This window comes from Nyctereutes procyonoides, unplaced genomic scaffold, assembly GCF_905146905.1.
Source record: "Nyctereutes procyonoides isolate TBG_1078 unplaced genomic scaffold, NYPRO_anot_genome, whole genome shotgun sequence".
NCBI classification, from domain to species: domain Eukaryota; kingdom Metazoa; phylum Chordata; class Mammalia; order Carnivora; family Canidae; genus Nyctereutes; species Nyctereutes procyonoides.
The window spans coordinates 63,265,029-63,395,136 of NW_026575142.1; the positions used below are offsets into that span (position 1 = coordinate 63,265,029).

The following is a 130,108-nucleotide window of genomic DNA, read 5'->3' on the forward strand; positions in this document are numbered from 1 at the left end:
ATACTGAGTATTTCTTAAATTTTAAAAAATCTATTTGTTCAGCTTCTTACAACTATGAATGAATGAAAACACGTTGTAGAGTCACTTCACACATTAAGAGGTTTCCTCAAACTCTTTTCAGCAGAACTAGAGGCTACAGATTTAAAGTGCTTCTTAAATTGATGAAATAAAAGTGCATCATCAGAACAATGACTCAGCTTCTGAGTCAAGCTGAGTTTTTCCAAAACAAAGTCTATCTTATGGATTTGTGCATTATGATGTACTAAGCATGTACATAGTACTATTCCACTCAATTAAAATAGTCGTAAGAAGGACTCATTTCTCATTTCTCTTTATAGAGCACTTAGAATTAGAACAGCACTATTTAAACATTCCAGATGAGAAATCTTTGGTGAAGAAAAAGGAGTGATAGGGAAGAGACAGAAGTAGGGTTTCTGTTGCTGAAACTAGGGTAGGGGTTACCACCCTCCCACCTGATGCCCTCCACTCTCAGAGATCTTCTTGAAACCACCAATGCCCCATGTAGCAGTTTGAGCACTTTAACATAAAAATGATTCTCTAATCTGCATATGACAATGCAGGAGATAAATACCTCAACAAACAGTGCAGATAGTGCTTCCCATCTTCCACTAAATCAAAAGGAAGACAGCCCATGACCCCCATCACTCATTTTGCTAGAGATCCACGGTGATGACCATTTTCTCAGGAATTCGAGAAGACAAATAAGTGCATCGCTCTTGTACAGAATGACATACTTCTGCATTGTGTGGCTGGCTTCAGCTTGTCCCCATGTATTAGGGGGAATCCCCCTTGTTCTTTTTCCATCCTGTCATCATTACTTAATATATAACTTGAAAAATAGACTCTATCGCTTCTTGTCCCTTTAGGACAGAAATTCAAGTCTCTAGAGCTTAGAAAAATATACTGTTTCCTAACATCAAACCTTAAGATAACTTTGGCGTGTGGTAATTCAGAATCTTCCATTTCCAGGATATAAATTGTCTGAATATAGAACTGAATAATAACTAATGAACCTATTAGTGAGAAACCTCAAAAGACAATTGTTTCTCTCTATGTGTGGGCTATTTCTGCCACATAAGTTTTGCCAGGAATGCTTTTCATCCCCCACCCAACTATCCTGCCTGAGATGACAAATTCTAACTCATTCTCAAGATCCAAATTAAATATCACTTCTGTGAAGCCTTCCTTACTTAATGCAACTCTCACAGACGTGAGGTCAATCTACATTCATTAGTACAATTACTTATGTGTCTATCCTCCCTATCAGACCATAAATTCCTTCAGGCAGGATTCATACTTTATTCATTTATGCCCCAAAGCCTACTTCAGGGCCTAGCACATAATGGATAGTAAAAAATGTTTATTAGGATGATAATACTGACTATTGATATAAATGAAGTACCTCACAGAATTGTTTTGTGGGCAGGCATATTTAGAAAATCTGATGATCCAAGTGGTAACCTGACCCTATAGCCAAGAACAGGAAGGACACACACTAACTTGCCTCCCTACCACCACTTCCTATTTATTAACAAACTTTGGCAGAAAAATTAGCCCTGTGATCCTAAGGCTATAAATTTATCACATGTCTAGATTTTACCAAGACTTATTGAATGTCTACTAAGTTCAGTGTAGAAGATTTTTAAATTTTTTTTCAAAGAAACACATTTTTAAGAATTACATTATGACATACCTATAATAAAGCTATATTCGGCTTTTTTACAAAGGAAACCTTAGATCCAATTCTATCACCTAAAGGTAAAATTTGTTCCATAAATCCATAAAAGATAGTAAACTATCTTTTAAAAGTTTATTGAAGGGGAAAGAAGTAGAAAGGAAATACTGCACATGTTGGTAAATTTAGATTCTGGAATTGGAAAGCCTATATTTGTAATCCAGCATCCTCATTAATTAGTCCAAAAACCGTGGACAGATTATTTAACTATTTTGTGTCTTTGTTTCTTCATATGTAAAATGGGGACTAATAATAGTACTTACCACAAGGGTTTGCTGTGAGGTGATGAAAAATGCTTACAACACATGATAGATGCTCAATATATGTCAGGAAGTTACTATAGACATTTCGTCTATCAATTGCCTACCTCATACTTTGTGGAAACAAAACAGTTTTTCACTCAATTAATATCCACAAATGAATAATGATACTAATGAACGTTCTCTGTGCCAGACACACACGGGTAACATATTTGGGAATGGGACAGCCTTCTACTAGAGGATGCTACTTATATTCTAGCAAAGATGCTAGTAAAAATATAAATAAATGCTTTATGCAGAAATAGGAAAAAATTAATATGCAAGAGGACAGATTGAAGAGGTATATAGCTTCTTCAGATACAGAGGCCACTTAAACTTCTCTGAGAGATATTTGAGGTGAGACCTGAACCTAAGAAGGGGAACCATGTAAGGATCTAGGGCAAGAGTATTACAGAAAGGAGAATCGTAAAACTAGAAGCTTCTTGAGTTCAAATAAAGCAAGCAGGCCAGTGTGTATAGCACAGGGTGAGTTCAAGAAAAAGCAGCAGATTATGAGGCCCTAAGGGTAGGTAGGAGCCTAATCACAAAGGCCTTGATGGCCACTGGGAAGCTCTGGCTTTGGTTTTCTAACTGTAAGGCAAGGCTAGTGGGGGAGTTTGCATTGTGGAGGCATGTGATCTGATCTTTGTTTCTGAAAGATAAGTCTGGCTGTTTCGTGAAGTAGAGATGTTGAGTGAGAAGAGTGGACTGGATAAGGTGGGCGTAGTGGGGACAATTAAGAGAGGCAATGTCAGGGTATATTTTAAGACAGAACTAACAGCACTTACTGCAGAATGGATAGGAGCCTGCGAGTAAAGGGAAGAGTCGAAGGTGACTCCCAGGGTCCTTGGCCAGAGCAGTTGGGTGAACAGTGCTGTCATTTACAAAATGAGGAAGACCCAAGACAACCAGTTAGCAAAGAAAAATCCACAATTACATTTTGAGCATGTCAGTATCCTAATCTAGAGTTAAGGGGTGTTTTTTAAAGTGAAATTATGTCTTTCAGGTTGGATAGGATCACTTCGAGTGTAGATATGTAAGATATCACAAGATTGTGACTTGAGCATATCAACATTTTAGAAGCTGGGAAAAGAAGGAATTTCAGACAATGCTGTGAAGCAGCAGTAAGACCAAAAGGAAATCACAAGAGAGTGGTATCCCCAAACATGTGGACAAAGGCTTCAAGGACAATGGAGTTGTGAACCACATCAAATAGGACTGAGAGGCTATGATGAGCTCTGAGAAATATGGAGGTTACTATTAACAAGAGCATTATGATCAAATTGTGAGAACAAGAGCCTAACTTCATGGGTCAAAGGGGACACAGGAAATGAAAGTGGTGTATAGAAATCTCTTTTGAGGAATTTTACTATGGATGGAGCAAAAATTATTGTGAGAGGAATGACTGAAGAGGATATGGGTTCAGAGCAATCGGTTTTTTAATGGGAGAGATAGTAGCATGCTGTCCCTTCTCTGAGAGGATTAAGAATGGGAAGTCTATCTCCTTTATAAACAAATCTTCCACCAGATTTGAGGTGGGTACTCCAAAGATTATTCATTCCAAGAAACTACATGCTTAACCTGAATTGAACTTTGTACAGTTGGGATTCCATAAAGAAAATGAAAAATACTTTCCTTCTTCTCAGGTAGCAGGGGTTGTAGAATCAAGTAGAATAATTCCTCTAAATCTAATTTTAAAAACTGAAGCATTTCTATTTCTACATTCTAGACGGGAAATACCACAAAATGAAAAATTGGCTGTTTGGTATGATTGTAGGCTATCATTCTTGTTTATAGGAAAATAAAATTTCATCTATCAAAGAAGTATCAGTTAATCAGATACTTTAATTTATGAAAAGATAAGGAATATATTCTTAGAAATATGGAAAATTTAATTGAGACTGTTTTTGACCAGCTTTATGTCAGAATTGTCTTTTACATAACAGTGCTGTGAACTGTGTTTCACTAATACAAAGTAAATGTGCTTTTAATGATGTTATAATAAACTTAAAATCTTGAGAGGAGAGTGATGCTGTCAACGTATAATTGTTTCGAACTTGAAAAATAAACCATTTACCCCCAGGGCAAGGTTTATTCACAGATAAATGGCTTGTTTTCACCTTGGCATTTATCTGATAACAGGAGGAGACATATCCTTGGTAAAAGTTCTATTATCATTATCTCTTATTTTAATCACAAGCATCTGGTTGAGGCTTAGTTCCTCTTCTATAAAGAAGAAAATGGGGCCGTTCCAAGAATCAATAAAGGGGTATCAGTGAGACAGGCTTGAGCTCCCATCAGAACCATCTGGCCCCGAATGCCAGACAAGCCAAGGGAAGGCACTTGCCACATTTGTAATATTGCTTTTGAAAGTCTGCTGAGACCTCCAGAGAACACTCTGCCCCACGGGGAACTCGGTGTGAAATTTCACTTCATAGTTGTCAAGTAGATCAGTCCTGGAAATGAAAAAGTGTCTATGATGAGGGCATTAGAGAACGAAATTAGAATGAAGTCCAGGTAACTCATTTCCAGCATTGGCTCTTTGAGAATAGAGCAATATTGACACTCGAGTCACAAGTGACAGGATGGCCTTGAGGAGGCCTAGTAGGAGCACCCGCACTTCAGGCCGGTGCTGTTTGAAACTGAGGGTACCACATCCATGGTTTCCATACAGTTAGAGTGATCCTGAGGTAGCATCAGCCCCTGATCCCCTTGCCTTTTCTGTCCCTGTCTTTACACCTACCCCCAATGTTCACAGCTCTGTCCTACAAACCTGCTTTGACACTCAGTTCCCAGCCCCCCAAGCATTTCTTAGAGAAGTCCAAGGCTTTCCAGGCCCACTTCACTTTTGAAACTGGCCTGCTGAGTTTCAAAGACTCTTTTTTAAAACAAATTGTCCTTTCTTCTCTCCACTCCCTCTCACCATGGCCTGGAAACACTTGTTTGCCTCTGACCCAGCCCTGAGCCCTCCTTAGGCAACCATGTCACCTGGCTGGAAAGTATAAATTGGACCAATCCAATGTCTCTCTCTGGATTTAGAATTGAAAAACCAATTCAAGGGACTGAAATAGTGATGTGAGGAGAGTAGAGAGGGAGGCCTTGTTCAGAACTATGGTGGGCATCACCAGAGAGTGATGAGTCAGTGTAAGGAGCCAGTCAGTAGACAACATAGAGCTAATGTGCTCCCCCCCGCAAAAGCAGGAACACATGTTGTGATCGAGACCATCCAGAGAAAGAACTGCCTCATTCTAGGAACCCTAAAATCCTGCGAGGCCAACTCTTCTACAGCTCCCGTTCTTGGGTTTACATACAATTTCACTTTTCACTAAAACAAACCCACTTTACTTTCAGTATCCTGATTGGGTTTCTGTACATGAGGAAAAAAAATATCTAACTAGAAGTCAGTTAGCAATGTAGAGAGCGGCCTAAAACTAGATAATTTTTGACAAACTTCCCAATGAATTGAGGAGAAATTATCCTCCTTCATTATTCTCTGGAATCTAGTCTTACAATAAAGAGATGTAAATCGAATAAAACATCCTAACAATATATAACATTCTGTGTCAATATAAATCCCAGAAAACTAGCCTGAGAGGGGCCCAGAGATCTAGGACTCTAGGCCAGAGATCTCTAATTTCTATGGTAAAATTCTTTCTTCAATCTCACAAAGAATCCTTTTATATAAAAGATACCCAAGCAGAGATGCTTTTGTTGGACAACTCAGTCCTCCTTCATACTTCTCCCCAAAATCAAGAAACCCTACAGGTCCCCAGAACGTGGCTTGAAAGCATTTAATCTCTCATTTGATATGTGAACTACAAGGATTGAAGCACTCCTCTACGCGCACATAACCAGGAGACTTCTTCTCTGAGGCCATCTGCAATCTCTGGCTCTCCTATGCTGATATCCAATATTCCTATAAGAAGAAACTATTTTATATTTGTTCTCTGTGGATTCTTGTGAGAATTTCCATCATAGGCTTCAAAATATCCTAATATTGGAACATTCATTTGAGACAAATATTTCATATCACAGTATTTTTAACAGAGTGGCATTGAAAGTCCTTGCCAAAGCAGATTGGATTTGGGCATCAGCCCAAAGACTGAACTTTAAAGAGATGTGGAATATGTTTCAAGAAGTTCTAAGGTGAAAACCTGAAGCTGAATGATGATGAGGTCTCTGTTGGTGTAACTAAAGTGTGTCTTTGAGACCAAAAGAGAGGTATGCTTTATATATGAAACCGAGTGATCGAAGTACAGGAATGTCTCTTAAATTTGACTTATTTAAATCTCAAACGGTTGGTTTCTGTCACATAACTTCCCAAACCACATTAACTGCCAAATGCATATATTCTGAAAGCAAGGTGTGATAGATGAGCAATGAAGGTATTATTAGAGGCTGTGACAGACCTACCAGGGGCCTTCGGTATCCACTTCCGCATCTTCCCCAGTGATACAGCCCCAGGTTTATTCTGAGCAGCACTGTGCCCACTGAAGTGACTACATTTCCAGCTTCCCTTTCATCTAGATGTGGCTAAGTTCCAGCCAAAAATATATATGCAGAAGTGTTGTGTGAGATTTCCAGGGATACTGGTTAAAGGAAGTTACCTCAGTTCGGGGGTGTCTGCTTTACTCTCCCACTGTCCCCCTTCTTGACACCTCGAACTCAGATTCTGATGGCTGGAGATCCACCACTGTCTTGAATGACAAGGTGACCTTGGGGATAGAAACAACACAGTAAGATGCAATTGCCCCGCCAGCTGCACACCGCTTACCCCCAGACTTCACATACAGGAGGATCTTCCAAGTCGGTCCACTGTTCTTTGGTGTTTTCTGTGAGATAACATTAAACCAAATCCTGATTGCGTCACTGGCCTAACTTACAAAGTATTCTTTTAGGACTGTGGTGTGAGTCGGAGGAAAAAGTGAGTGGGAATGGATTACTTTTGAGAAATTAAATGTTCATCTGTCTCCTGCCTGCATTTACTTGCAGCTTTCATTTTTTTAAGTGAAGAAAGAAAAATTCAGTTTATGAATTCTAGCATCGCTTGAATAAACAACGGAATGTCATACTATAAAAATATGACAATCACAAAAAAAAACGTGAAATGACATTAAAATTTACCCTAACTTATGTTAGGGTAAACTATGCTACCTACCTTTCCCATACCTAACTTATGGTGACCATATGAGGTTTGATTGCAAAATAGGGATGAAGTACATCCCCCCCCCCCCCGCTTAGAAATCTTCCTATGCATTTGCATCTAGAATAATCCATATTTGTTTTCTGGATAGAAGGCAATACACATAGTGCTTCTTTCTGGCAGAAATAAGAGCAGAGAGATGCTTAGAACTGTTTCCATAACTGTTATTGCATATTACATGTAGTTGAAAAAAAAAAAAGAAATACAAGCTAACCCCATCAATCAATTAATTCTTTTCATTTTAAACATAACTGTCACCTCATGGAGAACATTAAAAATATCCTCTCCTTTTCCTTAACTATGGAAGACATTTGCATTAAAAAGGGAGGATTTTATTTCCTTAGAGTTCATCTATGCCTGCTGGTTATTCCCCAGCTAAAGTCATAATCCTGTTTGCAACATCATAATCATTTACCCAGCAAACAATCAGGGTGTCACTAACAAAGAATTATGACTTTAGGTGGGGGATAAACTACAGGCACAGATGAACTCTGAGGAAATAAAGATTGTTTTCATGAAAATGTGGCTAGTAATAAATAACCGGTGATGAAAATTATGATGAAACAAAATATCCCATAAAAACAGATTTGGGGAAATATAAATAGTATGTTTTTAAGATCTCTTCTCTCCGAAAGTATGATGCACAGAGTGTTTATAAAAGTACCAGTGCAGGGATCCCTGGGTGGCACAGCGGTTTGGCACCTGCCTTTGGCCCAGGGCGCGATCCTGGAGACCCGGGATCGAATCCCACGTCAGGCTCCCAGTGCATGGAGCCTGCTTCTCCCTCTGCCTGTATCTCTGCCTCTCTCTCTCTCTGTATGACTATCGTAAATAAAAAAAATTAAAAATTAAAAATTAAAAAAAAGTACCAGTGCAATCTTTAATATTTAAAAATTCTGAATTTACACATGATAGAAGAAAGCGAAAAATAGGAAACAATGTTTCAAAATAGTCTTAATAAATTTAGATATTTAGCTTTGAACATAACTTTATACATTGTTCAGTCTAACTGTTCAATCACTGACAGCATTCTCCACTTTAGATATGGAGTGACTTTTGTGTATCATTTATTAACTTGATCCTGAATTCACTAATTGATCCATCCATTAATTTGTCTATTCAATGACTGCAGTGTAAACTCATGAAAAGTGATGGTAATAGCATGACAGAGAGCATTTCAATTCCCAACATGTTTCCACGTTCACTACTGCTTTGGGTGCCCACAACATTCCTCTGAGCTAAGTAGACTCAGTGTTGTTGTTTTTTTTTTTTTAATGATGAAAAACACATTCAAATAAGTTATATACCAACTAGTAAATAGTGTTACCTGATAACCCATGTTTCTCTCATTTTATATATCTTACTGTCTCCCCTTGGGAAAAATTACGGACTGAGATGGCTTATCATTGGATTCTGCACATTCATTCATTCATTCATTCATTCCTGATAACCAGCAATGTGAGCTAGGCAAATGGTAGAGGCAAAGTGTGTAGTGGTGTACAAAATGGACATAATCCATGTTCCGTTGAAAATGTATAGTCTGGTTGACATACATTCAAAAATCACACTTGGGGCAGCCCTGGTGTCGCAGTGGTTTAGCGCCGCCTGTGGCCCAGGGCCTGATCCTGGAGACCGGGGATCGAGTCCCACATCGGGCTCCCTCATGGTGCCTGCTTCTCCCTCTGTCTGTGTCTCTCATGAATAAATAAAATCTTTAAAAAAAAATCACACCAATAAATTAATATGCTATGAGGTACTATGAAGGGAAAAGCAGGATGCCATAAGAATGAATAAAGAAAAAGGAACATAGGAAATTAGTTTAGACAGAAATTTGAAAAAGTCTCATTCAGAAGGTACATTTTGAGAACTTAGAGATGAGAAATACTATGTAGCTAAAACCAAGATGAGATAAGCATTGCTTAGGATCTTTCCAACCACTGAATCATAGGGACAAAGAGAACCTTTTTTCTGTTTTGATTTGTTTTTTTTTTTTTCTGAATCAAGGCATTATTTAAAATACCTGAGTGCCCTCTTACAGAGATGGATCCATTTTGTGACATTCCTTGTTCAAGAAAGGTTTTCTGTGTGCTTCACATATCAGGCACAGCATTAAGTGGTCTGTGTTGTGTCGTACTCAGAGTGCACTGGATGTGAATGACTTCAATAAATATCAAACAACATATTCAAACTATCAAATATAATTTAACGTCAATTTGTTTCCATTATGTGTATGTCCAGAGTTGTAAGACTATAGAATTTCATATGACTATTACACCATGAGGCAAGTCTGAGTATTAACTAGTAAATCCCAACATGCATATAAAACCATTGATCATTTGTCCAGGGCTTGCTAGAGGCACAATGTGATAACGTTAGCACTGGGAACATGGTTGTGATTCTTCTGGAATGTCTGTAACTCTCTCAATTCCACAGTCAGAACTAGGTGCATGCCTTTAACACTGATTTTAAGCCTGAGCTTCAAAATGAGAGAACACTGAAACTGCTTCAGGCAAGGGCTCTAATCTTATTTAGTTTTTATTTCCTCATTAGACTAATGGCAAAGGAATTAAGGAACTTTTCTAAATGTGTGGTTATGGGAAGCAAATAAAGGCAGAAGGGGGTCTGCTCTGCCACAGAGGACCCTCATGTTTAATTTCAATGTCATACTGGAAGTCAAATGACAAAGTCGATGGTATACGCCTTATCCCGGGTACTGGCCAATAATAACTAATAGCTAATTCTCAGATTTATTTTTATTTTAAAATTTTAAATTGTAAAAGGTAACTGCATGTTATAAAATCTCTTTCTGAGCTAGTTCATAGAAGACACAAGCTATGCCCGGATACCCAGAAGGAATAGTAGTGGTCCACCGTCCTTAATGAGAATAGGACAACACCTTCCTTTCACTTTGTGAAAAACACTGGACTTGTATAAATTGCAATGAGGGGGGAATTTTCTTCTGTATCAGAAGGAAAAAGGAAGAGGCTTTACAGCAAAGGATGGTAGAGAGAGTCAGGAAATTTTAAACCTGAGCAGACATGCTAAAAACAAAAATAATCCATTTTCTTCCTATTTTAACTGATGAACAGGCAATCTCCATTTTAACTATAACTACTAAAATTCAGAAAGCTATCAGCCTCAGGACAAGATGCCAGAAGGGCCTTTAACAGACATGATGAGGAGTCAAGGGTGGCTTACTGTTATCTTTCCAGGATGGTGACAGAGGAAGTGTTCAGAGGAGAGTGAAAGCTTCAGAGGAGCCACACTCTTAATTTTAAGATATTTATTTCTTTAGAGAAATTTCTTTTTGATAGTATGGTTGGATTTCCTATTGCTTATTGTTCATTTATGTTAATCACTTTTAATGAAGGACATTTTTAGACCCAATTAAAGGGCATTTTTAGACCTATTAAAAGGCATAAAAAATAGGTATCTTCATTATTTTTTATCCTGGCAGTAGGTGACCTGTGTGAATACCAGTACAATATATATTGATCCCATGGAAAAAAAAATATCAAAGATAAATTAAACCAAACAATAACCAGTCTTATACAAGAGGTTATTTACCCAAAATCATAGGGAAGAAAAAAAAGTTTGATCCTTGAGATATGTATGGCTATGCTCTGCTGATGGCATAGCCAACATGCAAGTCTGTTTTTCTGATGTCAATAAACCCCTTAAGGGGAAATTGTCCTAAAATGTCACAAAATGACAGTCATAAAACCATCCCTGTGCATGTCTTCTTCTGCTCTTTTGTTAAACCCTTGGATCAAAACACCATGTAAAGCACGGAAACCCATCAACCCCAAGATCTCCTACTACTCAAGACCAGGAGAACACCTCTATATGGGTTATTTTCTTTCATTATCACAAGAATCCAGCAACAAGTATTTGTATTAGTCAGGGTTCTCCAGGCAAACAGAACTAATTGTGTCAGCTAGCAAATTCAAAATCTGCAGGGCAGGACAGAAGGCTGGAGACCTAGGAAGGAGTTGATTGAGCCCAAAGGCAATATGAAGGCAGCAGTCCCTCCTCTTTGGAGGACTTGCATCTTTTTTCTCTTAAGATTTTCAAACTGATTTGGGACACCTGGGTGGCTCAGCGGTTGAGAGTCAGCCTTTGGCTCAGGGCGTGATCCCAGGATCCGGGATCGACCACATCAGGCTCCTTGCACGGAGCCCGCTTCTCCCTCTGCCTAGGTCTCTGCCTCTCTCTCTCTCTCTCTCTCTCTCTCTCTCTTTTTCTCTCTCTGTCTCTCATGAATAAATAAATAAAATCTTAAAAAAAAAGTTTCAAACTGATTAGATGAGACCCACATACACCATGGAGGGTGATCAGCTTTACTCAAAGTCTATTTAAATGTTAATCTCATCTAAAAAATACCTTCACAGAGACATTTAAAATATAGTTTCACCAAATATATGGGTACCATAGTCTAGCCAAGTTAACATAAAATTAACCATCACACTGACCCTCAAAGTAAGATGCTTGGAGTGGGGGTGGGTTTCTGCATTCTCAAGTATATGTTTCTATGTCATACTAGAATGACAAGTGTTACTTCTGCTTTATATTGGGTCCTCTTTTTCTCTTCTGGCAACAAAGTTTGAAGTTAGCAGAACTTTTCTAAATGTCAAAAACCCTAACAGAATAAAAAAAAAAAAAAAACGAAAACAAAATAGTAATTACCAAAGTAAAATATGGATTGTAGGCTCAATTAATGGTATTGCCAAGTATGAGTTGGCGATCAAATGTATACTCTTATGAAGACACAATTATTTAAAACAATCCAACAATTAAATATTACTTTAAATGCAATCATGTTCTAACCTATAGTAGGTTCTAGAGACATAATTATAACTGCTATTTTTACAAATTCACCTAATTTTCCTAATATGATCTGCAATATAGTGTTTGACATACAATAAATCATTTGGAAGAAAAAGCCCTTAAATTTATAATTTCATTAACTTTTATTAGTCTGAAAACCTTGAAATATCAGAAACATTAATAATCAAAATCTCCAGCACCTGGACAGGTAATCACTTGGTCACTTTTTCAGCTGTTTGCTTTACTTTAGGTACAAAATGGAAAAAGAAATGAACAAATGATCATTATCATTAGGCACTCAATGACCATGGTAGTGTGATGACATGTTGCTTGTCAAGAAAATCCTCTTCCTCCTCATCTGTGCTGCTTTCAGAAAGTGTCAGCAAAGACTGAGTTTCAGTATCTCTTTCAGGAGAGCTGGAAATACATTAAAAGATCAATACACAATATACAGAACCAGGTTTCAACTCTTCATTTATCTTCTGATCAATAGGACATGCATTGAAGTCATTGGAGGCAGGCAGATGTGAGGGGGCTGTCTCAGTCTGGGGCCATAATTTTCAACGTGCCCAATATACCAAGCCTCCTTTTAATGAGAAATTCTCGTCATTCTCCCTCTCCCAAGAAATAAAGCCACAGTGGAACCAAGGGGAGATTTTATGGTCTCTGGTTGTGTCTTTCATTGATGATTCAAACGGCACTTCAGGAACTTGCAGAGCCTCAGGGTCATCATTAAGAACATTCATCATTACATTGGCTGTTTAATAGAATCCCAATGAATAGACTGCCAGATAAATCACCTCTTTTGTGTACAGTAAATTAGGACGATGTGGATAGCCAGTCAAGATATGCCAAAGCCAAAATTAATCACAGCAATTATTTAGTTATTTTGTTACATTTTATTGGGGAAAGGAACTGCTAGAAACTCTAGCCTATAGGTGTCAGCTATAGGGAGGGAAGTGGGGCAACAGAAAGGAGTTTGTATGACTCAGATTTTTTTTGTCCAAGTTATCTAGAATTTCAGCCCATGTATGCCACCAAATAACATAAAATACTTCATCCTGTGATGGATATTTTTTGGGAACCTTTTAAATGCCCAACAGAGGCTAAATCAGCTGTTCCTAAGCTCTGATCTGTGGACTGGGGCAGATCTGACTGAGATAAAAATTTTCACTGGTCTAAGAAGAGAAAATAAGGGCAAGGTAATGACTTTTTCATGACTTTTTTTAATTTTAAAGAACTGTGCTTTATTCTGTTTGTTCCTTTATATTTTTAGTATTAAATGTCCTTTCTTTCATGAAATAATGCCAAGGGTATACCTTAAGTTTAGTTACTTTAAGAAAGCTTTTTAGGGAAAAAAAAATAGCAATTTTATATTGATCCCTCTTTTAAAAAATGTAAGTGGTGTTAGAAATGCAAAAATCCAAGGACCACAGCTAAACGATTTTGTCCTTTAGAAAGACAGACTAATGGACTCTTGATTCCCTTTCACTGCAATATCAGACTTCAAACCAATCAAAGGAATTTACAATTCAAGGAACTTTTATTTTACATTTATCTTGATCCTTCTGGAAAAATCCCTCATCCTTTTTTAAAGAGATTCCAGCATGTCAATAATAGATCAACATGATGAACTACTTTCTGAAGCATTTATTAGTATAACCTGTGCTCTCTATAGACTGATCATCCCTAAATGTTTTTCACATGAGGAAAAGAATGAAATGATACAATTTAAAATATGCTATTATTAACAATCTTGACTCGATTTTAAGAAAGAATCTTCTCAATACTCTATTCTAAAAACCTTATTCACATTAAGATTCTATTAGTGCGAAGTATTGAAATTTATTAAGTTAATTAATGCAAGTAAAGCAACTGTCTTTCAGTATAAGAAGAAAGGCTGAATGATTATAAAATTCCAAATATCTTTTCTTTTTGCTGACACACATTGTGGAGCAGAGAATTATCGCTTCACATTCAAGTAACCACTTCATATGACTTTTACTAAGTCCTGGTAGTAGGTCAACAAAAGACCTAGACATTTTATAAAGAATGGCCATGTAAAGTGCACACATAAGGACACTCTTTCTTTATACAGTAAAGATAACTATTTGGGGCTCGTCAAAAATTTCACTATGCACTATATTTACATATGGATATGGGCTGCAGGCTTAACCTACCTCCATTCCTCAACTGCGCAGGGGCCTCTTGCACTTGAGGTCTTACGGAAATGTAGTGTAGTCTGACTTATGTTCAACGAATGGTTGTTGAAGGCTGGTAATTCTTCTGAGGTTAGGCTGTAAAGCTTTTCTGAAGGATCTGAAACATTTTATTTCATGCACTGTCAACACATAAATTCAAGACACAAATGCACAGTATATGGTGCTGAAAGTTTACCCAGCATAAACTATAAGCAGTACAAGGAAGGTCAGCACAGATTTCTAATCATCTCAATTTTCTAGAATTTGTGGGGTGGGCAGAGTACGAAGTAATTTTGATCTGAGCTTCTGAATTAGGCTTGGGTATCAAGTTACTTTCATCATATTGATTTGGTTTTTAGCAAATTCTCCGAATCTTTTCAGCTTTATGAAGATATGACTGACATGTAACACTGCATGAGTTTAAGATGTACAATATATTGATTGGAACACTTATATATTGCAAAATGGTTACCACCATAGTGTTAGTTAACAAACACCTCCATCATGCTATATAATTAGCTTTTTTTGTTTGTGGTGAGAACATTTAAAATCTACTTTCTTAGCAACCTTCAAGTATATATATTGTTAACTATAATCACCATGGTGTACATTACATTCCAGAATTTATTCATCTTCTAGCGGGAAGACTATACACTTTGATCAATATTTCCCCATTTCCCCCATCCCCTAGCCGATGATAAACACTATTCTAGTCTCTGTCTCTATGAGTTTGGCTTTTTTTAGATTCCACATATAAATGTTATTACACAGAATTTGTCTTTCTCTGACTTATTTCACCTAACCATATTGGTTTTTAAATATATATTATAATTAAGGTGTTGATTGTCTTGAGAATTTACAAAATTGCAAAGAAAATCATGGGACCCTCTTCAAAGCTAGAATATTATGGAACTCTTCCATTTGCCTGAATGTTAAATAATTTATTGTTTACTTTTATATTCTAAGGAATAAAAGCTTTACCCCTGAACAGTCTAAGGCAAAGGTGAGTTTTGGCAAAACTACCATTTCTTTTTCTGCTTCCTTGCCTTGTTTGGGTAAATAATAACCATTTTTATGTGAAAGGGGAGAAGCCTTCAATCTTTTACATGAAGCTGGCCTATGATTTAGCTCAGGTAAGGACAAATAGTGCAAGTTAAATGAGCAAATGGGCAAGTAAGCATATTTTATATAAACTACCAAAAAGTCAAGTACAGAAATAAATATGATTACTATATTAGACCATAATGCCTTCTTTTCATCTTTGATAAAGTTGTAAGGGCCATCTAACTTATACCTAAGGTTATGTTAGGATGACTTTTAAAACTTATAAAACAGTTAAAATTACTGGGTGTTATTCTTCCCTTTACTCTTATGAAAATGCCAAGCAAATACCTTCTTAATCAGAAGGACCACACACCAAACTATGTGTATTATACATTTGACTGAGAGGGGAATGATAATAATAATTGTTATTATTATAATAATTATTCCTTGGTAGATAGTACGTACTTGAAGTTTTTGAGCAAGCAGAGATTCCCCTGCTGGAAGAAACTTCAGATTATTCCTGCTGCAAGACAGACCTCAATACATTTACAACTGGAAATATCCTTAAAATTTTTTAGACCAGTGACTTTCAAATTATGATACATGGTGTATCATAGATTCAGTAGGTTTGGGGATGAGGCTTCCGCTCCCACCACCCCAAAGAAATCAAGACAGCTTTCACTTGGTCTCATATAAATTTGGGGCTCTGTATAAGACTAATTTTGAGAAAAATAAAAAATTATTCAGCTAGAATTTTTGTGGCATCCCCAGTTGTTGGAGATTGGGAAATTGTGGGTCCCCAAGGGATTGGTAACTTGGAATTCACACAACCAGAATAAAAGAACTAGGAGTAGCCCTAAGCTCTTTAGCTCACCAATATCATCAATCACTATGTTCCAGTATCTGATTCTTTAGCCGAGGCTTTTATTTTCTTTTGTCTTTTTCCACAAGGTAAAAAAAAAAAAAAAAGAACAACAACAAAAAAAAAACAGGTATGCACAACACCTTGCCCAATGATAGGGAGTGTTACCCATGAGAAAGCAATCAATTCAGGATTTGGAATTGATAAAACTACAGTACTAAAACCTAACAGTGACTCTTAGATCTAAAGATACCACCAGGAGAGGTGTTTAATCTCTGCCAGGTATTTGAGTCTCAACTGAATGCACACAGAGCTAATTCAGATGGTGCATAAAGAATGGGCCTATTTGTGTATAATTGTTCATTCTCAAAATTATATTTCTCAATACCCTATGAAGTTAGTAAAGGCAAAGGGGACATCATTTGATTTTCAAGGCAGAGGAAAATAAAACTGCTAATGAAAACACTATTATGGGTTTGTGTTAAACCTAAAAGATCAATTGTACAAAAACCCAAGTTTTTCTAATAGAAGACCAGGGAAGACAGGATTGACATTTATATTGGAAATTCAGCTCTTATAAATTTACTTTATACTTGTCAAGAAAGTGGACTATTAGGAATGGATTGAAGTTAAACCTTTTCTATCCCTGGAGTAATAGTGTATGTTCTCTGATCATTGAAGAATTTCTTAAAGGCAATAATAAAGAATGGCAAAGGGGGAAAATTGACTAGATATGAAGTTTTAAGGTATATTTCTAAAACTCAAAACATTTAAAAATATATATATTATATATAATATATATATGACTTTATTCTACAGGGAAATAAATATTTAGATGAGTAAAAGAAATGAAGGAAAGAAGAAAGGTAGAGCCAAAAAGACTAGTTAAAAACTTCAAAGAATGAACACAAAACAGGTTACTTTCCTATAAGGAACCCAACCACCACCAATAACAACATCTAAAGAACTATCTAAAAAAACAAAAACAAAAACAAAAACAAAAAAACCCTAAAACTAAAAAAAAAAAAAACTAAAAAAAAGAACTATCTAGCAGAGCTACAGATGACGTCACAATGTTTAGAGGGTGTGACAAAAAGGACACTCGCCAGTAACCTGTGAGCCCCACCCTTCCAACCCTTCAGACTTTTGTTTTGTTTTCTTCTTCCACCATTCATCCCTGCTGTCATTGTGTCTTGCTTTGTCTATCCCTCCATGCCTTCTTTCCTTTACCTTCACTCTGTCCACAACCCTTTGTCTCTTAAGCGGTCACAATATTGATTAGAAGTAAGGGTTTCACATTATATAAGTGGCACTGTGGTAGGGTGGTGAGACAAAGGAGTGGGGCAGACTTGCCTGGGTTTGTTCCTGGGCTCTTCTGGGCACCCAGAGAAAACCCTGGTCAGTTAGTACATCATCTAGAGACTCAGTTACTATATCTACAAAGGGGAGATAGAAAATTGTACCTGCTTCATTTACCTCATAGAATAGTTATGAAGATCAAATGAAGCAACGTTGCATATAAAAACAAGTAGTGATTATTATTACTCATTGAATGGCTTCATATTCCTTAGAATTTTTTTAAATGCATTGACTTTCACTTATACATGGCACTCCATTTTTTTGTTTGTTTGTTTGTTTGTTTTTCCCTGAAATTGAAAGGTGATTTAAAGCAAAAAGACTGCCATTCCAGGGCAGCCCCGGTGTCCCAGCGGTTTACCACTGCCTTCAGCCCGGGGCATGATCCTGGAATCCTGGGATCCAGTCCCACATCAGGCTCCCTGCATGGAGCCTGCTTCTCCTTCTGCCTGTCTCTCTCTCTCTCTCTCTCTCTCTCTCTCTCTCTCTCTGTGTGTGTGTCTCTCATGAATAAATAAATGAAATCTTAAAAAAAAAAAGGACTCCCATTCCAGCACATCTTAACCTGTCTTACAAGGGTTATTTACTTAATTTGCTAACTATAAATCCTGAATTAACCCTCTTAGAGTTTAACATCTTACTTGATGGTCAGCCTATGAACAGAGGCCCCAATTACTCACTGCCTTACTATTTTATTTCACCAATAATAAAGCTACCTCTGCTAGTATTAGGTAATTTTTATTCATTCTTGTTTAAGAAAAAGTACCTTTCTCTCTTTAATTACTTGGCTCAGGTAACTACCAATGGACTTCTACAAACGTAGATTGCCATGGGAATTTAAGTCTTAAACCACAAGTCAGAATGAATTTGAATAAATCAATCATTTTTAACTAATGAAAGTATGAATGCTTTAACATGCATTATTATTGATACTTTCTCATAATGCATATCTTCTGGTATTTCTCAAATTTCTGCAGGCTAGAACAATATTCAAAAGTTGACAAAGTGACTTGGTAAGTAAGTTATACTGCCATGTTGAGCCCATTAAGGAAGTGACTATAGCATCATTTACAAAGATATTTGCTGAGGAAATATATGGCAAGAACTATAACTAACTATACCCTCAAAGAGGCCCAGAAGAAAACACGGTTTTATAATAGAGACAGCTTTTAGATGTTTTTGACCAAAAATTAGATTTATCCAGAGAACCTTACCTTATTGTATGTGGAAAGTACCACTCACTGGTTCTTTACATAAGAGATTTTTTTTTTCAGGGCTTACTATGTGCTAGACAATTAATTCTTGAGAGAGAGAGAAAGAGAGAAAAAGAATATGTGTGTGGAGAGAAAGAAATTTTCATAAATATATTTAATATGTAATCAAATTCAATCATTGAACAATTTTATGATAGGGCCTATTATTACTCATCCTTTATACAGAGAAACTGATGAAAAATCAGATTAAGAAAGTAATTTGCCTAATGTCATGAAGCTAGTAAGTAGTGGTTTCAAATTTCAAAATCAGGCTCCTGGCCCCAGAACCTGGCTCCCAACCACCCTGCTTTGCTGCCCCCTATCTCTTGATTCAGCAGAAAGTGGTGTCTGCAACCTGCACACCCATTCCCTGCCCTGTCCATGCACCTGGGTGCCCTGCCTGCCTGCCTCTGAAAAGGCTCTAATATCAGCCACAGCAATCTGAATGAGAGGGGAAAACACTTCACTTAATGCAGTTATTTTGTCTTTTCTGCTCCCAGTTCCTTGGTACAGTTGTTTCCCATAGAACTTAGAGGAAGTGGATGTACCCTAGAGCTAATGGAAAACAAGTCGGGTTTGCTGTTCTCAAAAATTTAGCTTTCACAGGGATGTGAACACATTTACATTTGTATAAGAGTCAAATTGTGTAGCTGTGCTTCTGTGGAACCAAACCTCATGCGGAGTTTTTCCAGGCTGCACCATGAGTAGTGAAATGTGGGTGGAATTTTTCTGCCCATTGATGCTAAACAGAATACAAAAGTCTTGTACAGAAACAGTGAGTTTTCTAGAATAGCGGCTGATTACACCACAGCATCTGTCACCTCACACTGACTGTTGGGTTGATTCAGCTGATGTGCTACCCTCTTCCTTCTTCAGCTCCAGGTGAATGTCTCTAAAGCTGTGCACTCATCCAAAGCCAATCTTCCCAAATAGAAAGAGAGCTATTCATGGGTCAAGTGTGTGTAAGTGATTTCGTTCTGCTCCTGGACCATCAGAAAAGCCCTGGCGGTTCATAGGCTACACAGTATGTGCTTGCTTTTGTATACGGAAAGTTACATATTCTAGTGAAAATACTGGTGTTGGCATATGAGAAGATGAGTGGCCTGGGGAAAGTGAAGTACGTAAGTACAAAAGTGATAAAGGAAATAGGAAAGCTAAGTGGTTAGAAACAACCACAAGAGACTACTGCTTATTAAGGGCTGTGTTTCATTTATAGATAATGGAATTTACCAGTTTATCAATATAAGAAACCTTTCATTTTCTGATTAAAAACTGTGTGGTTATCCTTTTTAGATCCAGTTCAAGTCCGTCATGCTTCATTTTGGAATTGGTCTTTAAGTGAGAATTACCTCCAAGGAGAGTTACATTTGATTTTTAATATTTTAGAGTAAGGCAAATGGACGATGGATATAGATGAATCATAGACTCTCATTCTCCAACCCATGATGAAATGAATAGAAAAAGAAGAAAAATTAAAGTAAAATCAAATCACAAAAGGGATCAAACAAAGAAAGGGATACAAGTGCACACAATAAACTTTGACAAAGGGCAACCGAAGAAATAAACAGAAGATTCATTGAGGTGTAGCTGTGTGCTACCACTGCTCACTCACGTCCCTCCTCACCTAATATCCACACCAAACTAGTAACTGGAAAATGAGAGTCATCTAAATCTCACCAATACCACACCAATTTGGAGAAAAGCAGGGGAGGGGGAAGTAAGAATAAATTATTTGAAATATTTTTAAAGCCTGTAAGTACCCACTATAAGACCTTAGCAGATGAAAGAAAATTACAAAACTGCAGGTGTCCCCATAGGGACAGACAGATTTGAAACCAGGTACAATGAAGTTTAATATAATCAGGAAGACTCGAGAGGCCAGGCCCTTCCACAAAGGAGGATGAGTTCCCCAGTCCTTCAACTATCCTCTCCTGCCTCTGTGCTGGCAAGATACAGAAAACAATGCAAAAACCAATCCACAAATAGTAGCTCCAAAGAGAAGATTGTCATATCACAGGTGCACAGGTGCATTTTAGGGAAAATGGAGTTTCACTAAGATCAGAAAAGACAAAGCATGTGAGCAAAGCTACCCACAGTGAGCATGAACGAGGAAGACACAAAGAAAAGACTATCTATGCAAACTTGAATCCAAGAATCCATAACATGCAAAGAATAATTAAATAAAAGATATATCTAGTTAGTAGAAAACAGATCAAGATCATAAGAAAATTCCCCATGAGTCCTTTGACTACTAAAAAAAAATAATGAAAACGACATTTTAAAAGAGTGTACCACTGTGAGAAGCCAGCCCAACATGGTGGTATAGAAGATTCTGAACTCACCTCCTCCCATGGACACACTTAATCTACACCTACATACAGAGCAATTCCTTCTGAAGAACAACTAAGGGCTGAATGAATGGCTTTTGCACAATAAAGGAGAAAGCACACAAGGAAGGGTAAGAGATGGAGACACAGTAATGAAGGAAATCCCATCCCCAGAGTGGCAACCTGCAGTGGAGAGGCATATATCACTGAGGGGCCCATGCACAGACTCTTTCATCCTAGGATACAAAGAAAAAATAGTGATTTAAAGGGAAATTGGACTGTAAGTAAAGGAAACCTATTAACTAACCATAGAGCATCTGAAAAGTGGTAGGAACTACTAGAAATCACTCTGGGGGCAGCCTGGGTGGCTCAGCAGTTTAGCACCTGCCTCCAGCCCAGGGCGTGATCCTGGAGACCCAGGATCAAGTCCCACATCAGCCTCCCTGCATGGAGCCTGTTTCTCCCTCTGCCTGTGTCTCTGCCTCTCTCTCTCTCTCTCATAAATAAATAAAATCTTAAAAAAAAAAAAAGAAATCACTCTGGGGTTGGAAACACTAACAAATGCCACTTTTTAATGTTCTTCCTCCACCTTGATAGCACAGACGAAAGCAGAAACCAGGTACTATAGTTGGCCCGCTAGGGCTGACCCAACAAGCCCCAGGCCCTAGCTTAGAATAGCTCTATCCATTTCTTCAAGACAACCCCACCATGGTACACCCTGGGCCAATCCCACTCATGGGTACAGAAGTAATGCACCTCAACATAAAAAGACCATATATGACAAATGTAAAGCTAATATTATACTCAATTATGAAAAGCTGAAAACCTTTCCTCTAAGATCAGGGATAAGACAGGGATGCATACTTTCACCACTTTTATTGAACTTCCATGTTTTGTTCAATACATTCAATATCAGAAGTCCTAGCCATAGCAATTAGGCAAGAAAAAGGCAAAAAAAAAATGGCACCAAAATTGGAACGAAAGAAGTAAAATCATCAGTATTTGCAGAAGGCATAACATTGTATACAGGAAAACCAAGACTCCACCAGAAAACTGTAAGAACTAATAAATTGATTCAGTAAAGTCACAGGATACAAAATTAACATACAGAAATCAGTTGCATTTCTATACACTACTAATAAGGTATCACAAAGAGAAATCAAGAAAACAGTCCAATTTACAACTGCATCAAAAAGAATAAAATATCTAGAAATAAATTTAAGGAGGTGAAAGACCTATACTCTAGAAACTATAAAATACTGATGTAAGAAATAGAAAACAACATAAATAAATGGAAATATACAATGCACTCCTGGATTGGAAGAATAACTATTGTTATCATGTCCATTCTTCCCAAAGCAATCCAAAGATTCATTGCAAATTCCAACTAATACCAATGGCATAGTTTACAAAGCCAGACCAAAGAATCCTAAAATTTGTATGGAACCAGAAAAGATCCCAGAGAGTCTCTTCAATAAATGGTGCTGGGAAAACTGACAGCTACATACAGAAGAATGAAATTATACCACTGTCTTATACCAGAAATAAAAATGAGAGACTCCTAAGTCTGAGAAACGAACTAGGGGTGGTGGAAGGGGAGGTGGGCAGGGGGTGGGGGGTGACTGGGTGATGGGCACTGAGGGGGGCACCTGATGGGATGAGCACTGGGTGTTATTCTATATGTTGGCAAATTGAACACCAATAAAAAATAAATTTATTAAAAAAAATAAAATAAACCAGATCTTAAGAAATAAAAAATATCTTTAAAAAAATAAGTTCAAAATGGGTTAAAGACCTGAGTATCCACCAATATATGAATGGATAAAGATGTGAGATATACGGACACATAGAGACACACACACACACACACACACACATCAGAATATTACTGAGCCATTAAAAAAAAAGAATGAAATCTTGCCATTTGTAATAACATGGATGGACCTAGAGAATATTATGCTGAGTGAAATAAGTGAGCGAAAAACAATACAGTATAATTTCACTTATATGTGGAATCTTAAAAAATGAACAAATAAACACATAAAACAGAAACAGTTTCATAGATATAGGAAACAAACTGTTGGTTACCAGAGTGGAAAGGAGTGGGGGGGGGTAATGAGCAAAACAGGTGAAGGGGATTAAGAGATACAAACTTCCAGTTATAAAATAAATAAGTCATGGGGATATAATGTACTGCATAAGGGATGTAGTCAATAATATTGTGATAACTGTGTGTGGTGACACATGGTAAGTAAACTTACCATGGGGATTATTTCATAACGTATAAACATACTAATCACTCTTACATAACCTAAAATTAATAGGATATCACATGTCAATTATACTTCAATGAAAAAATAAAGAGTAAAAACTAATCTCAAAGATCAAACAATCGCATGTCAGACATGAAATTTTTTTTCAATGGTCACCTGTTCTTGGATTGGATTCTGTACCAAAAAAAAAAAATCCCAATTACAATAACACTTTTGAGACAAATTTTAAAAATTAGATATGCACTGTAGATTAGAGAATCCCATTGTATCAATGTTAAATTCCCTGATTTCGATTACTGTATTATGATCCTTGAGAGAATGGCCTTGTTCCTGGGTAATACACACTGAACTATTTTTTTTATCAAGAGTCATAATGTTTATAACTTCCTCTCAAATGGTTCACAAGAAGAACAGTGCGTGCGTGTGTGCGTGTGTGTGTGTGTGTGTGTGTGTGTGTGTGTGTGTGTGTATTAATATCCCAGCAGGGAAAAGACTAACAGGTAGTGAACTGGGCAAAGAGTATACAGGAGTTCCTTGTACTTTCTTACATTCTTGTAAATTTTCTATAAATTTGAAATATAGCAAAGTAAAAATTTACCCCCCCAAAATCAAAGCAATATGTTTAGAGAGCTAATTTATTAATTCAATCAATTATTTATGAAATCAATCAATAAAGAATGGACTATAACTATAGCTGGAAATTAAACTTACAACACAGAACACAAGCTTAAGAAAGAGTAGCAAATGCAAAGGAAAATAAAATCTGGTCAAAATAGTTGAAGAAAATATAAGTAAATACATTGTACAAAGAAGATCCAACATAGACAAAATAGGTTTGTCAGCAGGAGAAAGCCAAATGGAACAGAAAAGCAATTCAAACATACAACAGCAGAAAATTTCTCTGAAAATAAGGAGCAATTTGTTCTAGACAGAAAGAAAGCCGTGCACTTTAAGAAATGCTGAATTATTGATATTGAAACGCATTCCTGGTCCCGTTATTGAATTTCAAAGATTATGAAAAAAAATTCTTCAAATATCTAGTCAGGAAAGAAGCCTGTCACATGCAAGAGAGAGTGAAGTAAAAAAAAAATTAAAAAAATAAATCATGGTGACCTCAGACTACTTTATTTATATCCGACCCAAAAAAGCAAAGAATCAGTATGTACAAGGCTTACAGGTAGAATGACCCCAGGAAATTACCCTCATCTGATTTGCCTTTGAAATATAAAGGAAGTATGCATTCTCAAACATGAAAGAACTCAAGCAATAGAGGCACCCATGAGCGCTACCTGGGGAGAAAACTATTTGACAATTAAATTTAACCAAGCAAAAGTTAAAAGGAAAAACTGTGCTAAAGTATTAACTAGCATCAAAACTCAGAGACAGAAGACAGTGGAGAAATCTCTACTAAGTGAAGAGGAAAAAAAAATTGTGATCCACTAAATTAATCTAGCTAACTTGCCAATCAACTATAAAGATGAAACAGGCATTCTCAAGAATTCCACAATCAGCTGGCCCCTATCAAATGCATGAACAACTTTCTGATGAAAATTAAGAGGACTGGTTCCTCTGAGGTCTGTTACTGAACCAGACCCTTGTATGTTCAAGGATACGGTTATGATTTGCTAGATTGCAACCACTGAGGTTTAGGAAAGTGAATGCATAAGTATAATTGTCCTTAAACTAGTCTGCCAACCAGCAGCATTGACATCAACTGGGTACTTGTCAGATGCACAGAATCCTGGGCCCCACCCCAGAATCTGCATTTTAACAAGATTCCCAGGGCATTTGTATACACACGTTGGAACTTGACAAATACTGCTTTGAAAGTCTAACAGCTCAATTCCCCAAAAAAGATGTTGGGCACTGGCTTACGTAAAGCTACAGAGATTAGCCACTCAGCAGGTTTGTAAAAAGGAGAAAACAATTATTTTCTTGTCCATGTGACATTCCTTATGATACATTAACTGTGTATTATGTAGGCTATGGGGGTCATCTCTGGTGTGGACATCCATATATTTTATTATTATTATTATTAATTTTCATACATTTTATAACATCCTCAGAGTGAGGTCAGAGGACATCCAAGGAAACAATTACAAAGGTTGGTGGTTAAATAAGGGAAAGGAAAGTCTTGTTTTCTTGGAGTGTGACATGAAAAATCAAGCAGAAGGCAGAGTTAACACTGTCTATAGTAAAAAAAAAAAAAAAAAATAGCATTACCTGCAAGATTTCTCAGCATATTTAATTCTTTTTCCAAACTTTCTAAAGCTTGCTGATCAGCAGTGCCATCTAAGAAAGGCTCGTTGTGGTCAGTAATATCAATATATTCAATTTCTGAAATTTCAGAAGCAGCTCTAGATAATGATCGAGCAGCTGCACTTCTTGATCGATGATGGGAGGAGACAAGGCAGCTGGAACTTTTTTTAACAGAGCTGGAAAGGGGTAAATTTGCTGTTAAAGGTCTCTGCGGCATCTGGCCTAAAATGAAAAATAAACAATTTTTAAATCAACTTATTTTAAAAAAACTGTGAATGAATGCTTAAAGATACAAAATACTAGCCCCCGAAACCTAGAGCAGTTAACGTCGTGCAACAGAGTTTAAGAGAAAGTAGATTTCAGATTATCATGCATTCTGGTTTACCACAACATTTTAATCTCAAATTACATTCCCTATACCATAAAGGACGCTTCCAGGTTATTTTTTTTCCTACATTCTACATTTCTACATTCAGAAAAAGACAAGCTAATTTTAATATTAACTAAAGTAAAACATCTGTAAACCAAGTTAATTCCAGAACAATTCAATGTCTAAACTTTTTTCCCCCAATGTCCAATCTTATAATCTATTCCCTAACCATCCCAAACTGTGTTGTGTTTCTTAAATTCTAGGATAACTGTATGGTACCACTTCCTAGTGAATTTTATTTGATGCTGTATAGCATTCTTCTATTAAAACAAATATAAAGACAAAATACTAGTATGCACAATCTTTTAGAAAAACACAGGCTTTGAAAAAATTGAGATATTTATAATTTTTCCAAATATGAGTTCACGTTCTGCTGCTTTATTAGGGCACTTCAGTGGAAAAGTTCCAGAAACATAGACCTAACTCAGGTTATTACTTTGTTATATAAAGACAGCCACAACTTTGTCTTGGCCTATTTCAAGGTTGATTTAGTTGGTTTCTTCAACATGTATGTTGTTTTCATAGTAGGAAAAAAAAATCCCTTCAAATCTTACACTAACACAAAATAACTATATCTATCTATCTATGGATACATATATCTATCTTTTGGTACTGCTCACAAGATTCTCTAATGAAGGCCAAGGAAATATTCAAAGCACAAAATTAGAAATTCATAGTGCAGGTATATTTTATTTTTTAATTTTTTAGTGCAGGTATATTTTAATATGTACTAAATTATTCTTCTGTTTTAGATAAATATATTATATTAAATATAAATAATTTATAAGATAATCTCGTATACCCTTAACACAAATTGGCTTTGTGCAAAATATTGGATACATTAAAGAAGTGCTATTTTTGATATCATGAAAATCATAATTTGAACATATGCCATTATAATATTATGCCCACCCAACTCGAAGGAAACTGTGAGATTCAGTAAAGTAACTACAGGTAGTTGTCTTGTATTAAACATTTAATGACTACTGGGTTTGTCCTTTTTTTCAACTTAAAAATCTACTTTGATTGTAACTAGTACCCTAAGAAACATCCTAATGCAGTATGTAATTATTTAAGCAATTAAAACTGACTAAGGTAAGTCCCAAAGGGCACCAGTTTTAATGAACATTTCAGAAATCAATTTTGAAAACATTTTTTGTTGGAATGAAATTATGAATAAATTAAAATAAGATTCTGACCTTTTTGTCTATGTGCACGGAGACAATTAGAAAAATTATTGACAAAAATGTGTCTATGTTTTAGGACATATAAATGTAAATATCCCTATGGATTTCTTTAATGACTTGAATTTGGAAATAATTCCCCCCTTTACCTGTAATACACAAAAGTACATCAGATATAAAATACTCAAATACATAAAAATACATAATACACGAAAAAGCAACCTTGCCATTCCTACATAGTAAGGCTGTGGTCGGAGCAGCCATCGTGGAAGCACAGGTCAAGGAGTGTAATAGAAATTCAACTGTATGAATGGAAACTTCTGTATCTATGTAGAAAATGATACCCTCCCATTTCTATTGTGCTATGTCCCAGTGAAGTAAAACTCCGAGTAATGCAGAACTCGGATTAAAATAAAACAAGTGGAAGGTGTTATGAGGAAGAACTGGACATCTGCCAACACAGGCAAATATGAGTTGAGAAAAATTTAACATAATATAGATGCCCTTCAGAAGATTCAGAAAAACAAAAACACTTGCCAAACTCTTGTGACAACATTTGGTTGCCACAGTATTAGAGGTTAATTGATCCCAACTGAGAAAAAAAAAAAAGTATACTTGGGAGTGGGGCAGATGTATGCTCAGCACACAGCAAACAGACAGACCATCTTTTTTAATTGAAAATATATGTAAAGTGTAATTTAAAGTACCTAAAACATAGAAAGAGACAGAAGATGCTTCAGTCTGGTCCTTCGTCTTATTTATTTATTTTGTTTATTTAGGTGAATATATCATTCTCTCTATAAGCTTATTAATGTAGAAGCTCATTAATGTTATTGGTGGGGTTAAGATGTGAAACACCGCTAAGACTGACACTAATGAAGAATTCCATGATCAAAGGGAGCATTTCATAATTTTTTAAAAGTCCAGTTTGTAAGATGATAAGCATAAGAAATTCCTTTTGGAGTAACTTGTGCCACTACTGACAGTGTAATCTTAGGAAATTACAGATTAGCTTTGACCATAGTTATACTCTAAAAATAACTAAAGAAATTATCCTTGGTATTAGCTAAAAAATATATGCCTTATAACTACTGAGACCATACCAGATATTGGTAAGATAAAAGAGAAGGGCGCTTTCTGCTTTATTAGTGGGCGTAGGAATGCTGACAAGGATTTGAAAGTATGAATCACTGAATAGTACTTAATACAATAGTACAATAATTTTTATTGCTGGTCTAAATAAAAACATTAGAACTGAATGAGACATCAGTAGAGCAACATGCTTTTTGCACAATGTTTCAATAACAAGTAACATCTGATCAAAGGAGCCACTATTTTATTCCTGAATAAAGGTTGCAAAACATCATTGTCTTTTGAGATTCTTGTTCTACTTTGTAAATTACTAAGCTTTTATACATAAAAAAATAAAAATGTATTTTCTAAGTGTTCTGAAGATACCTATGAACATTTTATTTAGCAGCATAGGGTTAGTAGAAAGAAGGCTAAAGTGGGAGGTACTCCACCAGATTAGAAATCACCCTGTGACCTGAGACATTCATATTCATATTTCACCTACAAAATTTAGGAGTAATTTAGGAGTTGAACAGATTAGTATCTTAAATGCCTTCCAACTCTGAGAGCTTATGAATTGAAATACTCAATCCAATTAGATTATAAAATCATTTGTCAAATTCTAAAACTCTCAGGCACTGTGTCAGGATCAGGGTACTCAAAAGTGAATGGGACATGGCCCCTTCCCTCAATGTACTCCAAACTAACCCACAGTCCTGCTCTCCTGCTTCACTCCTTTAGACATGCTTGCTAGGTGCTGACAAGATGCCAGACTATGTTCCGTCACTGAGGACACAACAAAGAAGAGGACAGGCTAGGTCCTTGCTTTCTTTCCAACCAAGTGTAGGATGAGCAGAAAATAAACAAGTAAAATAATATCATCTAGTAATAGGTTATAGGAGAGGGACAAAAATAAAGGTAAATGTGATTGGGGGGTCTCAAGAGGCTAGCACTAGGTAGAGTGGTTTCAGAAGGCCTCTACAGAGGTAGCAGCTGGGCTGAGATGGATAAATTGGAAAGAATCAATCATATGAAAAGGGTATGAAGAGGGAGAAAGAGGCTACAGACCATCCCAGGATAGATGGAAGAGCAAATTCTAAAGGTAACAAGCAAAAGAGAGTGCGTGGCCTGTGCAGTAACAAAAAAAAGAAGCCAGCATAGCTGCACTCTGGGAGAGGATGCAGTTGGGCCAGGCCAGGCCAACTCAGTACTGCTGTGTGTGATGTCTGGTAAGAAACATTTTTTTTTCTGCCTTCTATAAGAAGCTATAAAATGCTTTTAAGCAGGAGATTGATAAGATGCAATTTATGTTTTAAGTTTACAGAAAATATGATTAGTTCCCTGTGAACTATACATGATTTTATGACTCTAGAAACAATTCACTCACTATGAACAGTAGGATTTGATGGAAATCGGTTATAGAAACTTGTTTTCAGAAAAGGCAAAAAGTGAAACTGAGAGACAAATGAGAGATGATGGACAAGTGGCTTGGGCTCATCTTGGGCAATAAAGGTAGAGGTGGTCAGATTTTGGGATCAATATTCGAGCTGAGATCAGCAGGCTCCAGGGATGACTTGGCTGCGGTGGCTAAGAAAGAGGCAAGATGGATCCTGGTTTAAAGACTTACCGATGTTTGCATGGTTGTACACAGATAGGAAGACAGGGAGTGAGCAGGAGGTTGGGCAGGGGTTGGGGATGATCAATGGGCTTCCTGCTACACACACAGCTGCATTTCATAGCTATTGTGTTTTTACAGTCAGAAACTTAAAAATCCTCCTGAAGAATTCCTTTAGATATTAGCATTAGCTCAGAATATTATATTTTGGTGACTTGAGGCACAGTCAGAAAATTATTTTTATTTCAGGCTATGGCTTCTGTTCAGAAAGTCATTTCCCTCTGCCCCTAACTGGTAAATCGTATTAATTCTTTAAGACCCAGCTGAAATGTCACTTGGCTCTAACACCTTGGTGATCTACACTTTTCAATGGCAAAGCAATCACTTTACCATCTCCGTTTCTATTTTTATTTATTTATTTTTTTGAATTTTTATTTATTTATGATAGTCACACACGGGGGGGGGGCAGAGACATAGGCAGAGGGAGAAGCAGGCTCCATGCACCAGGAGCCCAACGTGGGACTCGATCCCGGGTCTCCAGGATCGCGCCTTGGGCCAAAGGCAGGTGCCAAACCACTGGGCCACCCAGGGATCCCCACCATCTCCGTTTCTAAAAAAGACTGCACATGTACCTACCTCTATTATAACTGATCACATGTGCTACTATTTTCAGTCACCAAAAGTATGTTACTCACAGTCCTTTTATAGAATGTTTACTTTATTTGGGGTAATTTATGTGTTTACGTATCTATACAGCAGTTTTCCCTAGGTATGATTTTTGGACGGTCTACAGCAGCATAACATGAAATTATTGATAAAATAAATGCAAATTCCTAGACCCTATCTCAGCTTTAATAAATAGGAATCTTAAGAGTGAAGTAGAGAAATTCCCATTACAACAGGTTTCCCACGTGAATACAGTCATACAAAGGTTTGAAAACCTTTATACCAGACTAAGCTCTTGTAATACATGGACGAGGGTTTATTTTGTATCACCAGTGTCTGGCGGTGCCTGGCCTACAGTAGATTTACTGTAGCAAGTGTTACTGGATAATAATAATGACCTAAAATAAAACTACTGGTTTTAACGATGTCAAAATTCTCTGCATAATCTCTCTAGGAAAATACTACAGTGAGATTCAACATGTCAAAAGACTTATCCTATAGACAACCTTATAATTATTTTGGTTAGAGAATGGAGTTAATGAATTTAAGTGGAGATTTTAGGGTTAACACAATTGGCACTGGATGTAGAACAGAGGTGTCTCAACCATGGCTACAAGCAGCAATCCTAACCTAAACCATTCCTCCCACAAATGGCTATGTCTGATCACAATTTGAACCAAGCGAATGACGTGAAAAATCTAGTACAAATGCACGGTTTCCTGAGAGTGTAATAAAACGATCTCTTATAAGATCGTTTAAAATATATACCATACCCTGAGCTACATTAAAAAAAAAAAAAACTTTCACTAATACAATGTTGTAAAAATAACTAAGACTTAACTCATGTTTTTGAGAAAAATATGACTAAACTTGGTTTTGGAGAAAAATGTCAGGTAACCTGTTAAAATCTGAAAAAGTTCATATTATGAAACTGCAAAAACTAATTTTCAGGTACCTAGTAAACTGCTCAGAGACAAACTAAAAAACACAGTGAGTCATCAGTACGGCACTGTGGCCTTTCAGCTGATCTTACCCATCTTCTGCTCTGTTCTACTCATTGATGGGTTCTGGACACTCTGCAGAACACCCAAGGCAACTGCATTATCAGCAAACGCACTTACGCTATGGTCTGGCATCCACTCTCCATCTCCTGAAATGGAAAAATGGTAAACTAATTTAAACCTTAAAAAGGAGAGAAATCCATGTTATTGCTTTATTTATTGTCTTACTGGATAATGTTTAGCTAGATAAGGACCACTTATAATGGTGAGGTATATATTACAAAAGACAAAAATCTCATGATTACACGTAAGAAAAGTATTAGAGTTGCATAGCATGATAAAAAGAAATAAGTAAACTCTGAATTGCAAAGATATTATGGCACACATCTGAATAAAAACAAATATTTTTTTTCAAATATATAACACAAAGTATAGTAGTTTGTACGTGAATAAACACATCTGAATACATAGGAGTCCTGAGAATATAGGTGACAGCATGACCTAACTTTCAGAAGGAAATTACAGCTATATCTCAAAAATCTCACAGATCCTGAGAATCTGAAATTTGCTTTTAAGATGGTATTTAAGAATCATCATGCGCTACTTACCAGTTAATTAAGTGATTCAAAGAATTTCTGCCACAATTTAGTAAAGGCTAAATTTCTAAATTCTAAAAATAATCTTGCCTCAGTCTCATTACAGTTATGTTCTCTCACATTCTGAGAGTGGCCTCAAATATAAATATATGGCAACTCACACAGGGTTAATAATTTCAGCTGGAGAAGAAGAAAATGACTTTATTCATTGAACAGAATTCCCCAGTATTTCCTAAAATGAGAGGATGAACTGTTTAAAAAATAAAAATGCCAGAAAATTGTTAGGTTGGTTCACAGGCCATCTGACTTTGTGTTTGAATTTACCTGCAATTGTCATCCTAGTACTGGAATAGCTGCATTCTAAGCTATGAGAAGGAAGTAAGTTGAGTCTTTCATTGTTATCAAAAACAAAGAATCTTTCAAGTCCTTGATATTGTTCAGTTATAGGCTTACTTCTGAGGGCTATTTCTTGTAACAACTAGGAAACAAAATATTCAACAAAATTAAGTTTATCTCATCAAAACAAAGCAGCACATTCATTCATTGAGCACCTATTATGTTCTTGGCACTAATTCTGCCCTCATCAAATTTAGGTTCTAATGGCGAAGACATAGACGATAACGCAACACTTATATATAGTAAGATTAGAAAAATATATAAACTGCAATTATAGTAATTAGCCAAAAGTTGCCATTGATTCGAGGAGGACGGAAGTTCACCAAACAAGAAGTTCTCCCTTCTCCCTTCTTTTATTTTCTTCCCTTCAGTGTCTTTGCATATGAGTTACTCTGGAAAACAGAGTCTCCCTTATGTGCTGTGCTTTTGAATTAGTACCTTTGCTGATACATAAACTAATTTCAAAGATGAAAACAGAATACCAAGGAGAATAAATGTGGTCATAGACAAAACCCAAGTTAACAAAATACTCATCATGAAGCAAATATACATGTAATAAATTGAGGCAAGAGCAAACTATGCGATTTGAGAAGTTCATAATGATTAGAAACTAGCAGGCCTAGGTTCGGGCTGATTTGAAGGCTAGGTTTATATCCCCACCCTCTGAATTCATTTTGCCATATGCTTTCATCCTAGGAAAGAATATTAATGGGATTAAAACATACATGAGTCTAGTAAGAAAGAACCAGATTAGAGATTCAGAAGTGAGAGCTCTAGATGGGTTTAAGACATAATCAGAGTGCTCTCAGCATTTACCAGTTCCCTAATGGATTGAATTATACCGAAATGCAGTCTGTTTCAAGGCACTAATAACACAAAAATTATTATAACTCAATTCAAATTTATGTCATATAAATGATAAAATGTTATAAAATAAAGCTAGGGACCGATAAAGCACCTCCTTCAAAGACAAGTCCAAGTTGGCTCTACTCAGGACATCTTCACTGGCTGTCCCAGACACGGATTATCAATTTACAGCACCTCCTCAGTTCTAGTGAAGCTCTTATGTGAATTAGACAACTGCAGATCTGGAACTTGGTTTTTTTTTTTTTTTTTTTTTTTGGTGTCAGTTGAGAGATAAGAACAAAGAATGTGGGTTGGTTTGTTTCCCAAAGTTAACTGCTGGTGGTTTCAGATCCAAAATCAAGAGTCCCTAACTAGTCCATGGTCCTCCTGGCACCTGACCCTACCCCACTGTGGCTGCTCTACAGCTTGGTACTTAATTTCATAGTCTCCACCTTGATAAAGGACTCAGTTTCTGAAAACTGAAGTGTAAAATGAACTATTGTGCACTCAAGTGAAAGTCAAGTAATTCTACTGCTAAAAATTGCCCCTACTGCTCACTTTTAAATTTTCTACTGCAGCAAAATAGATTTTTAAGTAGTCTCTGCTCAAGGAATGACTTCCACTAGAACAGGAGGAGAATAAAGACAGTTCAGGTCTAGTCATCACGGATGAAAACAGAGTAGATTCTATAAAGCACCATTCTCTATGACATAACCATTTACCTTTTTTTTTTACAGTAGTAGTATAAGAAATCAAAATATGGTTAGTAGATTTGTAACATTTCAATTTTAACTATGAAATACTTTAGATATGTAGATATGTATTACATATAACATGACTTGATCACACAATTGAGTATCAATAATTTAAAATATTTGCTTCAGGGGGGGCCTGGTTGAACATCTGACTCTCGGTTTTGGCTCAGGTCATGATGTCATGATGTAGCAGGATCAAGCCCTGTGTCGAGCTCCACGCTCAGTGTGGAGTGTGCTTCAGATTCTCTCTCCCTCTGCCCCTCCCCCCCATATAAATAAAAATCTTTAAAAAAATATTTGCTTCAGATATCCATACCAAAAAAAATTAGTCCTTAGAGCTAATTTTATTATTGTACTGAAGTGGACATAGTCTACTCCAATGCATATTTTGATTATTAATATATCTAAATGTGTCCATAAAAAGTTATAATTGGCTTAAATATTTCCAAAAATACTGACCTATCCCTATGTGTCCTTTTATGTTTAAATTTTCACTTCATATTTTTGAGATGTATCCATATAAGTAAAAATAGTTCTATTTCAATCATTTTAGCTGCTAGATTGCCTTCCATTATGCAAATTACAGATTACATATCCGTGAGTTCTGGCCAAATGTTTTGTATTAGGTTACAGAAGAGAATATCTCCTCCTAGGGCACAGGTCAAGCAGGTTTGTATAAAAGAATTATAAAAGTATAAAAGAATTGGGGCCCATATGCTCAGAATTCTCCTCCCATAATACGACACTTAATTCTCCTCCCATAGGTTGTCACACAGCCTTCTTCATAATGCCATATGGAAATTGGAAAATTAGAGTTCTGTTTGCAGAAATTCATTCTGTGATTGTTTTCTTCACTGAGAGGAAGAAGAGTTCATCTGCAATGAGGCTTTGTTTTTGATATCTATTATCAGCTAAATTGTAAGAATGCCTTCTAGAAGGGATTGGATTTCTTCTGGCAGACACATTAAGGTATCAATAAATATGGATTAAAATCAATGTGAATTTGGGGCACCTGAGTGGCTCATTCGGTTAAGCATGTGCCTTTGGCTCATCATGATCCTAGGGTCCCAGAATGGATCCCCATTTCAGGCTCCCTCCTCAGTGGGGAGCCTGCTTCTCCCTCTGCCTCTGCCTGCAGCTTCCCCTGCTTGTTCTCTCTCATTTTCTCTCTCTGTCAAATAAATGAATAAAATCTTAATATATATATGTGTGTGTATATATATATATATACACACACATATATATATGTGTGTGTGTGTGAATTTGTTTGCTTGGAGTTTCTAGGCAAGAAACATGTATTTAAACTATAAACCGGGATCCCTGGGTGGCGCAGCGGTTTGGCGCCTGCCTTTGGCCCAGGGCGCGATCCTGGAGACCCCGGATCGAATCCCACGTCGGGCTCCCGGTGCATGGGACCTGCTTCTCCCTCTGCCTGTGTCTCTGCCTCTCTCTCTCTCTCTCTGTGACTATCGTAAATAAATAAAAAACCTTTTTAAAAAAAATAAATAAACTATAAACCTATGTTACATGAAAGCCCAAGTTTTCCATTTTTCAGGTAATATATTTTATTGAGCTGGCCCAGATCCTCTGCAGAAACCAGTTTCTCTTATCTTGCTGTATCTGTGAATGTGTCTCCCAGGGTATTCCTTTAGTGACTGAGAAGACGTCTAGGGAACAAGTTTCTACGAAGGTCTCAGTTCCAATTTTACACTTCAAAAAGGAAGAAGACCCATCACAAAGTGGGCACAAATCCAGTCCCCCAAGCAGAAGTAGTAGCGGCTCAAAATCCATTCTTCTATGTTTTTGGTCCCACCTTCACCTTATGCACCAAGGAGATTCATTTTGAATGACTTTGAAGGGCTGCTAAAATATTTGACTTGCCTAATTTCCAAAAAAAATGTATTAGGTAATCATGATTACCTAAGATTTTTAATATATAGAACAGAGATTCAAATATACTTTCAAAACTTGGCATTAACACAACAATGAGCTACTTTACTTTTTCTCTAAGATGAAATGAAAACTATACCCTATCTCTTTATTAGCCATGTTTCTGAAGGAATTGCCTTTAAAACCTTATACTTACATTAAGCCACAAAGACTGGTTCTATCTACATATCTGCACTTATTTCATTTTAACCAGTGGCTATACAGTAAAAAGCTAGAAAGGATTTATTATATTAAATTATTCATAATAATAAATTTCATTTAGAAAAGTAACAGCTCTCTTACCATGGTACATGAGGTGGGCCTTAAAGTGTTATTTGTCACAGAAAACCGTTTGTTATAATGGCATTTACCATATTAGAATTTGTCCTGTAGGTCATTAACATTCTTTCCTATATGAGTCATTCTGCTACCATCTCATGATAATATAAAGTAGTACATTTTAACTTCAATAGGTAGTAATATTTAAGAATATATTATGTCAATATAAAATTTTTCTGTGACATTTCTTATAAAAATTTTAATATAATCAACATAATAAGAGATTTACCAGTGGTGACTCTGTAGTTTTAGAATCTTCAAAGTTTGGCCTCTCATGCAGATTGCTAAATTCCAAGGATTCTTTGATGTCCTCAGATAATTGCTCCTTAATGGAAGGTTTTTCTAAATCTATACTTGGCAAAGAATCCTTGCTCTCAAGTGATACACAGGAATCATCAGACTTTTGATTGCTTTTCATATCTATCGTTTTCTCCTTGAAATTTCTTTCAAAAAAGCTGCTTTCCCCTAACTTCTCAGTGGCAGGAGAATAAACATCAGGATCCACGATGGTGTCAAATTTTGCATTTGAAGCTCCTGGTGTTGAAAACAATCATTTACAAAAGTTAAATAAGTTGATAAAACTGTCAAATAAGCCAATACTTCTGTGGTGTAAACCTTTTTGTCAATAAGCACTATTTTATCAACATTTCTTTACTGAGATCTCAGTGTTAAAATACTTTTACTCTGCTTATGTCTTAAATGATAATCATGATTTACTGATGTATTCAGACCTTAATGAGTTAGACTAATGGAAGGAGGTAAGATTTTATTTTGTAATGAAATCTCAAAATTGATGCACATTTTTATTTCAGCCTGTGGGTCAATTCTCACTTTCCTACATTCTCTCCTGCTCAAGTTTTGCAATAGCAATTTATGAAAAATAATGCAGAGAAAACCTTATTTCCACATTTTGCCTCTTTTTCTTGGCATGTCTAGTGATGAGGTGAGGGCAAGGGGAAATCTGCAGATGAAAGAACAGTACCAGTTAGGGGCACAGAAAATGTTTAGGCTGGGACACCTGCCTCTGGAAAGCTACAAAATGAGCAAGATTATATTAGTCACCACCTCATTATGTCTGCTTTAAATAAAGAGTTGCTTTAGATCATTGGTTTTCAACCTGGGTGCACAATGGAATCATCCGAAGGTACTCTTTAAAACTGTCAGTGGATGAGCCTGACCCAAACCAATTAAATCAGATGCTGGGAATGGGTTTCAAGCACTGTTTTTTTCCACCTCCCTCCACCAAGTTCTCCAGGTGATTATAATGTGCAGCCGGATTGTGAAATATTGGTCTAAATTTTGTGAAGAATAAAAATTCTTTAACAATTTTTTGCACCATATTGCAATCATTTTAAATAAAAATATGTATATCATTATCCAGATTGAATACAGCTTCATCTGATTATCCCTATGCTCTTTCCAATATAAATATCTTATCTCTATAAATAGATGATATAAAATGGTAAAGGCTATGACTAAAATACTCTCCAGTGATGTAAATTCTGCGTTGCTGCCCAAAGGACTTACTCGTTGCAATCAGATGTTTGTATAGCTCGGCAATTACACATAGCATTTAGAACCTCCATTTCCAACAACTATCACCTCTTAAATCACAGAAGTACTATGAGAAATATGGTAACTTGTACATCAGAGAAAACTTCATAAAAGCTGTTCAGTTTAAGGAAATTTCCATTATAAGCTGTATTTTCCTCCTAAACTTGAATAGAAATTAGTTCATTTTTTTTTTTGGTGCAAAGAGATGCCATTTCCTATATTTAAATGTCTACAACTAACCTCTGCAATATTTTTGGAAGTTTGCAAAATTCCACTCTGAGGATCAATTGCTACTGAAGAGGTGACAAAGCAGCCTTTTAATAATCTTTAAAATGTAATGCAGAAAGTATAGGCATGATCTAATTTAGTCTATTCAGGGGCACCTGGGTGGTTCAGTGGTTGAGTGTCTCCCCTCGGCTCAGGTATGATCCCAGGGTCCTTGAATCGAGTCCTACATCAGGCTCCCCCAGGGAGACTGCTTCTCCCTCTGCCTGTGTCTCTGCCTCTCCCTGTGTGTCTCTCATGAATACATAGATAAAATCTTAAAAAAAAATAATTTAGTCTATGGGACTTCATTGAAAGTCCCATTAAGTTATAAAAACCAGATGTCTTGGTTTAAGATTTAAAAATCAATTAATCTAATCTGTCACATCAACAGGCTAAAGAAGAAAAATCATAAGATCATATCAGTAGATGCAAACCAGAAATAAAAGGGAACTTCCTCAACTTGATAAAGACAATCTATAAAAGCCTTATAGTTAATATCATACTTAATGATGATAAACCAGATGCTTTAACCCTAAAATCAGGAAAAAGTTAAGGATGTCCCCCCTTCAACTCCTTTCCAACAACATACTAGAAGTCCTAGCTAATGCAATAAAACAAGAAAAGGAAATAAGTATACAGATCAGGAAGGAAGAAATAAATCTAATTTTGTCCACAGCTGACATAATTGTTTATGTACAAAATATGAAAGAAACAACCAAAAAACCCCTGGAATTAATAAGTTATTATAGTAAGGCTGCACAATAGGAGGTCAAGATACACAGATTAATCACTTTCTTACATGCCAACATGAATAAGTAAAACTTGAAATTAATAAAACAATGCCATCATCATGCAAAAAACGAAATACATAAGAATGAACCTAGCAAAACATGTATAAGGGCTATATAAGGAAAACTAGAAGTCTCTGATGAAAGAAATCAAAGAACTAAATAAGAGGAAAAATAGTCCATATTCACAGATAGTTAGACTCAATATTGCCAAAATGTCACTTTTTTCCAACTTGATCATAGATTCGATGCAATCCCAATTAAAATTCCAGCAAGTTATTTAGTGGATATTGATAAACTGGTTCTAAAGTTTTACAGAGAAGCAAAAGAGCCAGAAAAGCTAACACAATAAGGAAGGAGAATAATGACACTACACAATTTCAAGAATTACTATACAATTACAGCAATCAAGACAATGTGGTATTGGTAAAAGTATAGTAAAACTGATCAATGCAACAGAACAGAGAATCCATAGTTAGTCCTACATAAATATAGTCAACTGATCTTTGCCAAACGGCAAAGGCAAAATGATGGAGAAAAGATAGCTATTTCAACAAGTGGTGCTAGAACTGCAAATCCACATGCCCCCAAGTTAATCTGGACACAGACCTTCCACCATTCACAAAAATTAACCCAAAGAATGATAGATCTAAATGTAAAATGCAAAACTATAAAACTCTTAGAACATAAAAATCTAGATGATCTTGGGTATGGTGATGACTTTTTAAGACACACACCAAAGGCAGAACCCATGATAGAAATAATTGGTAAGCTGAACTTCATTAAAATTAAAAATCTGTTCTGTAAAAGAATTGCTAAAAGAATGAGAAGATAAACCGAAGACTTAGGGAAAATAGTTCCAAAATGCATATCTGTTGAAGTACATTATCCAAAATATTAAAAAATCTAAAATCTCAACAGTAAGAAAATGGAAAACTCAATTAAGAAATGGGTCAATGACCTTCATATCTTCATCAAAGAATAGATGTATATGGCAATAAGCATATAAAATTATGTTCCATATCATATGCCATTAGGGAATTGCAAGTTAAAACAACAATGGAATCCACTCCACAATTTTTGGAATGACGAAAATCCAAAACACTGACAATATCATATGCTGGCAAGTATGTGGAGAACAGGAAGTCTCATGCATCGCTGGTGGGAATGCAAAATGGTACAGCCACTTTAGAAGACAGTTTGGTGATTTCCTACAAAATTAAACATATTTTTACCAAGTGATCTAACAATTACAATCCTTGGTATTTACCCAAATGAGTTGAAAAGTTATGTTCAAATATATGTGGATGTTTATAGCACATTTATTCAGAATTGCCAAAACTCAGAATCAACCAAATTGTTCTTCAATAAGTAAATGTCTAAATAAATTGTGATACGTCCAAACACTGAAATATGATTCAGTACAAAAAAAAAAAAAGGAGCCATCAAGCCATGAAAAGACATGGAGTCACCTTTAAGTGCACATTACTAAGTGGAAAAAAAAGCCAGTATGAAAAGATTACATACTCTATCATTCCAGCTATGTGACATTCTGCAAAAGGCTAACCTATAAAGTAAAAAGATCAGTGGTTGCCAGGAGTTAGGAGAGAGGGAGGTAATTTAAAAGGCAGAGCACAGAGTATTTTTAGGGCACTATAACAATTTTTTATGATTCTATAATGGTGGATACATGTCATTATAAATTTGTTCAAACCCACAGAATGTACAATACCAAGATTGAACCATAAAGTGAACTATGGACCTTGGGTGATAACAGTGTGTAAATCTGTTTGTTGATTGTAACAAACATACTACTCTGGTTTGGGATCTTGATAATGAGAGAAGCTATGAGTTTGTGAAAGCAGAGTGTGTATGGGAACGATCTGTATTTCCTACTCAGTTTTGCCGTGAACCCAGAACTGCTCTAAAAAGTAAAGTCTATTTACATAAATCAAGTATCTTTAATGTAACACTCAATGGGTATTTATATTCAGCATGTTCCCAAAGGCAACTGGAATATCATGCTCCAGGTAGGTTAAAAAAAAAAAACTTTTTGGAGCCATGCAAAGTCCTAAATACCCATATGGATATAGTTCACAGTTGGTCATAATGATTTAGAGGCTTATTAGTTAAAGATGTCAAGACCAGCAGGATTACCACAAATCATGTTTCTCTGCCATCTACTACCCAATCAGAATGTAATCATCAGTTTTATAACTAGTTTTTTAAAAAAATGCTCTCAGGTATCTCTCAATCCTTAATATAAGATATATTTATTCATTTTTCTGAAAATCCTACATAGGTTAAAAATAATATTTGAAAGGCAGATTAGAAACAATCAAGTTCCTATGTTTTAGCTTAGGAAAATGCCATCTAAGAAAGCAAGTGACGTGTTCAAGATCACACAATGATTTAAGGCAGAAAGGGAAATGAAATTGGACTCCCAGACCAAGATAATTTATTGTGAGTGTCTTTAAATGATGCTCTCCCCATCTGGAAATTGAAATCAGACATTTGCACACAGCATTCTAAACTATAAATTCTAAGGAATCTACTAGTAATAACAATGTGGATATATAAACACAACGATTTGTTTTGGTTTGGTTTTATCACTTACGTGAAACTTTACATCAAATCTGAATATTTTGAGAGAAAATTTAATGCAAGGGAGGGCAACAGGGTGCCAATTAGATTTTCATCATCCATGTAAGTGATGTAAAAAGTCCACCCATGTTATCTTTTAAATGCTAGCTAGCTCGGTCCATAATAACTTTTAGAGACAACCAACAGTGGCTGCTTTTCTTCTGAATATAAACACTGCTGTCCATTGACTGAAAAGAGTATTTGCTAGAAAATTATATATTTTCAACCAAGTTTTTCTAAGTACTAAATTTTCTGGTTTTAGAATGAATGGCATAGTGATAAAGCTTCTACATATTGCAATACCTCCTGGTTTTATTAACTTGCCAACATTCATTGTTAATAATATTAATCCACAAGAAAAAAATTACCTTTTGAGTTATTTTTACCATAAGAAGAGCTGTTGTTCAGATGAAGATGTAAGAGGTCTGTTTTTCCCTTGGTGAAAACATGATGTTGATAGATGTCATTTTCATACAGAAAAGTATTCTGATAATCATGAAATGTGCAACTTTCGTGTTTAGGGACAAGCAAAAGAGAAGAGTTGAAAGAAATGATATATAAAAGAAAGTTAAAAGTCCCATTTGTTTTATTAAAACAAATAGAGTAAAACCTTGAGGGAATAGAATTATTCACATTAATTAATTTATTTTTTAACCTTATTGTGGACACATTCTAAAACCACATGTAGTAGTATTACAGCTTTTAAAGAAACAGGCAACTGGTCCAAATCTGCTTCAACTGAATGATGTCAATTGAAAGCTTCTTTTAAATAATATTCTGAAATGAGTTTGGTTCCTTATATTCCTTCCTCTAAAAATGGAGAGTAATCTTTCAAGCTCATTGAAATCTGATGGAATCAGTGTTTTATGTATTTGATTTATTCTGTCCTATTGTAAATGGCATTATTCTTTAAATTTGATGTTATATGTGTTGCTGGCATATAGAAATAAAATTGATTTTTGTATGTTGAAAAAAAAGAAATCAGTGTTTTATTACTTAAATAAACGTTTTCTTCATCAATGAACTATCAGAATAAAAAAGCCATATGTGATATTTATTTTCAATTTTAATAATGATCACTTTATACTAGCATATGTAAATTTTAAATAACATTTTCTGTGAATTGAATAACATATTTAATAATTCTCAATATTTATGTAAGCTTTACATAGTACCACCAAAAAACTGTATTATGCTCCATGTCACTTATGATCCCTTTATGATTCTTCTCAGAAAAGAAGAAACTCTACAGGCCCTTCCAAACTCAAGATGCAAAATCATTGCCAAACCATGATTAGTAACTTTCTCTGCCTTCTGTAACACCCTAAATGGAGGTCAAAGCAGGATTTGTGATAAGATATACAAAAGAGGGGATCCCTGGGTGGTGCAGTGGTTTAGTGCCTGCCTTTGGCCCAGGGCGCGATCCTGGGGACCCGGGATCGAATCCCACATCGGGCTCCGGGTGCATGGAGCCTGCTTCTCTCTCTGCCTGTGTCTCTGCCTCTCTCTCTCTCTCACTGTGTGCCTATCATAAATAAATAAAAATTTAAAAAAAATTTTTTTAATTTTTTTAATTTTTTAAAAATTATTTTTAGTTTTTTTTAAATTTTTTTAAATTTTTAAAAATTTTTTAAATTTTTTTTTAATTTTTGAATTTTTTTTTTAATTTTTTTAATTTTTTTAATTTTTTTTTAATTTTTATTTATTTATGATAGGCACACAGTGAGAGAGAGAGAGGCAGAGACACAGGCAGAGAGAGAAGCAGGCTCCATGCACCGGGAGCCCGACATGGGATTCGATCCCGGGTCCCCAGGATCGCGCACTGGGCCAAAGGCAGGCGCCAAACCGCTGCGCCACCCAGGGATCCCTTTTTAATTTTTTTTTTAATTTTTTTTAAATTTTTTAAATTTTTTTTAATTTTTTTAATTTTTTGAATTTTTTTGAATTTTTTTGAATTTTTTTTATGTTTTTTAATTTTTATTTATTTATTTATGATAGGCACACAGTGAGAGAGAGAGAGGCGGAGACACAGGCAGAGAGAGAAGCAGGCTCCATGCACCGGGAGTCCGACGTGGGATTCGATCCCGGGTCCCCAGGATCGCGCACTGGGCCAAAGGCAGGCACTAAACCGCTGTGCCACCCAGGGATCCCAAAATTCTAAAAAAATTTAAAAAAAGATATACAAAAGAATCAAATTAGAGAGCAGAGATGTCATTCATTTCCTTAGTAATATGGTAGCCCATATAAATCTCTTATCTACTGTCTGAAAGATTATCTCCTACCAAAAGCACATTTTCTGCTAAATATCTGGGTCCAAACATGGGGCTTTTCAGATCTAAGTGCTTCACTTAGGCCCACTGTTGTTCCAAAATGCTGACAAAGCCTAAGTTGATCTGAACATATAAACAAAAACTGGTGTAGGGGCTACTAAATGGGAACTTCATTCAGCTGTTTACCTAATTTAATACTCTGTAGTCCAAACACATGAAACCCTAGCCAAAGTTTCAACAGCAAAGGAGACCTGGAGTCATTTTATCATTACTAACAGATATAGCTAGATATTATTTTTCACTTGCAAATGACACAATTCTAAAAAAAAAAAAAAAGTTACAACGTGAACCATTATACTTAATTTATTTATCACATAGGAAAATCTGCCTCGTAAAAATCTATAGTTTGGGAATTTTTTATGTCTAACTAATCATTAATATGTGTTTTTATTTAAGGATCATAGCAAACTGAAATAAGACAAATTCAAAGAGTATCTTTGGCGAAAAGAAGAAACCTCATATGATATATGTCATCCTTGGTAAAGTAATTTCAAATAATAATGTTAAATTCAGAAGTATCCATTAAGTAATCCAGATATTAGGTAAGAATATAAACATATCATTATAGCCACTTTTCTAATTATTGAATGTTGGCAAATATTATCAATATTACACACAAGTTTAAACACGACTTTGAAAAAAATAAAATAGACACGACTTTGTAAAATATATTCTAACATTGAAATCACATATTTTTTACATCGTGAATTTCTCATTTAAAGCAATAGTTGATTTGAGGGGGTAGGTTTTTTAATAAGCATCAAAAAATGAATTAGATGGGGCAACCCAGGCGGCTCAGCGGTTTAGCGCCACCTTCGGCCCAGGGCATGATCCTGGAGACCCAGGACTGAGTCCCATGTCAGGCTCCCTGCATGGAGCCTGCTTCTCCCTCTGCCAGTGTCTCTGCCTCTCTCTCTCTCTGTCTCTCTCAGGAATAAATAAAATCTTAAAAAAAAAAAAAAGTGAAACTTAACTTAAAAAAAATGAATTAGAAAGATCTTACCTTTTTTGACTGTCTGCATCTGCCAACTCAACTTTGTAGGGCACTATGTCTCCTGGTTCTTCATATTCCTCTTCATAAGTCTTATTAAATGCATATAGTATAATATTAGTATGTTCAATAAGTGGACTCTACATTAACAAGCTAACTTGTATGTAATATTTAGAGAATTTTTTTTTCCTATAAATAACGTCATGGGCTTTCTGACTACGTGCCATAGAACATTAATTCTAGAAGAACTAAACAAATTCAGCAACTCTTTGTTGAGGCCATTTGCTGTGTCAGCCATTTTATCAGTATTATAACACACCTGGAGATAATAATAATAGCTGTTTTATTATGTAACTACTGCGTGCCAAATAGGCTAGTGACTGAAATGTTTTTAGGGACAACATGTTATGGGCTTACTCTATGCATCAACAAAATGATGACAAGCACACACACACATGTGAGCACATGTGCTTATTTGTTCAATATCTTAAACTTATCCAGAGGGGAATTAAAATGTTGCTAGGCACACATGCAGACAGAACAGGAGCTATTAACCTTGAGAAGAAAGTAGTATTTAAAGAGGTACTTCCATTCTAGTCTTTTTCTGTGACAACCACAGGGAGAAAACTATCCAGGACAAGTAGTACATTCAGCTACTAGATGATTAGAAAGTCAGAAATGTGCTGAGTTTGTCAAAATTTAACCCTTCAGCCACAATACAAGCTTCCAAAAATGCCACAATAACAGTACAGCCCCCAGACTTACTGCCTACATTGAAAATAATATTGTTTTATTCTTTCAGCATATTTAAATTCAAATTCTTGTAAATTTTCTTCCCAACAGTATTGAATTATGAAAAAAACTCTTGTTGAAAATAATATGTAGTTGTGGCTGTAGGTTATGAATTTCTTGTTTGTTAAGTAAGAGAGTAGTCATTATGCACTTACATCATCCAGTTCGACTATTTTTAGAGATGGTTCGGGTCTCTCTACCTTTAATTCTTCTACTGGCAGAAAAAGTGCTGGGTGTTGTACTTTGGTCTCCTCAACTAGGAAATAAGATTAGGAAATAATATCATCAAGGAATATACTTCACCTGATAATTCCCTATCTTCAAATATCATAGTCAACAATAAAGGAATAACTTTCTCTTGTGCATCCATCCATGCTAATATGTAAATGCTATCAATTTTCCCAGCTCAGGTAAAATACACATTTTCTTAACACTCAATATTTAAATAAATAAAATTATTTAATTTAAGGCAAAGTACATGTCTTGAATAGGAAGAGGAGCATGCCTGATTCTGACCTAGAGTCAAAAGGTGCATAGTCCAGTTGAGGATAATATAGTAAGAAAATAAAACAAAACACAAAAGCAGATGCTGACTAAAGCTTAGCATGTAAAATTTGAAATAATAAATTAGAAGATATCTAATAAAGGGTGAACTAACCATCACTGTCTTCATCACTTTCATTCTGGGAACACTTTGCCTCACTAGCAGTTTTACACTGAGGTATGAATGTATCTGGTAGCATGTTTCGAAGCTGCTCCTGTGGAGTTCTACGAAACAAGAAAGAAGTAATTAAAAGACTGAAATACATTATCTGAAATTTTTCTAGACAAGATCTTGATTTATTACACAAACGAGTGAGTATACAAAATTAATGATGAAACCAAAGTTAATACTTCTAATTCACAGAAGTATGATTGTATAACAGAACCTTAATCTACTAAAATAATTTTGTAAACCAAATTAACATCACACAAGATTTTTCAACTGCATGTCCTACTGTTTTTCATTTAGGATGAAAATCAAAGTTATGACAGAGGTCAGTGTTCTTGCAGAAGCCACATGTAGTCCATGAAACACACTACCTGCTTTCAAAAGCTAATTTATGGGGGCACCTGGGTGGCTCAGTCATTAAGCGCTCGACTCTTGGTTTCAGCTCATGGTATGATATCAAGGTCCTACGACTAAGTAAGCCCTGCATCAGCCTCTGTGCTTAGGAGGGAATCTGCTTGAGGATTCTCTCTCTCCCACTCCCTTTGCCCCTACCATTGTTTATAGTCTCTCTCTGAAATAAAGAAATCTTAAAAAAAAAAAAAAACACTGATTTATGAAAGTGCGTTGTATATCACAGCCTAGGTATTATGTTGATAGGTTCTAGGGGAACCTAAAGACATTCTTCTAAACCTTCACCAAGGCAGCAGGGTGATAAAATCTGTTGCCATCATATGAATGTAGTGTGTTCTGGTTGTTGCATTTATTAACCAATTAATGAGGTCTCATATGGCCCATCTCTTATTGACAACAAAACACAGGAATTCTCAGAGGTCAAGATTATATATCTGGCTCTAGAGGATATTCCCAAATTACTGGGAAGGTGACACTTTTCAATCAAGTAAGTAGCTACAGGCCTTCCAGGCCATGCCAGCTCACAGAGTCCTCATGTAAAAGTCAGGGCCTTCTTAATGATAATAGTATATAGCATTGATACAAAGCTTAGAATGTACCAGGCCCTATTCTAAGTAATTTGAGATGTTAAATATTACTAGGTATATTAAATAGGCACCAGTATTATCTTAATTTTAAAGATGAGAAAACAGAGACATAAATAGGTAACCCAATATGTTCAGAGTCATTCAGGTAGTAAATACAGAAGAGGAATTTGAACCCAAGGAGTCGACCTCCCCAGGTCAATGTTCTTAACCATTATTTACTCTATATGGCCTCTCCCAACTCACAAAGGCAATAAAAGTTGATAATCTGGCAATCAATAGCTATGTTCATTTTCTCAATATATATCATGTATATATCAGAACATTCCAAAATATTTATATATTATTCAGCTTTGTGTCTTAACAAATTTGATGAGTAAGACATCTTACATCTATAATTTAATTAAGTGATGGAAAATATTAAAGAATAAAGGTCAAAACAAACTGGCACCTGGCCACCAGAAACCTCTTTCCAGTTTGACACAGATATACTATACAAAAAAAAAAAATCTATCATAGATGCACATGAATATACTATTATCCAGAACTCCTTCTTTCTGAAGTAAAAATTGATCTAATTTTATGAGCAAAGTCCTGAACTAAAGGTTTAGAGAGTCTAGACAATAGAGTATTGGAACTATTGATTGTATATTCTTTTTTCTAAGATTTTATTTATTTATGCATGAGAGACATAGAGAGAGACAGAGGTGCAGAGACACAGGCAGAAGGAGAAGCAGACTCCATTCAGGGAGCCCAACATGGGACTCCATTCCGGGTTTCCAGAATCCCACCCTGGGCCCAAGGCGGCACTAAACCACTGAGCCACCGGGGCTGCCCTTGATTGTATATTCTAAACTCCATATTTTGTAGATGAAAAAAAAAATGTAGACCAACATATTTTATGGGATTTGCCCATGAACAAACAACTGGTCAATGAATGAGGTCTATATTCTGGATATGGGGACCCTGGCACCAATGCTTGCTTGAAAGACCACGCCACATAAATAAAAGGTGAAATACCTTTTAGAATAAGATGACCTCATCATATTTTCCTCAAAATTTAAACAAATATTTATTGAACATTGACTAACTGACCAGTATCCACTACTGAGTTTCATATCTAAAAGACTGTCATGGGCATTGCACTTTACATGAGATATGGACACCCTAGTAGAGTTGCATGGGAATAAACATAAGAGTATATGAATGAACTTAAAGCCCTGCCACGTAAACCACAATGGGCCAGAGCTATACACCTATTAAAATAACCACCATCAAACAAACAAACAAACAACCCTGAAAACACCAGGAACTGGCAAAGATGGAAAGGAATCAGAACTCATACATTGTGGGAAAGGATGCAAACTGTGCATTTGCTTTGCAGAAATCGTCTGATCGTTTCTCATAAAGATAAACATTCACTTACCACATGATCTAGCCATCCCAGCCCAGGCATTTACCCAGGGAATTAAAAACTTATATTCAAAGAAAAACCTATTTGCAAATGTTTCTTACAGATTTATTCATATTTGCCACAGAAACCCAGAAATCAGCAGGAAGTTCTTCAACAGACTAATGGATAAACTGTACATGAGGATGATGAAATTCTCCTCCACGATTAAAAAAAAAAGGATTTCAATTCACTGAAGAGCACAGATGATTCTTAAATGCATTTAGCTGAAGAAAGGACACAAAGGCTACATATCGTGTGGTCTCATTTACCTGACATCCGGAAAAAGGCAAATGTGTATGGATGGAAACAGATTGATGGTTACCATGTGTTGGGGGAAAAGGATCGACTACAAAAGGGGAAGCAAAAGGGAATTTGGGGGCAATAAAACCGTGCTGTTTAGTACTATGGTGAACTATGCTTGACTCCAGGCATTTGTAAAAACCCACAGAGCCGTACACATATTTGTGCTATTCAAATTTTTAAAAGTACTGGGGATATGGATATAACCGAGTGAATGGCAAAATGATTCTAAAGGAGGTAGGAAAGAAATGAGGGTCGTGGCCTCAGCAACTCTAGAGAAAAATATCTTCACTGGATACGGTGAGCTAAAGATAAAAAGCACTACACAAAAGCAAGGTACTGTAGTTGGTAAATTTTTTTCTCATAGTAATATTAGTTTGCGATTCTGAAACTACTATATATATGCGCATATATATGTATACACACAAACACTCTAGAGATGATAAATGAACAAATATATCATAGATAATGAAAGTCAAGATTCTCACTGAGGGTGAAAGAAACTACAAATAAGCAAAGGGAGAACGTGATGCTGGTTTGTACTCAGAGGTATGAGTGTACACTCACGTTTACTTAACAGATGCTCAAGTAGACAGATACAGAAATAAATTTGGTTGCATGTGTGTAGTGGGTAAGTATACATGCATATATTTCCTAGATGTTCTCTGAGAAGACCTAGGCTCTGTGGTACCTGTGTAACCATGATCATACCTGTAATCCAGAGCTTTCTGAACTCCATTTTCCCAAAAAAAAAGGAATTAAGATTAGTTGGAAAATTATATCTGGGCTAGGGCACGGAAATGCATCTTGGGTGTCAGAAAAATGAAGAGATGTTTCGAGCAAATGAACCAACAAACAAAAAAGGAGGAGACTACATTGAAAGCAGAGTGGAGTCAACCTGAATCAGCTCTCAGTGGTCAAGCCAGGAACCATTTGAGTCATAAAATAAATAACAATAGTATGGAATATTAATCCAAAAAATAAAATACATATCCATGAGTCCCCACAAATAAACAATAAATAAATGAAAGGGGGGAGGGATAGTCTCTCCCTGAAGGATTCTCATTAATAAGTATAGAAGAAATAAAGGAAACAGAAAATCCCAGTTTTTCTGCTGCTGACAAAATCCACTGATATAGTAAAATTAGTAGGGGAAAGTTTAAGGAAAAACAGGATTTTATATCACCTCAAGATATCTCCCCTAAAACCTTTATTAATTACTATGATAGGAATGTGCCTGCCCCCTCACAAAAGTCATATGTTGAGATCCTAACACCCAATGTGATGGCATTAAGAGATGGGGTCTTGGGGATCCCTGGGTGGCTCAGTGGTTTAACGCCTGCCTGTGGCCCAGGGCATGATCCTGGAGTCCCTGGATCGAGTTCCACATCAGGCTCCCTGCATGGAGCCTGCTTCTCCTTCTGCCTGTCTCTCTCTCTCTCTCTCTCTCTCTCTCTCTCTCTTTCTCTCATGAATATATTTTTTTAATCCTTAAAAAAAGAGAGAGAGATGGGGTCTTTGGGAGATGATGAAGTCATGAAGGTATAGCCCCATGTGGTACTGATGCCCTTACAGAAGAGGTCCAGAAGACCCACGTAAGGACACAACAAAAAGATGGCCTCCTATGAACCGGAAAGCAGGCTATTGCTAGACTCTGAGTCTGCCAGTATCTTGATCTTGGCCTTCCAACCTCCAGAACTCTGAGAAATAACCATTTGTTGTTTGCAAGTTACTCAGTTTATGTTACTCTGTTACAACATCCCAAATGGACAAAGACAGAAATTGGTACCAGCAGTGGGGTGCTGGTAAAAATGTGGATGCAGCCTCAGAACTCACTGATGAGTACAGGTTGAAAGAGGTTTAAAGTTAGTACTAGTAAATATATATATATTGCTATGAAAGAACCTTTAAAGATAATTCTGGTGAGAGGAGAACCGAGGAAAAGCCTCAGTCTTCTTACAGAACACCTAAGCAATCCTGAGCAGAGTATCCATAGAAATATGATTGGTAAACACCATTCTGCTGAAGCATCAAATGAAATAAGGAACACATTATTGGATACTGGAGGAAAAGCAATTTTCATTAACAAAGTGGCAATGAACTTGGCTGAATTGTGCCCGTGTCCTGGTGTTTTACGTAAGTTAGACCTTATGAGCAATGTAAGGTAGAACTTACGAGCAATGAAATTAGTTCTGTGGCTAAGACAATTTCTAAGCAAAGCATGGAAAGAGAGGCTTGGTTTCTCTTGACTGCTCATAATAAAATGCAAGAAGGGAGAAATGACTTAAAGATGGAATTATTAATCAAAAGATAAGCAAAACCTTGTGTGAAATTCTCAGAACGTTCATATTGAAAGGAATGAGAAGGACTATTCAGGAGAGAACAGGAAGTATATGGCCAAAGGGTCATCTGATCCAGAGATTAGTCAGAGCCATCTAAATAGAAGTCATGACTTTTATCAGAGACAATGGAAAAATGATCTCCAAAGGCAGTTCCAAAGTCATCAGGGCTATGTCTCCCATCATGGGCACAGAAAGCTCCAGGCAGAGAAAATTATTGGGGCAATGCCTGGTGAAACTATGAGAGCAAGGGTGCCCCTGTAACCCCAAGCTAAAAAAGCCCCATAATTCCATTGACAGTGTGTGACCCCACACAGAGCTATCATAGAAATGGGACCCCCTCCAAAGCCATGGGAGCAGAGCTACCCAGAATCCTGGGGGCCCAGCCGCTGCCCAGTATAGCTGTGGGGACACTTGCCTTAGTGTGTCTGGAAGGCAGGACCCCCACTCTGGTGTGTCTGGAAGGTGAGACTTCCATCTCAGTGGGTCTTGGAGTGCAGAGCATCAACGAAGAGGATAATTCTCAAGACTTTACGGTTTAGTAGAATTTGGCCCTGCTGCGTTTCAGACTTGCTTAGAACCTGCTACTCCTTTCTTCTTTTCTATTTCCCTCTTTGGAAGGGAAATATCTATCCCAAGCCTGTCCCACCATTATATTTTAGAAGCACATAACATATTTAAATCATCACAGAGAGTAATTTGCCTCAGAATGAATCACACACTGAATCTTACCCATACCTGACTTAGATGATAGTTAGATGAGACTTTGGACTTCAGCCTTGAGTTGACGCTAGAACAAGTGAAACTTTTAGGGGCTATTAGGACAGAATAAACATATTTTACATGTGAGAGATTCATGAACCTTGCAGGGGCCAGGGCAGAAATCTCTCTTTGGAATAGTTCATAATTTACCATCCTAACCCCAAAGTGATAGTGTTAGCAGGTGGGCCTTTGTGAGATAAGCTCATGAGGATAGAGCCCTCATGAATGGGATTAGTCCCTTATGAAAGGGTTGTGAGAGAGATGCTCTGCCCTTTCTGCCATGTGAGGATACAGTGAGAAGATGGCCATCTGTGAACCAAGAAGCTGGTTCTCTCCAAACACTGAATCTGCTGGCACCTTTATCGTGGACTTCCCATCCTTAGAAACTGAGAAATGAATGTCTGTGTTCATAAGCTACCTGGTCTACGGTACTCTGTGTAACAGCCCAAGACATTATTTACAAAGGGAAAAGATGAGTGTACAGTGGGGAAGCTTGGCGAACACCACATTACCACCAGGTTAACATCTTGATGATAAGATACACTGACAATATGACCCTGTGAGAAGGGTATATCCTCTCTGTGTTGTCCTTCTTCAAAATGCACCCGAATAAAAAAAAACAAACAAACAAACAAACATCAGATAGATCCACATTGAATATATCCTATAAAACACCTGGCAAGTACTCTTTAAAAATGTCAAGGTCTTGAAAGACAAGGAAAGACTGAGGAATTATAATGGGGAAGGAGATTTGATTTAAATAAATAAATAAATAAATAAATAAATAAATAAATAAATAAATAACTATTTGGAATCCTGGATTGGATCCTGAAGTGGAATAAGGATGACAGTAGAGAAACTGTGAAATCTCAATAAAGGTCTGTAGTTCAATTAATAATATTGTACCAATTTTAATCTCTTGGTTTTGATACATGCACTATGGTTATGTAAGATATTGCCATTGTGGAAAGCTGAATGAATATGTGGGAAATCTTAATATTCTTTTACACCTCCTCGGTATTCAAAAAAAAAAAAATATATATATATATATATTGAAATCTGCCACATGAGAAACAGTTAAAGAAGCATAGGAGTAGAAAGTAACCTGTCAAACAGAAGTTTCAAGGAAGATATGAGGGCTGACTTAAAAAATCTGAAGGAATGCCATGGAGAGGAAGAATTCAATTTGCTCTGTATTGGCTTAATTGGTAAGAGTTGAGACCACGTTTAGAAACCAGTCAGAAACAAATTACAGCTCAGTAGGAGATATTACAGCAGTCAGAATGTTCCAAAGATGGAATGGGCCATCTCAGAAGATAGTTTTATACAGCTGAAGGTGAAGCAAGGGCTTGCTGATCACTCCTCAGATGCATTCTAGACAGATCCTCCAACACATTGCTCCTCAAAATGCAGTTCAGAGACTAGAATTACCCACATCAATATCAGCTGGTAGCTGTTAGAAATTCAGAAATGCAGAGTGTCAGGCCCCACCCAGATCTACTGAAAAAGAATCTATATTTTTGCCAGTCTGCAGGTGATTCATAGGCATAATAAAGTGCAAGCAGTAATGCTATAGGGCAAAGTGAGCCTTTTAAGGCATCTCCCAATATGGATCTTATTTAATCATAAAATTGTGAATGACTCTGACATGTACTCAGTCGTAATTCTGGTCCAATATTTAATGGTTTAACTTTTAAACAATTCATAAAATAATGCATCTAGTGAGATAGCCTTTGAATAAAATAATTGAATACTATTAATAAAACTAGAATATTAAAGGTCTAATTAACTTAAGTAGATTCTGAGAAATAGAGTCTCAAAAGTTTATGCTAATGTAAAAAATGAGATTAATACCTTTCCAAAGTAATCTTTCATTTATTGCATTATTTTTGCTATCATTCTTAAATTCTATACCATATTTGTGCCTTTTTCCTCACTACACATTTGCATTTCTCCTAGCAAACTCTAAATTAATGGTGCATCACACATATAAATAAAATTTAAATTCTTATTAGAACAGTAGAAGCTTCACAGGGATTTAATATTGCTTTAAAATTATTTATGCAAATATGAAGCACACATATAAAATTGCTACAAAAAAGCATGTCACACAAGCCAGGAACATAAATAGCTTTTATATTTCTTATTAATAATGCAAAGCTTCAGAAAATACCTTCTGTGTTTTTTAAGCCATAACTTTTCCATATAGGATAGACTGTCTTCCTTAAATTCAATATTGAGTGGTTCTCTCCAAATTTTCAGATTAGTTTGTACTTCACATTCTTCCAATGAGTCTATAAAAATAAATATCATGTGCAAAATTAATGTAAACTAATCTATAAATTACAGCTTTCAAGATACAGAACTCACCATTTTTGAAGCAAATATGCTTGATATTTATCCATGCAATCAATAGTTCTAGGCTTAATTAATGCAAAAGTGTTAAATGTTAGTGATTTATAAAGTGACTTTATAGACAGTTTTCTTCAATAACCTCTCAAAATGAAAGAATCTTATGATTCATAAGGTTTTTAAAAGCAACCAATTCTTTCCATGATAAAGATAAATACAAACAGATTCATTATATATTCTATAAATGCACATACACATAAAGGTATGTATCATAGCCACTGACAATAATATTTACACATTATGGGAAACAGAGAATAAATAACTCAGAATGGCACCTGGAGGAGACAACTGTCCTCATGAATTTATATCTACATGGCAATTTGCTTCCAGATGCTTAAGATGCTTCTGAAGCACTACTAAATTAAAACCACTATTCAGAGATATTTAAAACTGATGGAGCTTTCTGGGAAAGAAAGCAGTGTAAATCCACGATCACCAGTCTCTCCACTCTCCTGGATGCTATCCCTCTCTCCGAACTGACCACCACAGGAGTAGGAAAAGTGCTAAAGGAGAAGAAAGGAAAACACTAAGGAAGAGAAAAATAATTTTCGAAACCTGAAATTAGAGAATAGTTCCAACTTCATACCACATAGCCTTTGGTGAATAGCTTCCAGAACAGTCAAATGCCAGCAACAGAAAGAAACCAAAAGAATAGATGTCATACTACCCCTATTCTTAACAAAAAGTAGAGCCATGTTGAAGAAAGCAATGGGAGGAAGTTCTGAGAAACCACCAGAACGTACTACACTGAAAGAAAAGGAGCTAAGGATGAGAGCAAAAGGAGATCCCTCCACTCTGGGTCCTTCTTTCCAGTGCAAAACAAAATATTTCTTGATAGGAAAGCTGAAACTATGAGGAATCACTTTTATTCTGTCTAGTCCTAGAGAGAGACCACTCTGCTTGAAAGATGACCCTCAGGTTTGTCAGAGGAAGAAGGTAAAGCAGCTGGTCTGTGATGCACCCTTCTCCCATCCCAATTACCAATAATACATCTCCAGGAAATAAAGAGGGCGGGTAACCTGGGTTAATTTGCTTATGTCAATAACCAGACCTTCTGGCAAATAGATTATTGATATTTATGGAAGGAGAATCTTACCTAATGCATGTGACAGGACAGCTCTTGCTTAGAATTGCTTATAGAAAACAAATCTAGGACACATGGATCTATGAAACATGTCTCCCTGAAAAGTGCCACTTAGAGTCCATAACTTAGGTTTTAGTTTGCTCCCTTGTTCCATGGTTCTCTGGCTACCTTTTGTGAAAATTTGTGTGAGATGCCCCATTCTTCATATTGGTAGAATGTAGGTGTTTTTTTCAATAGTCAGTGCCAAAGTCTTAAGGTGAACATATGCTTTGATGTTTTTGAGGAGGTGTTGGAGGAACAGCCAGGCAGCCCATGTAGCTGCAACAGGGCAAGCCAGGAGAAAGATAACAGGGGCTGAGATTACAGAGATGACAGACTTCAGATTATATTGAACTTTCTAGGCCATCGTAGTACCTGCCTTTCACACTGAAGGACTGAGCCTTTGGAGTTCACTCAAAATGAAATCAAGTGAGAAATCAATAACAGAAGGGCACCTGCGTGGCTCAGTTGGTTAAGCATCTGCCTTCAGCTCAAGTCCTAATACTGGAGTCCTGGGATGGAGCCCCTAGAGTGAGGCTCCCTGCTCAGTGCAGAGTCTGCTTCTCCCTCCCCCTGCTCATGCCCCCCCCCTCAGTCTCTCTCTCTCTCTTGCTTTCTATCAAATAAAAAATAAGTAAAATCTTTAAAAAGAAAAAAAAAGAAATCAATAACAGAAATAACTAGAAAACTTGGAAATTCAAAGCATATTACTAAGCTAAATGGCCAAGGAGCCTATAAAAAGATAATATAATTTGTAATGAGTTACATAAAGTAAATATACCATTTCATCTCTATCGGAGCAGCAAAAATTTTAAAATCTGACAAAGTGTTGATGATAATGGGAGGCAACCAAACCTCCTATATACTGCAAGTGGGAATATAAACTGATACAAATACTTCGGTAAGTAATTCAGTTTTATCGAGTATAGTCAAAGACATAGACAGCCTATGACCCAGCTTTCCACATCCAGGAAAAGACATCTTAGAAATGTGAGCAAATGTGTACCAGGAGGCCTATACAAAGATATTCATACCAGTATTGTTTGTAATGGCAAAATAGGAATCGACCTCAAAACCCAGCAACATTTAAACAGGTAAGTGGTGGTATTTTCATATAACAGAAGACCATTAAAGCAGTAAAAATGAATAAAATACAACTATGTATATCTTCATGGGTAAATCTCAGTAAATTATAGTGAGTGAAATAAGTTGCAAAAGAATAGACACTAGCTTTCCACTCACATAATGTTCAAGTACATCTATATTTAGCAATGTACTCTTTAGAGAGACACACATGCAGTAAACTACAAGGAATTTTTTATGAAATGAAAAAATACAGAAATGAAAATGAAATGAAATGAAAAATGAAATGAATGAAAAATACAGAATCTAAGTTAGTGACAATCTCTTAGGAGGAAAGACAGAGAACAGGTGCTTACTGCTTTGTTTTTCTCCGGGGAGGTATACAAACTTAGTAAATATTCTTTTGTATCTACTTAATATGTTAGGGGAAGAAAAATATTTACAAACATATACATACGATACACACATAGTCCTATATATAATACTCTGGGGCAAAAAAAATCACACATTATATCAACAGAAATCCTCATCTTAATGATTTCTCTTCAGCAACCACTGACACATCATTTCTACATTTTAAATCTATTTTAAGGTAATTGTACAAGCACCCAAATAGTTAAGATGGTCATCATAACTTTTTTTTTTACCATAGGGAGACTTAGAGCAAAATATCCATCAATAAAATTCTGATTGAGTAAATCATGGCATATAGAATATTATGCAACAGTTACAAATGATGATGTATAATTCTATTCATATGGAAAATTGAGCATGATAGAATCTAAGCAAAAAAGTTACAAATAGTATGTATAGTGTCACCTCATTCACCCTTGTGTTTGTGCAATGTGTCTATCGAAAATCATGTGCCAACATATTAACATTGATTATCTCCACATGATTGAATTCAACTTGAACCTTCAAATTCTTCTTGGTTACCTTTTTGTTATAACAAAATCGTGTAAAACAATCATTATATTATTCTTATAGCTATTTCCACTATGAAAATTTTTTTCTCCTCTATCTGATTTATCAAATCAGTACTTTTATTATTTTAAACACTGTATCTTTCAAAGTAGACAACCAAAAAGGTGTTTTTATAGAAGGCTTACTCCCTTTCAGAGTAGAAAAGTAAAAAAATACATTGAAATATGAAAGTTCAAATAAAAGGCACATACAACAACATATATTAAGATACATGTTATAAAAAGAGTACAGAAATAAAATCTTGGAAATATTAATGAAATTGATGTAGCATGAACAAGGGTAGGGAAAGATATTTCAAAGTGAACATTATTTAGTAAAAGGTCCAATTCTAATTGGAAGGTGGTATGTGATACCTTGACATTAGGAATTACACTGCTATAAAGAATGAATAATCAGGGACAGCTGAGTGGCTCAGTGGTTGAGCATCTGCCTTTGGTTTAGGGCGTGAACACAGGGTCCTGGGATCGAGTCCCACATCAGGCTCCCTGCATGGAGCCTGCTTCTCCCTCTGCCTGTGTCTCTGCCTCTCTCTCTCTCTCTGTGTCTGTCATGAATAAATAAATAAATCTTAAAAAAAAGGATCAATAATCAGGAGAGTTCCTGTGCTGGGAAAAAAATGAAATAAAAATAATAAAATTGGATGCTGTCAAGGAAGATACATGATTGAAATTTATTACCTAATATTTTATTTTCAGTAAAAATCAACTGGGAGTCTCTCTAAGATTCTGAGTAATAAAATTAATAAATCACATACACTTCAAAGCATGACATTCCTCAAGAGATTCTGGGAAATAGAGAGTATGCACCTCAGTCATCCAATCTTCAGTGTCTAGAATATGGGTGCAAAAGTCATCAAGGAAAAATAAAAACAAGAAATATCCCTTTGGGAAGAAAAAACAAAAACAACAAAGAACAAATCAATTATCCCTCTTAAGTTGAATAGCGGTCTTTGAAATATATTTTTTCAAGAGACATATAAAAAAGTTCTTTACTCTCTGTCCCAGCGATCCTCTTGTTTTATGTCTACTTAAATCTATAAAAGAACAGTTGTCCTGACAAAAACTTTCTGCAAGGAGTGCGTGGAGCTGAGAGCATCCAATTATTCATTCATTTAACAGTTCAAATTTACATAGGAAACAAACACACAACTCCCCAGTGCTCACGCTAGGGCTCTATAATTATTAAACCACTTACCCTTGGTTGTGCAGTGAATGCTCTTTGAGGAGTTATATCAAAATATTACCCTAATGCACACAGGTTTTGAACACTGCATTTATGTTCACAGAGAATGGAGATAAATACAATAATTCAGCTTGTTTTATAACATACACTTTATAAAAATAGCTGTACCTGCTTTCGTTGTGTGTAACTTCTGCTTCTCGTTGTCATCATGATGTCCAGTTCTCTGCTGATTTAAAGCTTCCTGAACGGGCTGGGCAGAAACTCCTTCATCACATGACCCTTCTTCACGTAGAAGCCTATCTTTTGGATTTGAACATTCTGTTCTTTTTGTGGTTGGGACTTCTACCTAATTCAATTAAAAAGTGCATCTAAGTGTGCTTTCCTAAATTTTCCATATATTAAAACACAGGTAACATTCATTATTAGGCATTTTGAATCATACACTACTTTTTAACTTAAAAAGAGAATGTTTTTAAGTGGTACCTACTTATATGCTTTACTGATTTCTTTAAAATCATATCAACAATTATAAATGGTCTCTTGAAAAATTATTACAACTAGAGCCTGCATGACAGAGGATTTATCATGATGTTATTCACCAGCGTTCTCCCTGGAAAGTGGCAATGGCCGTGAATCTATTCCTCCTACTTCTCCAATCTGCTCTCTGCAAACCTCCCACAGCAGAGAAAAGCAGGTTTTTAAATATGTGTATCTGATCATGTCCCCACTATGTTCAAAACCCTCCAAAGACTCTATGAAACCTCCAGTTCCTACTAGGACCTACAAGGTCCTGCATACAGACTTTCTACTCCCTTGCCATTTTACTTCACTTCCTTAATTCCCCTCTTCATTCACTGGGCTCCAGCCAAATTTATATTCTTGCAATTCTGAGAGCCCATGAAGCACGTTCTCGCTTGAGGGCCCTGTACTAGCCATATCCAACACCTGGAGTGACCCTTCTCCATATTTTCACATAGCCATATTCCACTCATTTCAGTTGGTGTGTATTCAACTGTCACCTACTCAAAGAGTAGGTGATGACCCTATAAATATAGTCTCTTTACCCCTCCACTTTCCATTCCCTTAACTGCTATATTTTTCTCTGAATAGCATCTCTGGGTGAATTTACTCCACATGTTTGTTTCTTGCCTGTATCTCCCCATTAGAATGTAATGAGATCAGGTATTTTTTTTTTTCCTCAGTACCAAGAACAGTGCACCTAGCACAAAGTAGGTGCTCATTAAAAGTTAGTTGAATGAATGAACAAATTAATTAATGCATACGAAGCATCTCATGTTTCTCAGCATAATGAAAGAGGAAAGGATGAATTCGGTACAAAATATAGATCCACCGAGAACACACAGAAGAAAATAAAGGTAGGTTTGGCAGTTATCCACTGGATCAGAGAAAACAGCCAAATTAGGACAATAAAGCAAACTAAAGTCCATACCGATGCTGAATTAGCAATGTGAATTTATCTACACTGATCAAATTGCTAAATCTCCATTGTGTATCTTCTAGATACAAAAGCAGAATCCTCTATGTTCACCCCTTAATTGCAAAATAAACAGGCAGATTATTTAAGAATATAATTGAGAAAAGAGCATTAAATATGTGTCCAACATTCTGAATATAAACAAAAAGCATCTGGGAACCTGAAGATACTGTGCCAGCTGCCGGCCACAGAAACACAGGTTAAAAAGTCCACAATAGAAACAGGTGCAAGAAACAAGTTATTGGACTCAGATAAACAAGAACACTATGGGCAAAATGTGGCAAAGACATACTCCAGAGACAGGGACCAGAATATATGCTAAAACATGGAGGCAAAGAGCACAATCACATAAAACTATTAGTAGTTTGTACTGCAATAGTAAAAGGTAGGATGTGAGAAAATACAGAGTGTAAAAAATGATCTGGGCCCATCATGGAGGATCCTGCCATCATACAGAGGAAATCAAATATTAATACATAATGGAAATTCAAAGTCATTTAAAAGTCCTACATAGTAGTGTGGGAGAAAGGGAATTAAGGTATAGTGAGTTTGGATGCAAGGAAACCAGTTAAAACATTACAGTTCATTAATAATATCTATCAACATCACATATGCATGACCCTCTTCAACTAAGAATTTCAGAATTTTATCATATTGATATATCATATATATATATGCAAAAATATTTTTCACAATTACTCTTTATACTATAGTTTGTGCTGGCAAAAGATTGAAATAATGTAAATGTTGATCAGTGGGAATTTAAATTTTTTTCAATTTAAATTTTTATATTTTAAAGTCATTCTGTATCCATTAACTGGGGGTGTTTTATAACCACTATATAGAATGAAAAGGCTTAAAGAAATACATATACACAAGGCTGGAATTATTATTGACTTCTAGAAAGGGAGAGGATGAAATCCATGTTCTGTGTTAGAAGCCTTTTGCACTTTAAGAAAAAACTAATCTCAGTATTTGGAATAGCAACAAGGATAGAAGGGACCAAATACTCAAGCAAGTTTTTAGACGGTAGACTGCATGAGACATGGTAGCCAACTGGATGTGCAGAGGAAGAAGAGAAAGGACTACAGAAAATAATGGTTCTTGGCTCATCTGGAAAGAAAGAAGATAGGCTGTTACTAACAGTGACATCCACAGGTTTTGGAGGAGAGCTGAATTTGGTTTGAAAATACTGAATTTTAGGGACACCTCGGTGGCTCAGTTGGTTAATCAGCCAACTCTCGATTTTGGCTCATAATCTCAGGGTCATGAAGTCAAACTGCATGTTGGGTTCTGCAATGAGCATGGAGCCTACTTAAGATTTTCTCTCTCCCTCTCCCTTTGCTCCTCAACCTTTCCCTTGTGCGCTCTCTCTCTCGAAGAAGAAGAAGAAGAAGGAAGAAGAAGAAGGAGGAGAGGAGGAGAGAGGAGGAGAGAGGAGGAGGAGAGAAGAAGAAGAAGAAGAAGAAGAAGAAGAAGAAGAAGAAGAAGAAGAAAGAAAGAAAGAAAGAAAGAAAAGAAAGAAAGAAAAGAGAGAGGAAGAGGAAGGGGAAGAGGAAGAAGAAGAAGAAGAAGAAAAGAAAAGAAAAGAAAAGAAAAAAAAAGAAAAGAAAAGAAAAGAAAAAAGACTTAATTTTAGAAGTATGTGGGAAGGTATTTATAGGTATCCAGTAATCAATATGAGTGTATGCATGTGTGTGTGTTGTACTAATGAAGAAGCACTGGAAACTCAATGCTTAATATAAAATGGTTTAAGTATGAAGTGATTCCAGCAGGTCTCCAGAGCAGCTCTTTTCCAATCAATGAATCGGAGATATAAGACATCTGCCTTTTATATCTATGCCTTGGAATACTTGGCTTCCTCACAGTGGTGGCAGGATAGGAAAAGTCAGAGGATTGGACATTGGTTTTTAAGTGCCTGAGCCCAGGATTGTGATATGCTCCTTCCTCTCAGAGCCCATCATTACTCTAACCGGTACTGAAGGGACTAGGAAATTTGAAAAACTACACGGAATCCAGTGCTGTATGTTCATTATCCTTCTAAGCCACATACGTAAGATATGTTTTAATATCCCCTTCTAGAAGGAAGGACCCTTTTAATTAAACTTAAACCCAGAGCTTCTGATGCTTATTACAGTTGGAGAGCCACTGCTCTTCGGCCAAAAGGAGTACTAAGTATACGAAGGGGTTATCTCTTCAGAGTGTGCACTGAGTACAGGTGCACACCTAAAGGTTGACAGCAGTGACATTCACCAGAATAATCACACCACAGTGTATGTGTGTGGTGAATACTCACACACACACCTGAGTGGTTGTTAAAACCCCACCCCTGGGGATCCCTGGGTGGCGCAGCGGTTTGGCGCCTGCCTTTGGCCCAGGGCGCGATCCTGGAGACCCGGGATCGAATCCCACGTCGGGCTCCCGGTGCATGGAGCCTGCTTCTCCCTCTGCCTGTGTCTCTGCCTCTCTCTCTCTCTCTCTGTGACTATCATAAATAAATAAAAAAAAAAATTTAAAAAAAAAAAAAAAAACCCACCCCTGGACCCACCCAAAGAGAGGCTTAATTCAGTCATGTGTGTTTCTTTAATGGTTTTCCAGTTTGTTCTAATGTATACTCCTGGATGAAACCACTGAAATAACAGTTTTTAAGTTAGGACAAAAAGTAGAGAGGGTCTATAGACATACAGTCACCAATGGGGACAAGAGGTAGCATTTATTGTAGGGATTAAAAGCACAGGCAAAGGCATAAGCCTTCTAGTAGGTCTAGTTACTAAGTTCCTCTCTGCTTTTGTCATCTGTTAAATGGAGTAATAATGCAAAACATATAGTTATCATTATTATTGGATAAGAGAAGGCAATTAAAGGATTAAGCACCATGCCTAATGAAAGTTGTTTAACAAATGTTAATTTATCAATTTTATTGTTAAGATAAATGAGATAAAATGGCAGGCAGTAAGGAGAAACCCTTAAAACCACAGCCTCTGTGTAGTAGCTAAAAGCAAATAATTTGGAGTCCTAACGTTTGGGTTCCAATCTAAGGCCCACTAGCAATGATACCTTGGGCAATTATAAAAACTGATCTTTGTCACTAATTTTCTCACCTGGAAAAAGAAGGGGAAACTTAAGAGAGGACAGAAAGAAATAATACATGTAAAAGATGTAGGACGGTGTTTGGCAGAGTCAGTTTTCAATACGTCACTGTCACAATAACGAGGCCATAGCTCATCAGGGATCCTTCACAATCACCCTTGACAGGTCTATTAGAGAGTGAACTCCACATAAAAACACTGACTTTCCTGGACATTTCAAGCACAGTTTCTTTGTTGGAAAGAGGTCCTATGAGCAAAAAGCATGTTTTCTTCTTTATTCTGTGAGCATGGGTTAGGAACCCAACAAAAAAACTGAAGTCCAAGTCACCCTGTCGCCAGGTAACAAGCTGTTTGACTTTGGCCAGGTTTGTTATGATTTCTGAACCACAGTGGAAAGATGAGTGGCATCTAAAAGAATGAGGATTATTACATATGTCAAAATTTGAGGAAGATTGCTCCTTGCTAAAGAACCAATTCAACAAGTCTGTTACAAAATATAGGTATGAACTGATGAAAACTTATCTAGTACATCATGGGATCAGTGGTCAATCTGAATAACAACCAGAATTTGGATTAAATTGGATTAAAATCCAATTTTGAATGACTGTAAAATTGCCTGTCACCTAAAATAAGCCAAAATAAAAAACAAAGCAAAAAAAACAAAAACAAAACAAAACAAACTTGGAAAGGTTTTGTATTTTTAGCCTCTCTGAAATCTTGACTGAAATAAAATTGCTATAGTGGGTTGTGCTATTTTTTTTCATGTTTCTCCCAAATACTCATTCATTTCCTGACATGGTAGAAATGTCCAGAAAGCAACATGGTTAAACAACCATTCATAAAAATAAAAATAAAAAAATAAAAATAAAAATAAAAAATCAGCATTCAATGGAATCAAAGAAGTTTCCTTACAAGGATTTTTAGTCTAGATGTTTTTATATCACAAGACAAAACAAAAAACAAATCCAAATATTAAATACCAATGTGATAAAATAAACTGCAAAACTCTATAGCTCTAGTTAAGCCTGCAAATGACGGTCTCCATGATCATGTATGACAGAAAATATCTATTCTATTTTCCATAGCTTACCTCAGGGTTGCTCCCCTGTAGAAGAAGAGGTTTAGGCTGATGCTGACTTTTCCTAATCTCTTTTGTAGAACAATTCACCCCTTTGGATTCATCTGGATTAACTTCCTTGATAAACTGGTGGGCAACATCCAGTACATTGGACAATATTTGAGATTTTGTCTATTAAAACAGAAACAAAATATGACTGAAAGGCCAGTATGTCAACCCAAGTAACTTAGATAGATTAAATCATAGTTTTATTATTCTATGATTACTAAAATCCAGTACATTTTATTTACCATTTCAAAATACAAATTGACTTTATATCGACCAATATAATAGTGACAGCCGCCATCTACTCAGGAGCTAGTATGGCCTCATACTATCCTATGTTAAAAACATATCATTGAATTTTCAAAAGTCAACTCTCAAGCATAACTATTTTTGTCTCTGTTTTAAGGATAAAGAAATGAAAGCTCAGATGGTTTAAATAACTTAGGCCTGGTCACATGGTGAGTGGGTGGCAGAGCCAGGAAATGACCCCAGGTGTGTATAATTCTAATGACTCATAGCCTTCCCACTATGTCAACCCCAAATAGAGAGATGTGTTATTTTTGAACAACACTGCTAAAAAACTAAATGTAGCTAATCTAGTAGGAGCCTGAATAAGCAGTAATGAGCATCCCTTGGTGATAAAACATCTTTAGAAAATATCAACTATTCAAAAGTGCACACCAAGAAGTGCCTCTACCTGTAGGTTCCTAGTAAACTAGTTGTTCCTCATTTTGTATCTTTGCTCAGGAGTTTCACCTGCCAGGGAGACCTTCCCTTCTCTACCATCTTCTTTGCCTGGCACACTCCTACTTCTTCTTCTAGATTCATCCTAAGTTACTCCCACAGGTCTAGGAACCTCTTTGCCCTCCTTCCTCTTGCTGTGGGAGGTGCCCATCCTCCATACTCTCTCCATACCCAAAGTAGATCTCTACTAGCCCATACAATATTGGTTTTTACAACACCTTTTGGTGTCTACCTATTCCACCATACCACAGAAATTCAGGGAAGGAAAAAAACAAAAACAAACAAACAAAAAAACCCTTGTCTTCTTAAATCCTTCAAAGGCTACCACAGAGCATGGCACATATAACATATGGTAAAAATAAGGTGGTGGGGGAGGGAGAGGGAAAGTTGCAGAATTAAAATAAATGACTGAGAAACAAAATTTAAAAAACCTCTCCATGTGCCTTCACAGTAGCTGAAAAGAACAGTCAACTCTTGGAAATTTTCTTTCCTAGAGCATCTTATATTTAAATATTACTTTTCTCAAAAAAAATTTTTTTTTAATTTAAAAAGTAAATATTACTTTTCTCAGTATTAAGACTGTATATGCCATATGTCATTTTTCTTATTTTTAAAATAAGCATTCAAGGGAAGGGAAAGAGTTTATGATCCCCATTATGTAGACGAGGAAATCCAAGTTCATAAAGCTTAGGTCAAAGCCAAATGGATACAAAATATTGGAGCTTGAGTTAGAACCAAGATCTTCCTTCTTACAGCCTAAGTCCTTTCCTTTACTGAATTATGCTAATACAGATAATGTGTTTTACTTTCAATTTCCCGAGTCTTAAAATATATCAAATTTTTATGTCCACAGATATGAACATTTTTCCTTCCTTTACAAAAAAACTGTAATTATAATTGCTGATGCAGGGATCACATTTTTTAGTTTTTGTTTCTAACTTATTCTGCTTATTTTCATTTTTGACTAGGCATTACTAAATTGAAGGGAGAAACAGAGATTCTTCTTGCTTCATCCATTACCTACAATGTGGGGGTGGGAGGCACGTGAACTTTACAGAAACCAAACTTTTGAACAACAAAATTAGAAGTATTCTATAAGAGTAGAATTATAGAACACACTTAAAACATCTATCTCTTAAGAGATATAAAATTTAACAAAATCATTAAGATTAAAAATTTACCACAGTACTATAACATACTATGTTACAATACTTTTAAGTTCCTAGGTATGTGAAAATGTACCATTTATATGTTAATGATTGGCAACTTCTTGTTCTCTAGATCCAATCTCCATACTTATTCTGGAGAAGAATCTACAATCTGGGTGGAGCTTATGATAATTTAACAGAATGTGAGAAGTAATGAATTTTACTGCTACTGGCAAGGTGGTAAGAAACTACCCCCTTTACTGCTCTGCAAGCTTGCTAGATGGATGTAGGGTGACCTCGGAAGTAACATATCCAAGAGGTGGTGCTACACATTAAAGTCCCCAAATCAAGAGAGAGGGAGATGTTTAAAAGAGATGTCTTAGAGATCCATGATGAACTCTGGGTGAGTAAAAATTAAACTTTTACTGTTTAAGCCACTGAGGTTTGGGAGTTCTTTTTATACTTCAGCAAACATTATCCTAATATATATAGCCTCATATTTGGAACTACTCCTAACTGGGTATTCTGTTTCAGGGAGAGGAAAAAAGAAAAAAAATAAAGATGCTTTAAAGGTATTTCCTATTAAAAACACACATAAACATAGTATTTCTATGTCTTGCCAAAGTTTTCCTCTCCACTTGGAAAGGCTAGCTTTCCTATTATAATTCTATTTATCATATTAGACCAAGATCAAATGTTATCCAGTTCCAATATATCTCAATGGCATTATAAAAAATAGCTCAGAAGGGCAAATTATTTAATCTCTCTGAAACGAGTTTTCTTCCTCAACCAACTGCAGCAAAATTTACATATTTTCTATGCGCCCTTATAACTCCTTGCTTACATCAGTACTAGAGCTTTGCTCCTCCATGTGTAATCTATAAATCAGCAGCACCACCATAAACTGGAAACTTGCTAAAAATACAGAATCTCAGGTCCCACTCAGAACCACTGAATCAGAGTCTGCAGCTTACCATGTAACTTGAATGCTCATTAAGGTTTAAGAATCATGTGTCATACCATTCAGTTGCATTACAGTTAGTTGAATACATCTGTCTTCCCTTTCATGATTAGGAATTCCTTGAGAGGGAGGACCATGTCTTATTCTGGCCTATCCATGCTTTATATCACCTTCTTTCGATTCTCCTCCCCACAGCCCTATCTTTCACACTTTGCAACTAGAACATTGCTTGACACTGGTTAAGTACTTGAGAAATGTTGGTTGCATCAAATTTCACCGACTTACTGAGATAAAAATGACTAAAAATTCTATTTGAACATTCCTTCCTTATACCTAAGCTAAGTCAGTGTCAACAGAGGCAAAATCAATGACACTGTTAATAACAGCTTAAAAGGGAAAATTGTTTACCCTTCTGATCCTATAAAACGAAGACAATATGTACCTTGCAGAGTTGTTGTGAAAAATATACATCCTGTATGAAAATCACCTACCAGAGAGATGACACAAAGTAGTGCATCCAAATGATTGCTACCATTTTATCGAAATCACAATATACTACCTTTTCTGTAAGATAAATAGTTCAAATATCCCGAAAATAGAATTCAAAGGTGGGACATCTGACTGATAATAGTGAAGACGTCAGTAAATAATTCTATCCCCATAAAACAAATGTTAACTGGATAATGAATTTTTTAAAACTATTTCAGGGCTCTGAAGTCAACCAAAAGCAAACAAGATGTTGAGAAGTATTTACTCAAGGAAAAACTACTACAGCATTACTGAAGAGCAGCAAAAATCTATGGGTTCTTTAGATGGGGTTGCTCCTTTCTTCTATCTCCCTTCCCAAGTTGGTCAATGTTACTAGGGTAAGACTGAAGAGAGAGTGTGCTTGACTCCTGGCAGAGGGAAAAATCTTACAGTGGCATTATCAATGAACTAACAAATCTGGTTAAAAGTGAATGAGGAAAAACTACAGCCCTGACAACTTGAGACTTTGATCTCAATTAGGGTGAGCAATGGACTAGCCAAACATTTAATGGGATGATTCTGAAAAAAAGAGAAGGTTATAGAAGGGCTGCTTAAAAAATGGAAATCATAAAAAAGAATCAAATGAGAATTCTTTTTTTTTAAGTTTTTATTTATTTATTGAATAGAGACACAGAGAGAGGCAGAGACATAGGCAGAGGAAGAAGCAGGCTCCTCGCAGGGAGCCTGATGTGGGACTCAATCCCAGGACCTCAGGATCATGACCTGAGCCAAAGGCAGATGCTCAACCACTGAACTACCCTGGCGTTCTCCAAATGAAAATTCTTGATTATGACCTAAAAAGAATTTGAACGATTTGAAATGGAAAAAAAAAATCAGTGTACTTGAAGAAAGAGATAAATTATCTAACTTAAAAGTAAAATGTAAAAGTTTAAAGAAAATGAAAACAGCCTTACAGACCTATGGGACATCATCAAGCAACCAATATACATTTAGTGAAGAGTATTAGAGAGAAATGAGAAGAAAAATATATATGAAAAAACTATGGCCCCTAACTTAAAAATTATTACTTTAAAAATCCAAAAAGCTCAACAAGCCTCAAGGAAGATAAATATACAGAGATCCCTACTTACCAAGACACATCATAACCAAACTACTGAAAGTCAAAGATAAACAGAAAAACTTGAAAGGGATGAGAAAAATTACTCATCACATACAAGAGCACATAAATATGAATAACAAATTGATTTTGCATCTAAATAAAACGGGAACCAAAAAGCATTAGAATAATACAAAGTGATGACAGGAAAAAAACTGCCAAAAATAATTCTATATTCAGGAAAACTATCCTTCAAAAATGAAAGCAAAGACATTCCCAAATAGACAAAGTAAGAGATAATTCATTACTAGCAGATGTGCCTTACAAGAAATACTAAAAAGAGGTTTTAAGGTTAAAGGTATTAAATCCATCAGAAGAGAGATAGATCCCCAGAAACACAATTATGTGGATAAAAATAAAAAATATATTTAAATATTTCCTTTTTTCTGTTTTCAATTTATTTCAATAGCATAAAGTTATATATAGCAATAACACTGACACTATATTGTGAATTTATAACATTGATATATAACATATAATCCACACAGAAAATGGGAAGAAAATAGAGCTAAAATAAAGCCAAGTTATAATATTTTACCATAGTCAGTATTAATGTGAAGTGCTATAAGATGTATATTGTAATACCTAGAACCACCACTAAATAAATACATGCATATACATGTTCATACACACACACAGATACACATATACCCAAAAAAGTAATTTTAATGGCACAATAAAAAAAAATCTTTAACAGAAAAGAAAGCAGTAAGGAAGGAAAAAAAGACAAAGGCATAGAAAAAAATAGCAACATGGAAGATGTAAATCCAATTACATCATTAATTACATTAAACATACCAACTGAGACAGAAATTGTCAGACTTGGCAAAAAAGAAAAAAAAAAGAAAAATTCCAACAATATGCCATTGATAAGAGCCTGACTTTAGATTCAAAGACAAATAGATTAAAAGTAAAAAGGTAGAAAATATATACCTTGAAATTAATAATCTAAGAGAGCTGCAGTGGCTATATTAACAAGGCAAAAAATAGAATAGGACAAAGAGGGATATTTCATAATAATGAGTCAATAAACAGAAAGTTATGTTTATGATCATTTATATCCATAACAATTATATATGTAACCAAAGAACCACAAAATACATGAAGCAATAGTACATACAATTAAAAGGGTAAAAGCAGCTGCTTGGGTGGTTCAGTTGATTAAGTGTCCGCCTTAAGCTCAGGTCATGATCTTGGAGTCCTGGGAGGAGTCTCAGAATCGAGTTCTCATTGGGCTCCCTGCTCAACAGCATCTGCTTCTCCCCTTCCCTCTGCTCTTCTCCCCACTTATGTGCTCTCTTTCCCTCTCTCTCTCTCTCTCTCTAGCACTTGTGCTTGTTCACTCTCTCAAAATAAATAAATAAAATCTCGAAAAGGAGTAAAAGCCAGTTAAAAAATACAATTAGAAATTTTAATCCCCATCCTCAGAGATTAATGAAATCAGTAAGGATATAAGAAACTTAAACACCACCATGAAGTAATTTAATCTAAGAGACATTTAAAGAAACCTTAACCTCACAGCAACAAAATATGAATTCTTTCAAGCTCATATGGGACATTCTTAAGATAGATCATACATGCTCCACATAAAACAAGTATTAATAAATTGTAAGTATTGAAAGCATATAAAATATGTTCTCTGGGCAGCCTGGATGGCTCAGCGGTTTAGCACCACCTTCAGCCTGGGGTGTGATCCTGGAGACCCTGGATCAAGTCCCACATCGGGCTCCCTGCATGGAGCCTGCTTCTCCCTCTGCTTGTGTCTCTGCCTCTCTCTCTCTCTCACTCTGTGTCTCTCATGAATAAACAAATAAAATATTTTTTAAAATATATGTTCTCTGATCTCAGCAACAACAACAACAAAAAAATTAGAAATCGGCAACAAACAATTTTGGGAAATCACAAAATATTTAGAAATTGAGAAATTTCCTTCCAAGTAACTGTTAATAAAAAATAAATCACAAGGGACATTAGTAAATAATCTTGAGTTGATTATAAAGGAAGCATAACAAATCAATAAGATACAGTGAAAGCTGTGGATAGACTGAAATTTATAGCTTCAAATGGTTGTTTTAGAAAGGAAGAAGATCTGAAATCAATTATTCAAATCTAATCCTCACTCAAGAAAGTAGGGAAAAATAATAAAAGTAAAAAAGTTCAAAAGTAGGTAGGAATCAGAAAATAAGGATCAGAATCAATAAAATAATTTTTTTTGAAAAAAATCAAAACTAAAATCAGGTTTGTTAAAGACTTAAAAACTTATAAACCTTTAGCTAAACTGATCCCAAAAAAGAAGAGTAAAATACAAATTAGCAAAATCAATAATGAAAGGAAGAACATTAGTATAGACCTATAGATATCAGAGGATTATAAAGGAATCTAAAACCTTATGCTAATAAATAAGACAACTTAGATTGAATGGGTAAATTCAATGAAAAACACAAATCACCAAAACTTACTTATGAACTAACAGAAAATCAGAATAGAACAGTAGGGTAAAGAAACTGAACTAATAATTCAAAATCTTTCCCTGAAAAAAAAAAAAATCCCAGACTCAGATTGTTTTACTGGTAAAGTCTATCCAACAATTACAAAAAGAGGAGGAAGTACTTCTAAACTCATTTATGAGGACAATACAACCTCAATACCAAAGTAGACAACCATATTCCAGGAAAAAAAAAAAAACTACAGACTAATATCCCACAGGAACTTAGATACAAAAATCTTTCACAAAATATTAGCGAATCTGTTCCACCAGTATATAAATTATGAATCACGACCAAGTAAAACTATATCCAGTAATGAATTCTTAGCAGGACATCTAAAAATCAAGCATTGTAAAAAGGCATATTAATAAAAGACAAAACAACATGATCATATCAATAAAAAGAGGGAAGAAGCAGCAGCAAGGAATACAAAGAGACTTCCTCATGGTAAGAGCATCTATGAAAAACCTATAGCAAACATCACAATTATTGGTAAAAAGACTAAATGTTTGCCCTAAATCAGAAACACAGCCGGGATGTAAACACTTGTCACTCCTATTTAACATTTGCTGGTAGCTATAATTAACACAATAAGACAAGAAAAAAATTAAAAGTACCTACATTAAAAAGGAAGACATAAAACTATTTTACTCATACAGGATATGATCCTGCATGTAGAAAATCCTAAGGTATCTAAAACAAGCAAACAGACAAAACAAAAAAATGAAAAACAAAAAAACAGCTACTATAATAAGTGAGTTTATCAAGATCACAACACTCAAGATCAATATTCAAAAATCAATTTTATTTATATATCCTAGCAATGAACCCCCCAAAAAATTAAGAAAATAATTACACATAGTAACATCAAAAAGAATACTTATGAAATTATTTAACAAAAAAATTGTATGAGTTTAACACTAAGAAGTAAAAACACTGATGGGAAAAATTAAATAAAATCTAAATGTTATAGACGGAAAGACTCAATATTATTAAGATGGCAATTTTCCCCAAATCAATTTGTATGCCACATAAAATCTTTATGAAAAGATTATCCTGTTATGTATATGAACACAATGAGATGTCATCTCACATCCATTTGGATGGCTACTATCAAGAAAACAAAGGGTAACAAGTGTTGGTGAGCAGGGGGAGAAATTAGAACCCTTGTGCACTATTAATGGGCTTGTAAAAAAAAGTTCAGCTGCTATAAAAAATGAAATATCTTCAAAAAATTAAAAATAGACTTAACATATGATCCACCGGGCAGCCCAGGTGGCTCAGCGGTTTAGTGCCACCTTCAGCCCAGGGTGTGGTCCTGGAGACCCAGGATCGAGTCCCATGTCAAGCTCCCTACATAGAGCCTGCTTCTCCCTCTGCCTGTGTCTCTGCCTCTCTCTCTCTCTCTCATGAATAAATAAATAAAATCTTAAAAAAAAAACATATGATCCACCAATTCCATTTCTAAATGCATATTCAAAATAATTGAAAGTAGGGTCTCAGAGAAGTATCTACATATCCATACTCATAGAACTATTCATAATAGCCAAGAGGTAGAAATAACCTAAGCATCCATCAATGCATGAATACATAAACAAAATATGGCATATATACATGCAATGAAATACCACTCAGCCATAAAAAAAACCTGACATATGCTACAATGCAAATGAACTTTGAGGAAATTATGCTAATTGAAATAAGCCAGACACCAAAGATAAATATTGTATGATTGCCATTATATTAAGTACTAGAGTAGTCAAAGTAGCCTAATTAATACAAACTAGAATGCTGTTTCATGGGTATATTTTAGAAAACAGCTTGGTATTTCCTTAAAAAGTTAACAAATACTTACCTTAGAAGTTAACAATTCCAGTCCCAGGTATTTACGTAAGAGGAATGAAAACAGTCTACACAAAGATCTGTACACAAACACTCATAACAGCATTATTTTATAGTGATGCCGGAAGCTAGTTATCAATTAATTTATCTTTTAGTCCAAATTCCTTTTATGTTGTAGCCCAAACTCCAAAACACCAAAAACCTAAACAATGCCTGGATAAACAATATGATACATCCGCACAATGGAATATTATTTAGCATTAATAAGGAATGAACTCCTGAAAAGGACTTGCAATAATATGGAAAAACCTTATGGTAAGTGAAAGAAGTCAGACACAAAAGATTGCCTAAGAATGATTCCATTTGTATGAAATTTCTAGAAGAGATAAATCTATACCATCAGAAACCAGACCAGTAGTTGCCTGGAGCTAGAAGTGAGAGCAAGGGATGATTGCAAAAAAAAGTGCCAGAAAGTTTTTTGTTGTGATGGAAATGTTCTAAAAACTCAATTGTGGTGATTCTTGCACAGGTTTGTAAATTTACCTTAAAAATCATTGAGTTGTACACTTACAATGTGAATTGCATACTGTGTAAATTAAGCTTCAAATAAAAAGAGTTTGGACTCAAAAACAAATCAATCAACAAGGAGCTTCCTGCATCACTAGGTCTAACTGCAGCAGAGACTTGTATTGAGGTGAATATTCAGTTTCCGGAATGCCACCTTCTACTTACTTTCTCCCTGACCCATGCGTGCTCCTGCCCACCACCCCACCATGGGAGACACAATCACTCAACACATTTCTGTCCTCTGGGCTATGGGTCAGTGGACAAGAAAGTAAGCACCTCGTCTTCACTGAATTCATGAGAACTTAAATTTGGAATCAAGAAAGCAATGCTCGCTCTCTCCATCACTGATGCTCTATTATCCAATTCATAATTTGTTAATTATAAGTAAAGAATAAAGTAGATACACTAGAAAGAAATAAAGTTTGAAAGTGGAAGAAGTCTGTCTTGACTCTCAACAGCTTTCCAATTTCCCGTCCTGGTTCTGAATATGACTCAGCAGCATCACCCCTACTCCCATGCAATGAGAGACATCTATGAGGCCTTCAGCAGCAAGAAACTATTCTTTTTATTTCCAAACTAATGCAAAAAGACTTAACTAATGTAAGGATCAGTGCTTCTTAACTGGGGCAAGGAAATTGGAAAGTGTGGGGAAGTGTTTTTTTGGTTTTCACTCTCATTGGAGAGCATTACTGGTATTTAGTGGGTGAGGTTTAAGGAGTCTTCTGAAATCTGAAGAATGGTGTAGCTCAAGAAGAAAAGGTCCTGCCCCAAATACTCAAGAGAATCCTCACTGAGAAATAGCTAACATAGACCTAGCCCTCATTAGCAACATTGTTAAAAATTATAGAAACCCGGTAAAAATAAGTCAGAATGCCACCATATTAAAAAAAAAATTAAGAAACAGACATTCCTTCCAGTTAACGAGTAGTAATTCACAGGGGTAACCACTGTTAATAGTTTGGTATATACCCCTGCCGTGTTCTGTCTCTGCTTCGATGGACATATCTAGATTTGTAAGACAAAACACATTTTCACTTAATAGTTTGACAACTATCATCTTAATAAGTAACCCATGAATAAGAATGTTATTGTTACAAAACATTTAACATAGAAAACTATGCATGCTAAGTATCAAACCCTGTGCCCTATCAGTAAGATGTTATCAAATTATATTGATAATATAATATCAAAGACATTATATTTCCATCTTCCAAATATGAAAACATATATGTAACAGTACTATTAGGTATCAACAGAAAAGGGAGGGGACTGAAAATGAATAAAATTACCTGTACAACTTTTCTACATGCTGAAAATGTTTAAAAATCAAACCAAAACAGCCTTCAGGGCAGATAGTAAATCATATATCTCACTGTAGGATAGAAGCTTAAACTAAAGCCAAAGAATGTGATTTACTGCCAGCATTTCCAGATTCCCCCCATCCTTCACTATACTGCGTGATGGTAGGATTTCATCTGGTAACTGTTCTAAATTCTCACCTGAACTTTTTTCTCCCTAGAATGATATTATCTTTCAAATTACACTCTAGAAGAATTCATCACTCTGACAATGTATCATTAATCAAAAGTAAAGAGGGTTGATATTTTATAGCATTTTGAAGTAGATGGCACCTTGTAGAAGTTTAGGTCCAAGAGTAAAAGTTTTAGTTTAGTTAGAAAAACGATATACTTTATGGTGCTGTCAATGCTTCAAAACTCTTAAGTACCATCATTATCCCAAACTCTAGCTATCCAGCAATAAATATTAATAATCATGTTGACATAGCCATGCCCCTTTATGTGATCCAGAAGTTTCAGCTCAAAGAAATTCACACTTAATTTAGATCTATGTTACTTCCTAAATTTGGGCGGGCAGGGTGGGGGGGGGCTGTTGGGGAATGCTGGGATGTCTCTTTCATGGTGTTAAAGTCCATTGATATTCTGGGTGCAAAATTTTAGAACAGATTTATGGCAACCACAGGCTTTTATTAAAACCTGTTATTTCATCTGTATTTGGTAGGCAAATACACACAAATACAGAGATACACACATATAAACACTGAGAAAAACTTGTATGCTGCAGAACTCAAGATCCATTATGAAATTCATTGGTTGCAGTGACTGCTGAATATGGGTGGAACTTGGATAGCTTTTAACTATAAAATTATTTCAGAAAGACCAAATTACGCACTAAGGGGAATTTAAAAAGCATATATGTTATATGTTACATAATTTTTTTTGGCTTGGATTTTGAGAAAACACTTTCCTCCCATACTGGGAATATTTTCCCACGTACAGCTTGTTCTGCTTTCTTTGATGTGAATTACCTCATATGCAAATGGTAAGTAAGGGAATGATGTCAGTAGAACTGTGGAGTTTTATCGATTCTTAAGTTTTTCTTTTCCAGCACATTACTGTTTTGAGACAATCATGGGCAAGCTGTCTCACAAGCAAAGCCAAAACCTTAGCAATATAGGAAGATCTTAGGTAAAAAGATGAAAATCTCTAATAAAGCCTCCTCTTTGGACAGAACTATTTTAATGGCTTTAACTACCACCTATTCCATTATGTGAAGTTATCTGGAAACCAATGTGAGTGCAGATAAAAAAGCTGATTTAAAACAATGGGTTGATAAAGGGGGCAATAGTTTAATTCAGATTTTTCATTTTGTTGAAAATGATGTCTGTTAGAAATGAATTGTTACCAGGATCTACATCACAGAGAAGGAAGTGCAAGTCTTCAAGATGTGTGTGTGTGAAAGGTACTATAGAATTATTAACTATTTTTGTTGGAGCTCGTTAAAAAGTGCAATAGGATTTGAGAGGCCTTCCCCTAACTATTGTTCCCTGAGTTAGGTGGATGATTTTCCAGAACGGAAAGTTTCTCAGAAATCATATATCATGTTATGGTAGAAACACATGGACAATGGATAACTACAATTTATAGTAAAATAAACTTTTTCATTAAACATCAGAAAACCATTTAAGATTTATTTATCCAAAGAAACTACTCCAGATTATTTTGTCTATATATTTCTCTTTATAGATTGCATTAAATACATTCATGATGATAGTATAAGGACCTCGCTAACTAAAGTCAACAATAACAAATCAGGTTAAATCTCTCTAAATTGGGGGATGCCTGGATAGCTCAGCAGTTGAGCATCTGCCTTCAGCTCAGGGCATGATCCTGGGATCCAGGATCAAGTCTCGCTTTGGGCTCCTTACAGGGAGCCTGCTTCTCCTTCTGCCTATGTTTCTGCCTCTCTGTGTCTGTGTGTGTCTCTCATGAATAAATAAATAAAACCTTGTAAAAAAAAAAATCTCTCTGAGTTGGGAGATACATAGAAAAGAAGGACTAGTAACAACAACAAGCAGATAAACTCCTCAAATTATCATGATCTGTGATAAGATGCAATAAACCCATGGGGGCACCTGGGTGGCTCAGTAAGTTAAACAGTCGACTCTTAATTTCAGCTCAGGTCATGATCCCAGGATCCCAGGATAGAGCCCAGGATCTGGCTCCCTGCTCAGCAAAGAGTCTGCTCTATGATTCTCTCTCTCACACCCCCTCATTCCTTCCCACCACTCAGCACTCTCTCTATATAAAAAAATAAGTCTTTAAAAAAAAGAAAAGAAAAAACTCAATGCAATAAGCCCATTAAATTTATACTTAGTAAAAACATTTTTTGCAAAGTAAAAATGTACTTATAAAAACACCTTAAGGGCACCCCCGGTGGCGCCACGGTTTAGCGCCGCCTGCAGCCCGGGAGATCTGATCCTGGAGACCCAGGATCGAGTCCCGCGTCAGGCTCCCTGCATGGAGCCCGCTTCTCCCTCTGCCTGTGTCTGCCTCCCAGTCTCTCTCTCTCTCTCTCTCTGAATAAATAAATTAAAAAAAAAAAACACGTTAAGTTTAAACATCCTAATCGATTAAACAAAAATGAAAAAAAAATAAGCTTTCTCTCTTAATTCTCCCACATTATCAAAATATATCTTCTATTCTTGAGGCACCTGGGTGGTACAGTCAAACATCCAACTCAAGTTTTGGCTCAGGTCGTGACCTCAGTTTCCTGAGATAAAGCCCAGCATTGGGTTCTGTGCTCAACACATCTGCTTGGTACTCTCTCTCTCCCTCTGTCTCTTCCCACCTCCACCCCCTTCACTCTCAAACTCTCTAAAATAAATAAATCTTAAAATATATGTATGTACACATATATATATGGTATATATATATATATCTTCTATTTCTATAGAGAATTGTTATTTTACTTGTCTGATGAATGCATCTTTACAGATTGTCTTAGTTCAAATCTGTTCCCTAAAAATAGGCTTTACCATAGAGTCAACTCTGCATTCTCTATGAAAGTTGAAGAAGGAAATATCCATAAATGATTTGATCAAAAGTTTCATCTAGTGTTAGGAAACAAAAGAAAGAGAAAAAAAAAGTTAACTTTAGGTCAGCTACAAAGGCAGAGAAGCAAAGATGGGAATTCCCATATAGTATAAACTGGAAAATAAAAACAATTTGAGTAAAAGTTCCCATATAAAAACATAAAGAAACAGTAGAAAACTAAATATTTACAGGGTGAAAGAATGTTGCAATGGGGGAACTCACAACAGAATCATGTTTTAAATACAGTTCTGCTCATCATAGTTCTAAAAACAGATATGGTATTTGCATGAGTGGTACAAAAATATCAATGGTATAAAAAACTGCTTATTGCAAGCTAGATAAAAATCAAATTCTGGAAGTGTGAAATTCATGTGGCTGAAATTTATTGCTTATTCTAGCATCATTTAAGTATAACTAAGTAGAACTTAAAGGACCTTTGGATTTACCTTTCCGCTAAAAGTTTAATGAAAACCACAGATTTTATTAATCAAAGATTTATGTATTGGTATTCCGCCTTGACACATAAAGAGATAATAAAAATAAATCAGGACCTGGACACATGCTCCTGATTATAAATGCAGTTTACCGAAAGAGCAGTTCAAGACAGCTGTGCAGGAAGATCCTGACCTCACCTCGCCTCCATGGACACACCAAATCTACAGCTACATATAGATCAATTCCCCCTAAAAAAAAGATGTAAAAACTAGCTGAACAAAGGCAAAAAGGGCCACACTGAGACAGGTAGGAGAAACAGAGATGTAGTGTTGCCACAATCCTCATCCTTGGCACATAGACCAACAACCAGGAGGGATCTCACAACTATGGGGTTTTTCCCTAAGGATTGAGGGGCTCATAACCACATCAGGCATCTCAGCCCTTGGGACTTACACCAGAGAGATGTACCCCCAGAATGTCTGGCTCCAGAAACCAATGGCACTTGCATCCCTGAGATCCAAAAGATTATGGGAATAGAAAGTTCATTCTTAAAGGGCTTGTATGCAGACTCACCCTAAAACTAGCATAAAAGCAGCAGTTTGAAAAGCACCTAGGCCATTTGTGAAAAACATTCATCAGCTAATCTTCAGGTATCTCTTAAAAATACAGGAGTCTGAAAGGGAGACAGAACATAAAGACTCCTAACTCTGGGAAATGAACTAGGGGTGGTGGAAGGGGAGGAGGGCGGGGGCTGGGGGTGAGTGGGTGACAGGCACTGAGGGGGACACTTGATGGGATGAGCACTGGGTGTTATTCTGTATGTTGGTAAATTGAACGCCAATAAAAAATTAATTTATTAAAAAAAAATACAGGAGTCTGGTAGGACTTTCTGTGGAGAAGGAAGTAATGGCAGGCATTATTTTTGTGCTCCTTCTACCTTATTAGCACTGGCAGGCTTGTTCTACCCCCTCACTCATGGCCCTGCTGACATCAGCAGGCTTTCCTCTCCTGCACTCCGCCTTGATGAAGCTGGCAAGCTTTCCCTACTCCCTTACACTCCTGTGGTCTTAGTATACTGAGCCCACCCATAAGCTTTCCCACCTATAGCTGGTGGGCTTGTCCTAATCCCATGCTCCCTATAGCCCTATTGGTCAGTGAGCTTACCCTGGTGTTAGATTCTCCTATGGCCCTGCTGAAGTCAGTAGGTATGCACAGTCGACACAGGGTATGCCCCTTGAACACCTGGCCCTGGTGACCTGGCTCTGTGCCACAGGGCCTCATAGGACCAAAACAATCAAAGAGGGTCTTGGCAGGCTGTCAACCCTATGGCATGGCACAGGAAACAGACTGAAACATGGTCTTTTTTTTTGGGGGGGGGGAGCCTATTTACTTGTCCTGGAGCTTTAGCCGGAAGGGTAGGCTTCAGTTTACCACACATATAGAAGCTATGGAGGAGCTCGCAGGGAATGTAGGCTGGGGGATGCTAGCTTTGTGCTCTCTCTTGACCTTGCTACAGCTCACTAATATCTCCCAGAAAGGAGTTGATATTCTCATCTGGATCCTAGATTTTTACAAATGCCATGGAGACAGGTCTGAATTGCCTGGTCTGGAGGCCAGCAGGGATTGCAAATGTGGTTCCAAAGGCCTGTATATATATTTGCATATCTAAAAGCTGCTGCCTGAGGGCATGGGTTCACATAGGCCTGAAACTAGGTGCTGGCTGAGACCCCTCCCTTTGGACTGGGAAGGCTGGAAACAACCTCAACAACTAGGATTGATCAGGAATAAATCAGATTGCTTAAATAATCATGATGGTTCAAAAAAACCAAGAATGAAAGCAAGATTGAACAGTAAGTTTTCTTGTCTTCACAAGGTCACTTAAGAGAGGTAAGTGGGAGAGGTAGCTATTTCATCAAAAACACAGAAACAAACACAGAGAAAAAAGCAAGTCGAGGAAACAGAGGAATATGTTCCAAACAAAAAGAACAAAATAAAGCCACAGTAAAACACCCAACAGAATATAAACAAGTAATTTACCTGATAAAGAGTTCAGAGTAATAGAAAGATGCTCATCAAATTCAGAAGAATGGATGAATACAGTGGAAACTTCAACAAACAAATAAACATAAAGTACCAAACAGAACTTAAGAACTGAAGAATACAATAACTGAACTGAAAAATACAATGGAGGGGTTCAAGAGCAGACTAGATAAGAAGAAGAATGGATCAGAAATCTGAAAGACAGAGCAGTGGAAATCACCCAAACAGAGAAGCAATGACAATGACGAAAACAAATTAAAGATAGCTTAAGGGACGTATACAACAACATCAAGCAGAATAATAACATTCTCCTTCTTCTGAAGGACAAGAGAAAGAAAAAAAAAAATGCAAAAAACTTTTTTTTTTTTTTTTGGCAAAAAACTTATTTGAAGAGAGAATATCTCAAAGCTTCCCTAACCTGAGAAGGAAACATCTATAGATCCAGGAAGCACAGAGAGTTCCAAAAAAGATAAATCCAAAACATTCTGTACCAGACATACTATAATTAAAATGTCAAAAGTTACAGAGAGAATCTTAAAAGCAGCAAAAGAAAAACAACTTTCTATGTACAAGAGAACCCCCAAAATACTATCAACTAATTTTTTAGCAGAAATTTTTATAGGCCAGAAGATAATGCCATGATATATTCCAAGTACTGGAAGGAAAAAAAAAAAAAAAAGTTCCATCCAAGAATACTCTAACTGGAAAGGCTCACACTCAGAATTGAAGAGGAAAAATTTTTCAAACAAGCAAAAGCCAAAGTCCATTATACTAAACTGGCCTTACAAGAATTGCTAATGAGACTTCTTTAGGCTGAAAATAAAATACACTAAAGAGTAACAAGAAAACATATGAAAGTAAAAATCTCACTGAAGAAAATATACAATAAATTTAGATTTGCCACTTATAAAGCTAGCATAAAGGTTAACAGGTAAAAGTAGTAAAATTAACTACAATAATTAGTTAAGAGATTTAGAAAATAAAAAGTTAAAAAAAAAAAAAAAAAAGGGATCCCTGGGTGGCGCAGCGGTTTGGCGCCTGCCTTTGGCTCAGGGCGCGATCCTGGAGACCCGGGATCGAATCCCATATCGGGCTCCCGGTGCACGGAGCCTGCCTCTCCCTCTGCCTGTGTCTCTGCCTCTCTCTCTCTCTGTGTGTGTGACTATCATAAATAAATAAATTAAAAAAAAAAATAAAAAATAAAAAATAAAAAAAAAAGAAAATAAAAAGTTGTAAATTATAGAATCAAAAACAAAATATACTGGGAGGAGAGTAAAAATTTAGTTTTAGAATGTATTCAAACCTAAGTTGCTATCAACTTAAAACAGACTGCCATATATATGTGTGCACATTCATATAGATATATACACACATGCATACACATAGAGATGTTACATGTGAACTTCATGGTAAGCACAAAGCAAAAACCTACAGTAGACATACAAAAGATAATGAGAAAGGAATCTAAACATAATACTAAAGAAAGTCATCAAAAGACAAAGGAAGAGAGTAAGTGAAGAAGAAAGGAACAGAGGAAAACTACAAAAACAGCCAAAGAACAGCCAAATGTCAGTAGCCACATACTTATCAATAATCACTCTAATATAAATGAACTAAATTCTCCAATCAAAAGACAAAGAATGATTGAATGGATTAAAAAAAGATATGCTGCTGGGATGCCTGGGTGGCTCAGCAGTTAAGCATCTGCCTTGAGCTCAGGGCCTGATCCTGGAGTCCCGGGATCCAGTCCCACATCCGGCTCCCTGCACGGAGCCTACCTCTCCTCTCCCTCTGCCTGTGTCTCTGTCTCTGTCTCTGTTTATTTATTTGTTTATAAATAAATAAAATCTTAAAAAAAAGACATGTTGTCTACAAGAGACTCCCTTCAGAACGAACAACATATACAGACTGAAAGTGAAGGGCTAGAAAAGATATTCCATACAAATGGAAATGAAAAAAAAAAAGCTGGTGTATGCTTATATCAGACAAAATTGACTTTAAAACAAAAACTGTAATAAAATACAGAGAAAGGTGTTACATAATAATGAAGAGGAAAATCCAACAAGAAAGATAATATTTGTAAATATTTATAAATGCAATATTGGAGCACCTAAATATATAAAGTAGATATTAGCAGACCTAAAGGAAGAAATTGACAGTGATAAAATAACAGGGAATTTTAATGCCCCACTTACACCAGTGGACAGGCCATCCAGATAGAAAATCAATAAGGAAACATTGGCCTTAAATGAAACATTAGACTAGGTATACTTAATAGGTATACACATAACACTACATCCCACAGCAACATAATAAACATTCTTCTTAAGTGCACATGGAATATTCTCCAGGACAGATCATGTTGGGGCACAAAAGAAGTCTCAATAAATTTAAGAAGACTAAAATCATAACAAGCATTTTTTCCCAACCAAGAAGTATAAAACTAGAAATCAGTTATAAGAAAAATAACTGAAAAAATCACAAATATATGGATATTAAAAAGCATGCTATTGAACTGATGGGACAATAATAAAAATCAAAGAGAAACTCAAAAAATACCTTGAGACAAGTACAAATTGAAATAAATATTCCAAAAATCTATGAGATGCAGCAAAAGAAGTTCTAAGAGGGAAGTTCATAGCGATGCAGGGATACCTCAAGAAAAAACAAAAGATATCAAATAAATAATCTAACTTTTACATCCAAAGGAACTAGAAAGTATATAAAAGAAGCCCAAAGTTAGTAGAGTGAAGAAAATAATAAAGATCAAACAGAAATAAATGAATAGAGAAAAAAAACAATTGAAAAGATCAATGAAACTAAAAGCTGGTTCTTTGAAAAGATAAACAAAATTAGTAAACCTTTAGCTAGAATCACCAAGAAAAAAAAAGGACTCTTAAATAAGTGAAATAAAAACTGAAACAGAAGATACAACTTATCCAACAGATATACAAAGGATCATAAGAGAATACTATGAACAATTTACACTAGCAAATTGAACAACCTAGAAGAAATGGATAAATTTCTAGAAACATACAGTCTTCCAAGATTAATCATGAAAAAATAAAGATCTAAATAGATTACTAGAATAAGAAGATTGAATCTGTAATTTAAAAACTCCCAACAAACAAAAGTCTATGACCAGAAGGCTTCATAGATAAACTCTACCAAACATTCAAAAAAATTAATACCTATCCTTCTCATTCTTCTAAATTATTGAAAAGGAAGGAATACCCTCAGACTCATTTTATGAGGTATTCCCCTGATACCATAATTACACAAGGACACTACAAAAAAAGAAAATTACAGTCTAATATCCTTGGTTAACATAGATCTGGAATTTCTCAACAAAATATTGCAAACCAAATTCAGCAACACATTAAAAGGATCATATAATATGATCAAGTGGGATTTATTCCAGGGATGCAAGAATGGCTCAACATCTGCAAACCAATCAACATGATTCACTGCATTAACAAAATGAAGGATTAAAATCATGATCTTCTTAACAGATGCCAAAAAAAAAAGTACTTGACAAAATTCAACATCCGTGTATAATAAAAACTATCAACAAAATGAGTATAGAAAGAAAGTATTTCAACACAATAAAAGTCGTCTATGACAAACCCACAAGTAACATCATAGTCAATGGTGAAAGCCGAAAGCTTTTCTTCTAAGATTGGGAAAAAGACAAATATGCCCATTCTTACCACTCTGAATGCACATACCACTGGAAATCCTAGCCACAGCATTACGCAAGAAAAAGAAGCTGAAGGCGACCAAATTGGAAAGGAAGAAGTGTAATGGTCACTAGATGCAGATGACTTAACACTATATATAGAAAATCCTAAAGATTCCACCAAAAAAACTAATGAATTAGTCAGAACTAATGAATTTAGTAAAGTAGTAAGATAAATAATCAATATACATAAAGTAAGATACAAAATCAATATACATAAATCCATTGTGTTTCTATACGCTAATAACAAACTGACAGAGAAATTAAGAAAGGAATCCTTTTTAGAATTGCATGAAAATGAATAGAAAACTTGGGAATAAATTTAATCAAGGAAGTGAAAGAACTGTACACTGAAACCTAGAAAACACTGATGAAAGAAATTGAAGAGGACACAAATACATGGAGATACTCTGTGCTCATGAATTAAAATAATTAATATTGTCAAAATGTCCATGACCCAAAGAAATCTATAGATTCAATGTCATCCTCATCAAAATATCAATGAAAGTTTTTATGGAATTAGAACAAATAATTCTAAAATTCATATATAACAACAAAAGACCCTGTATATCAAAAACTTGACATTTATCAAAGCAATCTTAAGAAGAACAAAGTTGGATATATCATATAACTTCAAACTATGCTACAAAGCTAAAATACCAAAATGGCATGGTATTGGCATTAAAACAGACCTGTAGATCAGATAAAACAGAAGAGAGAGTCCAGAAATAAACCCACACATATATGGTCAATAATTTACAACACAGAGTCAAGAATATACAAGGGGTAAGGACAATCTCTTTAATAAATGGTGTTGGAAAAACTGGACAGTCATATGGAAAAGTATGAAACTAGACCATTATCTTATACGATACACAAAAATTAACTCAAAATATATTAAAAACTTGACTGTAATACCTAAAGCCGTAAAACTCCTAGAAAAAAATATAGACAGTAAAATCTTTGACATAGTCTTGGTTTTAAATTTTTGATTATGATCCCAAAAGCAACAAGAAATAAGTGGGACAACATCATACTAAAATGCTACTGCACAGCAAAGGAAGCTATCAGCAAAATGGAAAGGCAACCTTCTCAATGGGAGAAAGTATTTGCAAATCATATATCCAATAAGACACATTAATATCCAACAAGGGATAAATATATAAAGAATTCAAACTCAATAGCAATATATATATACACACACACACACAAAAAAAAAAAACAAAAATAAAAACAAAAACAAAAACAAAGAATCTGGTTAAAACATGGGCAGATGATCTAAGCAGCCATTTTTCCAAAGACCTTCAGATAGCTAAAAGAGCACATGAAAAGATATTCAACATCACTAATTATCAGGAAAAATGCAAATCAAAACCACAATGACATATCCTCTCACATCTGCCACAATGGCTGTTATCAGAAAGACCAGAAACAAGTGTTGGTGAGGGTGTAAAAGAAAGGGAACCCTCACACACTGTTAGTGGAAATGTAAATTGGTACAGCCACTATGCAAAACAGTATGGAGGTTCCTTTAAAAATTACAAAGAGAACTACCGTATCTTCTGGCTATTCCACTTCTTGGTATTTATCCAAAGAAAATGAAAACAGTAATTTGTAAAGATATATGCACCCCTATATTCACTGCAGCATTAAAAACAATAGCCAAGATATGGAAACATAAGTGTCTACTGATAGATGAATGGATAAAGAGGATGCGGTGTGTACACACGTAGATGTACATGTGTATGTACGTATATATAATATTATACACACAGTGGAATACAGTCAGTCATAAAGAAGAAGTAAATCTTGCCATTTGTGAAAATATGGATGGGACTTGAGAGTTTATGCTTTACATGGACAAATACTGTATGATTTCACTTACATCTAGAACCTAAAAAACAAAACAAAGGGACAAGCAAAATAAAACTCATAAATACAAAGAACAGATTGGTGGTTAACAGAGGGAAGGGGGTTGGGTAAAATGGATGAAAGTGGTTAAATGCATGGTGACAGAACTTATTGTGGTGATCACTTTGTAGCGTATACAAAAATGGAATTATTTTGTACACCTGAAACTAGTTTGATGTTATATACCATTTTATCTCAATTTCAAAAAAATAAATAAAAATGAATGTGGTTTACTATTCGGTAGATAGTAAATATTAAGTAAAACTAATCTGGACTCAGTATTTAATAGTGTCACAAAGTGATGTGAAAATCATGAAATAAAACACATTTAATGCAGGAAAAATATTTTAAGATAAGGCAATAAAGAATATATATAAAAGAAAACATGTCAGAAATTTTTAAATCATTTGGTATTCAGAAAGATAACAAAATAGGATCTGGTCTAAACAATTGTGACTTTCAAGTTTTATTAGCAACATTAAAAAATTCTATTTAGAGAGCCAGAATAGCAACAAAAAATAACACAGGAAATTCACACCTGCAATCTTTCTATTTGCAGTTTTGATGCCATATAATTATGCACTATATTAATTATCTTGGCAAGTACTTACTATTGTTTTCAACTAATATTACATGTATAATGCATCCAGATGAATTCGCTGCTTTTCAGTAATTACTCATATTTGAGCTACATGAGAAAGAAATGATTTTATACACAGCGCTCTGAATAACAGATTTTTAGGCAGAGCAGAAAAACTCACTAACAAATAACAATCAATAATTTGTCATATTTTGTTTTTATATATAGTAATGCTATTATGTAACAACGGAACAATTTTTATCCTATAAAGAACAATGAACATAAAATACCATAGAACTTGTCAGATTCCATGAAAACACTTTTAGAACATTACTAGCACCTGCAAATTAAAAACACTTCTCAAATATCCAACAACAATGGGATTGATTAAAGGTTCAGACCATTGGGTTAGAATAATGATCTTTATGGTCCCCTCCAAAACTGGGATTCCATTATTCTCCATTTGGACAATGAGAAAGTCTGTATTTCTCTAAAATTTTACTTCACTGGTTTTTCACATGAGCCTCCTGAAATCTATATTACTATAATAATTTTGAAAATAGCCCTACAAACAAAAGTAAACTTTTAATTAATTCTTTAGATTATCATTCATGTACTTTGTTTTCTAGGTTCTAAATTTAGATGGTGTAGTAACTGTGTTGAATTTCTCGAAATACTCTATCCTAATAAAAACTAATATATGGAGGGCCTGCTATAAGCAGAATACTTTTATATTTATTGTCTTTTTATCTGATCCTCACAACAATCCTGCAAGTTTCTGAGCTTGCATATATGAGTTGTTATCTTAAAGATTTCCTTAGCATAAATGTGACAGGAACACCCTTCCCTTTGAGATTGATTTGAACCATGTCTGCTTTAAACCCTTGTACTGCGTTCACCTTCCCCACTCTGTTGCTCCAACTGTCACTTAATTTTGTAACATACTCCCTAAGCCACCCATGCTCTCCCAACTCCTCCCTGATCGTAATAGAAGCCCCACTCTCCCTTCTCCATTCCCCTTTCAAATGCCATCTTTTTCTTTTCTTTAGTTTTTCTTAACACTGGCATCAAACAAGTCATCACAGATCTGGTCTAACGGTGTTGGCTAATAACTGTCAGTAAAAAAGATCAGGTAAATGTTTAACTGTTTTCAAATTTTTTTAATGATTCAAATGTAAAATAAGCCAGAATAAATTTTGTAAATAAAAATGCATACTTATATACACATGCACACACATACATATACACTACATGAAGATTCCTAATTACTCAAAACTATGAAGACTCATATCTAGATCTTCTCAAAACTTTTTGTAGGGGTGCCTACATGGTGCAGTTGGTTAGCCTCTGACTTGGTTTTGGCTCAGGTGTGATCTCAAAGTCATGAGATAGTCATGATCACATGACAATCATGTCATGTCACAATCGTGAGATTGTCAGATCAATCAGACCCACATAGGGCTCTGTGATAAGCACTAAGTCCCCTTTAGACACTCTCTCCCTGTGCCACTCCTCCTCTGCACATGCTCATTCTCTCTAGAATAGATAAGTAAATTTTTAAAAAACAAACAAAAAAATTTCTTGTCAATATTTATCCAAAGAACAAAACTTAAAAATAGAACTATCTTGTGATCCAGCAATTGTACTGCTGGGTGTTTATCCACAGAATACAAGGACTTGATACATGTATCACAGGGATATATGCACCCCTATGTTTATAGCAGCGCTGTTTATGATAGCCAAGAAATGGAAGGAGCCCAAGTGTCCATCAACTGATAGATGGATAAAGAGGTGGTAAATATATTAGATAGATCAATCTTGATATATCTTGATATATTGATATATATTGGAATATTATATTATTGATATATCTATAAATATTATATAGATATTGATATATATTGATATTGATACATTGATATATATATATATATAATGGAATATTACTCAGCCATAAAGAGAATGGAATCTTACCATCTGCAACAACATGGATGGAGCTTGAGAGTATAATGCTAAGTGAAATAAATCAGTCAGAGGAAGACAAATACCATATGATTTCTCTCATATGTGGCATTTAAGAAATAAAACAAACAAACATAAGGGGAAAGAAAAGGGAGGAAAGCCAAGAAACAGATTCTTAACTATAGAGAACTGATCATTACCAGAAGGGAGGTGAGTGGGAGGATGGGTTGAATAGATGATGGGGATTAAGGAGGGCACTTGTGATGCACACTGGGTGTTATATTTAAGTGTTGAATCACTACATTCTACACCTAAACTAATATTATACTGTATATTAACTTTTTGGAACTTATATAAAAATTGAAAAAAAAAAGAACAAAATCCTGCCATTTACAATGACATGGATGGAGCTAGAAAGTATAATGGTAAGTGAAATAAGTCAGTCAGAGAAAGACAAATACCATATGATTTCACTCATTTGCGGAATGTAAAAAAACAAACAAGCAAACGGAAAAAATATGAAAGAGAGAAAGAGAGACAACAGACTCTTAGAACAATCTGAGAGTTATCAGAGGGAAGAGGGATGGGGGATGAGTGAAATAGGTGATGAGAACTAAGGAGTGCACTTGTCGTGATGAGCCCAGAGTGGGGTATGGAACTGCTAAATTGTACACCTGAAACTAATATAACACTGTATGTTTAAAAAAAAAAAAGTGAGGCAAAAACAAGTGTTGGCTAGGACACAGAGAAATCAGAACTTTCAAAATCTGTTGACCGGAGTGTCAAACGGAGCAGCCACTTTGGAAAACACTCTGACAGTTCCTCAAACAATTAACAACAGAGTTACCATATGGCTTAGCAATTTCACTACTAGAGATATAGCTAAGAGAAATAAAAACATATGTCCATGTAAAAACCTGTACATAAATGCTCAAAACAACATTATTCATAATAGCCAAAAGTTGCAAACAACCAAATGTCCATCAAACAATGAATACAAAATGTGGTATATCAATATATACAATGGAATGTTATTCAGCCCTAAAAATAAATGTAGTACTAATACATGCTACAACATGGATGAACCCTGAAAACTTTTTACATTTACTGAAAAAGAAGCCAGTCATAAAAGACTGCATACTATATTCAATTTATATTAAATATAAACTAATCTACAGAGACAGAAAGTAGATTAATGCTTGCCAGGAGGTTGGGGGAAGGATGGTACTAGGAGATGGGAGTAGTAGCAAAAGGGTATGGGGTTTCTTTTTGAAGTGATGGGAATGTTCTACAATTAAGTGTGCTGAGAGCTACACATTGTCTGTGAATATACAAAAATCCACTGAATCTCATCAGTGAATTCATAGTATGTAAGTTGTATCTCAAGAAAGCTGTTTTTAAAATATTCTTGTCAATGATGCCTGCACGAGTGTTCTTCATTTATCTTTCGGGTATCCCACCATTTTGGTTTTTGAAACTGCAATGCCCACCAAGGAATCTGCATGGGTTAACTAAACTTTTGGCCTGTCATCTAACCAGTTTTGGCATCGGTCTACTGAGAAGGATGAGAAGCGGGATAGCAGTTTGCTAACAGGACCATCAGTTGTTCTTGGATGGGAGTCTTGCAGCAGTTCATGCACAAGTACAGCCAGAATAGATGAGGATCACACCTGCTTAGAAGTTCAATTTTCCACCAGAGTCAATTCCCATCTACTTGGCTTCCGGAGCCTCCCAGCAGAACTGACGGTACAAAGCTCACCACACTCATGATCCTGTGGCTTACTCCAGGTATTTATAGTTTTCCCATTCGGATGCAATTTGCCAGTCAGGAGTCATGTTTACCATTAAGTGTGTTTTCTAGGAACATAGTTGACATTACTACCTTTATCTTTTTCCCCGGAAAAATTAAAGTTCAAATTCTCTGACTTAAAAGGCTTTTCCAAGCCCTTCACCAACAGAACACATTAACATACCATAAATTCCTTTAATTATCCAATCTTTGGTTTTTGATATTCAGAGGATAATGAAGCTTTGCTACTTAAAATATAGTTTCAAATTATTTCAGGAGCCTGTTCATATCATTAGGGATTCATTCATGTGCCCCATTCATTCAAAAAGTCAATTTCTGTGAGCCAGGTACAATGTTAAGCACTGAGAATACAGTGATGAACAAAATAGAAATAGTTCCTTTCCTCACAGGATTTTTGAAATTAATCAGAAGATATAAAAGAGTGAATAGTTGATAAGAATATAATTTTTAAAGACCCTTTGATAGAGGAAGTTCAAAGTGATAATCATAGAGAAGGGCTATAAATGCAAACATGCAGCATAAGGAATTTTGTTAATTACATTATTCGTGTTTAAGAAATAGAGAAAAACATGGCATGACTCGGTTGTTTATACGTATTTTTTAAGTATTTCGTTTTTTCTTAAGTATATATTAACTAATATTTATAAATAGCAAATTTATATAAGATATTTACATTACTTAGACTCTAAAATCATGAGACTTTATAATAAATCTTCTTCAACGGAACATTTACTCATCCTTACATATTTATCCTATTGCTGAGACTTTGGAGAATAAAGTGAGCGTGCTCACCTCTGTCCCCTTTCTGGGTTTTTTCTCTAAGCACTTCCTGTCCAGAGAAGGATACACTGCAATCTAGATATCCATTAAGAAGTTTTACTGGGTAGGCCCTGCCCTGGCAAAGGGGAATATCTGCCATTTGGGGTAAGGGTAAAAAAAAAAAAAAAAAAATGTTCAATTCCAGGAAGAATTGGGAAGCTGATAATGGCAATCAGTAGCTCTAATTGTAGCAATAATAAAATTGATATTTTGATTTCTATGTTTTCACTCTAATATATATTTCTCACTTGGTTCAGAATCTGAAAAATGAAGAAAGAGATGTTAAACACTAACCTTTAAAAATTGCAGCACACTCTAAAATTAGGCCAAAAATTATCTATAATTCCACCCTGAATTAGATATTGTCATGGGTCAGGTTCCCAGGAAACAAATTCTGAGATTTGCCTGCCTGACTTCTAGGGGAAAGTGCTCTGAAAAGAACAAGCGTGACTGGGAAAAAAGAGGCAAATTTGAGCAAAGAGGAAAGCTGAATTTGATGCAGTTGCCAATTCCAAGGGAAAAGCTGTGATGGCCCATCAGTTGTTCTCAACTGAGGCAAGGGTCTGATGGGAATTGGTACCCTCACATAGACCAGATATTAGACCAGAAAAAGGGCCACCTCCAAGAATGGAGTGAAAGCTTGGAAGTGGCACTTCTCTTTGGGCAAGAGTGATTTCCAAGGTCAGACCCAAATATGATCTATCTGCAGGTAACACTCCAGGCAGCTAGGGAAGCATCTCAGCCCTGAAGAGGAGGATCTCAGTGGCATACCACGGCATCTATAATACGTGTACGTACAGCATTTAAAACAGGTCCAGTAAGATCATCCAAGTAACAATGAGATTGTCCAAATGACTGGCTATGCCCTAAAACTACTGCATTACTCTGAAAATTAACAGAATAATGATAATGTGAGCCGAAGAGCTGATATTGGTCATTGTCCAATCAAAGGAAAAAACTACCATGAAGTCAGTAAGCATGAATAGTATTCTGATGATAACTGAAAATCTGCCTGGTGATTATTTTCCTATAAGTATGTTCAAGCAAACATATATCCCTATTTATATCTACATAGACATACCTTTCTTTGGAGATTAAAAAAAAGTAAGGAGGCTGCATATAAATGCTTTATACTAGAAAACATAGAAATTCTACCTCAATTATCTCTTCTCTCATTAATAACCACTCCCCTTTCCCAAGATCTCTCCTTGCCAGTTAAGAAAAATCTCCATTCCAATTAAGAAAATACACATACCAGAATCTATTAATGATTTACCTAATCCAAGCTCCCTTTGTGCATGTCATATTTCATGATGGAATACCTTTTGTTTGCTTCCCCCCCCCATCTTCTATTATCTCTGATTAAACTTGTCTCTTGTGTTTGATCGCATATTGTTAAAAGGAAATAGAAATGCCTGATAGATTAAGACGTTATCTTTCATCAATGTGAGGCTTACCCCCTGAAAAAAAATTTGTTTCAATCGTTAAAGTGTTGCAAATCATCCTAAATATAGAAATAGGATTTTCATCCTTAGTAATTCCTCTCATGCATTTACACTTTTTTTTTTTTGCAGGTAATTAACTACTTAACAGAGATTGCAGAGATAAAAAATAAAAATAAAAAAAAAACAACCTTGTGTTGGAATCACTGCCAAGTACAAATCAATCATAAATCAAAAGAAAGGCCCTTTGAAATTATAATGTCAGTCACCATGGAAATGGTAATAGTTTGCCTTCATTTTTTTCAAGGATTTATCTCTTAAGTAAAACAAGATATGCAGTACAAAATGGTCCCGGTTGACTGTGAACTTTCTAAAGACTCACTGGGCTGTAGGATGGGGGCTGAAACAGTTTACAGCAATCAAATTTGGCTGCGCTTTAAAATAACCAGAAATGTCAGCATAGGTTAAAGAATATAAAGTTGAGCAGCCATTAGCCTAGAATGCTTGCTTTTTATATAGTAATGCTTAAAAATCAGATATCAAATGTCTGCTCTACCTTCTCAAATTTAGAGAGTATTCAGCAGTCAACAACAACAACAACAACAACGACAACAAATCTCATGGCTTTGACAGTTGCCAAAATAGTGGAAAGTTAAAAATACTATATGACTGGTTAATGAGGGCTAAACAGAGGGAGATACCATTCGCTGCTGACCAGCAGTCCTCAGGCCAGACAACAACAGTATCAAGAGCATTTAGTCATAGGAAAGACCAGGAAGAATGATAGAAACAAGGGAAAAAAAATGACTGCAAAAAAAAAATTAAATAAAGCACTAAACAGAGACTAGAAATAGGATGAAAATGGCAGATAGCTAACGGGACAGTTGATTAAAGTCAAGAAGTGATGGCACAGAATGGGTAAGACCATGATAAAGAAAAATGGGGGTGCCTGGGTCTGACTTTGGTTTGGGTTTAGGTCATGACCTCACAGTAGTGGAATCAAGACCCCATTCCCCCTACCACCACCCCAGGCTCAGTGGGGGACTGGCTTCAGATTCTCTCTCCCTCTTCATCCTGCTCATGTGCTGTCTTGTGTGCACACTCTTTATTTGCTCTCTCTCAAATAAATAAAATCTTTAAAATAAAGAAGAAGAAAAATGAAACCAGAAGAGCAAATCTCTTAGGAGAAAGGTGTAGCCCCACCTACTACATCAGCTAGTCCAGGCATCTTACTGTTGTAACAGCTACTGGTCAAAATACTGAGAAGGAGTCACCAAAATACAGTGAGCCTGTATTCATTGTATTCTTTAGTAAGATGGGAGGGAGTATGTTATACATTTTGTAAGTTTCCTTTAAAAAAAAAAAACCTTTTTTAATTAAAATTTTTGTTCAATGAATAAATGGTCAAATTTACCTGAGTTATCTGGAAAAAAAAAAATCTTCAAAGTACTTCACTATGCAGCACTCTGGATAAGTGAAATGATGTTATATAAAAGGAGTAATAATCCATGTTCAGCTCCCAATAGGGGCAAGCTCCCCATACGTTTTTCTAAAGTTAGCCTCCCAATTTGATTTCCCCACTAGGCAATGAATTTCCCAGGACTGTCCTCAAAATAGCATCAAGTAGTGACTTTTGCCTTCACAGACTGGAGGGCAACGCAGTGGAATACCATGAATATGGGAAATACACAGTTCTCTATTGGTATTTAACTTTAAAATCTATACATAAAGGAACCCCTGTGCTTAAGGAGATCTCTCAAGGATTCACTGTCACTTGTCATGCTCCTTGATTCATACACCTATCATAAAATTCACTTCTGTTAACCTCTAGAGATGAATATGTCTTCCACAACTTGGGATTCACTAGGAGCTTAAATATCATTTTACTATTTCTGGCTTACCACCTTTCCTCCCCTGCAATCAAAACTAGAAAATGTGATGCTATGATACGAAGTATATATTCAGTGTATGACGCGAAGTATATATTCAGTTAGTGTTAATTCTCCCTTCCTCATCAATTCTACCCTTAGAATTGCGTAAAGATCCCATCTACAAAGATGACATTCTTCTTTTCAAGATGCAGAAGACACTGAGTTTAATGACATTAATATGGAATAGAAATTGCTCAGTTTAGAAAGCATACACTATGTTGTGTTGCTTTTAGAAAGCATGATTTGACCCATACCACATCTTTCTCTGGATTAACAATAAGCCATATCACAGCAAAGTTTGCCTTTTGAAATTGATTGTGTGTGTGTGTGTGTGTGTGTGTGTGTGTGTGATGTATATGAGAGAGAGAGAGAGAGAGAGACGAAGGAGAGCAAAAGATATAGGGAGAGAGGAGAAAAACAGACATCAATAAATCTTAAGTGGCTATTCTATACATTGAGCAGCCACTCAAAAATAACTGACTTTGGTAAATATTGATAGGAGTAAGGTCTATTTTATGTTTTGTGGTTATTATGACTTGGATCATCAGCCTCCTTGAGGCGTACCAATATTTATGTTGAGGTAACAGGTACAGATTGAATCTTTCTAAATACAGATCTGATTGGTCTCCTTTCTTTTGCCTACAAGATATTAGAATCTTTAACCCTTTACACAAGATGCTTGGTTCTCACTTTAACCCTCAGGTCCTTAAGAGCAGAATCCTAGTGTCATTCATCTGTGTAAGGTACTGGCTAGCACAGACCCTGCTCTCTAAAAGGTATTCGATAAATATTTGTTGAATAAATTATTATACAATGAATGAAATCTTTGAGAAATCAGTGCACTGTTAAATGTAACTTGGTATAATATGTCATTATCTATATTTAGCCATATTTATTAAGTATTAGAATTTTTAAACCATCTGACAGGGTTTGAGTTTAAGCATTTCACAAAAACAATGACTATATGAGGAAAAATAGAAGCTTCTACTATGTAGGAGGAAAAGTAGAAACCTGAGAGATAAGCTTATTTAAATGATAATGGGTGAGGACAAATAAAAGACTAATTAAAAAAAAAAAACATGAAGAGAAAACATTGGAGATTCCTATTTAAAAACTATACAGAAATAATACTTAAAACAAACCATGCGTTCATTTGAAATCACAATAGATAAAAATACTGTCTAATTTTTAAATGTCAAGTTCACCGATAAAGTGCACGATCTAAAAACTCTAATCAAGCTAATGTCTCAGGAACTATATTAAAACACAGTTTAAATAGCAGATTAGCACTCAGTAAAATAATTTTAAGATATATGTAAAGACTGTACATAATAGAACTTTAGAAATTAATATAAATCATCCTAAACTCTAGATAATTAAACATGTTTTAAAATGTCTTTGTGTTGAAACATTTTATAAATACACTTACAAGTAAAGCATTTTAAAAAGTCATACCTGCAAAAGAGTTGTTCTATGGAGCTTCAGTGCCCCCTTCTGGTGAATTTTAGCAAAGCAACCTGAACAATAATCTTCTCCACATTCAAGGCATACCTTAAAAGACATTAAAATATCATACATTCTTATAATATGACTTTGCAAAAACATTTGCATAAAGCAGTCATCTTTATTTCTACAATTACATGTCCAGATTCATCAGAATTGGTAGCCCAAGGAAACTGGAGCCATTTGACCCGATTACGATGTAACTGAGAAAAACTAGCTTGTAAACTCTAATTACTTTCATATCAAAATATATAGATGCAAGTGGGTTTTAGATATATGTGTTAGATGCATATATGTTGCTACAATTCCAAATAGATCATAAAAAATTGCAACCTCAAACCAAACTTCTTGACCTGATAAACTAAGCAGCATTATCTCTGAAGTCAAGACTACTTCATGTTTATGAGTTCTTTAATCTTCCTCTATTGATTTACATGGCACAATGCATATACTGTTTGTCTCCAAAAATCCCCACACACTTCTCTCAATGGCACTAATTCACTGGTGATTTTCAAGATACGGTTTGAAAAGTATTCTTAGAAGATTCCTCAAAGGAAAGAAAGTATAAGAAAAAGAACTGGATGGAACCACATCAACATGTCAGCAATTTTTATGACTCACGAAATAATTGTGGACAAGTCTGCATTTATCTTTCAAATTCTGGATGGTGTAAAAATGTAAATTTTTAAAGATTTTATTTATTTATTCATGAGAGACCCACAGAGAGAGGCAGAGTGAGAAGCAGGCTCCATGCAGGAAGCCCGATGTGGGCCTCCATCCCAGCACCCCCGGCATCATGACCTGAGCCAAAGGTAGATGCTGAACCGCTGAGTCACCCAGACATTGCATAGTTTTTTAAATTTATGGATAAATTGATGTGATATAACTGTACCTACGATGGCATTGAGCAAGACTGAAAGTAAAGAGGAAAAAAGTAGAATTTTTACTGCAAGTGAAATTACTACGTCCAGTTGTACAGCCACTTCAACACCCTTTACAACATGAGAAAAACCAGTCCAAAAGGCTAAGACCTCTAATTTTCTTGATTTTGGCCTAGGTTAATAAGCACAAATAAGAAAGCGTGAGGGTCTGGAGAGATGACGTCAGAAAGTCTATGTCACAGAACCCACATTCCCTTTGATCCTTTTTCATTTCCTCTCCCTCCACTTAGCATGCCCACCACCCTTCTTCCCCTCCTTCCTCTCTCTTCCTATCAAGGAATCGTAAGGAGAAAGCAGCTGGGCAGACTGGGGAGAGGCTGAGTGAACTGTGCAATACACAGTGATGCCTCCCAAACTGGATTGTGCTTATGAATCACCTGGGATTTTGTAACAGCGAAGACTGATTTGGGAAATCTGGAATGGAACCTGAGATCCTGCACTCTAACAAGCTCCCAGGGAACGTCCACGCAGCTGCTGGTATGCAGACCACACAGCAAGTAACAGGCACTGGGATGTACAGGATGTAGGAAGGTAGACTAAACTCTTATTAAAAACCCAATGGGAGTCCATTAATTTTTAAAAATTGTATTACAAGTCTCCGTGTGATGACAGATACCTATTATAATGTGGCCAGGTTTATTAAATATAAAATTATTAGGACAATGCTAACAACAACCACCAAAGGTAAAAAGAGTAAGACGTTTTATGTAACTAATGAAACTAAAAAGGAAGGCTAGGATCACATAACAATAACAATATCCATAATATTTACCAAACACTTACTCACTGTGCTAAGGGCTTCATATATTTTACCACTGAAGCTCACAACAACCCTATAAGATTAACACGATCATTGTATCTCCATTGTGAATAGGAGGTAACAAAGGAACATAATGATTGGGAATGTGCCCAGTCACACAGCTAATGGAGCCAGGATTTTAATCCCACAGTCTGGCTCAAAGTTCAAACTCTTGCCCATGGCCCAAATTACTAAAAATCACATTGACCATTAATTGCAGCACTGATCATTTATTGACAAACCTTGATAAAATTTGCAATAAAACAAAACCCGGTTGGTCAAATGACCGCATGGTAGGTATCTATCAAAATCCAAATGTACTTTTTTCAAATGTGATGAGCTATACAGAACTGGATTTTTATTCAAGAAAAATAAACACTATCCCTAATATGGGAACTAGTCCTAACCTTTCAACTCATGTTTCAAGAACAACAGTCTCTTACAGAAATGATGGTTAAAACACTATCTAGATTCCTTAATACATAGGTGCAAAATCAAATATAAAGCTATAATTTCACATGCATGAATGGCGGTACTATTGCACTAATGAATATTTCAAAATGTATTCTGTGTAATTTTTAGTTAACCTATCTGCTACTGTTTTAATAAGTTTCTCATAAATAGTTGGCACTGTCTTTATGATGTAATATAGAAGACTGAAAATCAGTTTGAACATAGAATTCTAAGCCAAGTATTTGTTAACAACAGATTTTTAATGAAAGTAGCCAAACGGATGTTGTAGACTGGAAGATCAAAGCTGGAATTGCAGAGTAAGCTTATATATTTTGTTATACAAGCATATTTGGATTTAAAGTGGGTTAAAATGACCGCCAACTGGAAAATCTTTTTAGGCAGTTTGAATAACTGGCAGAAAAGTACTAAAAATGTAGATAAGGACTCCATTCCACCACAAATGCTTCTTTCAATGATGGAATACCCAAGGGCAGTTTTAGCAGATATCTTTTTAATTTGATCAAGCCTAGATCAGTTGTGCTAAGCCTTCAGAATCCCTTTGAGCTTAATTAAATTATCCATATTTGCCAAATCAATATGTAATTTTTAACTATCCGTTTCAGTTTTGCCATGTACAAATAGCCTAAAGCTACTGGAGTTTCTTTTTAAAATAAGAAATTTGGAAGTTTGGGGTCTTATTTTTACCATCAATGTATGTGAATGTGTCAGGAGACATGAAAACCCGCCAACAACAAAACACACACAAGTTACTGTCTCCTATCAATGTGCCAGGTACAATGCTAACTGCTTCATATGCATTAACCTTTATTCTCAATAACTCTGAGGTATAGACTACCGTTGTCTGTATTATCCCACTGCTACAAATGAGAAAACAGAAATACAGAGGAAATTAAGCCATTTGCTAAAGGTCACATAGCTAATAAAAGGTAAAGTTAAGATTCAAGCCACCAAATTGCAAGCTCTTAACCCCTATCTCCCATATACAACTCATCCTGATGAAGACCCGATCATAAGATATAAGATGGTTTACTCTCACTACACAACCAGCCTTACTATGTAGAATGATGGACGCTAAGAATACAAGATAACCTTAAGGTTTATCAGTACCATGGTCTACTTCATTAGATGTGCCTAACTTGAATTTTTAAATAACTTATTGTGGTGTCTGACAAGTATCATTTCATTTCAAATCAAACAACACATTTTCCTAAAATCTTAGCAAAATTCTTTAAGAATGTGTAGGCTCTAAAAGCTGGTTTCTATTTATAACAGTTTTTCAAGCAAATCAGCCTTTTAATCACTGCGCCCATCATCACTCTTGTTTGCTTTCCAGCCACGCCCCATTTATCTTGTCTAGGATGTCCCTCTTCTTGCTTTTCCTTCTCTTTGGAAAAACAGACCCTTTATTTCCAACCCAAATTTTATTTATCTACGTACGTCACATTGTTCAAATTTCCTGGCCTTTAAGAAGCGTTCAACATAGGACAGCATTCACAAGAAATATTGACGGCTCTGACATAAATATTTTATTCTGATCATTAATAATGGACCCCAACAATTTGATTCAGCCAGTAAGTCCCTTTTAGCTTTCATACTTCCAACTTCAGGATTATTAACATTGTTTATATTTTTAAACATTTCTGGGTAGGTATAACTTGTGAAAATGTCTTACTTTTTGTCCATCATTGTATCAAATAAGATAGGAAAACAGCATAATGTGACGGTAAGAGCATTGTACCAAGAGCCCAGGTTTTACATTTAATATTGCAATTAATAAGCTCTTTATTAGAGTTACAGCATTCTAACTCTCTTAGACCAGCTAAAACTGCCATGAAATGAGAATAGTAGCGTAGTCTCAAATCAGAAATGATTGTGGCCAAATTCTCTGAAACTAAAACAACTATCAGTTATAATAATCTACAAATATTAGCTATACCCATTAAATTCTTTGGGAGAAAAATGGCTTCTTAAGTCTGTGTAATATTTTAAATTACATAAGATATTAGAGTACTTTAAATACTAACTGAAAGGAAGATGTATCAGAAGTATTACAGAAAAAAAGTTGATTCATTCAGCAAATAGTTATTGAGTGCCTACTGAATTGCAGGCATAATTCTAGTGGTGGGTATTCAACAGTGAACAAAACTAAATCCCTACATGCCTGAAGTTGACATCGGCAGGTGGAAAATAAACACATAAATTTATATTAAGGGGTAATAAATGCAATGAGGTTACATGGAACAGCTCCAAAATACTCAGGGCAACTCAGCAGTTGCTTTTACAAAGGGTTGCCATGGCAGGGAACATTTGAATTAATCCTTATTATGAGGAGAATGTAGGGGGAGAAATATGTTGGAAGATATACTAAAGGTTCGATTTGAACACATTAAGTTAGTGATTACTATTAGACATCCAAGTAGAGGTGTTGAATAGGCAGTCTGAGTTTGAAAGTTCGGGGGAAAGAGATGAGTTCGAGATGTAAATTTAGGAACCATCCATGTAGAGAAGATGGTCTTTAAAGCCAAGAGAGTGGTAAAATTACCTATAAAGAGTAAGTAGGGGCCCCTGGGTGGCTCAGTCAGTTAAGCATCTGCCTTTGGCTCAGGTCATAATCCCAGAGTCCTGGGATCAAGCCCTGTATCGGACTCCCTGCTCAGTGGGGAGCTTGCTTCTCTCTCACACTCTAACCCTCCTCCCTGCTTGTGCGCTCTCTCTGTCTCAAAAAAATAATATGTAAAAAAAAAGAGTAAGTAGATAGACTAGGGAAGAGAGCTGAGTAGTAAGCCCTGTGGCACTGCAATATTCAGGGACCTAGAATACAGAAAGTAACAAAGACTGAGAAGGAACAGTAAGCAAAGTAAAATGAAACCAAGAGAAAATCATGTCCTGGAGGAAGCCAAGTGAAGAATCACAAAAGAGGAGAGAGGAATCCTTACTGATAGATTAAGATAAGAACTGAAAATTAGCCACTGTCTTTAGGAATATGGATGTCACTGGTGATCTTTATAGGAGCAGTTGCTGGACATAGACCCAATCCTGCATGGAGAGGGTTCCATGAGAATTTAGCAATTCCACTTCTAAGCATATACCCAAAAGAATTGAAAGTTGACCCCTGGACAGGTATTTATACCGATCTATGTTCATTGTAGCATTACTCACAATACTCAAAAGGTGGAAACAAGTGTCCCAAGTGTCCACTGAGGGGATGAATGGATAAACAAAATGTGGGATATACATACAATGGAATATTATTCATCCGTAAAAAGGAAAGAAATTCTGACACATGCTACCATATGGATGAACCCTGAAGACATTAAGTCAAATAAGTGAGGCACGAAAGCACAAATACTATAACCTTCTGCTTATATGAGGCACCTAGAATAGTCAAATTCATAGAAACAGAAAGTGGAATAAGAAAGTAGAATGATGATTGCCAGGGGCTGACAGGAGGGGCATATGGGAGTTACTGTTCAATTAGTACAGAGTTTCAGTTCCTTAAGATGAAAAGAATTTTGTGGATGGACAGCGGTGATGGAATCACAATAATGTGAATGTATTTCACACCACTGAACGGTACTCTTAAAATGGCTAGAATGGTAATTTTTAAATTACGGTATATTTTGCCATAATTTTTTTTAAGTTCATGAAATCAGCAACAATGAGGAGTTAGAGAACTGTCAGGACCCATTTTCAGGGGTCCTTTTTTCAATTTCATTTCATAACTTTTAAGGAGAAAAAAAAATAAACATCATTGGAGGGGGAAAAAAAAAAGACTTGCAGGGAAAGAAACATCCACACAGCCTTAAACGTAGTAAAAAACTGGGAACAACCCAACTGTCATTCAATATGTCAATGAAAAAACAGATCTTGGTATATTATATAATCGAGTGCTACTCAGTAATTCAAATGAACAATCTACTAAGAAATGTAATAACACGGGTGAAATCTCCATGTGGAGCAAAAGAAGCCCTTACACAGAAAACTATGTGCCCTATTTATTCCATTTACATGAAATTCAAGAATAGGTGCCACTAAATGGGTGGTGCTTAAAATCAGAACAGTAGTTGGCTTTGTGGTGGGAATTAATTGGAAAAAGCACGAGGGAACCTTCAGGGGTATACATCATACTGATGTGGGGGGCATGTACATTTGTCAAAAGGCATCTAATTGCACATTTAAGATCTTTCTATTTCACAGTAAGTATGTTATACCTCAGTGAGAGAGAGAGAGAGAGAGAGAGAGAGAGAGAGAGAGAGATGCCTGGGTGGCTCAGCGGTTGAGCATCTGCCTTGGCTCAGGGTGTAGATTGAGTCCCACATGGGCCTCCCTGCATGGGAGCCTGCTTCTCCTTCTGCCTATGTCTCTCCCTCTCTCTCTGTCTCTCATGAAAAGATAAATATTTTTTTTTTTTTAAAAAGAGAAAGAACAGGAAGAGAGAATATGATGAGAGCAGGTATAGGCAACTCTTTAGAAGTTTTCCTAACAAGGATGCAGAGGGGGATGTGGTGGTCATAGAACTTTGGTTGTGTTTTTGGCTTGGAAAGTACTGCAGCATGTTGGTGTGCGGAGGGGCAGGATCCAAGAGAGAACAAGAGTTAGGTGATATCCTTAAACGGCAATGAGGGGGTGAGATGCCGTGCACTGAATGGGGGCAGCAGGCACACTTCACCTTTAGCAACAGCGGAGAAGGAAAAGTGCCTGGCTACTAGAGCAGGTCAAGTTGGGAGAGGTGAATGAGGCCACGGGAAAGTTATGTTCTAGTATCTGATTACAGTGCACATACCAGCAGAGCACTTTTGTTCTCACACTGTCCACACAACTTCCCTTTCATCTTGGGTTTCTCACTTTCAGAAGGATTGGCCATCTTATAATTAAGTGGTTGTTTCACTGGCTCTGGAAGAAAAAAAAAATGTCAGGCCAATCACATGAAATATGATGTCCAGTTTTCTGACTGATGAAATAATGAACTATGCACATTTCTAAATTCTCAAAGAGTATTCAAATATTAATTGCCCAGTAAGAATGGTGTGCAACCAAGTCTATTCTTCCCAGTAAACCGTGGAGGCCACAGCCTGCCTCGCAGCCCCCTTGGCCACAGGGCCGCACATACCGGCCCACACCCATTCTGCTTAAAACTCACTTGAATTGGACATTTGAAATTACAGAATGTTAAAAACCTATGCTCCTGATAGATTCCTTATGGTTCCGTCCCATCTCTAGAACAAACTAAATGAAGCCTACATGGAATAACTTCTATATTGAATGTTATATGTATTTATTTCTAGAATTTGTTCTACCAAGTAACCTTAGCCATTCAAATTAAATGTACTTATCTGCTACAAAAAAAAAATATTTCTTTTAGAATTACTGTGAATTCAAAATTGATTTGGGGGTTTTGCTATTGTGAAATTATGTATTAAAATATAAAACCATTTTCAATATTCTTTTAGATTTCTGGAATTAAATTTCAAAATATAATTTTACATGGGTAAACTATCTTCCTGGTTAAGAGATTATGTAATAAAGTTTACAGAAAGCCCTCACTTTTGAAAATGCTATTATCATATTTGACGTTTTCTGATGTTTTTTGACATAAAACGAGGTTGTCCCCCCAAAAAAAATAAATAAAATGAGTATCAAAAGTCATAAAGAGCCATCATTTGGGGGTTTAGAATCTTTATATTGCATGAACAATTCTGGCATTTTAATGTTCTTTAAAGATATAAAGTATATATATCTTTCTTTCTTTAAAGATATAATTTTAATTTTATCTTTAGCATCTAATAACACAGTGGCAAACTGGTTACCTTGAAGTTGCTCCTTCAGTAATTTTAATTTCACTTTTCCAGCAGAAAGCTGTATTAATGAAATAGATATTATTTGTCAGGTATACATTCTCTTCTCCAAAGAAAGTTTAAGTTACTAACAAAAATATTAGAGAGTCACAGCATTTCAGTGCATCTTGAGTAAAACAAACATTTTGAGAGAATAATACAAAATTAATAGAAAATCATAATTAAAGCATATATAGAACTGGTAATTAAGAGAACATACCAAAAAAAAAAAAAGAAAATAAATTGTGGAAATACATAAACCACTTTTGAAGACATGCCATAAATTATGTTTTAAACAAAAATAATTATACATCATCATGAAATTATTTTAGGAAAGCACTAGTATTCAAATACTGTAAAGGCTCAGTTAAGCCTGTTCTATCTCTGCTCTTTCTGAAATACACAAAGTCTAATATTTGGGTAGACTAAATCTAAACTGAATTCTGACTGAGCCACTCTGCTTACATAACCGTAGAAACCAATATTATCTTATTTGTCCAATTTAGAGAACCACATGCTTAAGCATCATAGATTTAACCTTCAATATATTGGCTGTGATCCCTGACTTTCTGAAGTTATAGCCCAAATATTGAGTAAATAAGCTTCACTGTTAGATGTTTCAAATAGTTACTTAAAAATCCTTGGATCTTAAGATTTTTGTTTTTGATCTTAAGATTTCAAGACAAAAAACAGACTCACCAATTGTATGTACTTGCCTTAGTCTTATTAAAATCAACATTCAAAGTACACAAATGAGCATGAAGGAATGGTGCACATTTATACAGACCCTGTCAATTCAAGCCTAGTTTTCAATTTGCAATTTGCATGCTCAATTGCCCAATTTGTACATGAGAATATGAGAACAACGGTTGCCTCTATGTCGACGGCTGTACCAACTGCAGTCATCTTTGAAAATTTAGGCATAATTATTCTCAGTGAATCTAGTGGTTTTGCTTCCAAAGGGCATATTTTGTTCACATTCTTTAAGTAGCTGCTCAGATGCTATGTACCAAACACAGCAGAAAAGAAAATAGGATTGAAATAATCAATTTTTATGTGAATCACACTTTTATTTTTAAACCAAAAATGTTATACAAGCTACAGATAATTTAATCTCATTTTTCATAATGAAACTATCCAATATTATTACCTTAATGATACATCTGAATTGCAACATGATCAATGTGGTTATAGGCTACCTGGGCAGAATGGCTACGCCAGAGCAAATTGAACCCATTGTTAGGGAAATTTTACAAGTTGTTTTTATTATTGTGAATATTTTTCTGCTTTATAAATACGGCCATATCTACTTCAAATGATTCAAACTGCATAAAAATATTTCAGTGAACAAACTGCCAGTTGCTATTTTTAGGCAAATAGAATTTCCCCCTATGTCTGATTTTCATCTGTTTGGGAAAGAGTTGAGGGCAAGGTAGGGTTGGACCAGGGATACACATACCACACACACGTCCATATGTGTATACACATACATAAACGTGTCTATCCAAAACATAAGGCATTCGATATCTTGAAGCCTATGCTGCATGAACCCACTTAATGCCTCCACCAGTAGATGCTGACAGGGTGCCATTGGGGTCCAGGGTGGTTTAGTAGCTGTACCATACAGACACATCATCTGGGCCATTGGAACCAGGCTATGCTGTCATCATCAGCCTCCTTGGCCTTGATAAATGCCTCCAAACTCCCACCAATGCCCTAATCTGCTGTGCTGGGCCCACACTCCTCCCATGAGCCACCTTTTCAAATATTCTTATTCTTAACCCAATGAGCTACATAACCTTTGCCATTTTCTATGGTCTGTCCTTCCATCCTGGTTTCCTGCTAGTCCACAGAGTCCTTAATAAATAGTCATTTATCTTGTGCCTTAAACCTTTCCTTAAAATATCTCTTGCAAAAGTTCACATTAACTGGACTCACCTTTCCTCAAATACAACCTTGTCCAGAAAGCTCTCCAGAGGAACTAGCTGTATTTCTCTCCATCTCAGTTCTGGGTGATGACCGTGGAGGCTTCAATGTTCATGGTCACCTGACATCCTGATGCCGAAAAACCCTCCAATATGTTGACTACTATGAACATCTAAGTGCCTTGTCAGTCACCTGACCATTATGACCAAACCTTAAACCTAAGCAGCAATCTGTATGACCACACCTTCAAAAGCCAAACTCAGAGCTTCTCAGTGCTAACCATGATCAGCTTACCTCCTTCCTCTTAGACTTCTACCTCTATCTACCTCCCATTGTGATGAAATAATCCTGACTGGATCCCCTACAAATCTACGCTCTTATGGATCTTCAGCAGTTTACTTATTCATTCCATGCTAAACCTCAATCATGGTCTCCGTGGCTACATCCAACTTTCTCTATCCCAAAAGACCCATATTCACCCCATTTCCCTTCCTTATTGTGAGCAGATGATCCTGCCAGCATACTATGAATGCTGATGTCTTCCCATTAAAATCTTTCCACGGCTTCCTTCCTCATCTCCTTTCAAATGCAATCTCTAAAATGTCACCTTTGCTGCCACCTATTTACTCTTCCATCTTTCTTACCAGATACAATGTGTCCTCCTTCCATTGGTTAAGGCCTTTTTAATGAGCTCTCTCTTCAAATGCTGCACTCCAGGAACTGATACCTCTCTCATTTGCATCTTCAATCTTTTCTCCACTAGTGACTCTATCCCTCCGCTACAAACTAGCTCACACGTCTTATAATAATGATTATAATAAACAACATACACTTGATTCTTAAACAACATGGGGGTTGGGGCACCAAGTTTTGACCCCCCCAAACATAACTGCTTAATAGCCTACTTTTGACTGGAAGTCTTATCGATAACATAACCAGTCGATTGACACATACATATTCTGTATATGTATTATATATTATATTCTTAAAATAAAGTAAGCTAGAGAAAAGAAAATGGTATTAAGAAAGTCATAAGGAAGAAAAATGCATTTATAATACTGTACATACATTTGAAAAAATATCTGCTTATTAAGTGGACCTGCACAGTTCAAACCTGTGTTGTTCAAGTGTCAACTGTAATAAAGTCTTTCCTTGGTCCTGTTAAATCCTTGAGAGGTCATCCACCATCCTCATACTCACTGCAACGTTAACTCTTTACTTACTGCCATCCACCCTTATTTCTGTAACCACGTAATATTTATTTTTCCATCTAACATCAAATCAAATTCAGTGTTTTTAAAAAAACTCTCATTCTCCACAAACATTTTAATGTGATTTGCAGCCAACGTTACAACTGGTTTCACACAAAGAATCTCAACATTGTTTAAACTCTGTGAGGTAGTTAAAAAGTATGGTTATGTATGTTTACGGATATGATAACAGAAGCTCAGAGAAGTTAAGGGACTTGCCTAAAATCACAGAGCTAATAAAATCAAGATTATAATCCATACAGAGTCAAGATTATAATCCATATAGACAAACAGAGGGTTTCTTGACCCTGATACCATTGACATTTAGGCCAAATAATTCTTTGGTGTGAGTGCTGTCCAGGATATCGTAGGATGTATAGCAGCACTCTTGGCGCGTAGCCACTGTCATTAACCAAACACCCGAAACCCTTGTGGTGGTGATAACTAAAAATGTCTCCTGGGAGGTAAAACTAACTGCTGTTGAGAAGCACTGGTCTCAAATCACAGTCAAAACACTCTCCTTTACTTTTGTTTTCTGTGAAATTACATTACTTTGATGCTACTGCTACCATCCTTCCTCTTCTCAGGCTCCCTTTACTGGAGAGCTGGTGAATCACCTTAGAACCAGCTTGAAAGCCTGCATTCCAAATCTTGGCCCTGATGCTTGACCTTGAGCAAGTGAATTTCTTTGATGTTAAATTACTTCATCTGTGGAACTGGAAAAATAACAACTGCCTCTAAGAGTGATATAAGCACTAAATGAGATAAAACAGGAAAAACAGCTCAACTGTTGACTGGTATAAAATAGATAGTGATTATCAATATTAAAGTTCTCTTTTACCTCCATATCCCTCAAGCTTTATCCTTCACACCTGCCCTTTGTGAGCTCTATCCTTTATACCTTTCTTCTCCTTTTTTATAAATTCTTAGGAAGTACATTTATTATCTTGGCTTCAACACATGAAAAGTCAAACAAAACTCTAAATCTTCAAAATTTGTTAGGTAGAACTTAAGTGTCCTCAAAGAAAGAAGGAAAGAGGTAAATAATGTGATGTGGGAATGTGTTAATTAAGCCTAGGGGGGATATCTTTTCCCAATGTACACATATATCAAATCATCATACTGTACATTTTACATTATCTTAAAAGTGTAATTATCAATTATGCCCCAATAAAGCTGAGAAAAGAAGGGAAGGGAAGGGAAGGGAAGGGAAGGGAAGGGAAGGGAAGGGAAGGGAAGGGAAGGGAAGGGAAGGGAAGGGAAGAAGGAATTTCTAAATCCCCAGGGGTTTTTTCTACTTCTCTCTTCTACCTCCTTTTCAATCCAAACTGATATCAGAAGTCAAATGACTTCCTCCTTTCTTTTCTCACTGTTTTTTTGGTTCCATAGTTTTCTTCATATTTCTTCCACTACATTCTAATTCAGACTCTTCTTATTTGACCTCTAGATTCTTTTAGTTGTCTTCTAAATAGTCTCTCTGCCTCTATACTAGTGGCCTCTAAGGTATGTAGACATGTGTGATGGAGCTCAGGAAAAGACCAGAAAGTAGAAACAAAGTATCTGTGTTTATGTCATCCTTAAGTAATGTCCATAATTTGTTTTACAATGCACATGATATATTAGTAAACTATCACTTATATAAATAAATTCAATTTATAAATAAAAAAGGTTCATGTATAGAAAAGTCCATGATCAAAATACATTATTCATTGATATGGGACATGATGAAAACAGTTTCCATATCATTCTATCTTCTATTTATAAACTCCTAATGCACTGGCTATTTAGACAAGATCAGCCATCATAAATCATCACCTTAATCTTGCTTTCCTCCTGCTCAAAAGCTGTCAGGGAATTCCATTCCCACAGTAAGAGTCAAAACTCTCAACTCTGATATTTAAGGCCTTCCCTCCTCCTCAGGCTCACTTTCCACACCCACCTTCTACAGCTCCCCAGACCCCAGGCTTTCACATCTTCTGACTCAATTATGAGGCTTGTGGGGCCTCGCATCATGACTTATTCATCATTTTTCCCTTATAAAGACATCTAGTAGACTCAAATATTTCTGGAACTAAAGTATTTTTTTCCCAAACATAGATGGTTCAGATACTAAATAGTTATGAAAAAAAATGACATACTGACTTTTCCTATTCTCAAATGTGCATCATCTTTCACATTAGATGAGGATCTTCTCAGGGACAAAGATAATGCACTATGTGACAATGGAGGCACTTAATAATTGTTATTGAATAAATAAGTCAATAATCACAGAGCCAGCATTTTTAATATTTTATATATCAATAACATCTGATACATGGAACACTCAGATCATGAAAAAATGGGAAGTGGATTCTAAAACTTTTAATCCCAAAATTAAAGAAACATATTGCAGTAAGAGAATGGCACTAAAGAACAAAAGGCTTCTTTGAAGGCAAAAAGGTTAGAATCATCCAGTAAAATGTTTATAGATGCCACTGGCCCAAAGAAAGTTCAATGATAGGTATATAAAAGAGAAAAAGCTATATAAGTTAAAATTTACAAAGTCACGGATCTCATACTAACTAAACAATCCAGAAATAAAACAGCTTTCCTTACATAGAGTCACTCATCTGGTTTTAATCTTAAATATGATGTAATGTTATATTTTATAATATACAGTAAAGATGAAGCAATTCTACAGCTGGAAGACCTGAAAGCATTTTTTTCTTTGGGTATCTTCACATATGGAATCAATAGTATATAAATAATAATCATTATTCAAGCAAAACAAACAGATTAAACAAATGTGATACAATAAAAAGGCAGGAAAAAAGTCTGTCCTTTGTTACATCGTAATATAAAACTACATAGTTGTACTGCACATACTTGAACCAGAACTGAACCGTATGAAAGAAATTCAGTTTAGAAAAATTCTACTCGAGGTGAATTTTTAAAAATCATCTTGCAGATGAAAAACAAAGTATATCTGAATAATGAAAGCTACAGATTAATCCATAAAATTGATCAAAATCCAATAATATGTAGTTGTTAAAATAAGAATAGTAGATTCTTAAGTATGGAAGGGAATACAAGATCTGAAAAATTAATTTATATCTCTTCACTGAGTAAATTCCCTCAGAACCAAATGGTATTTTCTTACCTTAATAACATTTCCTTTATTTTGTGACATCATGTGTGATTGATTACCCAATTTTCCCAGTTGCCCAGATTTCCAGTGATATCCACTTGACCTTCAATACATATAAACAGAAGACTAAATGTAATTACTAAATACATTTCTCCTTTTAATGAAAATAAATATATTTTCCTTGTTTCAAGAAATGAAATTCAGTCATTAACATGTAACAGACCACCACAAAATGAAAATGAAATATCAATAATGCCACAATATCCTCAGTAATTCTAAAAAATAGCTCTACCATATTTGGAACTTCTGAGAAGAAATGAACAAAAGTAAAATGTCCAAACACAGATGCAGAATTTCATTTTTTAGACATTTATGATGATTAAAGATAGTTTTATGGATTTATAGGAAATTTTACAGATTGTCATGCAGTTTTAAAAACTGGTCTACAAATGTAAAGAGGAAAAGGAAGCAAGACAATACTCAAAATAGTTGGCAGATCTACTAAGTGATGAATTCCACATTTAAGACGACAAATCAGCTCCCACATTGAAAGGTAACAGAGATGGCAAAGAAGGCAAACTGTTTAATTTCTAGTTTTCCAAGCACTTTTGAGTCTCACAAAATGTTTTGAAGTTAACAAGGCAAAAGTCCAATTTTCACTTAAAAAATAATGAGACAAAAACTTGCCCAAGGTCACACAGACAATAAATAATGAAGTCAAGTTTAGAACACTGGACTTCTATCTTCCTGACCAGTGAGTAGCAGGTTCTCATTCTGGCTATGACATTTACTATCTATGTGATCTTAGAAGAACATTTACCTCTTCTAAAAAGTCAAGCATTAGGACATTTTTAAAAACATCTAGAAAAGGTTTTTTAGCTAATGAAAACCCACTCTTGGGGCTGATTTCTGGACCTCTGATGCACAAATATTTCATGATCCACTGAGAAGTACAAACTAAATTCACTGGATCACTAAGAGAAGAGCAGCAAAATATACAATATACTTTGTCACCTGAGATGACATACGACATTGAGATCCTTGATTAGATCAATGTTCTGGTAATTAGAGAGGGTGTGTGTATGTGTCATGAATATGTTTTTAAGGAATCAGACTCAAGATAAAAACAACTGGAGTTACTGTAAACATCTGAATTTTCTTTAATGGCTCAGAAGGTATTGCATGGATATTTGATGCTATCACTTGGATATTTCATAAGGCTAAACAAAAGCTGATTTAATACACATAAAGCCTGGCAATATTTAGTACCAGCCAAAGCACATGAGATGGGCACTGTCATTCTTTGTAGGAGAAAGTTACACATTTTTGAAGCCTATCTGAAAGACAATTTCTCCAGTATCTACCAAAATGCAAACTGCATATATACTTTGACTCACAATTTAACTCTTGGATATCCTTGTGTAAGCAAACACAAATATATATAGAAACACATTCACAGCAGCATTTATAACTGCAAAATAGAAAAAATAATAATAAATATCTGTAAAATACACAAATATCATGTGCCATTAAAAGAAAGGCATCATGGGACACCCAGGTGGCTCAAGCGGTTGAGCATCGGCCTTCAGCTAAGGGCATGATCCTGGAGTCCTGGGATCGAGTCCCACGTCAGGCTCCCTGCATGGAGCCTGCTTCTCCCTCTGCCTGTGTCTCTGCCTCTCTCTTTCTCTGTGTCTCTCATTTAAAAAAAAAAAAAAGCATCAGTTGTGTGCTGATGTGGCAATAGCTATAAGACATATTAAGTAAAGAAAAAAAATAGGGTGTGAATCATTTTATAGATCACCTCACTTGTAAAACATAAGACATGTCAGATATACACAAACACATTCATAGAAAATGTATACACACACAGGTTTATACAAAGATATTAGTGGGGGAAAAAGAATTTAATTGTTAAAAACAGTGCTACAAATGGGCTGGGAGTCAGCCTAGAGCTAAGAGCTAAGAAGAAATAATTTCCATTATATAACTATCAGTTCTGTTTGGCTTTTATCATCTGTATTTATTAGTTTTATAATAAAGGAAAACTCCCAGTAAAATTAGTACAGATACAAAGCACAATATTAAAGTGTGCTCATTAATAAAATTTCAGCTAAGGCACATTTGTCTAAAAATATTTTAAATATACTTGAGGGTTTGAATGATTCCTATATATGAACATGTAAACCCCTGTCCCGGCAAAGTATTTTCATAAATAAAAATGACCTTAAACACAAACTGGCAATCTCCTACAGATGGCAGTTTTATGAGAGCAAAGGCCAACTTCTGCATTGCTGTGCTAAACATCCCAGACTTTAATGGTTCCGAAGAGTCATATAAGAGAAATAAGAAAGTGTAAGACCAAATAAGGTTCAAAGGAAACAGAAGTCATGCTAATGTTAAAAAGGAACATGCCTTAATGTAAAGGACACAAAAATGAAAAAGCAGGAGAAATTTAATATTATTTGTTCATCAGGAAAAGTTAGAAATTTCTCATTAAGGGCAGATCTTTGTTGGAATGACAATAATATACGAAATAGTTCTCTACTCATGGGGCAACCTGGGTGGCTCAGCAGTTTAGCACCACCTTCAGCCCAGGGCATGATCCTGGAGACCCAGGATCGAGTCCCACGTCGGGCTCCCTGAATGGAGCCTGCATCTTCCTCTGCCTGTGTCTCTGCCTCTCTCTGTCTCTGTGTCTCTCATGAATAAATAAATAAAATCTTTAAAAAAAAATAGTTCTCTACTCAATTCAGTTTATTTCTCTATAATCCCCTAAAAATGTCACCTACGCTCTTTCTTCCTTCTCTTTGCTCCGAGCTGATTGGAATTCCTGTAGTTTCTTTTCCATCTGTTGGTTCTCCAGTTCTAACTGTACCTTCTCCAATCTCAGTTCCCGAGCATTTCTAAGTAAAAGTCAAACACAGAACGTTCATTTGTGGTAAACAAACAAACGAACAATAACAACAACAACAAAAAAAAAAACAAGATAAAAGAATTTTTGTGTCATCTTTTGCCCTTACAGTTATGAATAGTAAATAATGATAAAGTAGTCCAAGGACTTCCTTTGGAAGTCTATTGATTTCTATGGTTTCTTAGGTTAACATTATCTTCCATTAACATTCACCTTAACGTATGTATATTTTCAAAATTCAGATTTTTGGTTTACCTACTACAGTGCTAGAGGTTTCAAATCATAATTCACTTTCCATATGAACCCTGTCCTTATAAATGCACAAATATCTATGCTATACAAATAGAAAGTAAAAGAAAGAAAGATTTTCTAATTTCCGTACTGTCTTTCCTCTAACGAATTCAAGTAGTTCGAAGCATACTGTTTAAAATAACTGTTTTTCTTCCTTATAGACAGGATACACGTTTTTGCTGACCTGATCATCTTAGAAACCTTCAACAAATTTCTACCTCTGTGTTGTATAAGTACAATAACAAAAAAAAAAAAGGCAGAGCTTGTTTCGGGCCTATTAGGGAGAAAGCATCTACTGAGGTTCTCAGTATAGGAGCCATCAAAAGGATTGAATGGGAACTGGGCCAATACCACCTATTGTTTCCTCTGAAGGAAAACAAGAAGAAAAGAGCTTTTCGAGGACAGAGAAGAGTCCCTTTACAGATTCTTGAGGAAGAGATTTTGGTAATAATATCTGAAGCTCATCAAACTTTGACACAAGCCATCTCCTTCATTTTATGCTGCTGGTCTCTTGTCAGTATTAGTCACTGACTCCATCTTCCATAAGCCTATGCCAACCTAGTTCTCTAGCTTTTCTCATCTATCATCAGTTTAAATCTCTTCCTTTATTATTATATTAGTGTTTGACTATATTCAAATAATCCTTGTGCATACCCAAGGATTCAAAGGCCAGGAATTAAAAAATAATGAATAATGGGGATCAGAAAGGGAACTAATTTATAGGAACAGTCACCAAAGAGCAAGTGGGCCAAAGATACGTGCCCAAGTGGACACTATCCAGGGAGACATACGGAAAGTGAAATAAGGCAAAGGCTGCCAGAAGGTTCAGAGAAGCTGGCAAAATACTGAGGGAGAGGCACTATTTTCATTATATCTGCTCCACAAGGAATATTTCAGCCCCTGGGATACTGTGGTGATAGGACATGTGAAAGTACGTGATAGGATATGAGACCCAGTAGAGCTTCCGGTACAGACAGGAATATACACACAGAGACATGCATGAAGGTAATCAAAATAGAGTATAATGGTGTTGTCATTGGAGAAGAACATGGAGGTACCTGAGCACAGAGAGGGCACGTACCCAGCTGATGGGCCTGCAAGAGCAGTTCCTGAAGAAAGAAAAGTCTGAGCTGATCCCTACAGGATGAAAGGACCTAGCCAGTTACAGGGAAATGGTGAGAGCTGTGTTCTAGGAAGAAAGAGAAGTGTAGGCACTAGTAGACACAGGTGATGTGTGGGACAAGGAACAAGAGGTTCCACGTGACCAGGAATTATGTACAGGATGGGAACAGTGGCAAGAAATGGGACTGCTGAGGTGGAGAGGGGCCAGATCATGAAGAGCCACACAGGCCATGATGAGAATTTGTATTCTATAAGAAATGAGAATTGCCAAAGGATTGTAAGAGAATGGATCAGACTTGCATTTTAGAAAAATCACTCTGACTGCAGAATGGGAAATTAGAGGGTGTAAGGCTGAAAGGCAAGGCAAGGCAGCCAGTTGGGAGACTATTTCAGTAATCCTAATAATAGAGCAATGATGCTGGTCTGACTAGATAGAGACAGTGCAGAGAAAAATGGGAGCATTTGAGAAATATAAGGAAATAAAATTAACTGGACTTGGAGACTGACTTGAAGTATGTGACTCACCATAGAAGGGACAAAGAAGGAATCTGAGACAATCCTAGGTTTCTTATTTGGGCAACCAGAAAGATAATGATGCCTAGGTCACTTTGGGATGGGATGGAGACACAGTTCAGGACTGTATGCTGAGGATACATGAGCTGGTCTCCCTGTCCAGAGTCTTGATGGCCAACAACAATTTTCCATGGCTTTCAGAGGAAGAGTTCAAGAGCACAATTGTGATTGTGTTACTCCCTTGCTTAGAAAACTTTTAATGTTTCTAAAGACTCCACTGGTAGAGGAAAGGGATGAGACTGGAAAAAATAAAAGAAAAAAAAAAGACTGCTTACTGACCAAGTGGTCAAGTTGATGGGATGCTATGGGTCTGAAACAAGACAAGGGTTCCTTCTAGAGACAGCCTCAGACACAGAGCTCGGGGGGGGGGGGGGGAGGGGGGCAGGCAGGGCCACTGGGGAAAACTAAGGTTAATTCTGCAGCGATCAGGTCAGCCTAACAAATCCAAGGGCCAGAAACAACCTGCTGAAATGAGTTGGGGGCTGGGAAAGAGGAATACATACACTGGAGAATACCAATGTATAAGACAAGATTAAGATCATCATTAAGACAGTATCAAATGCAAATAGGCTTCAAATAAGAAAAGGGGGACAAAGGGAACTCCAGAGCAATTGCTGTAGAGTAGGTGTTCCTGTCCTACCTTTTGTAGGATATTGATCATGACTGGATCAGGGAAACCTAATCACCTCCAAAAAAATTCAGAACTCCTTAGTGCACTGTACAAGTTAATTTACTATCTATACAGTCCTGCCCTTCTAACTTTGTTCTATAAATCTCTGTTCCATAAATCACTGCATGTGTCTGACACTTCCCAAACTATGTGGTCTCTCTGCCTTTGCACAAGTTTCCCCCAGTAACTACCCAACTAACTGCATCATTCAAGCAAAGCTTAGAGACCTCCCCATCTGTGCCCCCGCAGCTTGGGCCATGTTCTCATTGCCCCTTGGGCTTTCTCATCACACCACGCTTGCTACTATCTCATAAATGTGATCTTATCTATTCATACCCTCTACAAGCTACCTGAGAGCAAAGATTGTGTCTTCTTCCTCTCATATCCACCATTCCCTAGCATTCTACATTGTGTAGAACATGCTCACTTAATAAATGTCTGTTGGCTAAATGGTCTTTATATATCTAAACACAGACTAGAAACACAGGACCAACATCAAATTATGTATGCCCCCTTTTCTTCTTTACACACACAAAAAAACAAAATTGGTAATAGTAGCAATTGGATAGCTCCCCTCCCACCTAAAAAGGGTAAAATTAATACAGTTGATCTTAAACAAAAGAGGTTTGAACTGCGTGTGTCCACTAATACACAAAAATTTTTGATAAATACAGTATAGTATTTTCTTTTCCTTTCGATTTTCTTTGTAATATTTTCTTTTCTCTCGCTGAGTTTATTGAAAGAATACAGTATATAATACAATGCAACATACAAAGCATGTGTTAATTGACTACGTTCTCCAAGGCTTCTGGTCAAGAGTTGGCTATTAGTAGTTAAGTTTTGGGGATGTTAAAAGTTATACAGGGATTTTTGACTGTTCTAGAGCATCAGTGCCCCTAACCTTTGTGTAGTTCAAGGGTCAGTTGTGCTGGGAATGCCATATATTTGTGTAACATTTTCCAGTTTACACATGCTCTTACTCATAGTATCTCAAAAGTGAGGGAAGAATTAGGAAGGCTCTGAACACACTGAATAACCACAGGACTATTGATCTGACTCAGGGAACTCAAAACTAAAATTGAAAATCGACAGTCTGTCCCTAACCCAGACTGGCTGGCCCTTATTGATACTTGAGAGGCAGGCCTTGGGAATTTCCAGTGACTCTAGATGACCTCAAAAAGAAACAGTATATTGACTCTGCCAGTACTCCTGCTATGTCACGAAATTCCCAGAAATGGCTTGGCTAGCTGAATGTATCCACAAGACAATCCAGGACGTAAGGTACCCTTCCCAAGAAAGGTGATTTCAACATACTGTCCCTTAGTAGATGAAGTGCTGGGATGACACCTTCTATTCTCTATTGAAAGATCTTCCAGTCCAATAATCTCCCTAAATTTCAGTGCCTTTCATTTTCTTCAGGGTGATTCCTTTTTAAGCCTGAAAAAGTATCACAAACTATCTGAAACCTTCTGTTAGACTGCTTCAGTAGTCAATAAACCCAAACCTCACTTATAACTTTTCACCTCAATTTGGTGGCATAAATAATTTTAGTCCTCATTTTAAAAATTATGATAGATTATATCAAACCTACTAATCTCATAGATAAAAATACACCAATGTAAAGAAAATGGAAATAAGAGCTCACAAATTTAAGTTCAAGTCTAAATTGTCTCATATAAAAAGAATACAACGTACAGAAATGTTAGCAATTATTTCTATTTTAGTAATAAATATGTATGCACTTACTTGTACCTTAGCTTTACAGAATTTCCAGGTTTTCCCCATGGAAGAACTATAAAATCTTTGGTGTCCATGATCACGGTCTTTTTTTTTTCCAGTCTTAATATTATCAAAAATTACTGTGATTTGCAAAAAACTTCTGAAAAAGTAACAAAGAATTATGCCAGAGTAAAGTAGTTAAATTACAAATTCAAAACTATGTGTAGTTGCAAGTTTTACAAACAGAAATCACTATGAGAAAAAAGCTTAAAGGTTAATCAGTAAATATATATATGTATATATGCTAAATTCAAGTTTTATATAGATCTATATACTAATAAAGTTATAAATATAACATGTGATGAAACTAAAAATTTACTAATAATGATATAGCAAAAAACTATGGAAATAGCTGAAAGTGAAGAATGCACTCAAGACAGAGCACATTCTCTGGCTCTTTCTGTGGTAAAGAGTATAAAAATATGCATCAGGTTTTGTTCCTATCCAAAAATAATATCCATGGCTAAATATAGGGAAAAGAAAAGAAACTTAGAGATACAATCCAAACTCAAAACCTTTCTTTGTACATATATGGCAATGTAAAATGAAAATTAAGGTATGTAATAATTACCCAAAGGCACTCTAATATCCTCATTCATCAAAGAAAATTTTAATGATGCTCTTTGCCTAAGATCAGAAATTAGCATATTTAGAAAGAATTTTTTAACAAGAAATGAAACAAAAAAAAAGATTTTCTGCCTAACTCCAAGTTAACCAGAAAATTAAATTATTCAGAACACCCTATTTCCTGAATATCCCAATTATTCATGGTTCTATAATAATTTACTCTGTAATGCTGAATTACCAAATCACGTGCACAACTATTAGATTTTTATACCAATAAAAATTTCCAAATGCTGAACGCTCTTAAAGAAATATAAAAGGAAAAAAAAGAAATATAAAAGGTATTACCATGTAGTCCATAGTTTTAAATGGTCAAACTATTTGATATTGTTGGTTTATATATGTGTTGCTACCTACTCACAACCCCCATAAATATTTACTAAGTCTCTGCTATATGCAAAGCACCATGCTGAAAGGCATGAAGGAGTCAAGATCCAGGGAAATTTGTTTTCTGGCTCAAATGGCATAGAGTCAAAAAGGGCATATAAAACCTATATATAAAAGCCATAAAATAGGGTAGAAATTATAAAGGCCATAAAATTTATAGATGTAATAATATAAGAAGTGAGAGAAAGAACTTGAGCTGGCTAGCATTTAATGTGGGGATTTGAGGAGAAAGGAGGCTATATAAGAAGATATGGGGGGGGGCACCTGGAGAGTACAGTTGGTTAAGCATCCAACTCTTGATTTCAGCTCAGGTCATGATCTCAGGGTTGTGAGATCAAGCCTCACGACAGGCTCAGAGCTGGGCATGAAACCTGTTTAAGATTTTCCCTTTCTCCCTCTGCCCCTTCCCACTCCACACACACATACACACACACACACACACACACAGAAGATATGATAAACAGTCGACACTATGAGAAAAACAGCTTTCAAATGGGGACTAATGACTGGTTCTATTTGGCTGATGTGCAGGTTGCGTGGAGGGGAAAAGTAGGCATACATTTGGAAATGTAGGCTGAGGCCCCATAACGAGTGGCTTTAAATGCAAAGTTCAGGCATTTGGAATTTACTCTGTAGCTAATGAGAGTCACTGAAAGTTTAAGATGGAAGAAGAGAAAATAAATCTAGAAGCTTTGCTCAAAAACTTCAGGAGAGAAGGCACCAGAACGGGAGTAACCAAATGCAAGGCTTTTGAAACATCAAAGTCTATATAGTCAAATGAGTAATTCTTCAGTTTTGTTCCTCTGGGACACTATCTCATAATTCCAGTGATGCAACCACTGTTCAAAACACTTTTAAAATGCCTCTTTTGAAATCGTCTGCAAAGTCCACCATACATACCCAACAAACACACAGATCTACTTTGTTGTGCCTCATTTAAAACTAAAAAGGATATTGTTCAGCAAGAGCGACTACTTTGTTCATTCAAATCCCGTTTCAAGTTATTCTCCCCCCCCCCCCAAAAAAAAAAAAAAACCTAATTTAGTCTGAAAGAGTAGATAGAGTTTGACTACCTTGGAGAAAATTCTGAAGACACTTATTCTCTGAAAATAATCCCAAAATGGAATTATACAAAATACTTCTATATTGCAAGCAGTTTAGTGGACGCATCGTAGGACTAAGTATAGTTGTGCCTTCGATAAACAAATATTTAGCCACTCCTTTGTGACCTCTTTAAGGGTACTTTAGTCACAACGGTAAATGGGACATGGTGTCTTCCCTCAAAGAACTCAAAATGAAAGGGAAAGCCATACAGTGAGACAATACTGTGGACCATTCCAACAGAAGGAAATACTTAGGAGGGACATAGAACTTAGACTCACTTCTCAAGCACCAAGTCTTAGCTTTCAAAGCTAAAATCAGTGTCAAAGAAAACTAAAGATACCACTGGGAAACTAAGATTCGGTTTGCTCTGGGGAGGGGAGGGTGCATCTTCTCTACCCCTCCTTTGTAGGCAAAACCTTTGTCTCACTTAAAACGAAAGAAAAGAAAAAAAAGAAAAGAAAAGAAAAGAAAAGAAAAGAAAAGAAAAGAAAGAGAAAGGAAGGAAGGAAGGAAGGAAGGAAGGAAGGAAGGAAGACAGACAAACTCTGGGAATAATCCTACTCAAAAAGAGTCTGTATCTCTTTTTGATTATAATCTGGAAATCCAATCGCTGGACCCTTGTCTACTGTGGCTAAATTTTTCATGAAAAGTTCCACACTGTTATCATTACCAAAAAACATTAAGCCAAAAGTTATGTGATCTTTAATTTTTAACTGTGTGGGGGATCGTGGTGTCTATGCCCCCCCCACATTGTTCAAGGGTCCACTTGTGCATAAAACTGAATACACGACGACTGAAATGAATTCTTATTTAAAAAAAAAGTCTGTAAATTTCATTAGGATGAGATGATTCAGATTTATAGCTCTGCTGATAATGTGATTTAACCAATCAATGGTCTTATTCGGGGGTATTTCACCTCACTGAATGCAATTAGTAAGGCTTCTTCTCAGCTAAATGTTTTATCAAGTCACACACATAAGCCAATTTTCCTGTATGAAGAGAAAAGGAAGATTATAACTGTGAGTCATGCTGTTCTGTCTGTTTCCTCTCGTAAAACCAACAGAGAGTCGGTCACCTTTCTCGGCACAGCAAGGACATAACAATGTCAGCCGGAAGATCAGCAAAGCCCCAAACTTTAGTCACTTAAGGGAATCAGGGAACTACAGATAAACTCCTTATTATGCAAACTTCGTCATTCCACCTTTCCTTTGGTGACACAATTTTTTTTTCTGATTATTAAACACCAGAAGTTTAATAGCTATTTGGAAAATTGTCTGGTTACCTGATTTATTAGGCCGCATCATTTTTCCACCCCCAACCTATTCTTCCCCACACCTACATGCATGATATGACCCAAAGGTGTCCATGATGGTTGGATTCTCCTTCCACATGAGATCTCATTCTGGGAATGCAACCCAACCATCAAGGCTGGCTACCACAGAATGGAAACCAGGAAATCATGATGATTTAGAACCCTGGAAACTCAGAGCATTCATAAAGAGTTGCCCTAGTCTCCTAGAATTTGCCATGATGCCACCGGCAGAATGGGAGGTTTGGGAAACCACTGTTTTTGAGATGGGACAATTTGTATAGCTAAAAACTTTTTTTTTTAAAGATTTTATTTATTTATTCATGAACGACAAAGAGAGAGGGGCAGAGACACAGGCAGAGGGAGAAGCAGGCTCCTTGCAGGTCCTTCCCAGGACCCCGGGATCACGACCTGAGCCAAAGGCAGACGCTCAACCACTGAGCCACCCAGGTGTCCCTATAACTAAAAACTTATCTAAGATGAGTTGATTATTCTAATGACCCAGATCATCTTAGACCTGAACACTTAAATGCCAGTAAATAAGAATTTTCTTTGCTTTAACACATATTTTGAGGCCCAAAAGCAAAGATTAAAATCTTTTTAAATATGTAAGGAAAAATACATGATCCCTAGCACAATCTGATGCCTGAGTGGCCTGCTAACTAAATATATGCCATTTTCACCTGGCATAGGCCATGAAAGTAAATCAGGTATTGACTTCTCAGCTGCACTTCATCTTTCAGCCAACCTATATATTTGATTAATATTGCCTCAGGGTACTAAATAGTACCCATGTCATCCAGATTTTACCTTTTATATGCAGGTTCCCTTGAGAAAAAATTAAGAAAGTTTGCTTGTGGATATCAAGGGGCAAGGAATCTTTTTAAAATATTTGCCAACTAAAAATGATAAGTAATATTAATGGATACTAGGTTAAACTTCAGAGGACCTTTATGTCAAAGTGGTCTCTGAGCCTCAGTTTATCGCTGTATTAAATGATGAGAATTCCACCCCACCTCCCCCACCCCCGCATCCCCCTGCTCTCCCATCCCCACCTAACTTGCAGGATATCAAACAAAAGGACACTAATTTGTGGCCTGTAAATCAGCGGGCTCCTTATGGGCCTCCAGAGAGCTCAGGGTTCAGGGAAGGGGCAGCCTTAGAAACTACCCTGAGAGTGGAATGAGGGAGCCATCAAGGCTTTTCTTAAACCACAGATTCTGATTTCATCTGTTTTACATAATGATCATACCTCTGAGTCAGATTAACTATAAATAAACTCCTCTATAGCTTAAAAAAATGTTTTAAAGGCACAACAGTAAATCAATATACAATTATTAATTCTGTATCAACTGAAAACTTCATATGATCGTCAATAGCAATGAAAGCATTAAATTTATCAACCACACCTTTCGGAAATCCAACCCTTTCATGGTTGAACCCTTTCATGACCTATGCCACTCATTCTCATAAAGTCCACTATTCCCCTCAGTGGTCACTTATGAATATCTTAGGAATGGGAAAAATTGAGGCATCCATCCAAGATTGGTGACAAAGCCAGAAATTACAATTTTATTCCCAGTCCCATTAGTTCCTCTTAGGACTTGAAATCCAAATATTGTTCTACAAACTTAAAATGATTAATTCGAGTCATTCATATTCTTCCCCCCTTCATACTCTCAACATGTCATAAAAAAGGAAATTTAGAGACAGAATTGTATAGCATCAGATTATCTTCTAAATTTTACAACAATATATTTAAACATCGGTGAAAACCTTTTGGGTGTCAAAGTGCTCCCATGTAATGTAATACAAGGTCACAAAGGCAAGGTGTGACCCCGGGAGCCCGGGATCGAGTCCGCCTCGGGATCCCCGCAGGGAGCCTGCTTCTCCCTCTGCCTGGGTCTCTGCCTCTCTCTTTCTCTCTGTGTCTCTCATGAATAAATAAAATCTTAAAAAAAAAAAAATCTTAAAAAAAAAAGAAAGAAAAAGTCAAGTTGTAGAGCAGGTACGACGGAACCCCCTGGTGTCGTGTCCAGGGTTCACAGTTCCCGACTCCACTGGCACCAGGGGCTCAGAAGTTCTCTGTTTATAGGGAAAAAAGGAGCTTCCACTCCTGAGGCCAGTGGGGCTGGCAGTCGGTGGGGCTGGACACCCACCCGGGCAGCGCCCCAGCCCCCCGAATCCCAGCCCACACCCCCCGCCCCGTCCCTCGGATCCCGGCCTGCCAGCTCGGAAGCCCACCCCCCGCCGTCCCACCTGGAGCCCCCGCCCCCCGCCGACCCACCTGGAGCCCCCGCTCCCCGCCGCCTCACCTGGAGCCCCCACCGCCCGCAGTCCCACCTGGAGCCCCCGCCCCCCGCCGCCCCACCTGGAGCCCCCGCCCCCCGCCGCCCCACCTGGAGCCCCCGCCCCCCGCCGTCCCACCTGGAGCCCCCGCCCCCCGCCGCCCCACCTGGAGCCCCCGCCCCCCGCCGCCCCACCTGGAGCCCCCGCCCCCCGCCGCCCCACCTGGAGCCCCCGCCCCCCGCCGTCCCACCTGGAGCCCCCGCCCCCCGCCGCCCCACCTGGAGCCCCCGCCCCCCGCCGCCCCACCTGGAGCCCCCGCCCCCCGCCGTCCCACCTGGAGCCCCCGCCCCCCGCCGCCCCACCTGGAGCCCCCGCCCCCCGCCGCCCCACCTGGAGCCCCCGCCCCCCGCCGCCCCACCTGGAGCCCCCGCCCCCCGCCGTCCCACCTGGAGCCCCCGCCCCCCGCCGCCCCACCTGGAGCCCCCGCCCCCCGCCGTCCCACCTGGAGCCCCCGCCCCCCGCCGACTCACCTGGAGCCCCCGCCCCCCGCCGCCCCACCTGGAGCCCCCGCCGCCCTCCTCTCGGCCGCCGGCCCCAGCTTCCCCGAACTTCCGCCTCGGTCTCCCTGGTTACCGCGTCAGCCCCGTACCCATGGCAACCAGGACGCTTGGCCGGGCCGCTGTTGACCAGCAGAGGGCACGAGGGAGCCCCGCCGGAGGGCGAAGAGGGGCGGGGCCCCGAGAGGGCTGGAAGGACCCGGGAAGCTCCGCAGGTCGCGGGCTTTCTGCGGGAGGCGTTCGTACCGCGTCGCAAGCGCTAGTCCAAGTTTATCTGTGATACTTAATTCATCCTCACAGCGGCTCGATTTATATCCAAGAAAATTAAGGCACAGAAAGTTGAAATCCGGACCCCAGTTTACAAAGCTACGGATGGCAGACCCAGGAAGAATTCACCCAAGCCGCTAAGGACTCCCCCGTGTGTGCTCCGTCCAGTCGCTTATCAAAGGTCACAAGAGCCCAGATCAACGCTGGAATCCAGGTCTCAGGAACCCCCGCTTCTTTATACCGAGTATATGACCCGCGGGTGTATGGGTCACAGAGCAGACAGACAGAAACCATCAACCCGTGCTTCTCAAACTGCTCTGCCCCAGTCCCCTGCGGTCGACTTAGTTTTCACTTCCTGAACATCTGTAGTTTGGGGTGGGTGGTGGGTTGTTTTTTTTTGTTTTGTTTTGTTTTGTTTTTTCAGTTTATTTTTTTTTATTTTTTCAGTTAATTGAAAAGATTCTTCTAGATTTATTTAAACATAGCTTTTTTTTTTTTATGAAAATCTCTGTTGTAATCCCTAGAAAAGAAAGTATTGGTAGCGTACACTGGTTTGGGAGGCTTTAGATGCTATTTTAAGTCTGACTTTTCCCTTTCTATTTTGTTCTTTTATTTATAATCAATTTGCCAACATGTAATATAACACCCAGTGCACCCAGTGCTTATCCCATCAAGTGCCTATTTATTTATTTGTTTGTTTGTTTGTTTATTTATTTATTTTGATCTCTGTTTTTATATGCTTCAAGTAGAATGTGTGGTTGGTTCTTCAGTCACTTGGTCTAAAAATGTCTATGCTGGGCAGCCCGGGTGGCTCAGCGGTTTAGCGCTGCCTTCGGCCCAGGGCCTGATCCTGGAGACCCAGGATCGAGTCCCACGTGGGGCTCCCTGCGTGGAACCGATTTCTCCCTCTGCCTGTGTCTCTGCCTCTCTCTCTGTGTGTGTCTCTCATGAATGAATAAATAAAATCTTTTAAAAATAAAAATAAAAAAATAAAAATGTCTATGCTTATCCACATCGTTATCTATCTTGTTACTAGACTAATAATCTCGACTCTTATGGTTAAGATACTGACCTTTGCACCATTGCTTTCCACATTAATATACTCCGTCAATACTCATTTAAGAATGCATTTAGTGTTTTCTCCTGGCAGCATTAATTGTACAAAACTTAACTAGCATCGATAAGAAAAGACAATGACAGTCTTATGGCTGTGATTCTGGGCTTTGAAATGAAGGCAGACCTGAGTCGGAGTCCTGGTCCTGCCACAAATTATCTATTGCATGACCTTCAGTGAGATATAAAACCCAGTTTAATTGGTTAAATGAGATAATAATAAAAATCCATACATGGTCTAGCATGGAAGGGTGAATGAAACAATGTATATTAAGTCTTTAGCACTAAGCCAGGCCCATAGTTGGTGCTTAATAAGTGGTTAAAAAAAAAACAGTGGTGCTTCTGTACAGTGATCGATTAAATAACTGCTCATGATATAAATTCACCAAATCCTTCCCTCAAATCCTTCCTTTAAATCTAGTATAATGACAAGTGTCAAATGGATATTCAATACTACTAGAATTTTCTTATGCAGGACTGTTCTCCAGACATGCTCTTCAAATTACCAGGAAAGAATTTTCAGTGTGTATCCATTCATTCATTTATTCAACAAATATTTGTTGAAAGTCCCCAATACTGCAGTGAAGAAAACTTAGCCCTTCTGTTAGCAAACATATTTTAATAGAGGCAGAAAGACAATAAACAAACATATAAATATATGTTGGGTGCTTTGAAAACAATGCAGTGGAATAAAAAATAATAATTAAGAGTTTAAATTTAGGTTAGATGGCCAAGTAAGTCCCAGAATGCAGGGAGAGAAAAAGACATGGGGCAGTCAGGGCCAGGAACATTCCAGAGGGAAGAGCAAAGAAACTTCAGTTCAGGCCCAATCAATAGCAGCATTTTGCATAAATCCTATGGATTACTTCTGTACGGCACTTTTTTACTTTAAAAAGGCATTCTTGAAACGCATTTAATAGTGCAAAGTAAAATCAAACTCATAAAAGTAATGTTTAAAACATTCTGGCACTTTTCAAAAGCGTTAAAAGGATATTACCTTGCTTATATTTAGAGAAACAGCTCATGCGCGGTTCTGCAAAACAAAGCAGAGCCAAAAAAATAAGCCCATGCCAAGTTACATAGTAAAATGAAAAATATGAAGAGCTTGTCTTTCAGAACCATGATTAGTGACAAAATGAAATGAAACATGTAAAAACAATGACACCTCTAGAGATAGGATTTCCTCTCTGCTGAAGCAGAGTGCATTTAAGTGACACCAGCAATTCTGCAAATAGTTTACCACATCTGTTTCGGGAGCACAGTATTCCTGGGGGTTTTTGCAGATTCGTGTTTCATCATGCCAGTATGAAGACAAGATTTGAACGCACGTTTTCTGAACTAGGGGTATTCAATGTGGAGATACACTTTACCCACACTGAAGAAACCGAGAGCACAGACTTACTGAATTCAAAGGAGAGCTACAAGGTCATGCTTAAAAAGACATTCTCTCTCTCTCTCTCTCTCTCTCTCTCTCTCTCTCTCTCACACACACACACACACACACATTTGCGTTGCACAAGCTCCTCTCATTAAGTAACCTTCTTTTGTACTCTGTGCCCTGCTGCCTGGATGAAAATTGTGGCAGGCCTTGGGACTTTCTGGTCACTTATAGGTGATAAAAGCTCTTAAATGAATAATAAAAATGTCCAGTTCCATATAATTGTCAGACTCTGCGTGTGATTCAGTATTGTTTCCCCTTCTCAATGGTTGGGCCTCCTGAATGGAGAGAGGCCTGAAGTCAAGAACCTCTTAAAGGAGGCTTGTGTTTTCATTCCTCGTCATCCGTTCGCGCGTCAGTCTTATCAATTGCCTACATTGAAATCACAGGAAAGGATAAGGATTGAAGCAGAGAAGCCCTAACTTGACTGGTACTGAGCCTGCCAGGTGTTTAGAGCAGGCCATTCTCCAGAGAGACCACCCCACCCCCATCCACTGAGGACATCAACCTACATGGCTCTAGATGCAGGGGATGCATTCTCCTAACACCTTTGCTTACTGGGCCCCTAGGTATCCAGTGATTATTGTTGCTCCTCTCTGTGGGGTCTCAGTGATCCTCCTGGATGACCATTAAGTGACCCATTTTCTCTTACATTTTCTTGTGTCCCCTACCTGACCCTACAGGAAAGCCTCCTGCATACTTTGTACTGCCACCCTGTGGGTGTGCAAGACAGCCAACGTAATCACCTCTCTTCAGTTCCTACACCAGTGACCGGCCAGTTTAACAACTGCACTTATGATTCCACACGTGGAAAGTCAAAACCAGTCTGCCACAACCCCGGTTGCAGGGACCCCCTGATATATGTCTTACCAGGCTTCAAATGACAGTCAGGGACTGTTAACAGACATTGCCCAAAACTTGGAAATAAGGTAGAGGAATCATTGCATGTCCTTTCAATGCCCAGTCTAGGAGCCCACTCAGAGGTTACCTTATTTTCTAAGAAAATGTACCACTGTGTGATTATCATTTACTCTTCTCTGCATAGGGCTATGTAAAGTTACATGTTCATTGGTAGGATTTTTTCATCTATGGCTTTGTTATCATTTGCATCTAGATATGCAGTGAAGCTCTCTGTCTTTTAGATAAAATAATGCTAGAGGTTGGGCATTCACTGCCCTGTAATAATACATCAACCAGTTCGGTCTCTAACCTAAAAATCTTACACCAATATTTTTGGTCAATTTTTGATATAGAGTTAGCCTCTCAAGATTTTTTGAACCAGCTTTACCATCCTGGTGGTTCCTTTCATAATGAATTAAATAAACTGTGGTACATGATGTTCTAACCTACTGAAGTTATATTTTGATAGCACCAGGCCTTCCTCTTTTGAAGGGAGATGGGACGCGGCATGCCAGCAGCTCTCCAAAAGCACTCTCTCAACCTTCACTCTACTTCTTGGCTCCTCAAATCCTTTTCTAGGCAGAAGTTGGTGGTCAGTTCAGGACTGCAAAACAAGTTTTCTACTTTCTCCACTTTACAAGTCCCATAATGTAACCTTACTCTGAAATGGAGCATCTACTTCCTTCATGCCTTGGCAGACACTGAATATAACATCCTATTACATATGGATGGGATTTTTCAAATTGTCAAGGATAGCTGAGCTTTAGAGGCAACATAAAATTACAAAAAGACTGCACAAAAACCTAAATTAGTATGATATAAATATATTTAAGTGCTTCTGAAGGGCTAAACTTAAGGAAAAAGAAGAAACTTGTGGTTAGGGGGTGACATTGTCCTCTTATAATTTTTCTCAGCCTTGTAATTTCTGGCTGTCACCAATGACACAGAATTCTTCAGCAAATAAATTTCCATAACACAAGGCAATTATTACTGATGTTTCACAAGTAGAGGAAAATCATCAGGGCATGTGATAAATTTCTGCTTCCTGCAGTGTGTGGTTCTTTCCCAGTTGAAAAATAAATGTATAGGCTTGTTGGATGGGCACAGTTTCATTTCATCAGCACCTACTCAACATCTGTTCTATCCCATGCACTGCCCTGACCTGGATACAGAGGAAAAAAGGTTGCACCTCTGCCCTTGAAGAACCCCCTGTCTATCGAGGGATTTGCGAGTTTACAAATAACTGATATGTAATGTACCAAGTACCATATGCACAAATTAACAACACATGACATGTTTGTGGCACGGCCAGAATTTCTGGATCATTGAAACACAGTATATGTGTCACAGAGCTGCAGATAAGAAGCGGTGCTCTGGTCAAATTTAAAAGCATCTCAGACATTACCCCATTGACAATGGAAATCCCCAAATTGGTCTTAAAACAGAAAAACAACCATCTCAATTATGCTTATAGCAGCATCTTTCAAAGGTAACTGGTGCCAATGTGAGGATGGAGCAAAAGGAGAAGACAAAGGGACAGTTTTGAAATGCAGTTA

At 36.5% G+C, this 130,108-nt stretch overlaps 1 protein-coding gene across 1 annotated transcript; it reads right to left on the reverse strand.

The window, feature by feature from the left end:
• Positions 1-12,375: 12,375 nt before the first annotated feature.
• ZBBX (zinc finger B-box domain containing) lies at positions 12,376-118,599 on the reverse strand. Its single transcript, XM_055307772.1, has 19 exons — positions 118,532-118,599; positions 114,008-114,121; positions 111,228-111,318; positions 104,886-104,934; positions 103,862-103,971; positions 96,817-96,912; positions 64,873-65,031; positions 59,367-59,544; positions 54,588-54,708; positions 46,512-46,621; positions 46,009-46,109; positions 45,074-45,153; positions 42,109-42,248; positions 36,718-37,022; positions 32,548-32,701; positions 31,660-31,776; positions 25,625-25,882; positions 14,266-14,404; positions 12,376-12,502 (listed from the first exon to the last, which is right to left on the reverse strand). Exons 1-19 carry the CDS (start codon positions 118,597-118,599, stop codon positions 12,376-12,378), a joined length of 2,517 nt encoding a protein of 838 aa, XP_055163747.1.
• Positions 118,600-130,108: the final 11,509 nt, after the last annotated feature.

Bases quoted from the DNA above. Each gene is read 5' to 3' on its own strand.
- ZBBX (XM_055307772.1), bottom strand. From the start codon at position 118,599: ATGGACACCAAAGATTTTATAGTTCTTCCATGGGGAAAACCTGGAAAT. The intron at 46,622-54,587 runs GTATTTTCTGAA...CTTGTTTCGTAG, and splicing joins TGGCTTAAAAAACACAGAAG to AACTCCACAGGAGCAGCTTC. The intron at 32,702-36,717 runs GTAAATCTCTTA...TTTGTTTCCTAG, and splicing joins AAACTACAGAGTCACCACTG to TTGTTACAAGAAATAGCCCT.